The sequence below is a fragment of the Erpetoichthys calabaricus genome, chromosome 9 (assembly GCF_900747795.2).
Source record: "Erpetoichthys calabaricus chromosome 9, fErpCal1.3, whole genome shotgun sequence".
Taxonomy (NCBI): Eukaryota; Metazoa; Chordata; class Cladistia; order Polypteriformes; family Polypteridae; genus Erpetoichthys; species Erpetoichthys calabaricus.
Genome location: NC_041402.2, coordinates 24,633,147 through 24,777,325, shown reverse-complemented (window position 1 = coordinate 24,777,325; position 144,179 = coordinate 24,633,147). Strand labels below are relative to the sequence as shown.

The 144,179-nt window shown below is 39.9% G+C and overlaps 1 protein-coding gene across 1 annotated transcript; it reads right to left on the bottom strand.

Annotated features, from left to right (window-relative positions):
* Nucleotides 1-31,999: 31,999 nt before the first annotated feature.
* On the bottom strand, nucleotides 32,000-32,943 carry cmlc1 (cardiac myosin light chain-1). Its single transcript, XM_051932267.1, has one exon. It carries the CDS (start codon nucleotides 32,844-32,846, stop codon nucleotides 32,247-32,249), a length of 600 nt encoding a protein of 199 aa, XP_051788227.1. The 5' UTR covers nucleotides 32,847-32,943; the 3' UTR covers nucleotides 32,000-32,246.
* Nucleotides 32,944-144,179: the final 111,236 nt, after the last annotated feature.

Genomic DNA, 144,179 nt, shown 5'->3' with positions numbered 1-144,179 from the left:
CAGTGCAGTATCGTACACAAATCTCTTGTTGTTTAGAAGTAACCCATTTATTTTATTTCTTCTGTTCTATCCGATATTGATTCCTGCATACTTTTTTATTATTAAATGTTAAACAGAAGTGGGGACAAGATGCACCCTTACAGTACTTCTCTTTTATTTTTATTCCAGGTGTTTTTACATTCTTCACTCAGATAGTTGCTGTTTGCTGTCAATAGGAATTTCTAACAAATCAAGTATGTTTACTGTCCAAACTTATTAGTTGTAGGATATTCAGCTCTGTGTATGTTAGTTTAATTGAAAACTCTGAACTGGGTGTGTGTGGCTAAGTACAGTATGTGCTAATATGGCCGATGCCCCCTTCCATGGTGATGCCTGTCAGATTCTGTCTGTATAGCGTGCACTTTGGAATCCTGTAATGGTATAATGGATAGATAGATAACATATTTCTAGAAGGTGATTTTTTAAAACATCTCCTCCTTGAATTTAGGTTTATTAAAATTGTATTAAGCAAATTCAGTAAATGAGTGGATAGCTGAATGTATGTGTGAGTGTGCCCTGAAATGTGTTGACAACCCATCCACCTTTGTGATATTATAGGCACCAGCTATCACAACAGTAACAATGTCTATTTCAATAGCACATTTCCATACACAAAAATAAATCAGTGTGCTTCACATTTTAATAATTAAATCAATAAAAGAAGAGTTATGTGTAAAAGATTTTTTAAGACATAAGGTAAATATCCAGCTTATTTAAACAAATAAGCTATTCAAATGGCCAAGGTGGAGAGAAAAAATCATATGTAGAGTTTTGTTGTATTATTAAGGAGAAAACCAATGCAAATAAACATTCTGATGTATGACAATGGACTTGATCCTCACTTTAATGGAAAACATGGATTTAGAAAATAGATGGATGCTGTTGATTTAAAGACTTCACAGGGAGAAACTGTCATAGATGGTGTTGGGTTAAGATTCAGGAGATGAAGCCCAAAAAGCAAGCTAAGGTTGATGTCAGTGACTAAGAAAATGAGTAGTTAAACAAACATGAAACAGAAAGGTTGAAAGGCCGTACAGAGGGGGTCGGGAGCCAGGAAGTCAAGCAGTATTTATTAGAGGCAAGAATCGAAGTCAGAAAACCAAAAAGAGTCAAAACCAAAAAATCAAATTAATATAAATACAGTGATCCCTCGCTACATCGCGCTTCGCCTTTCGCGGCTTCACTCTATCGCGGATTTTATATGTAAGCATATTTAAATATATATCGCGGATTTTTTGCTGGTTCGCGGATTTCTGAGGACAATGGGTCTTTTAATTTCTGGTACATGCTTCCTCAGTTGGTTTGCCCAGTTGATTTCATACAAGGGACGCTATTGGCAGATGGCTGAGAAGCTACCCAACTTACTTTTCTCTTTCTCTCTCTTGCGCTTTCTCTGATCCTGACGTAGGGGCTGTGAGCAGGGGTGCTGTTCGCACACCTAGACGATACGGACGCTCGTCTAAAAATGCTGAAAGATTATCTTCACGTTGCTACCTTCTGTGTGCAGCTGCTTAGTGAAGCGACATGCTGCACGGTGCTTCGCATACTTAAAAGCTTGAAGGGCACGTATTGATTTTTGATTGTTTGTTTTTCTCTGTCTCTCTCTCTCTCTCTCTCTCTCCCTGCTCCTGACGGAGGGGGTGTGAGCTGCCGCCTTCAACAGCTTTGTGCCGCGGTGCTTCGCATACTTAAAAGCTTAACAGCCCTATTGATTTGTTTGCTTTCTCTGTCTTTATGACAGTCTCTGCTCCTGACGCACACTCCTTTGAAGAGGAAGATATGTTTGCATTCTTTTAATTGTGAGACTGAACTGTCATCTCTTTCTTGTCATGGAGCACAGTTTAAACTTTTGAAAAAGAGACAAATGTTTGTTTGCAGTGTTTGAATAACGTTCCTGTCTCTCTACAACCTCCTGTGTTTCTGCGCAAATCTGTGACCCAAGCATGACAATATAAAAATAACCATATAAACATATGGTTTCTACTTCGCGGATTTTCTTATTTCGTGGGTGGCTCTGGAACGCAACCCCCACGATGGAGGAGGGATTACTGTAGCTGCAAGGCAAGCTCTTCAAAGTAATCTGAATACTAATATGATTCGGAAATGCGCAATGTTGACCATCACAGTGGTGACATCACATGGTGTGTATCTTCGATTGTTAAGCCTAGCAACTGTGCAATGACATTGGTGGCAGTTATACAAAAACAGTATGGCATTGCAGGAAAAAATACTCAAAAAGAACATTCATGAAAATGCATCAAAACAAAAAAGCATGAAATCACTGAATTCATTTGACCTTAGAAACCTCCAAAATGACTGGTAAATGATTTTTTGAGGACAAGAAATGACTACAAAAAATTAAAATAGAGTGAAATTATGAAATACTGTGCCATCCAGCTATGGGTTCGTGTCCCTGTGTATATTTGGCGTTCCACTTTACCTCTTTCATCATAAACACGTGCAAGTTAGGTTAATTGGAATTCTAAATTAGCCTCATATTATTGAGTACAGGTTTGTGGATAAACGTGTTCCATGAAGGACTGGCCTCTCTCCCCCATTGGATTCCTGCCCTTTATCCATTATGCAAGATTGGCACTTGCTTTCCATAAGTATGAACTGGATAAGCCATTTTAAAAATGCATGGATGGGTTTGAAACAGTGTCAAACATGCCCTTATTATTAGAAAATTATAGAAAGTACTGCTTTTCCTGTGGTGTTGGCTAAAGATTTTGCTTTTTGGAGCTGGTCCAGGAACCACATACTGTACATCTCTCCTCTGTGCAAACTGTACTTAATACTATTATGATTGACTTTGCTCACAGGAGATAAAATATTTGCACAGTAGCTGTAAATCTGTTCAAAGAAAGTATTAATTTTACATTACATTTTTATTTGGTTACACATTTGCTATATTATGTAATCTGATTTCTTACAAAACTCATACCAAGTTCATGGCTACAGATTTTACCACTTACTCATTTTCTGTTTTTCTTTGCTTTTTATAGTTTGTTACTAGTTTAGTTTTCACTCTGTAATTTTTGTTAGAATTGTGTTTTCAAGAAGGGCCAGTAGTACCTTTACATCCTCACTGTATTCTCTTCTGAAAAGTGAGAAAAATATTGTAAGAAAAGACCGAGAGTAAAGACAAGGCCAAAAAATGAAATTAATGTTCAAAACCAGAAATACTAACCCAAAAATCAATGTCTACTGTTAGTTTAGAACAAAAGACTATCCTAAAAATTCTCAAAATAAAGCACTTAGTTGTCCATAAATTAATCTACTCTCAGAAGGTGTGAGGGGATGGCAGATGATCTGTTGTGCTGATCATGTAACTGTCACACAAATCTCATGCATCCCAGGAAGGATTCCTATGACAGGTAATATAGAAACCTCAAAATGACAGTGCCCAGAAGAAAAACAGAATGGTATCAAAAAGGCAGAAAAAAAATTGTAAACTTCAAAATAAAGACTCTACATAAAAAAACAAAACAAACTAATGCTAGAAAATTATTCTCTCAGCAAGGAAACCACAGAAAACATATACAGTATAGATTCTGTCTATGCCTGTCTGACTTGTATGTGTATAAGTAATCAGTGTTCACTGCATGCACTAGCTTTCAGTCTGGTGAGAGTGTTTAGCTTCGACTATGTTATTCAGCTGTCATGAAGGAGGAGTAGGACATTGACACTCACATGGTTTCCCTGAAATATTAACAAACAAAAGAACAAGTAAATGCACTGACATCTCCTGTTTGTGTATTTCCTAATCTCATCTACACTTATTGAATACTGGGCACAATGTACAATTCAATGTCAGTTTTCATCTAGCGTTAGCCACATAAATCTGCATGCACCAGTTAGCATAGGAAAAACAGCATAAAACATTAACACAGCATACTTATACAAGAAAGCAAACATACCTGACACGTTAACAATTTAAAGCTCAAGTATACAGTATGAACTGCTATGTCCTGTTAATACATTTCCTACCAATAAACATTTGAAAAGACCAATTAATGACACAGTATTATGTCAAGGCACATACCTGGGGAAAGCTACAAAAACTCCATTATATGTTCCCAAGAGCACATTGGCTTCCATAATTCTTAATTGGAAAAAGTTTGGATCAACCAAGACTCTTCCTAGAGCTGCCCAAACTGAGCAACTGTGGGAGAAGGGCCAGGGTAACAGAGGTGACCAAGAACCTAATAGTCACTCTGGCTGAGCTCCAGAGAGTCTTGATGGAGATTTGAGAATCTTCCCGAAATTCAACTTTGTCCTACAGAGTTACAAGACCTGTTGGATGCAAGTATTTGAATGGGTCTATATTTGAATGTAAAGAAAGCAAAGGTTGTAAGTCAAAACAGGATTAACATTGATTCATTATTGCAACACTCCACCAATCCGGGCTTTATGGCAGAGTGGCCAGATGGAAGCCTCTCGTACGTAAAAGACACATGGACGTTATTGTGGAGAATATTTAGTAAATAAACAAGAGTCTAGAGTCATCATTATATAAGAACTCGAAACATGGACATCCTTTATTTACATCTGCAGCTAGACTCCCACATGCTCCTGTTATAACAGCATGGCAGACTGAAGAAATCTAACAGAACACTTCCTTTAATCAGCTAAGTTCATTTACATATAATAACTAGAAGCATTTTAAACACACCAATCAGCATATAGATAAATGGTATGACCCAGAAATCCACCTCTGAATCAAGTTTAATGTAAAGTCCCAAAACAGTTATTCATTAAGAGACATTGAAATAACTAGTGAAAAGACTTCTTATATTCTTATATGTAACCCAGTAGTTCTCATACTTTTTCGATTCTTGGCGACGCCCTTGCTGAATCCAGGTTTTCCCAAGGTGCATCCCCCCACCCCCCTGTCAAATAGTAATTTGCGGAATAGCCAATAATTTTTTTTTAATTAAACGGTTACGTAATTGAACAAATTCAACTAATTATAATTGGTGGGATTGTGGTGTAGCGGGTCCGTAGCTATGAAAGATTGACAGCTTTAAAATACAGTGATCCCTCGCTATATCGCGCTTCGCCTTTCTCGGCTTCACTATATCACGGATTTTATATGTAAGCATATTTAAATATATATCGCGGATTTTTTGCTGGTTCGCGGATTTCTGCGGACAATGGGTCTTTTAATTTCTGGTACATGCTTCCTCAGTTGGTTTGCCCAGTTGATTTCATACAAGGGGCACTATTGGCAGATGGCTGAGAAGCTACCCAACTTACTTTTCTCTCTCTCTCTCTCTCTTGCGCTGACTTTCTCTGATCCTGACGTAGGGGGTGTGAGCAGGGGGGCTGTTCGCACACCTAGACGATACGGACGCTCGTCTAAAAATGCTGAAAGATTATCTTCACGTTGCTATCTTCTGTGCAGCTGCTTCCTGAAGCGACATGCTGCACGGTGCTTCGCATACTTAAAAGCTCGAATGGCACGTATTGATTTTTGACTGAAAAACAAACTCTGTCTCTCTCTCTGTCTCTCTCTCTCTCTCCCCCTGCTCCTGACGGAGGGGGTGTGAGCTGACGCCTTCAACAGCTTTGTACCGGCGGTGCTTCGCATACTTAAAAGCTTAACAGCCCTATTGATTTGTTTGCTTTCCTCTGTCTTTCTGACAGTCTGTGCTCCTGATGCACACTCCTTTGAAGAGGAAGATATGTTTGCATTCTTTTAATTGTGAGACAGAACTGTCATCTCTGTCTTGTCATGGAGCACAGTTTAAACTTTTGAAAAAGAGACAAATGTTTGTTTGCAGTGTTTGAATAACGTTCCTGTCTCTCTACAACCTCCTGTGTTTCTGCGCAAATCTGTGACCCAAGCATGACAATATAAAAATAACCATATAAACATATGGTTTCTACTTCGCGGATTTTCTTATTTCGCGGGTAGCTCTGGAATGCAACCCCCGCGATGGAGGAGGGATTACTGTAATCCATTCGCAGTGTCAGTCTCCTGGGAGAGAGACAACCTGTACAAAGACAATAAAGTTGAATCATTATTGTTATTCTACGGTGGGTTGGCGCCCTGCCCGGGACTGGTTCCTGCCTTGCACCTTGTGTTGGCTGGGATTGGTTCCAGCAGACCAGCGTGGCCCTGTGTTCGGATTCAGCGGGTTGGAAAATGGATGGATGGATGGATTGTTGTTATTAAAATTGCAGAAAATCTCACAAATCCAGGTGTATAAATCTTGTTGAATCATACCCAAGAAGACTCCAGGCTGTAATTGCAGCCAAAGAGACTTAAACTAAGTACTGAGCAATGTTTGGTCTGAATATTTGTGTCAATGTGATATTTAAGGGTTTTGTTTTTTTTTTTCATTTTTACTGTTTATACAAAATTCTAAAATCCTGTTTTTGCTTTCTCATTTTGTGGTATTGGGTGAACAAATTCATTTAAACAATTTTAGCATAAGGCTACAACATAACAAAATGTGAAAAAAGAGAAAGAGACTGAATAGTTTCTGAGTGTACTACTGTATGTAATAAACACCGTCATAGGCAAGGCAAACAGTATTATTGAAGATCTCAGACATTCAACGTCCTGCATTTTCCCTTCTGTGCACCACTGTCCCCCAGTTTGTATGCACTCATCATAAGGCTTTTCAACATTCCCTTATTCTGATAACAGCATGAGCATTCCTTATACATATTGTTTGATATTCTGTTGTATTTTCTCTCGGTGTATTCATTGCCATTTGTTTGTGTTGTGCTACTGCTACTAGACTGAGGCAGAAATCAAAGAATCTCATTGTACTACGTACTGTAAATGACAAACAACTCAGGCAAACAGGAAAAGGTTTGGGGCTCCAACCGGGAGATCCCTGTTTAATGCGTGTTCATGCAGAGCATGGAAAAATGCAACAAAAAGTAGTTTTTGTGTGTCTGTGGTTGTTTCTTTTATCCTGGTTGTATGCAAGGGGCAGAGCCTGAGTGGGATATGACTCCAGGATTCTTCTGGCTGCTATTCTTCCATTCTAAAGAGGGAAACAGAGACAACAATGAAAGAATGTTCCACTGCCCTGCTACACCTGCAGCGTACCTCAGAAATAGTTAGTGTAAGAGCCTGACTACTCCTGCATGTGCTACAGTAGACATTCAAATAAACTACAACTAGAGGTATTTATAGCTTAAATTAAAACAATTGCCAGCACTAGGCAATCTAAAGGCAGAATGTTGTAGAAAGCAAATGAGATTCATATAGACAAGCATGGGAAGGAATGATGCATTTGCATATAAACATACCATATATAATTTAGCAATCCCATCCAGTTTGGATTCATGGTGGCCCAAAACCTATTCTAGTAGGAATCAGCTCTGAGTATAGTGCAAGTCCATTGCATGGCTCCATGGAAATATAGATCCCCTAAAACATGAACAATGAGTCCATTCAGAACTTCATTTTCCAAACCCACTTTCCCATTTCAGGGTCAAAGGAAGTGGGAACCTGTCCCTACAGCATCATGTACAGAGCAATTCTGTATTGGATGCAAATATCAATGTCAAGTTGTTTATATGGCACATTTCAAAATGACTGCCGTCAAGTCCAAGTTCTGTACAATAAAAAGCATAAATAATAAAAACACACATAAAAACACATAACAGAGCTAACTAGGAAAGGCCATGGAATTAAAATGAGTTTTTAGCCTACTCATAAACACAGTCAGAGATGATGATGTTCTTATATTAAGAGGTAAGCTGTTCCATAACTTTGGAGCAATACAGGTGAGAGATCGATCACCTGTCAGCTTTAACCTGGTCCATGAGGTGGTGAGCAAGAGCTGATCAGCAGATCTAAGGACATGGGTGGGAGTATAAGATACTAAAAGGTTAATCGTGTAGGTGGGAGCACGTCCATTAAGAGCCTTATGAACTAACACTAAAAAATTTAAAGTCAATGCGATGCCGGATGGGAAACCTACAGTATGTAAGGCAGCTAATTCTGGCGCAATGTGCTCACGTTTGCAAGTGCCAGTATCAAAACCAGTGTCAGCATTCTGGACTAGCTGTAGTCAAGAAAGGGCTCTCTGACTAATTCCACAATTAAAGGAGTTGCAATAATCAGGTCTTAAAGAAATAAAAGCCTTATAAGTGCCTTATAAACTAACACTAACAAATGTTATAATCAATGTGATAGCTAATGGGAAGCCAATGTAAGGCAGCTAAAACTGGTGCAATATGCTCACGTTTGCAAGTGCTAGTGAGAAATCTAGCGGCAGCTGCATTCGAAAAAGTGCTCTCTGACTAATTCCACAATACAGTGGAACCTCGGTTCACGACCATAATTCGTTCCAAAACTCTGGTCGTAAACTGATTTGGTTGTGAACCGAAGCAATTCCCCCATAGGATTGTATGTAAATACAATTAATCCGTTCCAGACCGTACGAACTGTATGTAAATATATATTTTTTTAGTTTTTAAGCACAAATATAGTTAATTATACCATAGAATGCACAGCGTAATAGTAAACTAAATGTAAAAACATTGAATAACACTGAGAAAACCTTGAACAACAGAGAAAACTAACACTGCAATAGTTTGCGCTATAGTGCTAGGAACCGCTCGCTTAAAATACTTTTTTTTAATGAGTTTTAAGCACAGGGAAAAAAATTAACATTTGAAAAATCCGTGATTTAAGTAACCACCAAGAAAAGTAACATTGCAACAATGCAGGCTACGAACTGATCGCTGTAAACAGAAGTGAAAACAAAAACAAGCCTTCTCTACCTTATGCGTTCAGTCCTCCCTCTCTCGCTGGCTCGCTTGCTCTCTCTTTCGTGTGTGCGTGTGTCTCACTCGTGTGCCTGTTTGTGTGTGCGTATGTCTCTCTTTTGCGAGCCTGGAGCGTCTGTGTGTGTGTCTCTCTCTAGCGCGCTCCTGTGTGTGTGTGCGCCTCTCTCTCACGCACTCCTGTGTGTGTGTGTGCCTCTCTTTTGCGTGCTCCTGTGTGTGTGTGCCTCTCTCTCGCACGCTCCTGTGTGTGTGTGTGCCTCTCTCTCGCGCGCTCCTGTGTGTGTGTGCGCCTCTCTTTCGCGCGCTCCTGTGTGTGTGTGCCTCTCTCTCGCACGCTTCTGTGTGTGTGTGCCTCTCTCTCGCAAGCTCCTGTGTGTGTGTGCCTCTCTCTCGCGCACTCCTATGTGTGTGCGCCTCTCTCTCGCACGCTCCTGTGTGTGTGCGCCTCTCTCTCGCGCACTCCTATGTGTGTGTGCCTCTCTCTCGAGCGCTCCGGTGTGTGTGTGCGCCTCTCTCTCACGCACTCCTGTGTGTGTATGCCTCTCTCTCGCGCACTCCTGTGTGTGTGTGTGCGCCTCTCTCTCGCACGCCTGTGGAGGTTTTAAGACAATGATATCAGTGTCATCTTCATTCAGTGAGAGAAAATTTAAAGCTTGCCAAGCTTTAACATCATCTAAACCATTGGTTCTTAAACTGTGGGACAGGCCCCCTTAGGGGGGCGCAAAGTAACAAAAAGGGGGGGGCGCGAAGATGTGAAAAAAAGAAAACATAAATCAAAAATATGAAAAATACATTTATTGAAACCAAAACAAATTAAATTAAACTGCATTCTGATACTAGAAAAATAAATATAGAGATAGATAAATGTCGATAAAAGTTAAGTAGGTATAATAAAATATGCATCTATGATATATCATTAAGTAAAAAAGAACAAATTAGTATTAGTGGGCTCCTTTCAAAGAAACGTTATGGGGGACGTGATTAAAACTGTTATGAAAACTCGGGTTGCAAATACTTAAAGGTTGAGAAACGCTGATCTAAACAGTTCATAACTGACTGAAGTGGTTAGTTAGTCTCCTACGTGAAAGGAAGGCAAATCTATGTGTCATCAGCAAACAGATGAAATGAAATATTATGCTTCCTAAAAATAGAACCCAGCAGTAATATGTATAAATTAAGAAGAACAAGTCCAAGAATAGACCCTTGCAATACACTTCAGGTAAGAGGAACAGAAGTAGAGACACACTCACCTACTGTATACTCACAGAGAACGTTCTTCCAGACAGATAAGATTTAAACCAATCAAGTGCAATACCTGAGACCCCAGTTCTAGACGAGAAATAAGAATTTTGATGATCTACCGTGTCAAATGCTGCAGAAAGATCAAGCATTGGCCATTTAAAACTTTTAAAAGTGCTGTTTCGGTGCTGTGGTAAACTTTACAACCAGACTGATAAACCTCACCAATGCCATTTGCATCAAGGTACCCTTGCAGCTTCTGAAAGACAACTTTCTCAGTAACCTTGGAAAGAAATGGAAGCTTAGAAATTTGACAAAACAGTAGGATCTAAATTGAGCTTTTTAAACAGGGGTTTAACAACCGGAGATGCACCAATTACCTTAACGTGCTCGCTCTTGTCATGTGGAAGGAAGATGGGAATCACCAGAGCAAAAACAACACGGCAATGAAGAGAATAGTATGAACACATTGCAGGTACCCATGGTAATATTCCTGTTTGAAATGAGGAGCAGCAGTTCTTCCCATTTGGCATTATACCATCCATCCATCCATCATCCAACCCGCTACATCCTAACTACAGGGAGCCAATCCCAGCCAACACACGGCGCAAGACAGGAAACAAACCCCGGGCAGGGCACCAGCCCACCACAGGGTGTGCACACACACCCACACTAGGGACAATTTAGAATCACCAATGCACCTAACCTGCATGTCTTTGGACTGTGGGAGGAAACCGAAGAAACCCTTGCAGACACTGGGAGAACATGCAGACTCCACACAGGGAGGACCCGGGAAGCGAACCCAGGTCTCCTAACTGCAAGGCAGCAGCGCTACCCACTGCACCACCATGCCGCCTGGCATTCTATAAGCCCCAAGAAATAAAAATAATATAACTCCCAAAAGCCCACGGGATTTCAAGGTGCTGTGTTTGCTAGACCCTCAAATTTAAAAGTACCTGCCAACAGTTTTTCTCCACAAGACAGTTATTGCTATCTTATAAGTCATCAATGGTAATTGTATAAAGCAAACTAAAGGAGCAAATCCTATTCTTCTTTTAAAAATACAATACCCTTATTATATTATGACATTCGGAATTCTGTCTTTATGAATGCACCCACTCTCACTTAAATATGGCCTGTAATTAACCTTGAATGATGGTAATCTTAATAATTAGTATGGGGCCTTGATGAAAATGTGAGAGCTCACCAGAGTATCCAAGCAACCAGCAAATGGAAAGGAGGCAAAACAAGCTGCATGATATCAGGAATGTGACTGAGATTCTCTGCAAGATAAATATTTTGTTTTGTTTCGTATTTCAATGATTATTCAAATGAACAGAAAGGATTTAGAACTACACTCATGTACAGCTCCTATGAATTTCAGGTTTACATTAAATCTAAAATGCCATCCTACAATTTAGAATGAATGTATTCTTAGCCAGGAGGAAAGGTCATTAGGTGGTTACCAACCTTCATGGAGTGTTTCAACCCATAGCCACAACACTCTCCAGTTGGTGGGTTTACAGTGGTGGCCAGTCACTGCCTGTCTCCTCCAGGCTTCGAGCTAAAGTCCTTTTTCTCATTTTTTAAATATTTTTATTTATTTATTTTAATTAGAAACATTCCATACAGTCAAATCAAATTTAGCAAATCAAAGCAAAATTTTACCTCCACCCAAGAGAAAGAAAGAGGAGCCAGCAATCAAAGCTACTCTTTAAATGGAGCAAGAAAAGAAGGGTGTCCTTTTCTCCGAAATGGAAGCTTATTCTAAAATGTTGTTGATTAGATACTACCATATTTTTAAAATGTTTTGAACAGAATCCTCTAAGTGAGAATTTGATTTTTTCCAATTTCAAGTAGTAAAGAACATTGGTTACCCACTGACTTAAGAGTGGTGGGGTGGGATTCTTCCGTATGCTATAAGTCTACATGCTAATAGTGAAGTAAAGGAAATTACAGTTTGTTTGTCCTTCTCCACTTTAAGGCCATCAGGGAATCCACCAAACACAGCAGTTAATGGATTAGGTGGGATTGTGACACCAAGGCTGTCTGATAGGCATGCAAAGACATTGACATACCCCCATATCATGATAGATACTGGCTTTTGGATGTGATGCTGATAACAGCTTGGATGACCCTTTTTCTCTTTGTCTTGAAGAACATGATGGCTTTTTATTTCCAAAATCTTTTTGAAATGTTCACTCATCGGACCACAAAACAGGATTCCACTGTGCTACTTTCAGATGAAACCAAGTCCATAAATCCTTATTGTCACATAACACTGTGTAAGGTTTTCTCTGAGTGTTCCCAGTTTTGTCCCATATCCCAAACATCCATCCATCCATCCATCCATCCATCCATCCATCCATCCATCCATCCATCCATCCATTCATCCATCCATCTATTCCTCCAGTCCATCCATCCATCCATGAATTTTTCAAACTACTTATCCTTGAGCAGGGTAATGGGGATGTCCATGTTCATTTAAAAGTTGAGTGTATATTGCCCTATATTTATAAATATTTATAAATGTATGAATAACTATAGCCAGTCCAGGAATAGTTCCTGCCATGCACCATGTGAAGCTTGGATTAGGCTGTGGCCCATTAACCCTGAAATGGATTAAGTAAATTAAGGAATGGATGGATAGGTGGATGAACTATTCTATTTAATAGGGCACAGTCATAAGGATACTGATCAATAAACAAGTTTTAATAAAACTTCCAAACTACAAAGGTTAGGGATAGACTGAATAGTGCCTGTGAAGTTGGTCCTTCTGCATCATTGCTTCAATGACAGCCATCATTGCCCCAAGAGAGTGCTGTAAATTGTGCAGCAATTTTCCTAGTTGATATTAATTATCTTCCAGAGATAACACTAATGGACTATCTTGTGTGTTTTAGGGGACAATGATAGAGGTCAAACTATTAATATCCAAGACAGCAGCAATGCAAATGGCCTTGTAGTCCATTAGCTTGGATTCCTTCTTGTGTTCATTGTTTTTTAAGATACAATGGCATACTTATCTGAAGGACATCTTGGCATAGCTGAAGCGGTATAAAACTTCCTCATCAATGGTCACTATAATCTGAGGTTAGGGCAAAACCACCTTGAGTCTCTAGAGCCTGAAGTAGTTTAGACACTGTGAAGGTCTGCCTTACACAAGACTACATCAGCTGCAGTAGTGAAGGTAAATGATTCATTAAACCGCAGTTCACTTCAGAACTGACAGCCTCTCAAGCATTGGTGACTTCTCCTCCATCAAAGGTCACTCAAATAACCTTGATGGCACAATTCTCGTTATAAGGGACCAGGGGACAAAGCTGTAATTATGAAGCACATCTACACAGCATATACAGAAAAGCTGAAGATGGTGGAACAACCAGGGGAGTTTTACTACTACTGTGATGTGTTTTACACCAATGCACTGATGTATGCAGTTTAAATCAAAATCAATTATATGAATGCTGGAAAATTTTAATTAGTATACAGGAACACTAGCATATTGCTACATGAAAAAAAAGCAAGAATCAGGATCCATTTATAAGGAGAAGGGTGATTCAGGATTGTGGAAACTACAGAGGTACAAGGTGGGGCAGAAATAACTCCCACATTTCAAAGGGGGATTGAAAAAAAATGGTACGAGGTATCATCAAATACTTTTTATTTCCCAAATGTAGATATAAAAAAGTTTTTTTACTTTAAGTTTTAAAAATTATATCATCCAAATGGTGGCCTTAATGGCTGATGCACATTTGGAGCCGTTCTTGGAAGTTTTCCATCACTCTCGCTAGCATGTCGGGTGAAATTCCTTCAATTTCTTCCTGAATGGCCTCTTTTAGTTGGTCCAAGGACCGAGGACGATGTTTGAAAACCTCGGCCTTGAGGTACCCCCACAGAAAAAAGTCACAAAATATCACAATGAAGGTCAGTATGCAAAATTCGCCTCACAGTTCTTTCAGAAATCTGAAGAGCTGAGGCATGTTTCCGTGCTGAATGCGCTGGAGACAGCTCAATCGAAGCCCTCACTGCAGCAATGTTTTCGGGTGTTCTCACATTTTTGGGACGTCCAGGTGGTTTTATCTTCAGTGCAGATCCTGGTGCCCTTACTCTTTGAACCCACAGCAAAATCGTTTTCCGGTCTGGAACACCTTCATTAGCACGTAAACCGAACCGCGTGCGAAACGCCCTCTGCGTCGCAGTTACAGATTCACCATTTTTGAAAAAAGCCTCCACTACAAAGCCTCGATGCTCATCCAACCACAGAAAACTTTATTATGTACCCTACCTAACGGAACGGACCGCACCCCTCTACCTGCTTTGGGGACCCCACAGTGATTTTTCGAAATGTGGGAGTTATTTATGCCCCACCCTGTATAAAGCTGATGCAAAGCAAAGTGAATATTTGGGAAATGGTTATATAGAGAAGGCTAAGGAAGAGACCAGCATAGGGGAGGAGCAGTTTGGTTTTATGTCAGAGAGAGGAACAACTGATGCAGCCTTTGCATTGAGACAACTCATAGAGAAGCATCAAGAATAACAGAAAGCATCACATGTGGTGTTTATTGACTTATTATAGATTGCTGTGTCAAGAGGTCTGAAGGTGCATGAGAGAGAAGGGAGGACCACAGAAATAAGTGAGGATTGTTCAGGATATGTATGAGGGTGTGAGGACTCGGGTTAAAAACACTGTTGGGGTAATGGAGAAGATCCAGTTTGAGTAGTTCTGCACCAGGGTTTTTTTTTAGGTCCTTACCTCTTTGATCTGGTTATGGATGTGTTGACTCATGGGATAAAAGACCAATCCCTCCGGTGCAGGCTTTTTGCAGAGGACATTGTGTTGTGTAGCACCAGAAAAGAGGAAGTTTAGAGGTAGCTGGAAGAATGGAGAAGAGCTTTGGAAGATAGAGTGCTGAAGATAAATAGGAAGAAGACTGAAAATATGAGGTTTAATAATGTTCAGGATTCAGAAGATAGCTTGCAGGTAGAGCTATTGAAATGAGCGAATATATTTAAATATTGTGAAAGGGTGCATCCCGGACACAGACAGGCAGACACGTTCCAGTCCATCACCACACGTTTATTTTACACTTTCTACTATATACAACAGTCTCTATGTGCACCTCACCAAACCCTCCCGCAGTCTCCCAAAGTCTTGGCTCCTTCAGCCTTCTCTCTCGTCCAACACAACACACTCGGGCCTCTCCTCGCCCCCTCTGTACCGGCCTTGTCCTCCGCCTACCCGACTCCAGCCTTGATTGCAGTGCGGCGGCTCCTTAAATAGGTAGCTGGGTGCGGCTCACAATCAGCCACCTGCCACAATATCTAAGATCAGTGGTAGCCCAAGATGGAAAATTAGATGCAGAGATAACCCATAGAGTGTAGTGTGGATGGAACAATTGGAAAAAGGTTATCAGGAGTATTGTGTTATCAAATAATTAAAGCCAAGGATAAAGGTAAGTTTTTTAAGACAGTGGTAACACCAGCAATGATGCATGGAGTTGAGACATGAGCAGTAGAGGGAATGCAGGAGAAGTTAGATGTGGTAGAAATAAGAATGCTGATATAGATATGTGGAGTTACAAAGAGGAAAGAATAAAACATGAGACAATCCGGAGGACAACAAGAGTGGGAGATATACAGTATCTAAGAAAGTACAGGAAAGTAGGTTGACATATGACAATGAAAGTATGGTCAAAAGAGTGATGGGAATGGAAGTACAGGGGAAGAGAAAGCAAGGGAGGCCAAAGCAGAAGGGAATGGATAAAGTGAAAGAAAATCTGAAGGAAAAGGGTTTGATTGGTGAAGAACAGGTGAAGGACTGAGCTGTTTGGAGAAGGTTGATCAAGCACATCAACCCCACATAGAAGTGGGAAAAGATGAAAGGGAAGATTAAGAATAAGGATACACTAATCCAGAAAATAAATTGTCACAAATAAAGGACTGGAATGCATATCTTTATAAAAGAGTTCTGATAATAGTAAGAAAAGGTTGTAATACTGCGATATGAACTTGCTGGTGTTGTTTATTCTCTTGAGGTGTGTGTACCAGGATAATAATAAGCACACTTTTCCCTTGCATTCATTATGTACAAGACCGAATCAGGTGCCAGTATGTCTGCTTGTAGCATCCTGAAAGCCTATGAATTGTGAGAAACAAGCACATAAGTTCTTACTCATACAAGGGGGCTCCGCCCCCTGCTCGCTTCGCTCGCCTACCCCCAGCGTTTTGAACCCGTGCCCGCTGGGCAGCCACGTGTGAGGATGACGCATGTTTAATACGGAGCGTTCGCCCGTGTCACTCTGGGGCCCCCCACTGTTAATATGGAGCTCCGTCCGTACTATTATGCGGTGCATTGTGGACTACTGCGGACCCCGTAATGTTTCCCGTTTCAGTTTGTATCTCGGTCAGTCGAGCTTTTGTTTTTGAAGCTTTTGAATTCCGGTCTTCATTATCTGTAACCTCTGCTGTCCATGTGTTTGGCCCCCTCGTTTAACCTGTTTATGACGTTTTACTTTGCTTTCTACTCTGTCTTTCATTTCTGATCTCGCTTTATTCTGCTTTTGTTTCAATGACACCTGGTCCGTGGTGAATATATTTTCCCTTTTTCGAGTAATAATTTTCATTTGTTTGCGATACTGTGATGTTTATCGTACTGTTAATAATGCATCACTGTAATGTGATTCACCCATGCTGTATAGTTTGGACGTGTGAGGATGATGTATGTTTAATACGGAGCGTTCGCCCGTGTCACTCTGGGTCTCCCCACTGTTACTACGAAGCTCTTTCCGAACTATTATGTGGTGCATTGTGGAGCACTGCGGACTCTGTAGTGTTTCCCGTTTCACTTCATATCTCGTTTAGTTGAGCGCCTGCATATCTCGTTTAGGCGCCTGCACCTTCCGGGTCCGCCTCCGCTGTGTGGTGTGGACGTTTAACTGTCGTTGTTTCTGCCTTTATATTCTGTATCTCGGTGTGCATGTGTTTTGTGCCTAGGTTTTTTTGAAGCTGTTGCATTCCAGTTTTCATCATCTGTAACCCGCTCTCCATGTGTTCGTCCCCGTTCTTTAATCCCTTTATGAAGTTTTACTTTGTTTCCTACTCTGTGTTTTATTTCTGACCTCGCTTTATCCTGCTTGCGGCATGTCAGACGGTTCGTAGTCTCTCTCGTTTTACTCTGGGGAGGGGTGCTTTGTTCTGTAACCTGCTCTCCATGTGTTTGTCCCTGTTCTTTAACCTCTTTATGACGTTTTACTTTGTTTCCTACTCTGACGGTTCGTAGTCTCTCCCATTTTGCTCTGGTGCAGGGGGAGGGGGGGCTTTGTGTGGCACTTGCGCACGTGCGTAGTCTCTTCCATTTCACTCTGGGGGGGGGGGGGGGCTTTGTGTGGCACTTGCGCACTATGTCTTTTGCGTCCACGGGCAGGTCCCTGCGTCCATATCCGGTTTACCATTCTCGTTTAGTAATATGGATTTATCTTTCAGTTACAATGTGATTATTTAAACCTGCTAGAATGTTGCACATGAATATGAGTAAGAATGGGTGGTTCTACTGATACCTTGATCTAAGTGTACAATGTGACCACTCTGCATGAGCATGGCATTCAAAATTTAGGGTGGGTGTAAGCGGGGGTCCTATGAAGGAGTGAGGCCTGCTGGCATGAAGTCGATGATTCCTGGAGATCCTCTGACCACCTGGAACTTTCTTTTGGAGTTAGCAGGTCAGGAGACACATGAATGATTTAATAAGTTTATTGAAAGTATTTCTACTGTCTTTGGTGTCAAAACAAATTTATCTTTTCTTCCATTTTCTGTTTAATTGCCAAAAGTCAAAATTGAGCTTTAATGTATTACATCTATTACAATTTTATTGATAACATTTTTGCAAGTATTAGTTTAGTAGTAAAAAATTACAAAAAGTAGCTAGTTTAAACTAAGGGAAATCAAACCTATTTGTATTTCCCATCAATTGATACTCTTCCATTACCAATTTACTTGTTTTTGTTTTACCAAATGTGAAAGAAATACAGAGGGTTGCCAAATGGGTCAGCATTAAGGGGCTGCGGTGACCATTTTATAAATCATAAGGTAAGTTCATTAGGCTACAGCGCACTATAAGGAATGGGATGTTTGGCTAAAATATATAACGTATTTGTCTTTAGTTTAATGGCTCCTGAAAGTTTGCCAAATGTTTAACAATCAATATGAAATATCCAGTGAAGTACATTTTATAAGGCACACTCTGATGTGTTACTGAAAAAGTTGCCAGTCCTGTATAGTAAGGTTTACTTTCTACAAACAATTCTCAAATGAGTGAGTGAACATAGAATTGACAAAAACAAGAATTTAAAAATTTCTACAATGAATGATATATTTTCTAAACTAAAAATTGTTTTAATGAAATACTGGAATGTTTTATACATGTTTATTAAAAGTGTTAGCAAATAACAGTTTCTTTGTTGCATTCTGATAATGTATGGTAGTCAGCTGTCATTTGGAAAACACATTTTCAGAGTGGTGGTGTTAACTGATGAATTTCTACTATATATATATATATATATATATATATAAATATATATATACTAGTGGACTTTACCCCCTGCTTGTTTCACTCGCCAACCTCCGGGCCTGCGCTATACGCTAGCCTCTTTGCGGATCTGCCGCTTGCGTATAGGGGATGCGGATGTAAATATTAAACAGAATTTTATTTTCATGGGAATTGTTACATATGCATAATAGAACTAACTATTTTACATTACAGCGAGTAATTAACTATATTAAAAAATAGTAAAACGTAATCATTTGAAAGTAAATTATGTTTTATGTTGCGTTAGAATTATTCGTTGAGTAATACGATTTCATTCTGTTTGGCTTTGAAATTAACATGCAAATACATTTTAAACTTACACTTTTACTGTAAAACTTCAGTAAAAACAATTTTTTTAATTAAATTTTCGTCAATATCACACTGAATTTTGATTCTCTGTTTGGACTTTCATCGTGACAACGCAATGTACAACTGCCCATGATTTAATTTTGTTTCTTTCTCTCTATTAAATAAACCGACTTTTTCGAATGTTTGTCCTTGTAATTTGTTAATTGTCTTTGCTAAAGGTATTCTAACAGGAAACTGTTAATGTTTTAATATGAATGGCATATCAAGATCTTCTTTGTTGTCTAATGTTTTCCGTGGAAGATTTACTACATTAACTTTCTTAGATACATCCTTCTTTCTACAGTGATTCGTGTGGTGGAAGACCGGATGTTGTTAACGGTTGTAGATATTCTTCGGTATATTGTAAGTTGATGTTTTCATGTTCTGCACGATGACCACCAACTGTTTCAGCACAGTCTATTGATACGCACTTAACCAATTTGCTGTTTAACCAATTGTCATTTTTTTGCCTTAATTAATTTGACTTCATCTTTTCTCGGTGCTAGAATTGCCTGTGTACTCATTTTTTTTGTTGATAACCCTTCGTGATGAAATTCTTCAATAAGATTTGGACATAATACGTCTTCTTTAATTGGGAAGTTAAAGTGAGGAAAACGTTAAAATTTAAAAGAGCTGACAGAGCAAGAACAGTGTCTGACAAAATCTTTCACACAAATGAGTGGTGAGAGTACTGTGTGCATGGTTGAATATGGTTGAGAGTAGAGCGTGTCTTGAAAAAATCTCATGGCCAAAGTCTCGCGAGACTTGAAAAAAATCTCTTCAAAAAAGTCTTGTCTCATCGCAGGATTTTTTTATATAATAGATATATATATATATACTGTATATATATATATATATATATAATATAAGGAGAGAGAGAGAGAGAGAGAGAGAGAGAGAGAGAGAGAGAAGACATATATATGTATACATGTAAAAATAACAACATTGAATTGCGGCTGCACCCTTCTGAGACTCTCAGTATGGCTTTGCTTAATGTGAGAGCTTTAACCAACAAGACATTTTATATTAACAATCTTATTAGTAATAGGAATATAGACTTGCTAACATTAAGTAAAACGTGGCTTAGTAGTGACGGCACTGCTTTGTTAATTGAAAATAACAAAATATAATTTTGTTCACTCTGTTCCCCATAGTAAAAGAAGCGGCGGTCTAGTGAGTATTTTCTCAAGCCAGTTTATCTGTAAAGATCCCAGTTTTGGTACTATTCTGTCTTTTGAGCATCTTGGTGTGGCTATTCAAGGAGTATCTCTATTTCTAGTATTGACCATTTATCAACCTCCTAAATATAATGCAATTTAATATCTAACAAATATAAAGAAACACAAAATAACATTATGATAGGTACCCAATAGTAAGCGACCTCCACTTTCATTTATTAATTTACTGCGTGCCTTTGACCTTAGCCGACACGTCAGTCAGGCTACACATATGGGAGGACATATGCTGGATTTAGTAATCTCAAAAGGGTTAGAAATACTAATCTAAAACTAAAAAGCAGTATATCGTTAGACAACATTACTTTGATGTCGCAGCAACCTTAGGTTTGCTAATATTATGTGTGACCAGTCTGAGTGTATTCCTTGACCTAATACAGCCAGCAACATTACCAGTAAGGCGGACAATTTTAATGCTAAGGTGAAAGCTGTAATTGATCTAGTAGCTCCAGAAAAAAATAGCTGAAAAATCCACCAACATTGGAATACCTTGGAATACTCATGCTCTGTCTACACAAGGCTGAGTGTAAATGGAGGAAAACATCCAACATTTCGCTATGAATACAACAAAGTAATCTGACTGGAGAAGTAGTCCTATTTTTCTAATATTCTAAATGAAAATGCAGAAAATCAAAGATTTTTTATTTTCTACTATCGGTTGTCTTCTTAACCCAACTCAATCGGCAGATTGCCTCCTAAACACCTCATGCGAAACATATGAAGCTTTTGCAGCATTCTTTAATAACAAATTAAACGATTTTAAATGTAATATAATACATCCCTTATAGGCCAATACCATTGATCTCTATTGAGCTCACTATAGTGAACTAAATTCCTTCATTAAAATAGGTTTACCTGAACTTCATAGAATAATTACTCAATTAAAACTTTCCACTTGTTCCCTTGACCCACTCCCAACGTGCTTTTTTAATGAAGTTTCTGTTATGCTCATTTGATAGTGTATTTCATATTAGATACTGGAGTCTTCCCAGAATTCTCTAAATACAGCAGTAGTTATAACCTTGTTCAAGAAAAATAATCTTCAAGCCTCTGTCTTTAACAACTTTAGACCTAACCTGCCTTTTCTAAGTAAAGTTCTTGAAAAAGCAGTTTTTAATCAGTTAAGTAATTACTTGAATAAATACACCATTCTTGTTAAGTTTCAAACAGGTTTTACACAAAATCATAGCACAGAAACCAGTTAAAGTTTCTGTAGTTAAAGTAGTTAATGACCTGCAAGTTAGTACTGAGGCAGTATATGAGTTCTCATTCTCTTAGACTTGAGCACAGCATTCAACACTATAGACCATAGGATTCTTATTAATTGTCTTGGTAAATGGGTGGGTCACTCCAGTAATGTCCTAAATTGGCTTCAGTCTTATTTAATACACAGGAAATTTTCTGTGGGTTGTAGGTCAAAAACAATTGTAGGTCATACCTATGAGTTGTTTCTTGTAACTGAGAAGACGTGGTGGATGCTTGCCGACTAGCCAACCAACCACAAGTGATACCTGCTAGGTAACCACTTAATAAACAAATTGTGATTCTGACTTAAAATCTCTCTCTCTCTCTCTCTCTATCTCTCTCTCTCTCTCTCTCTATATATACATATATATATATATATATATATATATATATATATACTAGGGGGTTCCCCCCTGCTCCCTTCGCTCGCCAAACCCCCCAGCCTGCGCTAGGCGCCAACCACTTTGCATCTCTGCTGCTCGTGTTGTGAAGAGGGAGGCTGAACACACCCCAAGGAGACATGCTCGCTCGTCCGAAACACCCTCTTAAACGGTTATACAATGGGAAACAAATAGTTTTTTTTTACCTTGTGATATGGACGCTGTATAGCGCCCGACCCGACACAGACTGACACCAGAGGCACATGTAAAAACACTAAGACCTTTATTTTTCTTCAGGTGGAGGGCACGTCTTCCTCGTGAATGCCCCAGCCACAACACAGTCCCAAACCACAGTGCAGTCACCAAGAACCTTCTTCTCTCACCACCACTCCTCCTCAGCAAGCTTCATCCTCCACCTCCCGACTCTGGGCGCCGAGTGGTGGTTGCTGGCTCCCTTTTATCAGGCACCCGGAAGTGCTCCAGGTGGTTGATTGTTGACATCTGGCTACACTTCCGGGTAAGGTGAATCCAGTGCCCAAAAGGGGCCAGCCGCTTCTGTTGCAGTACCCCCTGGCGGCGCCTGCGGAACCCCACAGAGCTGCACAGAACTCCAACCCCCAATGAAGCCCTGGGGGAGTCCGAGGCACCGTTGCTGCCATCTAGTGTCCAGGGGGCGATACTGGACTTCCTATCCTTGTCCCCCTGGCAGATATGATGAAGGGGCATCCCGGCCAGGCATGGGTCCCGGCCATCTGTCACAACCTCCTCTTTGCTCAATTAGCTGCTGGCTTGCTGCTACTGCCGTGCCATGTGATCTGCATCTTGCACAGCACTTCGAACATTTTAAAGCCTGTACGGCAGCTGTCCTACTCTTTGTCTTTTATTTCCGGCCTCGGGTGTGGTTAAATCTTTTAGCATAATGTCTCATCTCGCGGGACATGAGTTCTTGATATTTTTTACTTTATAATTTAAAAATGGAATAAGAATCTGAAAATCTAACAACATCACATTAAAGTTCGATAAATTCTGAAAAGAATGATAACAAACATATATATGTAGGTTTTAAAATACGCCCGATTTAAAGCATGACAAAAAACCTGACATAAAATTGTTGCACAAAATCATTGCACTTTTAGACTTAGGATTTTATTCATATAGAGAATATATATCTATACTAATAAAAGGCAAAGCCCTCACTGACTGACTGACTCACTCACTCACTGACTCACTCATCACTAATTCTCCAACTTCCCGTGTAGGTAGAAGGCTGAAATTTGGCAGGCTCATTCCTTACAGCTTACTTACAAAAGTTAGGCAGGTTTCATTTCGAAATTCAAAGCGTAATGGTCATAACTGGAACATATTTTTTGTCCATACACTGTAATGGAGGAGGCGGAGTCACGTATCGCGGCATCACGCCTCCTACGTAATCACGTGAACTAAAAACAAGGAAGACATTTACAGCACGAGTCACACGCGGGAACGAAGGTAAATGACGTTAATTTTTGACTGTCTTTTAATACTGTGTAAGCATACATATTAACACATGTGCAATTAAACGTGTGCATTTATGGGGTGATTTCTCAGGCTTAAAAGCTCACCTTTTATCAAACGCGGGAAGAAAGGTAACTGACGTTGTTCACTGTCTTTTAATACTGTGTAACCATACATATTAACACATGTCCAATTAAACGTGTGCATTTACGGGGTGATTTCTCAGGCTTAAAAGCTCGCCTTTTACTAAAAAGGTAAATGCAAAACTATTTTCAATCAGTTTATTGAAACGCTCCCGTTAAGGATTGCAATAACATATTCGCGAGATAAAAGAACGAAGTAGGGGGAAATGGAGGAACAGCCGCAAACAGCGAAGAGCAAAAAATTAACTAAACAATTGAGAACGGAGCGAGTTAAGCATACAAGCATGTTCATAAGGGAAACAAAGCACGGTGTAAAACGTAAGTTTAAATTAAGTTTATAGAAACGCTCCCGCTGCGGATTGCAATAACATATTCACGAGATAAAAGTTTAATGAGAAGACACGAGGTATAAACGAACCACACGCCGTGGCGCAACGTTAGGGGCAACAGTTTCAACCATTCTATGATCTGCTTCTCGCAACTGAAAGACGGCAAATGGCGGATGTTAGCCGACTTGCTGACCGCAACGTTAAGGGCTTCAACTATGGCGCTGATGCCACATCTCAGTGCCAACACTTTGCAGACTGTACTTAAAAGACACGCCCTCCTCACTGGACAGTTAAAAACACCAATCAAACTAACGATGACATCAAGTATTACCCAATCAAAAGTAGGAAAGGAGGCATCTTCATAAAATGCGTGTGGGATGATTTGCATGAGACGCTGCTTTAAAAAAAAAATGATAAAAAAAATACAGGATAAATCCCGTCCAGTATTGATTCAAAACAGGACGCGCAATTTCATTGTCAAACGCGGCACGATTCCGTATTTTAAAGGACGGGTGGCAACCCTACAGTGCCAGGTAACCACCCATACAATCAGATTGTGATTCAGACTAGGAATGCAATGAATGTAATTACCCCGATCTACATACAAGGCGAAAGTCTTGCAACATTCAAAAATGATGGTTTGGGATAAGTACACCATACAACATAAAAGAGCTTATGAAGCCTTGAACCGAAAAAACCAAGATCTCAGAGATCGTAAAAAAAAAAAATAGGAGGTAATGTCGTTTTACTCGCTGTAGATTTTAGTCAAACATTACCAGTTATTCCACGAGGGAGACCAGCAGATGAACTCAACGCGTGTTTAAAATCCATGCTTCTCCCCACGCTCGGTTATATGTCGCGTGTTCTCGGGTAGGTGCACCAAAAAATGTATACATTTAAGCATGTAATGGGCAAACAAAAAATGAGGTATACCCGAAGGCACTGCAGTAGTACTTAATGTAACTTTACTTCTTAAATGTTAATGTTTTACTGTTTAATAATTTATACGCTTCTTATATGTTATTCAAATTCTTTTATCAAAATACCACTGACAGCGCAATGCACGATAACATGGAGTGAATACACCATACGCATCCGCCCACGGCTGCCCTGCTGTGCGCAGATAGGAGTTGATTCTACAATAAAATAAAATAAAGATAAAAAGAGTAAAACAATCATCACCCATAAAGCGTGTGTGTGTGTATATATGTGTATATATATATGTTGATATGTGGATGTGTATATGTATATATATATATATATATATGTAGATATGTTTATATATATGTGTATATGTATATGTATATATATGTTTATATGTGTGTGTGTGTATTTTATATATATAAAACACAGCAACACTCATAACAATGACAACACAATTACATTGACAATCATGTTACGTTATTTTTAAAATGTTTCCTTTTTTTTTCATAACCTCTTTAACACACTACTTCTCCGCTGCGAAGCGCGGGTATTTTGCTAGTATATATATATATATATATATATATATATATATATATATATATATATATATATATATATATATATACGAGGGGGATTCCGGTTATTTTTGGGTCCCCCCTCGTATATATATATATATATATATATATATATATATATATATAGTGGCAAGCAGCTGGGGGTGGCACCCAGCCGGGATGCCCGGAAGTACCGGAAGAGGGATTATGCCTCCTCCAGACTGTGAGGGGGCGACCGCTCTGGTGGCTTTGGGGACCATGGGAACTGGTCACCGCCAGGGGGCGCCCCGGTGCCTGGAAAGCCCTGGTCCTCAGCACTTTCGCCACATCCGGAAGTGCTTGGGGGAAGACGACCAGGGACACCCGGAGTGCTTCCGGGTGCGCAGCCGGTACTTCCGCCACACTGGGGGGTGCTGACGGAAGATTATCGGGAGGCACCTGGAGCACATCCAGGTGAGTATAAAAGGGGCCACCTCCCTTCGTTCAGTGGCTGGAGCCGGGAGTGGAGAAGACGAGGTCTTGAATATATATATATATATATATATATATATATGTTACGGACAAAACCCGAAGTTCGTCCAGTTCCTGAATTGGCTGGCCATTTTGCATTTTGGGCGAGAGGTGTGGCTAAAGTCCGAATTACTAGAAATGACCAGTGTACAGTATATGCTACTTTGGCCAGCCATTTCGCAAAGTGGCGAGAACTCCCTGGCCGAAATTCAATACGCTGATGTAAGACTGTCCGCTCAATCTGCGAAGATGCTTAAAAATTTCAGATGCAGATTCAGAAGTGAGTTTTCCATTCTGCACTGCTCAAGGCAGGTCTTGTCCAGAAAGCGGACGCCACTTGAGACAGCTTTCCCCTCACTCAAACACTAACCTTAAGATCAATAAAATAGGTCCCTGCTGTTAAGTCACTATTTTAGGGCTAAAATGATAAATGAAATGTGAAACCTACTTACAGTATATACCTAATCTTAATTATTGTGAAACAACCAAGTGGTGTCCACTTTCTGAACAAGACCTGCCGAGGCTACACTTGATGCAATTGCACTAGTAAGTGCGCAACAAATCGTTGTTAATGTCTTTTTTCTTCCGACTTTGGCTGATCGCCCCATGCCATTTCACAAACTGGCTGGCCAAATCCCGAAATCGAGGAAAAGATCGGACATTGGCCGGTCAATTTACAGCGACATTGGTCATTTCCCGATTTGGCCGGACACTTCCCACTTTGGGCGATTTCAGGTTTAGGCTATAACACACACATATATATTGTGAGGAATGGCCAGCCTGTCATCCCGGCCAACACTCCCAGGCCACCAGATGGAGCTCTCCCTGCGGCATAGAGGTTCCCCGAATTCCAGCAGGGCCTCATGGACCTTGTAGTTTTTACAACCAGCCCTGCTGGATACCATGGGGACCTCCAGGAGACGCTGTAGGGAGGCTTAGGGAATTCTACAAGGCCTTTAACCTGGAAGTACGTCATAGGCAAGGCAACAAGGGAAATGACGTGCTTCCGGGATGAAGAAGAGGATTTTTATCTGACTCGGAAGTGATAGGAGATCACATGGACTGAGGGATTGGAAACACTTCTGGGTCAGGGAATATAAAAGGACTATGGGAAATCCCAGATGATGAGCTGAGCTGGGTGGAAGGGTGGCAACGCATCTGGGAGAGGAGGATTGTGGTTATTGTTATTTGATTATTGATTTGTGTATTGGAATATTTTGGAGAGGAGGGTACTTTGTGCACTTTATTATTAGAATAAATATTCATTTGGACTTTTATCTGGTGACTGACGTCTGGTCAGAGGGTTCAAGGGGTCACGGAGACCCTTAAACGACCACATTATATATATATATATATATATATATATATATATATATATATATATATAATATTGTAGGGCGGCACGGTGGCGCAGTGGGTAGCGCTGCTGCCTCGCAGTTGGGAGATCTGGGGACCTGGGTTCGCTTCCCGGGTCCTCCCTGCGTGGAGTTTGCATGTTCTCCCCGTGTCTGCGTGGGTTTCCTCCGGGCGCTCCGGTTTCCTCCCACAGTCCAAAGACATGCAGGTTAGGTGGATTGGCGATTCTAAATTGGCCCTAGTGTGTGCTTGGTGTGTGGGTGTGTTTGTGTGTGTCCTTCGGTGGGTTGGTGCCCTGCCCAGGATTGGTTCCCTGCCTTGTGCCCTGTGTTGGCTGGGATTGGCTCCAGCAGACCCCCGTGACCCTGTGTTCGGATTCAGCGGGTTGGAAAATGGATGGATGGATAATATTGTAGATACCCCAAAAGATGGTTGGAGTTCTTATTCAGCCAGGATGCCATAATAGAAGGATGGACTAAGTGGGGGCAATACCCAAGATGCCTTAGGATAGGATAGGGTAGGATGCCAGAAGAGTACAAGAACTGGCGGTAGAGCACAGCAGGGAGAAGTTCAACCCCCATTTTAATAGGTGGTAGTGTCCCAGTTTGGACACCTACAGGGCTGCATGGGAGCTGAAGTCCAGAGGAGCAGCCATGGGAAATCCCTGGCTGATGACAGGGGGCGCTGCCTGGGGAAGATCTCCCTGTCTTTCTCATAACCTGGGAGTGCTTCCAACTGGCTACGTCACGTCACTGGAAGTACTCCCAGGTCCTTAATAAAAGGGACCGCACTACCTTGTTCAGTTGAGTTAGAACTGAGAGGAAGGAAGTCAACACTCAACTGGAGCAGAGCAGTTCAGCAGACAGAGGAAATGAAAGAGAAAAAAAGCGACTTATTATTTGTGCTTGTGTAAACAAGGTATTTTTATAATAAAGCAGTTTGTCTTGTGTATTCGTGTTCAGGGTTCAGGGCATATATATAGCCTTCACATACAGAGCGGCATTTTCATGTATTTGTTTTTCAACATTACAAAGGAATAATACAAAAATGATAAGAGTGTACCTAAAGAATTACATACACATCCAGTCTTTATATACTATCTTTAAAAATGTTATGAAATAAAATTTTCATTTTAAAGGTTTAAAATTTTATAGTACATGGTTCACAAAGTTATGCCAGATGTCAGCATGTAGCACTGGTGTTCATTTTATTGGTTTAAACAGTGGGAGGAGAACAGGTGGGGAGGGGGGGTTTATGACAATCCTGGTACAATGCTAGAGAAAAGCTGTGAAGGTAAAAGTTACTTTTTTTTTTATAATCATGTTTCTGTAAGAAGATCGAATCAATGTCATATTACATAAGCGCTGAATAAGCTATCTTTGAATGGCATTTAAAACAAAATAAGTGTTTAGTACCTCTATATTGAACTCGCTAGTCGGCCAGGTAGCTTACAGTGCTGACTACCCTAATATTATGACAAATTCTACAAAACAGAAGTGTAATGATAATCCCAACTCATGAGTCGAATTTGCAGTATTTTCGTTAATTTATATGAGGAATGCAACATAACCATCTAACTAATGCATGGTGTCAGTTTTTAAGCGAGACAGCGGCCATGGAGATCTTTTTTAGCATGCCAGTAGCAAAGGTTTAGGTAGAGCGGTGTTTTCCAACCAGTTTTCTGTGGTAGCCCCCCAAAAATAGCAAGGCACACCATGAGAAAAAAACATTACATTTCTTAGACATGCTAAGCTGTCTGAAGGGGTGGGAAAGGGGGGCGGCAAAAGAAGCAGCTAGCTCAGAGATTGCTTTTCATAGACATGGCACTTAGTGAACATATTGAATGTGTTTTCCAGCTGCTTCATCCCTTTACCCACTCGTACAGACACTCCACTCTCTGCCTCACGCTACTGATTTGGGTTCAGAGGCCCACTGTCCCTCGACTCTCCGAAAATCGCTGATGAACATGCACCCAGGCAGATGGACCCCCAACTCATTTCTTGGCTGCTAAAGTGCACTCTAAGTGCTGCGTCTGCAAAATGGCAATCACAGAGCTGCTTTTATGTCGGTTTCTTCAGGTAGTCCCGGCCTCCTCAGAAAGGTCTGTCTCAGGTCAGGACCCTGGAGCACTACATTGTTATTTCCACTGCACACTAGTTGAAAAACACTTGTGTAGAGTTTGATTACCAAGTTGTGGATGGTGATGAACAACTGAGGATAGTATTTACACAAGTTTTAATGTATGACCATTTAAGAGATGCATAGTCTTTCAATTAAATCAGTCTTCAACAGTGCATTCAAAGTCAACAGTCATTGAATTTACTTATTACTTTGACATGTCTGTGTCTCATATGCTATGCTAATTTGAGAATAAATACATTGGCCTTGTTTTATTATTGTTTTTTTATCAATTTGCCTTTTAGGAAAGCATTCAATTCAGGTTGTACTTGCTCAAGTAGTATTTTGATAAAAGTTCAGGATTAAGGTCATTGTCTAAGTTTAAACTATGCCATTCATTTTTTTATTTCTTTGTGATTCTTCTACATTAATTTTGTGATTCAGTGTGTATTTACTTCATGATTTATGTATTAGTTTAATAATTATATGTTCTAATGTTAGATGTGATTAATTATAAGTACACAATTCCCAGCCTAGATAGATAGATAGATAGATAGATAGATAGATAGATAGATAGATAGATAGATAGATAGATAGATAGATAGATAGATAGATAGATAGATAGATAGATAGATTGTATATATCCATCCATCTATTCTATTATACAGTTCAGAATTGTGGGTGCCAGAACCTCTACTTGCAAAAGGCAGGAATAACCCATAAGATGGCTATTAACCTTTTAGGAAGTTAGAGCTTATTTCTTCAGCACCCAGTGCCAGGCTGAGTCCATCTGCATGGCAAAAGCCATATACAGTGTGTGTGTGTGTATATATATATATAAGCGGGTGGCACGGTGGCACAGTGGGTAGCGCTGCTGCCTCGCAGTTGGGAGACCTGGGGACCCGGGTTCGCTTCCCGGGTCCTCCCTGCGTGGAGTTTGCATGTCCTCCCCGTGTCTGCGTGGGTTTCCTCCGGGCGCTCTGGTTTCCTCCCACAGTCCAAAGACATGCAGTTAGGTGGATTGGCGATTCTAATTTGGCCCTAGTGTGTGCTTGGTGTGTGGGTGTGTTTGAGTGTGTCCTGCGGTGGGTTGGCACCTTGCCCGGGATTGGTTCCTGCCTTGTGCCCTGTGTTGGCTGGGATTGGCTCCAGCAGAACCCCGTGACCCTGTGTTCAGATTCAGCGGGTTGGAAAATGGATGGATGGATGGATATATATAAGCGTGTTTGTATGTATTTACTGTATATGCAATATATAAAATTGCTAAAAATGTGCATAATAAAATTCACATTTACTGGTTCAGTTTCCATTTCCAGCCCACATATGAGAAAATCAAGTCACTTACCTGCTGAAGCTCCAAGTATAAATAGGTATCCAGTGTTTCTTTTCTTGTGAAGTGTCTTGGGATATTACAGCATTAATAGTATACTTTTCTTACTGAACGAGTGAATTTTTCTTGATTTGCTATCAATACAAATATTATTCACGTAAGTGCTTTTGCACAATTTCTTTAGATTTAAATAAGGTTTTTTGTGTAGGTACTAATAGTTTTCATGAGTCAAAAAGTGACTCATTACTGATTCAAAACCATTACATACAGTACACAATTATTAAATTAAATTAAATGTATCTCCATTAGTCTGTTCTGAGTTGTTAGCTAATCTTGGTAAATTTCCTGCCCTGGGTAAGTGGGTTAGGAAAATGTATGGATGTTAAAAGTTATGAGTGTATGAAACATTTAATAATCATATATCTTTCAGATGTAAAATAATAAGTGTGATTTTTGCAAAACAAAAAAATCAGTGTGTTTTACTATAGTAACACTAAAACACTTTAAAGATGGACTAACTTTCTAATATGAATATTTAATATAACATAGCACAAATTTTAAAAATTGTGTCATTAATTTTGTTTTATACAAAAGTACTAATAATATCATATACAAAGATAATAAAAATTTACCAAAGATATATATATATATATATATATATATATATATATATATATATATATATGTATATATATATATATATAAATATATAATATGCAGTTCAAAATAGTGAAACAGTCCTAATGTATATACTGTATAATAAAATATAATATATAACTGCATATTACTATTGAATAAAACTTTATTAATATAACTATTTTCTGATGTGCATATTTTATGAGTGCTAATAGATATTTTGAAAATTGCATGCTGTAAATGCAGAAAAAATATTTAAAAAATATATTTTTTTTTTAAACAAAAGAGAGTGTTAGCAACATTAAACGTAAAGAATAACTGTGGTACTAAAAAGTTGCAAAGACTATATTTTTGCACATTCTACATTAAGACATTTTAATAATGTATTTTACTTAAATAGCACCTTTCACAACTATATTAATATATCTCTTTTCTGATGTGCACGTTGTATGAATGCTAATAGCTAACAGAATAGGAACACTTCCTTCACTCACTATTACAATATATTTCATAATGCTTTATTAAGTTTAGTTTTATTCTTCTAATTGAACTGAATGTATCTTATTAAAATATTTCTTCTAAGGCCAGTGGACTCACTCAAGTGCTGACACCTGCTCTGCTCAATTTAAGAATTCTGCTTATTGTAAGGTGGGTCAGTCGGTCATCTTATAAAAAGCGAAGCACTAAACTTTAGGTCTACTTAATTTTCCCTTTGGACATATTTGTACTTTTTACAGTAAATTAAAACTTAAACATAAAAAGCAGACAGGTATTTGCACTCACAGTGTTATTTTTTATTACTGCATAAATGTTTCTGTTTCACAGGTTCACATCAAAGAAGCATGGCCGAGTTTTCTAACACTGTGACTTTTACAAGGAAAAATCATTCTTACTTTTCAGGGAAAATTGCTAAGCACTGTCAGCATGTCATTGAGATGAAAATGAGTTACAATTTTTCTTTGATCGTCCTTGCATTCTCTGTGTGGGGGGATGCCAACAAGTCCTTTGTAATCATTGCTTTAGCCAGACAAGATGTGCTTGATGAAAGATGTGTAATTGATGCAGCCATTGGCATCCTCCTGGCCAGCCATAAGTCGATCCACTTCATCTTCTGTCATTCTCTCCCCAAGTGTTGCAAGCACATGGCGAAGCTCAGCCCCCATTATGGTTCCATTTCCTTCCTTGTCAAAGACACGGAGACCTTCCACAAAGTCCTCAAAGTTTCCCTGATCTTTAGACCTGGAGATATGCTGCAGCATGGGAAGGAAGGTTTCAAAATCCAGAAGTTTGTTGTTCATCTCTTCTGGCCGTGGTTTGCCAAGGACCTTGAGGACATCGGCGTTGGTTGGGTTCTGCCCCAGAGCACGCATGACATCCCCGCACTGTGCATACGTGATCTTCATCTCTCCAGTCGGAGTCCTGTCAAAGAGTGTGAACGCCTCTTTAAATTCCTCAATCTGGTCAGCGGTGTATTCAATCGTGACGCTCTTGGGATCAAAGTCAGGCTCTTTGGGCACCTCAGGCTCAGGTTCGGGCATAACCATTGGCTTGGCTACATCCTTTTTTGGCTCAGGCTTTTTTGGTTCCACCTTCTTAGGTTCTACCTTCTTTGGGGCCATGTTGATTTGATTTTTTGGTTTCTTTCTTCACTTAGGTAGCCCACAGAAGAATGGAAATGAGCAGAGCTGCCAGCTGTAAGACCCCGTCTTCTTTCTGCCCCTTTTATATTCTCTCACTGGAGTGTCACAATGGAGCACTCAGAGGTGTGAGCCACAGCTGAAAAGGCAGCACTACTTACTTACTATAAAAGGAAGAAACTTTAAATAGCGATGGCATCAGCCTACAATTGTCTATTGTTATCAGCTTCCATTGCCTAGTTGACAACCTCCCAAACTATTCAAGGCCCCCATGATAAGTGAAGCACAAAGCACTGCAGAGAGCACTACAAATGTTTACAGAATGTAGATTGATTGTGCAAGTGGCATGTCACAGCCACATTGCTAAAAATATAAGAAAGAATAAGTTGGTTTCAGCCCAGCTGCATTTGGTGGTTGACAGTTGTAACAAAGCAAGGCTAACTCAGTTATAAGTAACATAAAGTTTGAACCACCTAGCACTTAGAAAGTTGTATTGCACTTTTTAATTAGTGTATGTTTTACATTCTTGAAAGACAGCCTGCAGTGCATTGTAAACTTGCTTTAAATGGAAATGTGTTTTATTTTTTTGCAAGTTATATAATTACTGTTTTACATAGTTTTAAATCCTACACTGCAAACTGCATCCGTTTTCTGTAGCCTCTTAGCTAGTAGTTTTAAATGCAAGGATTGATTAGATGATGGGAGAGACATGTAATGCTGTCCTAAATTCCAAATTGACCCTAAATCCCCAAACATGATGAAGAATGAAGAAACCTTCAGCTTTGAACTGGGTAAACAGTTTACAAAATGTCTGGATGGACATATGGGAATAATAAAGTTCAGAAAAGGTGCGCATGTATTTTTAAATTAGGAGCATTAGAAATCCATCCATTCGTTAGCAAACCTATTTAATGCAATGTAAGGCTGCAGAGAACCAGAGTCTATCCCTGCAGGAGTGGGGGCACAGCAGAGGGTGCCAATTTTGTTGCTGGGCACCTACCCACAGACACTCTAACAAATCGAGAGATGTCAGTTAACCTAACCATGAGCAACTTTGGGATGGAAAAATCAAGAGCAAAGAAAGAGCACAGAAAACGGGCACCACTGACTGAGGACCACTCAGGTTATGAACTGACGTCCCTAGAGCTACACTTTATTGCAAAGGTAAGTGGATACACCTCCAAATTATTCAACTCAGGTCCTTCGTTGTTATTAGAAGCACATGACCATGCAATATCCAATGACAAATGGTGGCAGTAGAATCAGTCATACTGAACAGCTTAGTGAATTTAAATGTGACATTGTTATAGGATGCCACCTTTGGCTCTAGTCAGTATGAGAAATTTCTGCTCTGCTAGATCCACCCTGGTCAACTATAAGTGCTATTATTATGAAGTGGAAGTGTCGATCAACAACAGCTCAGCCATGAAGTGGCAGACCATGCAAACTCACCGAGCGGGCCCGCCGAATGCTGCAGTGTATATTGTGTGTTGCATCCATCACATCAGAGTTCCAAACTGCCTCTGAAATCAACATCAGCACAAGAATTGTGTGTCGGGAGGCTCATGAAATGGATTTACATGGACGAGCAGCTGCACACAAGCCTAAGATCACAGTGTGCAATGCCAAGCCTTGGCTGTATTGGTGTAAAGCCCACTACCACTGGACATTGGAAATGTTCTCTGGAGTGATGAACTATCTTGCCATCTGATGGACGAATGTGAGTTTGGCCAAGAGAACACTACCATCTGGACTCCATAGTGCCTACAGTAAAGTTTGAAGGTAATGGCCTTCAGTGTTTTCAGTGAAGGTTATTGTTAATACTACAGCATGCAAGGACATTTTAGGCAATTGTGTGCTTCCAGGTTTGGGACAACAGATTGGGGAAGGTCCATTTCTGTTCATGCATGACTTGAAAATTACACCACTTCTTCATAATTAACTAAAACCCACGCAATCGCACACATTAACATGTGTGCTGCTTGTTAAGTCACTGGGCCGTGCTTAAAAAACATTAAAAGTAATAATAAATTATTTTAATAATGTCCCCCCCCCACCGGACTTGTCTTATCACATGTCCCAGTGCCATTTGCATGTTTTCCCTGTTCGTGTCTATGATCCCAAAACTTTCAGTCAGAGGATGTTGCTTTTTCAGAACTCAATGTCTTTGATAGTATGAACTTTTTAAAATAGGATTAATGTATATGCACTATTATTACAGAATGTTTCAGTGTTTATTCTGTTTAATATTATTGCAATTGGTTGTTTGATCTGATGCGTGTAAATAAATTACCGTTTTGAAAAGAAATTGTTCTTTTACTCTTAGTTTGTTGGTACTACATGCTGTAGTGAGCTTTTCCTGTTTTTCATTTATAGCTGCACTAGACAAAGAGTCCGTTTCGACAACGCAAGATGAAACGGGCACGAGTTTGTGTCAGCAGTGTATGAAGAACAAATGATAAGTAACGAAGAACTTGTTTTGTAATGATTGTAGTCTGCTTTACTCATTACTGTACAGGCTTGTACTCTTAGTTGATGAATTTTCCAGGCCTATAGTATAATATTGAATGATGAATGTTCCAGTACAATATGGAACAGTAATAAGTATCAGCACCACACACCTGATATAGGTGTATTGAATGAATGCGTAATTAAATCAGAATGCATAATTAGGCCTCGAGCTGTAGTCGAAATCGCCTTTCAGGCCTCTAGAGCTTCAATCGAAGTCGCCTTTATCTCTTGGAATTTTTGCGGCCGTAAATCTGCCGCCTACCGCGATGTTGGGGTGGGATGTTGGTCTTGTAAGGTTTTTCGTGCAGCTGCGCAAAAGGCGACTGCGCATTCAGCTTCGGACGGATGTGAGTGAGTGAGTAAGGAGGCAGGCGAATTATGTAGTAAGATAGTTTAGGTCAGTGCTTCCCAGACTCGGTCCTGGGGACCCCCTGTGGCTGCAGGTTTTTGTTTCAACCAGCTTCGTTTTTTAATTTGTCTCCTGGGCTAATTAAATGAACTGTTATTTCCCAAGCTCTGTGTTTTGGGAACAATATAGAAATTAAAAACTTAAGTTTGGTAAAAAAAAAATATATTAAAATGTACCAAGCAGTTATATGGGAATAATGTATTTTTTTTTTCTTTTTAACAATATTTTCAGTCCTGCGGTGGGCTGGCACCCGGGATTTGTTTCTGCCTTGCGCCCTGTGCTGGCTGGGATTGGCTCCAGCATACCCCCGTGACCCTGTGTTAGGATATAGCGGGTTAGAAGATGACTGACTGACTGACTGACAATATCTTGATTTCCATTCTACTTTTCTAATTGTTTAATTAATCCATTATATACTAATTAGTGGGTCTGATGCTAAAGTAGTTGCAGCCTTTGATTTTTCAGTGTTGTTTGCCAGCGTGTCTGCTCTGCTCGTTTTTAATTGTCATTCATAAGATACAATGAAGGGCGAAAACTGAAAAATTAAAGGGCAAATTGTAGCAAAAACAGAAATATCTCTACATGTTATATAAATGTAAAATTCATGCTGCTGTGCTTTTCTGAATGTAGAATAAGAGAAGAAAAATACCAGCTAATGAAATGAGATCAGAGTTATCAGGCGTTGTCACTGATTATGAATCTAGCTGGAATAAAAACCTGCAGTCACAGTGGGTCCCCAGGACTGAGTTTGGGAAGCACTGGTTTATGTCATAAGTAAGCCAATGCATTAGCATTTATTTTGTGAGTGTTGTTTTTAGATAGATAGATAGATAGATAGATAGATAGATAGACAGACAGACAGACAGACAGACAGACAGACAGACAGACAGACAGACAGACAGACAGACAGATAGATAGATAGATAGATAGATAGATAGATAGATAGATAGATAGATAGATAGATAGATAGATAGATTCTTCCCAGGGGGAAATTTGGCTTTTTGCAGATGCTCTTTAAATAATAAATGCATAAACAGGTAGATATGCAAACAAATAAAAATATACACACAATTTAGTCTGAACAAATGTAATAAGCCTTTCCTGTTTTTCATTTATACACACGCCTGAACAGACACCAGAATGAGCAGTGCAATGGATGCAAAGCAAAATGGGGCTGATCAGACACACACCCAGCAGCCCTCACACAGGAGTACTTTGGAAACACCCCTCAACTTGACTCCACGTCTTTTCACAAATGTCAGGAGGAAATCAGAATGCAGAAGTCAATGCAGACTGAACATCGAGTTCCACGTAGAAGGCATTTACTGTCTGATAATGCCGAGTTATAATCCTCTCAGATAACTTTCTTCACAGTTGGCAGCCCAGCTGGAACCTGAACTTGGATCTGACTTTGGTGTCATGGCAGTGCTATTGTGTTGCCTGTTATGGAATTTAACTCTTAAAATATTTTCTCTTAAAATATATCTCTGTATAACTAGCAGTCCTAAATTACACCATTCAATTTTAATTTTATTTTTTTCTGGTTCACACTGAAAAATTCTATTAATAGCCTGTTAACAAGAATCTTTTTTTTTTTTTTTTATTGTCCCCAAGTATAGTGTGATACAAAGTAGAAATAAAAATAATAGCAACACATTAATGATGAAAAAGGATAGCATAGGGATCTTATACCTCCAGGGGCCAGGGTTCAAATCCTGGTCTGGTACACTTAAACAGCAACAGTAGTCAGTGTTTGTGTGGAGTTTGCTTGCTCTCCCAATATCTGAGGCAGGGCTTACTCATTCATTAACAATATGTCAGGTTAAATCACCAGTCTAATGTGGACATCTTTGTGATGAGGGAAAAACAGGACTATTCCTTAGGTTATATGCTCAGTATGAGTGTGCCTTGTGACAGAATGGCACTCTATCCAGGCTCTAGCTCCATATGATCTTAAAACTGTTAGCAATTTATATGAAATTTGAATTCTTTCATATAAAGCCTGAAAACCATTAGATCATTTGTGTTAGGTAGAATGCAAAGTAGGGGCTGGGCAGACTCTCGGCCTTGGGACCCCTGCAGATTTTGATTTTTTTTTCCCCTGGGCCATCTGGAGTTTTTTATTTCTTTCTGTTGTGGGGAACAGCCCAGACACAGACAGGCGAACACCATAGGTTCGAACACAAACACACGTTTATTCATATTTACAATAATCAAAACACACACACCCCAGTGCCGCTGCACCAATCACCCCCAAAGTCCAGGCCTCACAATGTCTTTTCTCTCTTCATGTCCTCCACTCCTCTCCTCCGAGCTCCATCCTCTTCCACCCGACTCCAGCCATCGAATGGAGGGAGGCGGCCTCTTTTATACCCACCCAGACGTGCTCCAGGTGCCTCCCAATGAGTGCCTGCCGGCACTCCCCGGTGTGGCGGAAGTGCCGGCTGTGCACCCGGAAACGCTCCGGGTGTCCCTGGTCTTCTTCCCCTCAGCACTTCCGGGTGTGGCGGAAGTGCTGAAGGCCAGGGCTCCTCAGGCAATTGGGCGCCACGGGCCCCTATAGGGTTGAGTTTCTAAGCTCTGTTCCCGTGGTCCCCAAAGCCACCATGGTGGTCGCCCTCTCATGGTCTGGAGGAGGCATAATCCCTCATCCGGTCCTTCTGGGCGTCCCGGCTGGGTTCCACCCCCAGCCACTTGCCACACTGTCCTCCCGGTTATCTGTCGTTACTTTACACTTTATTGCTTAGTATTGCCTAATCTTATTTTTGTTTCAAATAAACTTTTCTTTCTTCATCTTGTCACTTTAAGCTACACCATTTGTATGAAAATGTACTATATAAATAAATGTTGTTGTTGTTTTCCCCATCTGTATATGATTTTTCCTCATTATATTCCTATTTCCCCCCACATTAGCAAAGAAATGGCTGTTAGCTTAAACCGAAAACATACACTCAGTTAACAAATTTTCAGAACCACTATACTTATACTGGGTAGGGCCTTGTGTTGCTGCCAAAACAGCCTAATTTCTTCATGACATGGATTCCATAAGATGTCGATTCCTTTGATATCCTAGTCCATGCTAACATGATAACATCATGTCATTTGTGCAGATTTGTGAGCTGCATGTTCATTCTGCACCTGTCAAAGGTGTTCTACTGGACTCAAATGCGGTGAAGAGCACTGAACTCATAGTTACGTTCATGAAAGCAGTTGGAGATGACTTTTGCTTTGTGACATGGCACATTATTATGCTGAAAGTAGCCATTAGAAGATGGGTAAATTGTGGCCATGAACAGATCCACATGGTCAGCATCAACACTCCAATACTATAGTTGTGCTTTGGTTAGGTGGCGCAGAGGTGCTTTGGTTTGCACTGCAGCTTCACATATTCAGCATCCCAGCTCTTTGTTCTCTGTTCAGATGTTGTGTCTTCTCTCCATATTGGTATGGATTTTCCTCCAGGCATTCCCGAAAGGTGTAATTTAAGTTGGCTTTGGTGTGAATATGAGTGCGGATACTGCAAGGCTGTTTTCTGCCTTACGCTCAGACAGGCTATTCACCGTACCCATCCCAAATTGGGATAAAGCTGGATTAAGAATGTTCCTATAGCACTGGACCTGAGAGGGAGGACATGTTCCTCAAGTGGCCAAGAATATGACCGAAGGGGTTGGCATTACCTGAGGAAGCCCACTCTAAAAGCAGCTCAGTAAGCAGCGTGAATAGTATTAAGGGTTTGCACAGAAACAACACTTAGAAAGTACTTTGTCCACACTGCTGGGTGTGTGGCCGCTGGCAAGCCTTGGATGTGGACCTTGGCCTTTGGTTGGCTCACAGAGCCAGGGGATAGTGTACACAAGTTGCCTCTGATTCCAAATGACTGAGCTGGGCAGCATGGAGCAGCTTAGTGACTACACGGAATACCCGAGCAGCATGGCAGAAGCAGCCCCTGAAGAAGCCGGAGGTCCTTTTTAGGGCCACCTACCACCAGCCCAACATAAAGTGGCTAATTGCATTCCTCTGTCTCTCATACCATCAGGTCATTACACTGGTGTCAGTGGGACAAGAACCAATTAATGACCCTGAGGTGGAGGGCTGATTTAACACTAACACTTGTGGACCCCTTGACCTTACTTATGAAGGCTCACTTCAGGATGGGTAGACCAGTTTACTTTGCTCCCCTCGAATATCCCGGCTGACAGTTTGTGTTACCCTTAAGGATTAGGGTTCTGAGAGGAGGTGCAGTGTAGCACCCTTGAGTCTGGACTTGAGAGAAACAAATACCTTTAAATGCATGGCTGAATTGTTTGATTTATAATATTAAACTGTGGAGCAGAGGGGTAAATCAAGGAGAAATGTGTCTTTGTCCTAAACATTATGAGCAAGGGGTGGTGTAGGCCACACACTCAAGTGATGATTGATTGGTATTAATGGGACCAAAGTGTGTGAAGCAAACACTACCCACACTATTAGACCACCACCTCCACTAACCTGGAATGTTGGCACAATGCATGTTGGAAGGATAGATTTATGATGCTGGTACCAAATTTGGACCCTACCACCTATGAGCCTCATTAGACCAGGCTAAATTTTTCCATTCTTCAGCTGTCCAGTATTGGTGGGCCTGTGCCCACTGCAACCTCAGATTTCTGTCTATAGCTGACAGAAGTGGAACCTGACATGATCATCAGCTGGTGTAGCCCATCCAGCTCAAGGTTCAACGTGTTGTGCATTCTGAGATGGTTTCCTGCTCACCTCAGCTGTACAGACTGGTGTCACAGGAATGACACTTAGACATAATAAAAGTATGGGGCAGCCACCCGTATAATGTCCTTTGGCTGCAAAAAGGTATTTTAAAGATTGGAGAATTGTTCACTCGACTGAGTCCAAAACAGAACTGTTGAAGAAAGAGAAAATGGTGGCTTTAAACGCCAGTGTTAGGAAGTGACATCGACAGAGGTGGAACCAGAAATGACATCGTCAGAGCCGGGGACCGGAAGTGACATCGTCAGGGGTGCCAGAACCCTGTGGGATTTCCTGAGAATAGTCTGCAAGGGATCGAAAGAGATAGTTAGTGCACCCCACTGCATGGTCGGACGTAGAATTGCCATTATTCAAGCCCTTTAGTTGACTCCTTTTCACATGTGTGTGATACTGGTTAGCAGAATTATCGTAGACTTTAGTCAACATGAACTAATCTGGCAGTTCTCCTCTGATCTTTCTCAACAACAAGGCTTTTCCAAGCACATAGCTACTGTTCACTCTGTGTTTTCTGTTTTTCGCACAATTCTGAGTAAACTCTACAGACTGTTGTGTGTGAAAATGGCAGGAGATCAGCAGTTACAGAAATACTCCAACCAGTCCGTCTGGCACCATCAGTCATGCCCCTATCGAATTCACTGAGATTGCACATTTTCCCCTACTCAAGGTGATTAGAGTGAGCATGAACTGAAGCTCCTGACCTGTGTCTGGATGATTCTATGCATTGTGCTGTTGCCACGTGATTGGCTGCTTAGATGTTTGTATGGATAAGTAGACTTGCTCAGTGAGTGTGAGATGAGATGCGCCTTGATGAGCCTTGAGATGCACTGGTAGGACTGATTGAGGATTTGCTGTTGACGAGCTACTGCTCCCTGCAACCTTGAAACTGATTCAGTGGGTTTGAGAATTCATATTATGTTATGTTTTGTTATGTTATATTATGATTATTTGTTTTTATTTTGCTATCCTCCCTGTTGCTATGACAGGTTTTTAATGTTTAAAATTTTTGGCAGGTTGGCTGGTCACCAACAGCTTTTTAAATTGTTGAAAACATTTGCTTGACAATTTGAGGACCAGAAATATTTATAATTTTATCCTTTTCCTTTTTATACCTGCACTGTCCAGTTCAGGATCACAGAGTCGGGAGGCCTTCTGTATCATGGCAGAAGACAACTATGAATAATATTCCAGTCCAATTGAGAGCACACTCAGTCATCCTGTGGTAATGCAGCATCTGCAGTTAACCTAACACGTACTGTGAACTCAGAAAGTGCTCAGACCCAGTGCTGGTGCTACGTTATTTTGCACCCTAGGCCAAGCTTATTAGAGTGGCAACTGACTGTTCATTAGCTAACCTGTGTGGCTGGTTTTTCCCCCCTTATGATCTGCACCCTAGGTGAATACCTAATTTGCCTTAATATGGTGGCGCTGACCCCGCTCAGACCCCTTCAGTTTTTTCACGTTTTATTATGCTACAGGTTTCATTTCATTTTTTTCCCACATCAAAAAACACTCAATACCCCAGAATGACAAAGCAGGATTTTAAATACGTTTGCTAGTTCAAGATACGGTTTTGGAGAGACAGGAGCCTATTGCAGCTATTGCAGGAATCATCTTTGGGTGGGTCGCTAGAACTCATTCAAACACGCTGATGCTGTTTAAATCATCCGTCAGCTTCATCTCTGCAACATTGTGACGTGTGAAGAAACTGCACTAGTCAGAGAAACCCACACCTGAACATGCAGAGAGGTTTCAGATACCACACAGGCAGTGAGTTGCTTTGGATATGAATTTGGGAGGGGGGCCACAGCAAAACTGAACTCTTCAAGTGTTCATTTAACCCTGCTGCTTCTTCTGTGAATGCAGCAAAAGTAACTGCAGTGCCACCATACCGCACCAGTTTACTGGAACTCTGCTTAAATCATTTTACATGAAAATTTCAGCTAAAATATTTTCCACCTACACAACAAAATATATGCATTTTAGGCTAATTAGCAATATTAGCCCTGTGTGAATGTGAGTGTAGGTGTGTGGATGAGTCGGCCACATTGGACTGGCATCGTCTTGATGGCTGGTTATTGCCTTGCACCCAATGCCGCCAGGATAGTCTTCAGCCCCCACAGTCCTAAATTGGATTAAGCAGCTCTGAGAATGTTACTTTATGGCTACCATTATTTGATTACAAAAAAATAGTACATTCTCCTCTGGCTCTTTAATTGCCCTTAACAAGTCTATTGCTTTGCCACTATATCTCCTTCTTAATGATTTCACTGGTGCTTGAATGCAACTATTTTGCTCTGACAGAGGGGATGGCAGGCGTCTTATCACAAGTCACTAAAGCCCACGTCGCCTTCTAAATTGCCTGCTAACATTCTTAAAATGCCCCTCTTTAAGTAGCACTCCTTATCTATTGAACCTGTTCTGCTGAATTAACTCATTAGTGATTAAGAACTTTCCTCTATTTCATGCACTTTTTAAAAAGAACAAAGAAAGAATGGCTCAGTGAGGCGATTAAAAAACAGAAAAAAATCCTAAATATAAGTTACATTAATGGTTCTTTTTTGCCACTTCTATTTGAAATACTGAGACTATGGATTGAAGGAGGTCACAGATGTGTATAACCATGGAGACCTGCGGTGACCTATAAAATCAGCTTCAGTTGAAACACCTTCTCTAGGCTGAAATTACACAATAAGAATAAAACTAAATTCATTTCTCACATCTGCGCATCTCGGCTATAAGCCAACTGATTCTGATGTGCCGCTTGTGCTTCTACAGAAGCTGAAGAAATATTTTTTTTTTAGCTAACTATAAAAAGCTTGGTTTCTGAATCGTTTTCCAAGGAGTTTTTCTAGATAGTGAGTGGCATAGCAGCTCATGAAGCCAACATTGAAGGCCTCTCCTTAATATTAATCATTAATCAAGTAAGAATACTCCATGGAAATGGATTTTGTAGCATATTTAAATAGGTAAACACTAGATTTTCATGTAATTAGTTGGTGTTGGGAGCATGCGCTGACAGTGTGTTGACACACCCACCACACAACGAACCACCTGGATTGGGACCCACGTGCAGCGGGTGACACCTCAGCACCACACTGGAACAGTGTGAGGTTTTTAATGGTGGCTGGAGTGCCAGTCCTGCCACCAACCCACAAGTTTTCCCTGTAAATTCGACAACCTTCTTGCTGGGCTGGATGCAGATTAGCGTCATACCCAGGACGAAGCAATTGCAAGTTAAGAACCCTGTGGAGTAGACTCATTTCTGGTGTTTACAGGATTCAGTCTAGCAACCTTCCGATTGCTGGTGAAGATCCCTAGCCTCAGAGCCATGCAATTAGTGCCCACTGATAAAGGCGATGTACAGGGACAAAGGACACATAACATTGACCTGGTATATTCATGATCATAAACCACATTTAAAAAATGCGGATTTGTCACGTGGAAGAAGCCATTACACCATTGCATATATCACTGGCCACTTTATTAGGTACAACTGCGGAGGAGTTCAAGTATCTCGGGGTCTTGTTCACGAGTGAGGGAAGAATGGAGCGTGAGATCGACAGGCGGATCAGTGCAGCATCCGCAGTAATGCAGGCGCTGCATCGGTCTGTCGTGGTGAAAAAGGAGCTGAGCCGCAAGGCGAAGCTCTCAATTTACCAGTCGATCTATGTTCCTACCCTCACCTATGGTCATGAACTATGGGTAGTGACCGAAAGAACGAGATCGCGAATACAAGCGGCTGAAATGAGTTTCCTCCGCAGGGTGTCGGGGCTTTCCCTTAAAGATAGGGTGAGAAGCTCAGTCATCCGGGAGGGGCTCAGAGTAGAGCCGCTGCTACTCCGCATCGAGAGGAGTCAGATGAGGTGGCTCGGGCATCTGATCAGGATGCCTCCTGGACGCCTCCCTGGTGAGGTGTTCCGGGCACGTCTAACTGGGAGGAGGCCCTGGGGAAGACCCAGGACACGCTGGAGGGACTATGTCTCTCGACTGACCTGGGAACGCCTTGGGATTCTCCCGGAAGAGCTAGAAGAAGTGGCCGGGGAGAGGGAAGTCTGGGCATCTCTGCTCAAGCTGCTGCCCCCGCAATCCGACCTCGGATAAGCGGGAGACAATGGATGGATGGATGGATGGATGGATGGATGCGTGTTAACGCAAATATATTATCAGCCAATCACACGGCAGCAACTCAATGCATTTAGACAATGTAGACATTGTCAAGGCGACCTGCTGAAATTCAAACTGAACATCAGAATGGGCAAGAAAGCTGATTTAAGTGACTTTGAACATAATGGTGCAAGACAGGCTGGTCTGAGTATTTCAGAAACTGTTGATCTACTGGGATTTTCATGCACAACCATCTCTAGAGTTTACAGATAATGGTCAGAATAAGGGAAAATATCCAAGTTCTCTGGGCAAAAATCCCATATTGATGCCAGAGATCAGAGAAGGATGGCCAGACTGGTTTGAGCTGATAGAAAGGCAACAGTAACTGAACCACTCGTTACAACTGAGGTATGCAGAAGAGCATCTCTGAATGGATAACGGTGACGTGACGGTCCTGCTCCAGTGCTCCCTCTTTTCAGTTTTGGGGGCCTCTTGAACCCGACACCCAGGATGAGCTATGCAATGAGCACACCACATGAAGCAAGGGGAAGGTGCAAAAGTGCAAGTGCTTTTATTAATAAAAACCCAAAACAGTGTTCAAATAAATAGTGCAGTGCATTAAAATGTTTTCAATAAATAATCCATTAAAAAACAAGTGAAAAGTGGAGGTTAAAAATCCAAAAATATATTCTTCAAAACGAGGTTCAAATCAATGGGCTGGAAGCTGTCCTTTTTAACAACCTTGTGCCTTCTCCTTTTAGCTGACGGCTCCCCAGCTTATCCCAACAGGTTTTGCAACAGGGGAGTCACCCTATCCACAGGTGCAGCTGACCTTCTACTTGTCCGGCAGCCTTCTGTCCCCTGGATACGTACTTCTCCCTTGTCGGACCAAGACTCGGATTCCCCAATGGCCAAGGCATTCACGCTGGGGCTCACCCTCCCAAGCCTCCCTGACTCCCGCTGTCTTCCGCGGTGAGCTGTGAACCTTCTTGGTCACTCCAGCTCCTTCAAATCGCTCAGCTAGAGTGACCACTTCCAACTGCCTCCTCGAGTGTCGGCCATACACTCCTTCCGGGGCTCTACTCCTAGCTGCCTACTTCTCTGCAGCGAGTCTGCTCTCTTTCACTCTCGCTCTCTTGCTCGCTCCCACACCAGTTCTCAGCACCTCCTGCCTTCTTCTTCTTCCTCTAACCTCTGGTTTCTTTCTCTTTCCTTCTCTCTCTCTCTTTTTTTCCTCCCGCACTCACACTTCTCCTTTTTATATGGGGATGTGCCACAAGTGTGGCGATTAGCAGCTCCCGGCACAATTACAAAAACAGGCGATACCGCACCTGTGAGCGTAAGTGCGGAAACAACCCCACGCATTGCACCCGGGAACCGCTCCTGCCACGCTAACACACCCCCTCCTTAAACCACAAGTGCAGCGATAATTTATTTAAAAAGGCAATCAGTCGTGGACCTCACTTTACCACAGCAACATGTCAAACCTTGAAGCAGACGGGCTAGGGCAGCAGGAGACCACACTGGGTTCCACTTCTGTCAGCTAAGAACAGACAACTGAGGCTACAATTTGCACAGGATCTCCATAATTGGACAATAGAAAACTGGAAAAACATTGCTTGGTCTGAGGATTCTCAATTTGGATGGTACAGTCAGAATTTAATATCAACAACATGAAAGCATGGATCCATCCTACCTTGCATAAATGGTTCAGGCTGGAAGTGGTGGTATAATGGTGTGGGAGATATTTTCTTGGGACCCTTTGGGCTCCTTAGTACCAACTGAGCATTGTTTAAATGCCACAGCCTACCTGAGTATTGTTGATGAGCATGTCCATCCCTTTTTGACCGCAAGGTACTCATCTTCTAAAGGCTGCTTTCAGCAGGATAAAGTGCCATGTTACAAACCTCAAATCATCTCAAACTGGTTTCTGGAACATGACAATGAGTTCACTGTACTCAAACAGCCTCCATAGTCACCAGATCTCAATCCGATAGAGCACCTTTGAATGTGGTGGAACAGGAGATTTGCATCATTGACGTGCAGCTGACAAATCTGCAGCAACTGCTTGATGCTATCATGTCAATATGGACAACAGAGGGCTATGGTGCGAGGAACCCTATCAGAATTAGTTAATTCTAAGAGTGGGGTCCCTCTAGGGCTGTTGGCTAAAGAAAAGAGCATAGCAGTGCTATGTCCAGAGAAGAGTGACTAGGGCTGATTCCAGGACTACAGGAGATGAATTATGAGGAAAGATTAAAAACGTTGATCCTTTTCAGTTTAAGCAAATGAAGATTAAGAGGAGACACAACTGAAGTGTTTAAAATAATAAAGGGAATTAGTCCAGTGGATTGAGACTGTGCTTTAAAATAAGTTAATCAAGAACACAGGGAAAAAGTCGGAACCATCTAAAGAGTAAATGTCGCACAAACAGAAGTTTTTCTTTGCACAGAGAACCCCAGACACATGGAGTAAGTGACCAAGTAGTGTGGTGACAGTAGGATTTTATGGACCTTTAAAACTTGACTTGATGTTATTTTGGAAGAATTAGGTGGACAGAACTGGTGAGCTTTGTTGGACTGAATGGCCTGTTCTCATCGAGATCATTCAAATGTTCTTATGAATGTTGCATACATGTGCAAAAGGTAAATAATTTACTGGTCACTACAACTTTGAGATGAATCTTGTGGCTTTCCACAGCAAAATTAATAACACGGAGCTTAACGAAGTGGATGGGTGTAGAATGCAGCTGAGCTCACAAGAAGATGGGACAGAGTCACGAAAAGCACAATGCCAGTAAAGCGAAGTTATTGATACACATGAGTTGGCATTTATTTAATTTCTCTAAGAGAAGAGAGAGGATAAGAAGAGATGCTTTCTGTAGCAAAAATAATAACAAGGAGCTTAACGAAGTGGATGGGTGTAGAATGTAGCCAAGCTCACAAGTAAACAAGTCAGAGATACGAAAGTGTAATGCAGTAAAGTGAAGATATAGACACACGTGGGTGTGCATTTATGTATTTATTTTCTCTATCGAGTTAATTTTACAACTATGATCAGTGCATTAATTTGACATGGCTTCAATTCGCTTCAGCTCTTTAAAGTATTTCTTTCTTTTGCTATGCTGTGCTATCAGAGTCCTATTCCTGCTAGTATTTTTGAAAGATTGTAAAGCACAAGGGTATCTGATTTTCTAGGGGCTATGGGTTTTTCACTTCACAGTCCCTTCACGGAGTTTGCCACCAATGTGCACATGCCTAGTCCCATGAGATGGTCTACGTCATAAGTGTTTTTGGTCATTTTACTGTGGGCAGAGATACTTTCATAAATGATGCAAACATTCCAGTGTGAACGATGATTGTTATTTGAAATTTAACCATTCCACCGTAATTCAAAGCTGTTGAATGAATAAAATCCAAGGGTAGTATTTGGGGATGGAGTCCCAAATGAAGGTCTTCTACCAAAAATAATCAGAATCAGAATAGAATAAGGAGGGAGGAAGTAAAGGAGGCACTAAATAGGACAAAAATAGTAACACAACAAAACCAGATGAAATACCAGTGGAAATGTGGAAGAATTTATGAGAAGAGGGAATAGATGTGTTGTGGGATCTAATGCAGAAGATCAATGAACGGGAGAGAATACCAGAGGAATGTTGAAATGTTTTGGAGTGTTTTGAAATGGGGCAATACCTGCAACTGAAGTAATTTTACATGGAGAAGTGGTCAAAAAGTTAACAAAGCCAATATTAGGGACCGGTGGGCAGCTAAGTAAAACACCTACAAGTCATTTCTGCGAAAGGGGGTAATACCAGGGTGCACTTATTTTATCACATCTATTACTTCTATTGAAAATTTTCTTGAATAAATAATAGACAAGACACATTTATGCTATTATTCAAATAGTAATTGTGTAGGCCTGTGCTGTAAAAAGCCCGGTCTCCTAGAAACCATGGATTCTAGTACTTCAATCAATCAATCGTATCAGTTGTACATTAGCGGCTAAGCGAGTTTCTCTCTCCTTGGAGGTGTCGTTTTGCCGATGTGCTCACCTCACTTGTGTATTAGTGGCTAAGTGAGTTTCTCGTTTCTCAGCGGTTTTACTTTGGCAACAGAGTTGCTTTCTTTGAGTCTTCATGATGTAGCCTTACACTTCTGGGCCGGACAGACACACACACACACTTCCATGTGTAGACGTTTATATATAAGACATCAGAATCAGATATATCATCTTTATCTATAGGCATCATTTGCATGAAAATCTGCTATTTGCCTGTTCAAATATGTTGAACCATGGGGTGTACATACTTTTTCACAAATAACTAGCTACATATTCTGCCTTTAGTCGGTGGTTTCTCCCGAATCCCATGGATGTTAGCTTAACTGGTAATTCTAAATGGGCTTTGTGTGAGTGTGTCCTATGATGGACTGGCACCATGTTCAGGACTATTTCCCCTGCTCCTTGCTGCCAAGATAGACTGAGGCCCCTCTGCGATCCTGAACCGCGTTAAAGCAATTTGAGAATGTTATGTGATGTGTATTGCAATGCTGTGATGAAAGCTGCAGGACCAAGTGTGAGGAGAAAATAGACACAGCTTAAAACAGAGATGAGGGGATCTGGTCTCGCTAACATAGAATAGCTGGCACCTCTCAGCTTGTAATAATGAATTAGTTCTGTTCAACCTGACAAAATAATCCATCATTGTCTAGGAATGACGCCTGTTTGTTCTGAATATATCTAGTATGAAAGTATCTCTCCATATAAGCCTTTTAAATGACACTGGTTCACTTTTTGTCCTCCTGTTTTAATACCAGTGATCACAGAATGTGAAGAATTTAAAATATTTGTTAATATTATAAGGCAATTTCTAAGACATACTATACCTGACTGTCGCAGCCAGAATTAAACCAGCACAGCTGACTTTTAAAGACTGGATCCATTTAGTGCCTTTGATTCATTTTCCCGTATGAGTCACAACCACCTACAAATCCAGCAGACCCTCAGACAAGTCCAAGCGCTGCAATGTGTCCACCAGAATGAGCAAACCATGCTGGGAGGAGAAGCATTCAGAGCAGAATGCTGAGCAAAATGCACGCTTTAATGGATGAGTGGAGGATTGTGTGATTGATAATTACCTCAGTCAAGCGCCTTTTAGTTTGGTGTGTCACCACTTTGAAGAATTAGTCATGTGTGCCTGTCCATCTGTGCCTATTATACTTGAACATTCTCTTCAGCCACCTGAAAGTTGCCCTTTGTGGGAAATGGTCAATAACAGCAGGAGACTGCTGTTATCTTTCCTGTAGATTTATTATCAAGAACTTTGTGACAAAACCATTTGTACTTACTCTCAACACTTAATGTAACTTTCAGGTGGGGTTTACAGTTCCGAAACTACTTAGGAACAGCAGAAGGATAATTGACGTCAGGCCTTCTGGTTACTTTTCAGAAGCATAAACTTCATAAGAAATAGAAAATAACACATTACTGCACACCAGCAAGCCAGATAAAAATATTACATGTCAGTTTAGTGCAGGGTTAGCATAGTCATGTGAAAAAGAAAGTGCACCCCGTGAGATGTTGTTTGTTTACTTTTTTCTTCATTTAAGCAGTATCTGTAGATAGAGTTGATGTAATTGAAAAATAAAAAACAATGAAAAATTGACTTTGAAATAATTTATTCAATTATAAATGAACAGATTTCATATGTGGAAAAAGTATGTCCACCTTTGGATCGAATTAAGAGTATTAAGAAAATGGATGAACAGATGTTTACATTAGGCTCCCATTTGTGTTTTAAATGAAACCATTAGCATCAATTTGTTATAAATATTGGGGAGAGGACAACAATTTGTAGGCTACAACATAAATAATAAAAATTCAGTTTGGCTGCATTCAATAGCCAGCCATTGGCAACACTTATTGCTTGAGTTTAGAGATTTGTCACTGGTTTAGACTGCTTCAGCAGAGGACTGCAGTAATGCTTTCATTTAAATGAAGCATTAAAGCATCTGATGCATATCAGGAGTCTGGTCTTTCAGACTTGACAGAGCGGAGGGTTTGAATAGTTTTTAAAAAGCGCCCTAGGCTTATTCTGAGTGTTTGCCTTTTCAATTTTTGATTATTGAGAGCATCTGTGCAAGATCAATGTTAATTATTTACTTGAAACTTGAAATTGTAGTTTTAATTTTTCATACAATAATAATAACAACCTAAGAAAGTACAGTATCAGTATGCTGCTGCTGGAGTATGTGAATTTCCCCTTGGGATTAATAAAGTATCTATCTATCTATCTATCTATCTATCTATCTATCTATCTATCTATCTATCTATCTATCTATCTATGAGTCTGTGTGTCTGTGTGTCCATCTGGCTAGTATGCGTCTGCCACTCCAACACATCATAAACATTTGTAGCAATAAATTGTATCGCATTGGTCATTCTAACAGATGGCACATTGCAAACATTGGTAGCGATAAAAAACATTCACATGAAGCTAAGCATATTTTGCCTGTTCAGTACTTGGATGGGTAACCATCTGGGAAAAGTTAGGGCTGCTGCTGGAAGAGGGGTTGGTAAAGACAGTAGGGGCCCTTGGTCTATGTATAAATCCCAATGCCCCAGTATAGTGATGGGGACACTGCCATCCTGAATCTCTGTTGTCATTAAAGATCTTTGGGCATCTTTTGAAAAGAGAAGGGTTTATCCTGATGTCCTGTCTATTGTAATTTAAAAAAAATACATATATTGTCACACACGTGCACTTAGGAGGCAGCCAACAAGCCCAGAGGTGAGTGAAAGTTCGCAAGACAAGAGACAAGTATTATCAGAATTCTCGAAGAAAAACAATAAACCATCACACTCACTGAGTATTATGGATTCCCAAAATGGCTTCTCTCCCGATGCATCATTTCTGCCTCCAACTCTCGCAGACAATGTCACTTCTGGGTATGCGTTGATCACATCACTTCCGGTCCCATCCAGTGATGACACTTCCTCATACTGTATGTCACATCCGGTGACGCAATTTCTGGCCGCACCCTGATGACATCACTTCTGGCCTCCTTTTGACGATGTCACTTCCGGTCTCACAGTTGTAACATCATTTCCACCAATACTTCCTTCCAGTTGCCATTTTCTATAAATACCACCTTTCACTGCTATGTATTATGTATTATCAACTGCTATGCTTTTCATCACCATTTTTTCAACTGTTTCATTGAAGATTGCTGGATATTATACGGGGACAACTCCCCAACTCTTATTTTTTGTCTCAAGTGAGATTAATTATCTTACTCTCTCTCTCTCTCTCTATATATATATATATATATATATATATATATATATATATATATATATACACACATATTGTCGCGCACTAACGCATGGGGAGCAGCTTAAGGACCCGATTCGTACCGCAACATTATGTGCTAGGGGACAACAGCAGCATACTAACCTCTCTCTTTTTATTTCCTCAGAAAGAATGAGGCACCGCCGCCGTAATACTGCCCGGGCGACTCAAAGAGCCGCAACACTTCTGGGTTCCTTTCTTCCCTCTGGTTCCCAATTGACGACGTCAGCCTCCCATCCACCACCACGTTTTACCCAGCATCACACGTTCTAATTTCTGGTCCGACCCTATCTTTCAATGTCTTTTCAGTTTTTGGGACCATTGACCTGATTTTGAGTTTCAGGGCTCTGTGGGGGCCATGCCATCACTTCCAGGATTTCTTGTTCTTCTTTACGCTGAAGATAGTTCTTAATGACTTTAGCTGTATGTTTGGGGTCATTGTCCTGCTGCAGAATAAATTTGGGGCCAATCATACGCCTCCCTAATGGTATTGCATGATGGATAAGTATCTGCCTGTATTTCTCAGCATTGAGAACACCATTAATCCTGACTAAATCTCCAACTCCATTTGCAGAAATTCAGCCCCAAACGTTCAAGGAACCTCCATCACGCTTCACTGCTGCCTGTAGACACTCATTATTGTACAGCTCTCCAGCCCTTCGACGAGCAAACTGTCTTCTTCTACAGCCAAATATTTCAAATTTTGACTCATCAGTCCAGAGCACCTGCTGCCATTTTTCTGCACCCCAGTTCCTATGTTTTCGTGCATACTTGAGTCGCTTGGCCTTGTTTCCACACCGGAGGTATGGCTTTTTGGCTGCAACTCTTCCATGAAGACCACTTCTGGCCAGACTTCTCCAGACAGTAGATGGGTGTACCTGGGTCCCACTGGTTTCTGCCAGTTCTGAGCTGATGGCAATGCTGGACATCTTCCGATTTCGAAGGGTAATAAGCTTGATGTGTCTCTCATCTGCTGCACTAAGTTTCCTTGGCCGACCACTGCGTCTACGATCCTCAACGTTGCCCGTTTCTTTGTGCTTCTTCAAAAGAGCTTGAACAGCACATCTTGAAACCCCAGTCTGCTTTGAAATCTTTGTCTGGGAGAGACCTTGCTGATGCAGTAGAACTACCTTGTGTCTTGTTGCTGTGCTCAATCTTGCCATGATATGAAACTGTCTTCCACAACCTCATCTTGGTAGCAGAGTCTGGCTGTTCCTCACCCAGTTTTAAGCCTCCTACACAGCTGTTTCTGTTTCAGTTAATGACTGTGTTTCAACCTACGTGTGACATTGATGATCATTAGCACCTGTTTGGTATAATTGGTTGATCAAACACCTGACTAGAATCCTACAAAATCCCTGACTTTGTGCAAGTGGACCTATAAGAATTGATGCTGGTTTGAAGGCAAAAGGTAGTCACACCAAATATTGATTTGATTTAGATTTTTCTTTTGTTCGCTCACTTTGCATTTTGTAAATTGATAACAATAAACAATCATTATTTATATTTCTGTAAAGCATTCTTTGTTTACAGCATTTTTTCACACCTGCCTAAAACTTTTGCACAGTACTGTTTATATATATATCTCCATACAGTAAACACAGTATATATATATTTATATATTGTCAGAAACACCACACAGAGACATAGTAAGGTTTGGGGCAGCCACCCGTATAATTGGCATCCTGGCTGCAAAGTCGTGAATAGGTTACACAGCAATGATGTGCACAAAACCGAGTCCAAAACAGAACTGAGGGAATAGAGAAAAGGTGGAGGCTTTTAAAGGGGAGGACAGGAAGTGAGGTCAAAGGGGCCGGGCTCATAAGGGTTTTCAGCCATATGCTCGAGCCCAGACGTGACATCAAGAGGGCCAGGTGGAATCTCCCGTGAATGGTCAGCAGGAAAGGGAGAAAAAGAGTCTGCCACATCCCGGTCTGATTCGGAATTGCGCTTACTCAAGTCCTTTAGCTGCCTCCCACACGCACGTGTGATAATATTTACATACAGTATATATAAAAACAGAGACAAACATTGCATTTCTCATTCCAACAGATATCGCATCACAAACATTTCTAGTAATGCATTTTATTGCTACAAATGTTTCTGATGCACCATCTGTTGAAATGAAAAATGCAATGCATTTTATTATATCATGCATTACAAAAGACATTCCAGTAGATGGTGCACTGCAAACGTTAAGGTTTGAGAGGGGATTGGCTGACTGAGTGGTAATGAAAGGTTGTGAAAAGTGCCAATACATATAATTGAATGAAAGAATGACTGCACAGGAAGTACTATAAACTGTTCAGGTAAGAGGCCTTTTGCTTTCAGCCTGAGGTCTTGTCAAGCTGAGCAGAAGTGCAGTGTGTGCTGAGGAAGTTGGGGCATGAGGCAGAACTCCAGAGTTTATTTTTTTATTATTTTCTACTTTTGCTTACTTAGCTGGGGATTTTAGAGAACTGACCTTGAACTGATACCAAAGTCTGTAACATTTTCATGTGCTGTGAGAAACTGCAAAAGATAATGTCAACATGCTCTGTCACCGGGTGTGTGTTTTTCTCCTATTTGAGCGAGAAGGGGGGAGCTGAAGATGGAGGACCCCATCTCAGCTGTTGTATTGAAACCTGCCAAAGAGTTCTCTATCTTTGTCTCGCTGTATTCTCATTTTGCTTGAGAACACATAACCTGTGAGAAAAGAATACACCAGGCACTCAAAGAAAAAACAAAAGGTGCCAGGGTGGTTCTTCTGAGTAAACCATTTTTGGTTCCCAAAAGACCCATCCACATGAAGATTCTAGAGAGAACCTTTATTTATTTTGATCTGTAACAGGCCCCATACAGTGAATAACTGTGAATAGATGGTAACAGATCTGTAAAATACTAATGAGTCATGATTTTAAAAGGACTTCTGATGCATACGTATGTAACACTGGCTAAGTGCTTAATACGTTTGTGTCTGCTAGATAGCTTACCATACATTAAAGACTTCAGGTTTCTTCTGTGTATTAGGAATTTTCTCAAAGCTGAAAGAACCAACTTCATATGTCAAGAACCCTTCCCAGAATGAAATGTGCTTTGCCAAGCAATAGTTCTATGAGTAGTAAAGAACCCAGTAAAGAACCATAAAACGCCATTAAAGAACCAGTTTCAATGTAACACTATTCTATTGGATTGCTTTGCTCAGCCGGGGGTGAGGGCCTCTGGGACCTGTCAGTGACCTGTGTGCTTTATCAATCCTAATTTAATCTACTTCTTTAAATAGCTCTGGGGTGGAGTGGATTTTGGGTGGGCGCCGGTGGGTTTTTTTTTCAGATCTATACATGAAAATGTCTTTTTCCTTTTTTGTTGCCTTACTATTTGTTTTTGACATACAGTACATAAAAAATTGATTACAAAAAAAAAAAGAACCAGTATTTTTAAGAATGGAAGATGGAATGGTTATCAGCATCTTATCATTTTTACTTGGACTATATGAAGATTTAAAACACCCAAGGTTGTATGATTCTGTGTACCGTTACTGCCATATGTCTGCTGTTATTAGTTCCTGTGCAAATAAATATAATTCACAAGTAAACATTAAAAGTCAATGTCTTTTTCTAATTATTATGAGCATTGCCTAGGGGTTAGATTGTCCAGTCCTTGCCTAGCTGGGCACTTGAGGACGTGCAGGTGAAAACCTCTATTAGTGGTAAATGAAGCTGAAGAAATATAGACTCACCTAGTAAGCAAACAGCCTGCAATTAGAGGTCCCTGGGGTTGAATATGTGGGGTACAATATGGGCGGAGGTAAAGGTGAGAGATCACCGGTAACAGGTATGTGTTATCTGTATCCCCATTTATAAAACAAACCTAAGAGGTTCGCTGGCACCTTTTGTGTTAGGTGATCTGACAACACAATAAAACAGTTGCCATACTCCAAAGAGTAAAAAATATAAGTGCAATTACTTCATACTGGTGACTGCCCGCCTGTTTGAAGCACTGCCCAGTACCAACAATCCGCGAGTTACTAAGATGGGACTGAGTTTTATCTCTAGTAGAGCAGACAGTGAAGGAAAGAGCATAGGAGAAACAGCTCTCATTTTCTTGCTGTCACGGTAAGTGCACCAATCTTTAAGTGGGTGAAATAAATCCATCCATCCATTATCCAACCCGCTATATCCTAACTACAGGGTCACGGGGGTCTGCTGGAGCCAATCCCAGCCAACACAGGGTGTAAGACAAGAAACAAACCCCAGGCAGGGTGCCAGCCCACCGCAGGAAATAAGTTGAAAGAAAAATGGAGGAATCGTCCGTCCATCCAGCCATTATCCACCCCGCTATATCCTAACTACAGGGTCACGGGGGTCTACTGGAGCCAATCTCAGCTAACACAGGGTGAAAGGCAGGAAACAAACCCCAGGCAGAGCGCTAGCCCACCACAGGGCGCACACACACACACACACACCAAGCACACACTAGGGACAATTTAGGATCACCAATGTACCTAACCTGCAAGTCTTTGGACTGTGGGAGGAAACCGGAGTACCTGGAGGAAACCCACGCAGACACAGGGAGAACATGCAAACTCCATGCAGCGAGGACCCGGGAAGTGAACCCGGGTCACGAAGTGTAAATGTTGTTGTATTTTGTAGTCAATATCTACATTAAATATTTGTGCGCTTTACAAAGGAGAAGAGAAAAAAAGAATTCAATATTTGTCACATAAAACTATGAAGCAACTCATTTAAAATATAATAAAAATAATAACCACTACTTCTGCAATAATAAATTATTTAATAATAATAATAGTAATAACCACTCTAGGCTGCAAAAAAAATCACTTACTGCAATATTGTCTTCTCAGTCAGAAGAGACATATGGTTAGTCTAAACGATTCTATCTAGCTTAATTTTTTTGCCTTGCCAAATAGATTTAAATTCGTTCCGTTAGGGAAATCATTTATCACTTGAGGAAAGTACTGGTGCTTGCCAAGCTCATATTCACCATCACCTGCAGGTTACAATTACCTTTCCTCCTCTTACAGTCCATGCTTGGGTATCCCTGCTGTTCTTTAAAGTAGAAGAGGCCAGAGGCGGGTGTGCAGAGAGTTAAAGAGATGTTTCAGTCTAACAGCAGACCACCAGCTCCCCAGTTTAAGGGCATAATGGTTAAAACTTTTGTCTTCAAACACTGAAATTGTGGGAGCAAATCCTGCTACTGATACTGTGGGACCATGAGAAAGTCACTTCACCTGACGGTGCTCCAATTAGAAAAACAAAAGTAATGTGGCCAACTGTATCTCAAATGTTATAAAATGTATATGGATATATATTTTGCTGGACACACACAAGTAGGGGGCAGCTTCAAAGCTTTGCTATTAAATGTAATTTGCTTCCAGACCACAGGTTGGTGCTGTTACTAACTCCTTGTCTCATTTGCCCTCAGAGAGGGGGATCATTGGCTGTCAGAACAATACCATGACTTTTTCTGACGTCACAAAGCTGTCACCTCTTCCGCACCAATGTAAATATAAGAACATCAGCACTAGGATACCATCGTTCAGTTAAGAAGTAGCAAACCATTGGAAAGAGAATGAATCTACGAGGCCCTTATCATCATATTTATTGTTTTGTGATACATTTAATCAGTGTGCCTAGGGGTTCACCAAGCTGACGGCCAACACTTTATCGTGTTTAGTTTGATTCTATCTATCTATCTATCTATCTATCTATCTATCTATCTATCTATCTATCTATCTATCTATCTATCTATCTATCTATCTATCTATCTATCTATCTATCTATCTATCTATATATATATATATATATATTGTAGCAGATAGAGGCGTGGAGCCACCTCTAACACCCTCAGGTACCACTTCAAACACCGTATACAAGTACAAGATTCTTTATTTGTACTGTAATCACGTGCACAAAGCACCCTCCACTCCACACTCATAAATCACAATAAACTCTCTTCAATAAACCAATCCTCCTCGCCCAGACACTTCGCCCTCATACCTCCCAGCTCAGGTCAGTGTCTGGGCTTTCCCACAGTCCTTTTATACACCCTGACCCGGAGGTGCCTCTGTTCCATTACCCACAAGTCCGGATTCCTTCCGGGTCAGGGTAAACAGTTCTTTTCTTCACCCCGGGAGCACGTCGTTCCTTCCTGTCACGTGACCGTGACGTACTCCCGGGTTATAGGGCACATAAGAGCCCACGAGCCCCCCTATAGCGACTCCCGGTGGCCCCCAAGGTATCCAGCAGGGCTGTGTATAAACACTACATAGTCCATGAGGCCCTGCTGGAACTCAGGGCGCGATCATGCTGTCGGGAGAGCTCCTCCTGGCGGCCTGGGGGTGAGGGCAGGAATATGTAGCCGGCCATCCTTCACAATATATATATATATATATATATATATATATATATATATATATAAAATCCCTGTGTGTGTCCAGGTGTCCGTGTGTGGGTGTCTTCTGGTGAAGTGCGCATGCGCGGGGCACAGTGCGATGCACGATATTACTGTCAGAGAAAGTTAGAGGCGTTTTACGGAAATACAAACCAGTATTACTGCGAGAGGAAATTAAAGGTGCACAATACAGTGACGCATATTACAGCCACATACAAGCCAGTATTACTGTCAGAGGAGATTAAAGGCATATTACTGACGCGCACGCCTGTATTACCGGCAGAGAAAATTAAAGGTATATTACGGACATACAAGCCGGCGGACGTACAAGACGGTATCCTTCAATAAGGGCGCGCACAGGCATCCTTCAATAAGGGCGCGCACAAAAAGGCGAGCCTCAAAAGGGCGACCTCAATTGGGCACAGCGAATAAAGGCGTGCATAAATAAAGATCTGCCCCTTTGTTGCTCTTCACATATTCCAGAGCCATTTGAACTAAATTATCTACGAATGCCTTTATTCGCCGCGCTCAATTGAGGTCGCCCTTTTGAAGCTCGCCTTTTTGTGCGCGCCCTTATTGAATACAGCCGAACCAGACAGTATTACTGTCACAGAAAATTAAAGACAGACAATACACGGTGGCAGCCCACGAAGAACGGTCAGCTCAGCAAGTAAACATCAACAAAAGAAAGGCTGAAAGAAAGAAAAATACGACCAGCAAAAAGAATGAGGTCAAAGTCCCTTGCCATTTAATATAGACTGTTCCTACTAATGTTTATGCACTACTGTTCTAATGCCTGTTATTGTAACGGGCTAAATGACTAGTATATATATATATATATATATATATATATATATATATATATATATATATATATTATATATATATATATATATATATATATATATATATATATATATATGTTTTGTGAGGCTTCTGAACTCTTTGAGACTCTCCCCAACAGGACGACACACAGAAGCGCAACTAATGCAACCGAGGCAACCGCAGATTCATAGCCGCACAGAAACAACTACAAGCTGATTGCTGCCACACATCACATCAGTGTCTTGCACCCCAAAGACGAGGCTGAGTCTCTGTACTTTAGCAAAACCTGCTTTATTCCACTTGAAACAGGAACACCATGGTTTCTTATTGTAGCGGGATCAACCATTCTACTATACACAGACACAGCAGTCAGGCAGGGTTGTGGCCAGGTCAGTGGCCAAGTTATAATCTTCCCTGCATCACCCATCAGGCGACTGGCACTTTGCACTTGGCACCAGTCAGTATGTAGTTGTTTTTGTGCCGCTATGAACCTGTGGTTGCCTTGGTGACGGACAACCAACCTCAACAGACGTAGCAGTTCCACTTCTGTGTGTCATCCTGTTGGGGAGGGTCTCAAAAGAGGCAATCGCACTTCTGCATGTTGTCCCTTTGGGGTGGGTCTCAAAGAGTTCAAGAGTCTCATAATATATATATATATATATATATATATATATATATATATATATATATATATATATATATATATGCATTGTAACAGACAGTCTGAGATGGACTACTTTCCTTTGCCAAGCCAGGAGGCCAGTATAATGAATTGTACAGAATGGAAGAGCAACTGCACTGGCATCCCAACAGAAATAGATGGAAATCACATGCACAGCTTGGATGCCAAAGGACAAAATGGATGAAGCATCCCGACCGGGATAAGTAAAGGTTGTTTTCCCAATCGGAAGAGCAGATATATGGGACAATGGGAGACTGCCTCTCACATGCAGGTTGTTCCCCCATACACTCGGTGACAGCATCCCTTATGGTGCACCCCAGTATGGGGTAACATGAATCTTGTTGTCCCATGTGACTATTCCTGTTGGGTTCCATGTGGGCCACTAAGGGAGCAGTCAGGAAAGGAAGATTCAGGTTCTGCCTGACCTGGAAGGGCTTTCTGGAGACAAGCAGTTGGGACTGGAAGTGTTCCTGGGTTAAAAGGAAACCCTCAACTTTACCTGGGGAGTCAGAGTCGCGCCCTCAAGTTTGCACCCTCAAGCACTTGTTTTGTTATTCATTGCCTAAAAATTAAAAGGGGCAACTCAGCTGGCACCCTAACACTTTGTATGGGTTCCTGTACTACTTCTACCCATAAATATATATACATATAGTACAAAAAACAGGTCAAAGGCAAAGTAATACATCTGACAACAAAAAGTTCCTTCTTGACTCTTTTATATGAAACAAAAGGGAAGTGCAATTAGCGGGGAGGAAATGCAGTGGATAGTGGAGCAGACATCAAATGCAGGGGCTGGAGATGACATCAGGAGTAGAGTTGAGGAACTGGAGACATCGGGGAAGTCCAGAAGTGTTGTGACTTCACGGAACCAGCTGTGGAGTCTTTTGTATGAATGGGATGTGATGAGTGGTAGGACCGTGTTATTCTGTTGTTTTTCTGCAGAATGAAGGAAAGAAAAGCATTAGTGCCTCTTCTCAGCTCCCTGTCCTTGGTTCTTTCATGCTAGATTGAGCCTATTGACTGTCTCCTAAGTACGCGTGTGTGACACGATATATTCACATATATATATACAGTAATCCCTCCTCCATTGCGGGGGTTGCGTTCCAGAGCCACCCGCGAAATAAGAAAATCCGCGAAGTAGAAACCATATGTTTATATGGTTATTTTTATATTGTCATGCTTGGGTCACAGATTTGCGCAGAAACACAGGAGGTTGTAGAGAGACAGGAACGTTATTCAAACACTGCAAACAAACATTTGTCTCTTTTTCAAAAGTTTAAACTGTGCTCCATGACAAGACAGAGATGACAGTTCAGTCTCACAATTAAAAGAATGCAAACATATCTTCCTTTTCAAGGGAGCAAACAAATCAATCGGGCTGTTTGCTTTTAAGTATGCGAAGCACCGCGGCACAAAGCTGTTGAAGGCGGCAGCTCACACCCCCTCCGTCAGGAGCAGAGAGAGAGAGAGAGAGAGAGAGACAGATAAAAAAATCAATACGTGCCCTTTGTGCTTTTAAGTATGCGAAGCACCGTGCAGCATGTCGCTTCACGAAGCAGCTGCACAGAAGGTAGCAACGTGAAGATAATCTTTCAGCATTTTTAGACGAGCGTCCGTATCGTCTAGGTGTGAGAACAGCCCCCCTGCTCACACCCCGTACGTCAGGATCAGAAAAAGTCAGCGCAAGAGAGAGAGAGAGAGAGAAAAGTAAGCTGGGTAGCTTCTCAGCCATCTGCCAATAGCGTCCCTTGTATGAAATCAACTGGGAAAACCAACTGAGGAAGCATGTACCAGAAATTAAAAGACCCATTGTCCGCAGAAATCCGCGAACCAGCAAAAAATCCGCGATATATATTTAAATATGCTTACATATAAAATCCGCGATAGAGTGAAGCCGCGAAAGGCGAAGCGCGATATAGCGAGGGATCACTGTATATAAAGGGAAGAATAACAAAAATAACTTGCACTTAAGTTTGTAAGGCAAAGAAAAGTTATTAAATGTGTAATTTGAAGGGTTTTGATGCCTCCTGCTTTCATAAGTCAGGATTAAAGCAACACAAATTTCATCTGCTCACTGCTGTGTTCTTCAGGTCTACTAACCTCATTAGTTTAATTCTATAGGTTTTGTCCCTGCTGCCAGATGGGGCTGAGTCAGAGACGGGAGGTGGAAATGATGTCAGGCTTCCTCCTTGTTCCATACTAACACTTGGATGAGCCCTTAAAAATGTCCCTGTAAGAGATTCACCAAGCCAGCGTGTGCAACAAAATATATAAAAAATACTCATACAGTTGTCAGTAATACCAGGCTTGAGTAGCCCGAGTGTAAAGTCTGTCTGTGAATCTGGTGGTGTGAGTGTTGATGGTCTTGTATTGTTTAGCAGAACAGAAAAAGAAAGGAGAAAAGTGCCATTATAGCAGTGCAGGGTTTAGTGGAGTTGCCACATGGCTTCACTATTTGGTGAAACTTGTCTGATCTCCCTGTGCCCATGTGGATTTTCCTCAGATAATCTGCTATCCTCCCACATCCCAAATACCTACATGTAAACTTGGTTGGTTTTTGACTCTCAGTTGACACCTAATATATGAAAGTGAAGGTTTGATTGTGACGTGTCGTGGACTTGTGCCTAATCCTGGATTAGTTGTTGTCTTGTACCTTATGCTGCTGGGATAAGCTACAACTGTCCACAACAAATGAAGAAAGTGAGTTAAACAAAGTAATGAACAGAACTATTGATATTTTTTTAAAGTTCTCTCCTCTCTTCCATACCCTAGAAGCACTGTGATATCTTTCTTTAGGTGACAGTCACTCAATATTCAGCATTTTTTATGACTTTGTTCTCAACTTTCACCTGTGCATCTCCACCATGATTAACAAAGACTTTCTTCTGGCTGCTCTTTCTATTTTAAAACAGATCTGAAGCTTTGCTTTTAAGGTTATTTTAGTATGGGTAATGGCAGAGAGCATTTGTCAAGGCTTAAGTCATACAGATCTGTCAGGAGCTCATATTCCATACAGCAGTATTAAATACAGTCTGTCAGTTAGATAATGAACAGAATTGGCTTGGTACATTTTTCATTATCATTAAAGCATAGAATTAAGAGAAGTATAGAAAACTTAGTAAACCTTTAAAGTAATTGTTTGAGTTTTCAAAAATAATATCTTTTGAAAAAAGCTACATACAGTATTGCATTTTAAGAGTCTGCCTGGATGGCAATGGAATGCCAGGGACAAAATTGCTCCAATTTTAGAGTGACAGAGGATGTATAAAGAGCTCTAGAGTCACACTGGCAAATGGGGGTAAATGTCGAGTAATATGAAGTGGTGATAAGCCATGTTAGTGCATAACATACCCCAGAAGGAAATGCTCTGAAAGATCCCAGAAAGAAAAAAAATAAAGCGAGATGGCTTAAAACAACCTTAAAGAAAGTCAAAAAAACATAAGAGAGGACAGATAAATAGACCAGCATGTCATATGGATGCTAGATACTCTAGGAGAGAAAGAGGAGTACACCATAATGAACTGACATGTCATTGGGAAGCAGCAAAACCCAACCAGAACAGTAAATGACAGAGAAGAATTGAATCCTTCTGGCAGTCTAATAGAGTTGGCCATTTGCTGGCCCAGCAGGGCGTAGGAGCGCAGCAGTCTCAATGGTCACTGGCCATGTGAGAAATATCCTGTGGTAATCAGAGGTTGGGGCGTCCTGTTTGGCTGAAAACTGAAATCTTTCTCTGGTAGTGAGAAATATACAATGAATTAGTTGGATATCTTCATCAGATGAATCATATTATACTCTGATACACAACCTGCAAACAGAATACACATTATTTTTCATACCATACATGCACATAGATGGTGTCTGTCAAAGGCTGCTGCATAAAAGCATAAGAAATTTGACAAATGAGATGAAACCATTCAATTTATAAGTGTCATGTTTTTAGCTAATAGCTAAGCTTTCCAAATATCTCATCCAGATTCTTTTTAAAGTTTGTCAAAGTTCAGCTTCAACTACATAACTCGGTAGTTTGTCCCAGAGTCTGACAACTCTTTGTGTAAAGAAGTCTGTCCTGGCTTAAGTCCTAAATGCACTTCCCCTTAATTTCCACTGATGTCCTCGAGGATGTGACTCACCTTTAAGTTAAAAGTATGTCGCTGGATCTACTTTATCAATGTCTTTGAGGATTTCAAATACCCGGATTAGGTCCCCAGGCTGTCTCCTTTGCTCGAGACTTAAATGGTTTAATTCTCTGAGTCTGTCAGAGTAGGACATGTCCTTAAGTCCCATGATGCACTTGGTTGATCACCTCTGCACAGCTTCAAGTGCTGCTATGTCTTTCTTGTAGTGTGGTGACCAGAACTGCACACAGTACTCCTGAAGCAGCATCAGTAGTGCCTTATATACTTCAAGCGTCTCTTTTCTTCAGTTATATTTAATAGTTTGTATGATATAACCTAACATTTTATTTTCATTTACATTTATTTTCTTGGCAGACACTTTTATCCTAAGTGACTTACAAAAGAGGTAAGCAATCGAGTAACATTAGGCTAGAGCCTGTTTATTCAGCAAGTGTAGTAGGATAGGTAATAAAAGTTGAAAGGTGCAATAACTAATACATTTACCAACAGATAACAATTGATAAAACAATTAAACTAATGTAACAACAAATTAACCAACATTATAAAATATCACAGATCAAAGTTTTTTTGTTTTCCAAATCAATTACCCAGATATTCACAGAACAGGTGGGTTTGCAATTGCTTCTTAGATACATTGAGGGAGTCAGCAGTTCAGATGGAGGTGGGTAGTTCATTCCACCAACTAGGAACTACACAAGAAAAGAGACTTGACTTGTCAAAAGACTTGACACCACGCAGAGGATACATCACCAGACACTGTTCCCTGGCAGACCGGAGTGGGCAAGAAGGAGAATAGTACTTCACCGGTGTCTCCATATACACAGGTGCTGGACCATTGACTTCTCTGTAGACAAGCATCAGGGATTTGAACTTGATGCATGCTGCTACAGGAAGCCAATATAGTGACCAGAAGAGAGGAGTAACATGTGGTCCCTTGGGTGATTAAATACAAGACAGGCCATTGCATTCTGGACCATCTGTAGCAGCTTGATAGTACATTCAGGCACTCCTTCCAGAAGTGAGTTGCAGTAGTCCAGACACATGACCAAAGCTTGGACCAGACGTTTTGCTGTGTATTTCATTAGATAAGGTCTGATCTTGCGGATGATGTGCAGTGTGAACCTGCATGAACAAGAAATGGTAGAAATGTTGTCAGAAAAAGATACCTGCTCATCAATCACCACCCCAAGGTTGTGTAATGACTTGGCAGGTGTTAGCGACAGTGAGCCAAGTTGTTCAAAGATGCGGAGTTGAAGAAACTGGCTGACTGGGATCACAAGAAGCTCTGTTTTTACCAGGTTGATCTGTAGATGGTAGTCCTTCATCCAGGTTGAGATATCAGTAAGACATGCAGAGAGTCTAGATGATACTGTGTTGTCCTCAGGAGGGAACGACAGGTACAGCTGTGTATCATCACAATAGCACTGATAAGGGAACCCATGGGACCCAGCTATGATCCTTGGGGCACCCCTGTGCATGTCTGATGCACCTTTGATAACTCTTCTTGCTAGGACACACTGTGGGATCTACCCAAGATGTAGGACTCAAGCCATCTGAGAGCAGTCCCAATGATGCTAAGGTCAGAGAGGGTGGCGTGAAGAATGTTGTGGTTGACCGTGATGAAGGCAGAGGAGAGATCTAGAGAGATCAGGACCAATGACATGTTGGTAGCTCTAGCCGATCGTAGCTGGTTGACCACAGTCAGTACAGCCATCTCAGCTGAGTAGGGTAATCAGAGCATGTTTGAAAATGGTAAGAAATATGCCAGAGTTAAGTGAAGTGTTAATGATGTGTGTAATTGAAGAGATGTGAGACTTGGGAAATGGCCTAAAGGAAATGTGAGGGGATAGGGTCAAGTGGATAGGTGATGGGTGACTGGAGAAGAGGTCAGAAAAATCATCAGAGTGTGGAGAAAATGTGGAGAAAGTTGGGTAATGCATTGGAGGAGGTATAATCGGTGGTGGTGAGGGTTAAAATTGACTGCTGATAGCAGCCACCCTATCCTGGAAAAAGATGGCAAAAGTACCATACAAGGTGTTTTGGGAGAGGAGGTGGAGGGAGGGAGGAGGGTTAAGAAGGGAGGTGAAAGCAGAGAACTGCTAATTCTGGTCTGATAGAACTTTATCTTAGCATTGATGGTGACAGAAGACAAGGATACAAGAAGTGATTTGTACTTGAGCCTTTGACTTTCTCCATTTTCTTTTGGCTGTCCTGAGCCTGGTCCGTTGATTGCGGATTGCTTTGGAAAGCCAGGGACAGGAAAGTCTTTTGAGTGCAGGTCTGGAATAGAGAGGACAAACAAGACAGGAGGACAAAGTTGAACATAGGGTGTCTCTGGCAGTGTTGGTGTTGAGAGAGGAGAAGTGGTCAGAAGGAGGGAAAGCAGAAGAGACTACAGAAGTAATCAGGCCAGGTTGAAAGCTGTTCTGTGGAAGTTGACATCCTGGGCAGGTCTGAACGAGCTTGACGCTGTCTCAGTAAAACCCAAACTATATTTGTGCATACCCAGTAGATACCTATTACACTCAGCAAAAACTTTTCAGGAAGAAAGACTTTTCAAAAAAAATGTTGTGCAGTGTGTGTGACCCTGAGCAAGTCACCTGTGTTGTAAAGAGTAATACATACAAATAAAATGTTATCAAATGTATACAGTGTGTACTTGGATAGTGTTCAGTAAAGACATTTGCTATATAAAATAAAGACTGCTGGAAAAAAGGGCACTCTTAATATCTGTCATACTCTTTTACATTACAATAAAGAAAATGTTAACAAGTAAAGACAACCTCTCGTAAGGAAGTATAAAGGAGCGACTCAAACTCATGAGATGACTGTTGTGAAGCCACTAAAGAAAAGTATTTTAAATTTCATGAAGCGTCTCCAGTTGCCTTCTTCGTAATACAGAGTATTTCAGCCTTAAATTAATCATTTTCCACAAAAAAAAAAAACTTAAGAAGTGATTTTTCTTTTATCTTTGAAACACTGGACTAGTTGCTCATCATATTTACCCAGTAAGTTCACAGGCGTGAATGTTTTAGACAAAGAGCACTCTGCATAAGCTGGAGCTGCAAGACTTTAATTTTCGATTCCAAACCTGTCAAGCTAAAGCAGAAAGCAGACATTGCTTTATTGTGGGGCTCAACGAAAGCAATATAATTTCAAGGCCATGTGCGTAAAATATTTGATTCAGACAAATGTTTATTCCTATAAAAGAAACCAAAGAGAAATGTGCATTTTAATTTTGCTTACTCTGTATCCATGGTAACTCAGTGTTCTGTTGTCTGCTGTCGCCTTGTGTGAGATAAAGGAGGAGTGTTTAAAAGCACTCAGTTTATGTTAAAAAAAAATATAAGTATATAGTACTGTTAGGAAAAGCAAAATGGTCTGAGTGGATACTATAGCTATATGTGATATTTGAATATGTATTTGTTTAAATTGCTAAATTATATGTCAGTTATATGATATTGTGTCTTTCTTGGCCATTTATTAAATGTTCATTTATTTAATATATAGTGCCTTCCATATTTAGCATGTTTTTAATAATCTTTTTTGTGTATGTTTATTTATTGCACTGAATTATTGTAGTGAATTTTATATCTATATCTATCATTTGTTTAGTTTCATTCGTATTTTTCCATCCATCCATTGTCCAATCCACTATATCCTAACTACAGGGTCACGGGGGTCTGCTGGAGCCAATCCCAGCCAACACAGGGCGCAAGGCAGGAAACAAACCCCACGCAGGGCGCCAGCCCACCACAGGGTGCACACACACACTAGGGACAATTTAGAATCGCCAATGCACCTAACCTGCATGTCTTTAGATTGTGGGAGGAAACAGGAGCACCCGGAGGAAACCCACGCAGACACGGGGAGATCGTGCAAACTCCGCACAGGGAGGACCCGGGAAGCGAACCTGGGTCTCGTAACTGTGAGGCAGCAGCGCTACCACTGCACCACCGTGTATTATATACGGTATAATGAATTGCACAAAGAGCACATTGCAATATATATATATATATATATATATATATATATATATATATATATATATATATATATACACACATATAGTCAAATAAAGCAAGGAATGTAGAAAAAGGTTGAAGAGTGGGTGAAAAAAGAGCAAAAAGTCATCAGTATCTCTATAGACAGTTGAGTCCAAAACAGAACTGATGTATGGCTAATAAAATTGCCTTTTTAAAGCTGGGTGGCAGAATTTAATGTCCAGAACTGGAAGCAACATCATCGGGCTGGAGCCAGGAATGATGTCATCAGGCCCAAGCAGAATTTCCCTTAGGAGGTCTGCAGAGAAAAGAGAGAAAGGATTAGTGCACACTGCCACCCCCTGGTCTGGCATAGAATTACCCACTTTTGAGCCCTTCAGCTGCCTCCCATGCGCATGTGTGTGACAATATATGACAATATATATATGTATTACCTACATATCTGTCAATCATTTTTTATGTATTCTTTTTATAATACATCTTTTAAGTGCATATTGTATCTACATCCATTGTCATGCATGCATGCATAGGGACTACCTTCCTGGCTCTAGGAAGGTAAGAAAATTCAGTGTGAAGAGATACTGAAGCTAATGGTATTCATCTATATCCCCAGTAACATCAAAAGTCAGACGAAAGAAGACACCTAACTCCACCCCTGCGCCATTGAGAAGTCTCCGCCCTTTACAGGACAGATAATATAAAACCCTATTAACCAAAGAGCCTGGCTTCAGATGTTGACCGGTGAGAGGGTAAGACAGAGAATCCAAATTCTGACCTACAATGCTGCTCTTCAAATTGAGGCTAATCAAAGCCTGTTTTTGTTTTCTGTTTATTTGTTTTTTTACTTATCAACCTGACAGTCTCTTACCAGCCATGTTACAAAGTATATATTGTCACAGATGACTGCGGTCATTACCTGGCCGGGATGCCTGGAAGGACCGGAAAGGGACATTAATAGCTTCTGGGGCACAAAGGGGCAGTCGCCCTGGATAAAAAGAGGACCACGGGACAAGGACAAAGAGGATTTGTACTATTGGGAACCGTGGCCTCCACCAGGGGGCGCTTTAAGCCTCAGGAGACCCGGATGTGATTACTTCCGCCACACTTGGCAAGATGGCAGAGGGATCGGCCAGGGACGCCCGGAGTGCTTCCGGTTCAAAGGGCAGCACTTCCGCCACACCAGGAAGTGCTGCCGGATGGACATCTTCAGCCACCTGGAGCACATCCGGGTGGGAATAAAAGGGACCGCCTCCTTGCAGTCAGGGAGCCAGAGTCGGGAGTGGGAGAAGGACGAAGCTCCCTGGAGGAGTAGAGGCGGCAAAGGACTGAGACAGAGTTAAATATATTGGTGATTATTGCTGAGTGCATTGTGTGTTATGGTGGAATTGTGTTTATTAATGGAAAATAAACGTGTGTGTTTTATAAAGATGTGGTCTCCGACTGGTGGTGTCCGGGCAACTATCACAATATATATATATATATATATATATAGTGAGAAGCAGCCCAAACACAGACAGACGGACATCGTATTTTCACCCAACACACGTTTATTATATATATTTACAAGTGCCTCTTTCCTTCAGGCCGCCTCCACTCCTCTCCAACACAACTCTTGCCCATTTCCACCCGACTCCAGTCATTGTTTGGAGGGAGGCGGCCCCTTTTATACACGCCCGGATGGGCTCCAGGTGCTTCCCAACACTCCTCCATGGACATCCCCTGTGTGGCGGAAGTGCCGGCTGTGCTCCCGGAAGCCCTCCGGGTGTCCCCAGTCTTCTTCCCCCCAGCACTTCCGGGTGTGGTGGAAGTGCTGAGGTCCAGGGCTCTCCAGGCACTGGGGTGCCCCCTGGTGGTGACCACGGGCCCCTACAGGGTTGAGCTTCCCAGCTCTGTACCCATGGCCCCCAATGGAACCAGGGCAGTCGCCCCCTCGTGGTCTGGAGGAGGCATGAGCCCTCCTCCTATCTTCCTGGGCATCCCAGCTGGGTGCCACCCCCAGCCGCGTGCCACAATATATATATACTATATATAAAAATCCTGGGACAAGACAAGAATTTTTTCAAGAGATTTTTTCAAGAGACTTTGGCCATGAGATCATCACAAAGGGATATAAACTGTAAAAATGAAGTCAAACGAATTAATGGCAAAAATGTTGATTGGTTACACTGCAAATTGGTTAAATGTGTATCAAAGAGACTATGCTGAAACAGTTGGTGGTGATCGTGCGGAAGATGAAAACATCAACTCACAATATCCCGTAGAATATCTACAACCGTTAACACTGTCCGGTCTTCCTCCGTATGAATTACTGTAGAAAGAAGGATGTATCCAAGAAAGGTAATGTAGTACATCTTCAGGGGATAACATTAGATAACAAAGATCTTGATATGCCATTCATATTAAAATGTTAACAGTTTCCCATTAAAATAGCTTGTGCAAAGACAATTAACCAATCTCAGAGCCAAACATTTGAAAATGTTGTTTTATTTAATAAAGAGAAAGAAACAAAATTCAATCATGGGCAGTTATACGTTGCGTTGTCACGATAAAAGTCCAAACACAGAATCAAAATTCACTGCGATATTGACAAAAATTTAATTCAAAACATTGCTTTTACTTAAGTTTTACAGTAAGAGTGTAAGTTTAAAAAGTATTTGCGTGTTAATTTCAAAGCCAAACAGAACAAAATCATATTATGCAACGAATAACTTTAATGCAACATGAAACATAATTCACTATTATGCATATGTATCCATTCCCATGAAAATAACAATCTGTTTAAATTGTTAAACGCGAGTGGCAGAACCGCAAAGAGACTAGCGCGTACCGCAGGACCGGGGGTTGGCAAGCGAAGTGAGCAGGGTGCAAAGCCCCCTAGTATATACATACACACATGTATATATATATATATATATATATATATATATATATATATATATATATAAAGAGAGAGAGAGAGATAACATTTTTTTTTATTGGCTGCAATTCTGGGTAATTTGGATTTCAAGCAGGAAGAGGTGGGTACAGGAGATGCAACATAACGGGAGGAGGAAGAGAGAAAGCATTAGAACACAGCACCAGCCTCTGGGTAATTACCATTACCAGAGCTCTTAAACTGCCTCCCAAGTGCATGTGTGTGTCTATATATGATAAAACACTAAAGTCTGTGTGTCCAGTCTCTTACAGCAGTCTGATTGGTTAGTTTGGCTTTGATGATGCAACGAAATCTATCGCACAGTATCAGCACATGCACCTAACCTCCTCCTCCTCCTATCTTTCTATTGTATAGTAAATTCCAAATACATCTGTGGTGCATTCATTTATTATTTATAGTACTTTTCATATATAATCACATTCATTACTATAAAATATAATTGCAGTTGTTATAATCATACTGCCTTTGATGTCACTTAATCAATTGCTATTTTATCATATGTAATTTATTTAATATTTATCCGAAATGTGTTTATTTCTTATATATAAAGTGCAGTCAAATATCTATCTATCTATCTATCTATCTATCTATCTATCTATCTATCTATCTATCTATCTATCTATCTATCTATCTATCTATCTATATGTTAATTAATTGTATTTACTTTTAAAATTAAAGATTTTGTATGTCTTTCCCTCACATAGTGGTTATAATTATATTTATATCATATAATTTACAAGGTGTGACACCTACAAGTAGTTGTTCAGAGCTTCACATTCTGTTTTTTTTTTTTAACAGGAGCAACTCTAATAAAACGTCTCAGCCTACGACATGCATTAAGTAGCTATCTAATTTAAAATTCAACAATGCTGGTTTTTATTTATTCTGGAATTACTTTTAGCTGATCAACAAGGCTAAAGGAATGTGATAATACACCGAAGGAACACTTACATTCACTTACTTGTTCTTTATTTGGCAAACTGAATGCAGTACGACTGCACTATCATTAAAATATGTAAAACTAATGTAATTAAGAATTGAGTTTGCCAGAAATTTGACTTTCTATGTGATTTACCCAGGCCATCTAAAGATAATGGTTCATATAGTCACAGCTTATATTAGTATGACAAATTTTTACAGATAGTAACAGTACTAGCATCTGTGCAGTCCCTGACGTTTCAGTAATCATTATAATTATTTTCACAGTAAAATCAAATTAATTATTTAAAACAGGGCATTTATTATGCTGGAATTTATCTTGAGTAAAATCATTTTACCCAGAAGGCATTTTCAAAGTTTTGTTTGTAAAAGTGCCTTGATTAAACCTTGAATGACTAATTTTTTCAACAATGTCCTGATTATTAAAAAAGAAAAATATATTTAATCAGTGCATCTTTTTTCATTGCTTGTAAATAAGAAACATCAACTCATCTCCTGGGCTTGTTTTTTCCAGTACAGGGTCAAAGGGCGCTGAAGTCTACCCCAGCAGTAAAGCAGGGTCCAGAGCAGACCACACAAAGTCACACCCACTCATACCATTCCTGTCAATCAATCAGACATTATTGCTTCATATGGCACTCTTTTATAATGGACACCATCCCAAGGGACTGCTTTACAAAGACTACTGTATTGCACAGTTTACTCTTACATTTTATGAAGATGCCGGAAATCAACTCTGAGGTCCTCAGAGAGTAGGCAATGACTTATAAAATTTGAGAGGTTACTAGAATCCCTACAGTAAAAAAAAAAAAACATGAATGAATAAACTCCACAAAGAAGGCCTCCACCAGGTAAAAACTGAACATGAATCCTAGCACTCTGAGGTAAAAACTCTAACCACTATGCTACTGTAGTGCTTCAAATAACAAATAGAAATCCGAGTTCATCTTCTTCTTTTCATCTTTCACTCAGATGGACACACAGACCTCTGTAAAGAATGCTGTCATTTTCTGCATGATCTTCTGGCTGACATACAGCTTCCATGCCACTGGTGTCTCCTCCACCTTGATCTGGTGCTTCAGGTCATTGTGCAAAGGTCACTGTTGTCTTGCTGATTGTCTGGCATGGGCACTGGTCTGATCAGGCAAACCTAAACTTGGTATACAATTGATAATTCAGGCAGTTGTGGCCTATCTGCAACCTGACGATGGCCACCTGCTCCAACCTTGTCAGCAGGTGGCATGGGTTCTTTCTGTTGTAACATTATTTTAGAGAATCTAGGTGAATAGGATGGATGAACTTACTGGACTGAATGGCCAATTCTCTTCACAATTGTTCTAATGTTCTGATTGCTCCATAGCCATATCACAAATGATGTAGCATTATGTTGACTGTTGTAATAAGAATAAACAGGAGACATGAAAGGTTTGGGGCAGCCACCCATATAATATGCCCTGGCTGTAAATGAGTAAATTTGGTTGAGTTGTGCTCAGCTCAAAGTCCAAAAGAGAACTGACTCATAGGTATAAAAATGGTGGCTTTAAAGGTTGTGATCAGAAGTGACTTCGTTGTGGCCGTCGGAACCGGAAGTGACATTATCATGGGCACCTGAACCAGAAGTGACATCATCCCGTGTGCCAGAACCTGATATTACATCATCATTACCATCAGAACTGGAAGTGACATCATCATGTGCGCTGGGAACCGGTGGGATTTCCTGTGAATGGTCTGCAGAGGATTGAGAGAGACAGTCAGCGCACCTTGCCACCTCCTGGTCTGGCATGGAATTATCATTATTCAGGCCCATTAGCTGCCTCCCACTCGCACATGTGTTACACTACAAATGTATACAAGGGGAGAACAGATAGAAGATGCATATTTTTAATATTATGTCTCATAACATGAAACTCCAGAGGTGAGCATACTCACATTGTCTAACAATCAGAATGGTTAAAATATTAACATAATATGTAATATTAGACCATCAGGTAATCTTTTATTGGTGTTTTTTTTTAACTTTGCTGCTTACTTTCTATTTAAAGTATGTGTGAATTATACTCTGATGTGAACAATACAGAGTGATATTTCCCCCTGCCGAGTCTGCCTAAGACTATCAGCGATCAATTATAGTTATATGTGTTATTTTAATTACAGAGATTAAATGATTAAGATCTATGTTAAAATGAAAGCCAGAAGAGACTCTGACTTGCCCTGGATGTTACTACAGGTCTCTAATAAGAGAAGCTTGCTTGACCTTTAAGAATTAATTTTTGCAGAACACTCAACAACCTTTGAAGTTAGATTTCCACTCAGAGCAATTTTAAAGATACTAAATATGAGGTCCATAGTGGGAAACACATTGGAAGCACATTATGCTTTTAGGATAGAAACAACGAAAAAGTACCACAGTCATTTACACAGCTGAACAATATGTCAGATCAAACTAAATTTATGGAACTGCCATGTAGTGGTAAATTAGTTCTGCAATGGTGGTAGCAGGATGTTGAGTGTTCTAAGGTTCTTAAAGTATGTTTTACAAAACAATGTGTACATCATTTTGAAATGAAACATTATTGTGGCACACAGCTGTATTGCAAGCAAAGTAGCATTTTATTGCTACTGGTTTATCTGATAGTTTAATATTCTATAAATGGAATACTTAATAAATATGTTATTGTGAGAAAAAAATAGTTAATAACAGAAGTAAAAGAATAAGACAATTAGAAAGAATGGGTAAGAAGGGGAATATCAAACAGGAAAAAAACATCCATCCATTCATTTTACATAGCGTGGTCATGCACTCTTTCATGGGGCTTCAAGGACATGTTTCACAGGAAAACAGAACAAGTGAAGCTTCCCCCGGCACTAATTGACAGATTTACATTTTAATCTCGTCCTTCATCTTCTCTAATGGCTGCTTTTCACATCCTCTCCAGCCCTTCTCTTCTTTGTTCCCTCTTTCCCCTGCTACATTTAACCTGCTTTATCCTTCTCAGTCACATACCTGCTGAAAGCTACCACAGCTGAAACATTGTGTTTCTGGTCCTCTTTTGTAATTCTTTCAATGTATTTTTGTTCCCTTTTGCAGATTCACACTAATGATGCCCTTCACTAACTCCATGCCTCTCTACAGAATAGGAAGACAATGGTGGTAATAAGATGTTGAGTGTTTCAGAGTTCATAAATAGTCAGAGCAAAACAGCCTAGTGCATGAGAAATGTCTCTTTATACTGTAATGATACAAGAGAAATAAGGTGAAGGGTTGGGGACTTCCAAGGTACCCCATTTAATGTCCAAACAAATAATTAGGTCAACAATAACAACAAAACAGCAAGTTCAAAATCAGAAAGTCCTGAATATGAAGCATCTAGCCATGTGTGGTCTTCAGGCCAAAAAACAACCCAAAGACCCCCTGGCAGTTTTTAGTGTATTTGTGAACTTGGAGAGGCGTCATCATCTAACTCTTAACAATTACCCAGGGCAGACGTGGACCCACAGGTGCTTGCTGCCCCACTAGCTTTCGTTAGAAGACACTGGTGATACCGTATCTTAGCCGTATTGCTGGCATATGAGTCTCATTAATCTTTGTCTTGAGAAAATACCTCCAAAAAGACAATGTTTTTAGTGAAAACTTCAAGCCTTGCCCTCCATTGCTGAGGTGTTTCATTTACACGTTGTTGAGCCGCGGCATTTGCTTCCTTTCAACACTGTGTCTCTTCATCAGTGTCATTAGCACAATGTCGTTGCTGTGCGGCGGTGTTTTCTGCATGCAGGTCTTTTGTAGTGAGGGGCATGTAACTGCCAAAAAATTGTCCTGAACTCAAATAATCTATAAAATTAAGGGGTTTTATTACACAAAACATATCATTAAACAGAAAGCTAAAGGGTCTTGGTGATAGGAAGCAAATGATAGGTAAGGTAGTAAACCTGTAGTCTTCAAGGCATCGCTAAACAGGGGTGAATTAGTCCAGTGGATAGAGACTGTTACTTTAAAATGAGTTCATCAAGGACAAGGGGACACAGTTGGAAACTTGTTAAGGGTAACTTTCGCACAAATATTAGGACTTTTTTTTTTTTACACAGATACTATAGACACTTGGAATAAGCTACCAAGTAGTGTGGTAGAGAGTAGGACTTTAGGGACTTTCAAAACTCAACTTGATGTTTTTTTAGAAGAATTCAGTGGATAGGACGGGTGAACTTTGTTGGGCTGAATGGCCTATTCTCATCTACATTGTCCTAATGTTCTATCTCTCGATGATGGTGGCTTGCCCATTTTTCGACCCTTGACATATTTTGGCTTCTCCTCCTGCTCACTCTTTTTGTCTTCACTGGCCTCAACTTCCTGCCAGGTGAACTCTTGGCAACTCTCTCTTCCATACTAAGTTTGCTTTTTTAATAACTGGTAGAAGTTTTTAAGTTTCACAGAGTAGCTTTGGGGCAGATCTGTGAAACTCATCAGGGGTCAGCAATGACCTAGAGAGCTCCAGAGGCGATCCTTGCAATCATAGCAGTCGTAGATGGGTTCCAATTAAGGCTCAGAAGATGGTGAGACCGAAAAACAAGCAAAGGTTGATACCAGTAAAAAGAGAAAATAAGTGTTTAAACAGAGTTGAAACCATGAAGCAAAAATCAAATAAAGTCAAAAAAGACATAAGGAAATGATCAAGAACCAGAAAGGCATTTATTTTTTAGGAAAAATGAGAGACAAGAACTAAAGTCAATAAATTAAACAGAGTCAAATCCAAGAGATCAGACTAATATAGTAAGGTATATGCAAAATTCTTTGACGATGTCTATATACTCAGATGATATGCAATTTGTGCGACATCGACCTTTATCTCGTTGTGACAATGACAAAAGCAATATGGTGTCACAGAAGAAATAATTAAAAAGGAAATGGTCATAAAAACTTATCACAACAAAAACAACTGAATTCAACAGCTGAATTCCATGACTGCAGAAACACCCAAAACAGAAGCTTAACAATTTTTGAATTTTTGAGTCCAAGAAACAACTTCAACATATTTAAATAGAGTCCAGTCATGATGGTCCCTGTTACAATTCTTCCCAGTGTATCTAAGTGTCCCTACAATGCTAGACCCCAGTCTTCTTTTAGGAGGACAGTTAATACCCCTGATTCTTTCCCACACTGGGGTTAATAGAGCCACCTGTTGGCTTGGGGGAGTACTGGTCTGTATCTTGTGGTTCAACATTGTCCATCTCTCTCATGTCCCAGGAGTACATAAGCCATGGGTATCCACCATTAAAATGGGGCATCGCTTGCCTTTGCCAGAGCAATTACCAACAAGGTTGCTTACAGCACTGCTCCTGTCCTTCAGTACTAGAACTCCCTTAAAGTGGAGGTCATTTTTGGGCCCTCAATCAAAACATTTTCATGTGAGTCCACCGTGATAAAGATGAAAATGTCCCTAGTAGTAAAATTGAAGTGTCTGCCTCTGATGAAATATTCAACATTCACAATGAATCCAAATAAGTTCAATTGATGGTCAATTCAGGTTGTATGCATTGAATCATGCTCTATAAATCTTATTCATTTATTAAAACTGGTTTGTATTTTATTGTTCCACATTTCTTGTAATATTTATCATTGAGAATACAATTTTTTATTCAGACATGGTTAGCTACATGCAGGCAACAGGGAAGATTACTGCTTTGGTCTACCTGCTGCTCCTGTTAAACAGATAGAAATGCATGCTCAGGCCCTTATATGTTATTTTTTTTGGAAAAATCCATTTTTAATTCATTATATCAAAGGTGTCAAGCCTGAGCGAACTATACATTTCAATTGTGCATGTTCTGAAGCACCCAAAATTTCCATTCTTTGTTTTCCACTGAAAACACCAATGAGACTGCAAATTATTAGTTAATACATCATACACAGCACCTTCTGCCCAGCATGAGGCAAGATATTTACTGATATTAAAATCTGAATAGGGAGGACCTGCTGGATATATTCTCTGCAGAAGCGGTGATAAGGATGAATGTACTGTATGATCATATTATCTACATTTTGCTAATTTGGAGATTGTGCAGTTACTTGTCTATAAATGTTGTAAAAGTTGTAAAAGTGGCTAAATCAAGAATGGGCTACCTTTATCTTCCAGAAAAGTCATCTATCTATCTATCTATCTATCTATCTATCTATCTATCTATCTATCTATCTATCTAAGTCCCAATTTAGATGCCCCAATTAGTTCTCAAAATGTTTACTGCCCTACAATAATTTTGCAGCAAATGTATTTTAATTAGACATTGCACTGTGCTGCTTGTTTGCCTATGTCACATCACTACACTGTATTTAATTATCAATCACATCAGTTCTATTCAAAATAAACAACATCAATTTAATTAGATGTGGATATGGTGGAAGTTGAAGGATCCCAGTCCTACATCAAACTGCTTGTCAGCCAGATAGCTTACTTTAGCCATGTTGAATTCAGTGAAACACACAGCTCTTAGAAGATGAACTACCCAGCTAAGACAATAAATAATACCATAGCTATAAATTACACTCTCTGTATCATTGCTGGAGTGGTTTGCATCCTTTAAGGTGGTTTGTTTCTTTTTTTCATTATTAGTATGTCATGGGTAATATACACAGTATTGTCTAAACTGCACTAAATACTTAGCCTACCTCAAATGGTTGGTGGTGTCTCTTGTTAGCTGCATGGAATTGGAAGATGTGCAAGCAGTGTTATCATAGATGAAAGTTACAGCTATGAGTTATATTATCAGCATTGCAGCATTGTGTTTTATTTCTGGCAGGGTTCCCCACAAGGCTGGGGTACAAATGTCTCTTTTATGTTTGTTTTGTTAATTTTTCATATTAATATTGTTGGTCATTTGATCATTTAGTTTCTTCGTGTCCATGTGCCATGTGTTTTGTGGGTGGCTATCCGCACTGTCAAGGGAATTCAAACAGCCCTATAAAGACTAAGGAAAACCCACATTCCCTTGCACTGGAGTTAGTGAGTTTCTTTTCTGATTATATTCTATTCTCTTGTAAGTTTTCTCAATATTTTTTTTTTACCATTTGCTCTGTTTTTGACTTTGCCTTCTGAGTTTCCCAGTAATCCCTATTGTGAGACATATTTCGAGATATCTGAGACTGTCTTTTGCTCTTTGAACTTTAGAAGCTTGTTCTCCATTGTGAAACCTCCCAATTTACTAGGGTAAGGCTCCTCTAGGGTGAGACCTACCTATGGCCAAGCCATTTAGGTTTCTGGCCTGTTTTCTTTAGGCAATTTTGAAGGCCTCACATATTTTATCTTTTCTTGTCAGTATTATAATAGAATGAATGGCCTTCAAAAAACTAATAACCATGTTGCTGCATTATTTACAGAAAACCTTGGAAGATGTGGATAGATTTTTTGAGAATATTGTGATGCCCTGAATGAATACATACCTCCAAGAGAATGTATAAAGATGTATAATTATTTATAGGACAAAAATAAATTGCTTAAAGCCTCATTCTTTTTGTCCAGTATTGTAGACCTGAAGCAGGGCGGGTACTTCTACGATTTAGATGATTATTTGCCTGCGTGTCAAACAAGCATTCAATATTTAGTGGACGGATATAAGTCTAGGGCTATGAAGGTGTGGACACTTTTTGTGACTGAAGACAGAGAAGAAATTAAAATTAGTAAAAACCTTTTATTGATACATACCAGGCAAGGGTAAAATGACAGAGAAATACAGTCCTAGGACACCGCACTTCATCTGCCTCGAGCGCAGATATCCTTGCTCTTTTATAGCTCCTGATCGTAGACCACGTAAGCAATAAAAATAGCGTCCTGACTCATTTTGTATTATTCCAATTGGTAAAGTCTTTACCCTAAAGGTATATTTTCTTGTCACACACATCATTGAAAGAAAACTTCCAGAAAGTATATATGCTTTTTGTCACGTACGCAAAACACAAACAAGTTTGATCATTCTGTCCTATTTTCTGTACTTACACACATACATTTTGTTCAATTACATCATTTTATGTTTTTACAAAGGCAAGCCTGAAAATCAAATATGTGGCATTTACTTCAAGACCCAAGTCTCCAGTCCTTGTTGCACCAAGTCTCCAGTCTTCAATGCCTGTTTTGTTAAGTCACTAGTTCCTTTATTTGCTACGGAGTGCTTTGAGTTACCTATTTAATTGTATTTATATTGTAGTTATAAATATTGAATTATTTAAAACAAGGCATGCTGTAATCTCCATTGAACCACTCATTTCCTGGTCTACAGGTATGTCTGCCTCATCTAAGTCACCCACTCCAATCTGTGCTGCTTCCATTGTTTTTGAGCCATCCACTCCATTACGTTCAGCTGAAACTGACTCACCTGTTCCTGTCTTTGCATCTGTTCCTTTTGAGCCCGCTAAACATGTATATGCAAAGATTCTAAAGGATTTGATGTCCTCTACACTTGTTGATAAATCGTTTGATTCCTCTCCTTAACTGAATTAACTGAGCTCTCTGAGGCTATTTCCTTTTGTGAGCCTGAATTTTTAGTTGGGGGAATAACCGTGCCATTCACCATGTTCCCAGGAGGCAGCATTATGTTGCTGTTGGCCAGGATCTCAGGAGGGAGTTCCCGAGCTGATGCCTGAGTTGCTGCCTGCGTCCCTAGGAAGGAGCGCTACTGAGTTGCTGTTTGCAATGTTCACAAGAGGGAGTGCCATGAAACTCTGGCTTGTACATAGTCCAGACCCAATATACAATTCAGTAGGCAAAGTCAAAAAAAGAGAATAAGGTAAAAAAAAATCCAGAATATTCACAAAAAAAGCACAGTATAATCACAAAAGACACTCATCAATGCCAGTGCCTTCAATGAACTACAATGGACTGTGGAATTTTGGCTGACGGCACGCACATAACGGTGACGACAGGTGGCTTTGTCTCTTGAAGGACCACTTAAAAAACACATGGCACAAAAGATGTTCAAAGATGCTTAGACATTAAGAACCTAAATGATCAACAATATTAACATAAAAAATGAACAAAAAATGCATAAATTTAACATAAATGCAGCAGGGGTAGAACCCCAAAATAACATAGAGTTCAGAAATATATATATATAAAAAAAGAGTGAAGCCTTATAAGCTATGCAACAAGCAAGCAGCTATTGACATGTCCAATAAGGTCATTTTGGCTTCTGGCTCCTTGCATCCCTATAACTTAATTAGGGAGTTAGGAAAGTTGATAGAGAACTCCTTCTGGCAGAAATATGGCTTTTCTAATGCACCGTTATTACTAGAAAGAGGACAACTCACATTGCTTGATGTGACTAGTATGGTAAGGTGAGGTCCGTGGCTCATTGCCTTTTAAATAATTAATCGTTGCACTCGCAGCTTAAGGGGAAGGCATGGTAGTGTGGCTGGCGCGATGCGGCGCAGGCGTTTCCTCACTTAAGTGCAGAGGTGAGGAATTGTCCATGTCCCTAATCGCCACACCTGTGCCACGTCCCCACATATAAGATGAGAAGCGCGAGTGCAAGTGGGGAGAGGAGAAAGAAAGGCAATAGATGGAACGAAATGGTTGAGAGGGAAAAAGATGATTAAAAAGCAGTCTCAGGAGGACGATCTGGCCACCTAGATGGAGGAAAGGTAGCATGAACTTGGGCCCCGTGAAGGAGCGTAGGCTGTGGCGCTCTAAGGGCTGGTTTGCCCCACTGAATAATGGTGTTGAGTGAGGCGAGCATGGCGGATGACCTCCCTAAGGATCTGACGTACGACTGTGGGTGCGTGATGGAAGACGGGAGGAGAGCCAACCTCGAATGGTCAGAGGAATGAAGTTTGTGGTTGCTGAATCTCCGCCGGCTGCACGAGTGATGGGTGACCGGGGAAGATGAAGAAGGAGGAGCCAGTGACTGCATTTTAACTTCTGGTTTTAATGGATTTATTTTTGTGGTTTTTATTTCCCACTCTTCACTTGGTTTTTATGGATTATTTATTTCTGGATCTTTTTTGAAGCACTGCACTGTGGACACTGTTTTTGGTTTGTTAGGATTCTTTTAATAAAAGCACCTTTGTACTTTTCCACCATGTGAGATTTCTCCCCATTAGTCAGCTAAGTTCGGTCATAACTATCAACGGTGTTAGGTTCGAGAGTCTCCCAAATGTGAAGAGTGTCTGGAGTGGACCCGCATCGTCACAATCAGTAGATTGGGATGGACATTTGCACAAGGAACTCACTCACTGACACTGTCTTCTGATTAAACTGCAATAGCTTTGGCCCTCCCTGAGAGAACCTGAGCATCCTGCTTTAAATCTTTAAGCACAGTACAAATCTTGTTACTTTTATTGTCAACTCAAGCCAAACTTTATTTATAAAGCACATTAAAAAACAGCCTAAACTGAACCAAATTGCTGAACAAAATAAGCTAAAAGAAACAACTAAAATATCCATACACATAGCAAAACCACAATTATGACAAACCATACGAAAAAGATATACTCAAAATACACACACGCACACACACACACACACACACACATACACACACTGAATCTATGAAATGAATGTACATAAACCAGCATAATTTTTAACCTCTTATGGGGTCAAAGGCCAGCAAAAAGAATGTCATGCATGCAAAGGGTCATCATCCAGGTTCCTCCCAGGTATGTAATACCACTGCAGACAGAGTGGGGACGCTGCCACTAACTGTGTCATCTTCCTTTTTGACTCCACAGTAGCAAGAAACCACCTAGTGAGGGTAACTGACTTCTCCCCTTCCGGCCCCTGGACCATAAAAGCTCAGGCACCTGGAAGGAGGCGTCACTTGGTGATGAGATTGCTGTAGAGATGGAGTTCCTTTAAGCCTTAATAAAAGCCAATCTAAGTTCAAGTTTTTTGTTAGAACACCATTGGATGACATTTTTGTTTATAATTGTGGCATCGAATGCAGTTTTTTTTGTTTTGGAAGTAAACGGGGACAGCCATAACTAATGCAAAGACAAATCTAACATTAATAAGGTAAGCTATTCCAAAGCGCAGGAGTGACCACCACAAAAGCCCAATCCCCCCTTTGCTTCAACTTCGACCTTGGCACTACTAAAAGCATCTATCTAGTAGATGACAGTGTTCTTGTTGGTGTGTAAATATGAAGGAGGTCTGAAAGGTAAGAGGATGCCATTCCATTTAAACATTTTAAAACAAGGAACAAGAATTAAAAATCAATTCTGCAGTGGACTGGGAGGCCAATGGAGTGAGGGGAGTATGGGTAAGATGTGGTCAGGCTTGTGAGAGCCTGTCAATAGGCAAGCAGCAGTGCTCTGGACTAGCTGCAAGTGTCGTTAACGTTGCCTGATTAAAATGTACATACAGAGTGAATTATGTTTTTGATTTCTCCAGTACCATCCAGCTATACTTGTATCCATCCATCCATCCATCCATCCATCCATTTTCCAACCCGCTGAATCTGAACACAGGGTCACGGGGGTCTGCTGGAGCCAATCCCAGCCAACACAGGGCACAAGGCAGGAACCAATCCCGGGCAGGGTGCCAACCCACCGCAGACTCAGAGATATGCAGGTGGATAAATGTATGGTGTCCAGGATAATAGACTATCTTTCGGACAGACCTCAGTTTGTGAGACTCAAGGTCTGTGGTTCTGATAACACTAGAGCACCACAAGGAACAGGCCTCTCTCCTTTTCTCTTCACTCTGTAAACCTAAGACTATACATATTACACCAGGCCATGTCTCTTGCAGAAATTCTCCAATGATTCTGCATTTATAGTGTGTATTGATAAGGGGGATGAGATAGAGGAGAGGAGTCAGGTGGAGAACTTGGTGCAAAGAGAATTGTCTATATCTTAACATCAGCAAAACCAAGGAACTTCTTATTGACTGTCGCTGCACCAAAGAGCCTCTATGTCTGGTCACTATTCAAGGAGTGGAGGCACTTGAGGGTCCACATTAATGACAGGTTGGATTGGTCTCAGAACACAGAGGAACTATATAATAAAGGGCAGAGCAGGCTCTTCTTCCTTAGGAGACTGTGGTCCTTTAATGTGAGTAATGACATCCATCACAGCTTTTATAACTCTGTGATGACCAGTGTGATTTTCTGTGCTGTGGTGTGCTGTGCCAGTAACATCACTTCAAGAGAGGCCCACTGAATCAACAAGCTAATTAAAAGGGCAGAGTCAGTTATGTGATACACTCTGTACTCCCTGCATGTGGTAGTAAAGGAGAGAATTAAAACAAAACTGAGTGCCATTATGAGCAATGCTGTACATTCTCTGACACACTAACACTGAGGCCTTTCAGCAAACAAAGTAGCCAGTGCATCAAGAAAGGCAATGAGGGCTCCTTTATACCAACAGCAATATGTCTGTATAATGCCTCAGTGGATCAGAAGCTTTCTTACCTTTTAATTTCCTTACTTTTTAGCAATTCTATTGTGTGTTCAGACCATAGTGTGTATTTATTAATTTATTTAGTTAGTTGAAGAGCTTCTGCAAATAGCCACATTTCCCCCAGGGAATCAATCAATCAATCAATCAATCAATCTATCTATCTATCTATCTATCTATCTATCTATCTATCTATCTATCTATCTATCTATCTATCTATCTATCTATCTATCTATCTATCTAAGTATGAAGTTATAAAAGCATGAATGGCCTTTTCAGAATTACTAAAGGAAGAAAACACCTGTACCTTAGCTAAAAGTCTCAGCTGGAAAAAACAACTACATTTAACAACAGAATTTACTTGTTTGTCAAATTTGAATGACCTGTCAGAAATCATGCTGATATTTTATAATATATGGCAAGTGATCGAAGAACATCAGAAATAGTCAAAATGCCTGGGTATCTGAACATTACAAGCTTGGTATTGTTATCATTGAGTTTAAGAAAGTTCAATGCCATCCAGGTTTTAATATCATTTAAACACACATGGAGAGACTGTATTGTGTTGCTGCGCTTTGATTTCAGTGGCAGATAGACCTGAGTGTCATCAGCATAGCAACGAGAACAGAAGCCATCCTTTCTGACAATCGAGCCTAAAAGGCAGCATGTATATCAAAAAGAGAAATGACCAAAGAATGGAACCCCACAAGTAGAAGAGGTATGATAGGATGAAAACTCACTTTGGTGAATAGGAAACCTCCTATTTTTAAAAAGTATATAAACCATTCAAGGACATTATTCAGGATGCTTGAATGCAAGTGTCACCACTTACCTGTTTAATATGTAATATCCCTGCTCCATTTTCCATTATATATAACAAGCAGTCTTCAAAACAAAGCTGATTCATTTTTCAATTACTAGTTTTGCAAGTCTCATGACCCCCATACAGCTTCCAGCTTTCTAGTTTTTTGCATTTCTTTATTAAAACTGATTTATCTTCTTTGTTATGAACCATTGATGGGCATAATACTTTAACTGACATGCATTTTGCTTCTGGTATGACCAAACCTCAAAATCCTTTCTTGAAAGTTTTATTGCTGGGGGTAACACCATACATTTCATGTAGGCAGACCAGCTATAAGTTAGTAACTGACACAATTCATAGCAAAGCCCATTACACAATGTCACCATGGTTGGAGCTCTGGCACTGCATCAAATGACATTACGAGGCCTCAAGGGAGCCAGTATTGCATGATGCCAAAACACAAACCATGTTATTTATATCATTAAGGAAAGATAAATGCCAGGATCATACCATTTGCACAAAATTATCACCGTTATCTCTAGGGCTTTACTGTAAAAATATGTGCCCTTTAAAATTCTGAATGTGCTTTCAGAGTTGGTTTGAAGTATTTTGCTGAGGGGACTTTTTCTTAATGTCATATTTAGGTTTCCCTTCTAAGTTTTCCTTAAATAATAAAAAAATTGTTTTACTTGAAAGCTTTAAAACAATTTGTGCAGTGTATGAAAAGAGTATTAATGCCATCAGTACCATACCGACTGCAATCATGAGCAGTATGTTAAATTTTTCTGTCTTATTTATGTACTGTTTCTTAGTTGAAAATGGTAAATATGTTTATATAGAAAAAGTGCAGAATATCCATGAACTTTGAATGATCTGACAATTTATAAAGTATACTTTACTGTGTATGTCTCCCATAGATAGTAATTTTAAAAGTTCCTATTTAATAAAAATGTTTATGTAGGAAATGAATGAGCCCCATAATGATGGCTCATGAGTTGAAAGAGTCTCAAACCTTAGGAGCACTGGTTGTAAAAAGGAGTCTGTGATGACAGTACCCACCATGTAGCTTGCAATGCTTCAACCATGGGGCATCAAGCAGTCATACCAAGGATAAACCAGAAGTGATGGTAAGAAAAGAGATGGTCCTGTAATAAAAGCAAGGTGATATCAAAACATTAGTTTTTATCAAAAGTGCAAGTAGAGCGATGTGACCAGTAGGGGGCATAACAAAACTTAGACACAACCACAACAACACAAGTACTGGGTTCAGATAAAAGGTTTATTATCACAAATACCTTACAAAAGGCTTTAAAAGTGACATAAACCCATGTATTCTTCTCCTTCACTCTTTTCATAGTGGAAGCACTTCCAGGTCATGTCCCATTGTCTCCCCTTGTCTTTCTAATAAAATGGCCTCTCAGCTGAGTGATTATCTCTGCTGTGTGCCCACTGGAATGCCAACACCTATTGGAGAGGACATTTAATGTTCAATTTTTCCTTCCTCCTGGCCAGGTAATGGGCCAGTACCCATTGTGCTTGGGTTGCCAGGCCATTAGTGCTGTCCATCACCGTGAGTTCAGTGAAAATGTATCACTCATATAAGTCCATCAAAAAATTAAAGTTCATGTATGAAAATAAATAAAAAGAAAACCTCAATGGAGTCAAAACAAAAAAAAACAAATTAGAAAATTCCCAGTTGTCTTTTCTCAGGCTGTTCCAGGGAACAAACGATGTCTTCCAAGGAAAACTCAAATAAAACAAATGTCTAGTTGAAAACATTTATCCCCAACTCTCTGTGCTTTAGGGGATAAATAAAAATAAGTTCATCCCCCCTTCTTCTTGTTCAGGCTATTCAGAAGTACTGCAGTGCAGCCTCCACTAATAACAGACTTTTAGCTGCAAAACGAAGGCGACCTCTGACATCCATCTTCCCCTTACTATACAACTTCAGGATCCCTTCCACCAATCCCAACTGACACCCCGCCTTGCTTCCTCCAAACACCAAGAGCACCTGACGTAGTCTGTTTTTACTTGACGCAACCCGAAAGGAAGCCAACAAATCCACAACAAGTGCCCGTGCATGCGAGCTCAACCACCAACGCTCTAACTCACATTACTCTCCAGTAAGTAATCACTTTCCCTATCTCTCTGTCTATCTTTGGCAGTTTTCTTTCACTGAAATGCTTTGCTAACTTCTCCGCTATCACTCATAGATCAATACCTTCTGCCTGCATGCCACCTCCCAACCCAACTGGGCTGCCTCATGTTGCACACCATGAGCTCCTTGCTACACCATCACAAATGTGAGCACACACACAGCTGCCTCACCATTTTTAACTATTGGAGCTATCTCATGGCACCACCTTATAAACCGCAAAATAAGTGCCCTCATGTAACTACGTAAAGATGACAAAATCCATAAGTACACTTGGACACATACACTCCAGGTAAAATATTGTCACCATAACGTGATTTAGCACAGAGCCCAGCAGGGACTGAAATTACAGCAGATCTTTTTTAGTGCAAGGCAGGAGTCGGGCTCTGAGATGACCAGGTGGCAGGTACACTGGCACTGCTGTGACTGATATTTTAAAATATACTCCAATATTGTTTATGGAGTTTTAGAGCAAGTGAGTCCTGGGACACCAATTTAAGTCCAAAATCACTGGGGAACAATCAAAGCCATTTTTTTTATATGTTACTTACGCAATATAGTTTGTAGTGATGACCAGAAAAATTTTTAATCTCATGTTTAAATGCAATACAGAGTTAACAAAATTTCTAATATAAAAGGTTTCTACGGTTACCAACGCTGGTCCGAGCAAGCTGAATCAAAACAAAAATCACACGTAACTCGCGTTTCATAATTCACATGTCAAATCATTTAGTTGTATGATCACAATAGGCAAAATGTTTGCTAAAACATTAAATAAATACTATTAGAAAATCAGAGCAGGGCACGTAGAGTAAACATATTCATGTGGAGATGAGGTTTTGAACTGAAGGCAGGTCTCATGACCAATGAATGAGGAGGAGAGGCAGGTCTTCGATTGAAATGCTCAAACTCATATGAATACATTTCCTCTGCATACACTGCTATGATTTTCCAGAAAATAAAAAATATTTCAATAAAAAATACATTTGTTTTTTCCTTCGTTAACAAACAACTTGATGACTTAGTGTGTGGTTTATGTGACACGAGTAACATAAAATTTTTTCATGGATTTTTTAAAAGTGTTTTCTATAGTCCAGTGTTGGTCTCCATTGTTGGTTATTCTACCAGAAAGTTCTTTATCCACATTCTACATTAAAAAATGACATTTTTCTCAGCCATCACCACAAACAACATAGGGTAAGTAACATAAAAAAATATTGTTTTCAGGGGGAGTATCCCTATAACATATACCTCTCTGTATGAGGAACAAGTGGGTTTGTCTCACCCTTTACTAGAAAGCTGGGCTTCAGGAACACTTGGAGCTACTAAAAGGAGTTCTGTCAGGTCAACTCCAGCAGTTCCTTAGCTCTCTCCTGAAGGAATAGAAAGAGGGAGACATGTAAATGTTTATTATTATTTTTCTTATTTTTGTATCATTGCATGCAAAGCTCTATACCCTCCTCTGTTATTATATTTTTTCCCTCAAATAATCCCATTTCTTTTCTTTTTATTTTTGGATGTCTTAGCATTCTTTGGGTTTGAGGTCTGTGAGAATGTTCCCATCAGGCCACACTGTTTTCCATCAGGGTCTCTAAAAGTTGCACATCAAGGCAGCAGAGAGAGCAGAATGAGGCGCTTTACCCTTAAACCAAATGGCTGTAGATTTAAGATGGAAGTGCCAACATAATTGTCATCATGTTAAATGTGACCCTGGAAAACAGTTCCATGATGCTTTAGGTTACTGTTTCAGATGCACGCTGATTACTCTGGAGGTAACGATTAAGTTAACTATTAAGTAATTATAATTTAGCAAAAAAAACATGCATTATGAACTTTTGCGCATACAACCAGATAACTGACATGCGGATTATGAGACACGAGTAACATGACATTCTTTTCTTCATTGAAATTTTTCACATTGCTTTTTGTTGTACAGCATAAGTCACTATTGGCTTCTATTAAATCATAAAATGTTTTCCTCTCCTTTCTGCATGAAAAGAAAAGCCATCACTTCAAACTACATGGAGTAAGTAATATATAAAAATAATTTTTGGGAAGAGTATTACTTTAAATTCTTTATCACAGGCAGTCATTACTAAGGGTGGTCGAATGTCTAAACTGATATTCCTATATATTAGCTTAGACAAATTATGCTATTTGTTCAGGGATTTCTTTTAGCAATTTACATGTTTTTTTTTATATTTTACTCCTTATTTATTTATTAATGTAATTGAGAACTTTGTATTTCATGTATGCATCTATTATTTTATGCTTAATGTTTGAAATTAGTTTACATCCTTCACAGATTACATCATTTAGTGGTGGCTCTGGGGCTAAGGATCTGCGCTGGTATCCTGAAGGTTGCTGGTTCGAATCCCCGTCACTGCCAAAAGAGATCCTACTCTGCTGGGCCCTTGAGCAAGACCCTTAACCTGTATTTGCTCCAGGGGCGCTGTACAATGGCTGACCCTGCACTCTGACCCCAAGGGGTATGCGAAAACTAACAAATTTCTAATACGAGAAATCGTATAAGACTAAAAAACAAGAACAAAAAACATCCATTGGTAATTATTTTACCTTTTTCTGTGCCTTTATTTTTGTACTGTTTTGAAAATTTGTGCTTTGAACATGGGAAAGGTGCTCTATAAATAAAATGCACTATTTTTGTTATTATTATTTCCCATTGTGCCAGTTTGTTTGCATTTGAAGACTGTTGAATATCAAAAACTAGCAAGAAAACTTTGACCTTTAGAAAGATAGATAATTTAAAAACTGAGTAGGACTATAATACAAATGATAATCAGGAAAGCATATAAAAAGAGCAGTGCTTGCTGATCGGGAAGGGCTATTAGAACCTAAAGTAAAGCAAATTATGAATAAAGTTGTTTGTACTGTCACATATTCTATTTATTTCTATTAGCTCATCATATGCATTAAAGACACTGGAGTATTTTACAAACCAAATCCAGTCATTTCAAGATTTCCCTCTCTACTATTGAAACACAGAGTATTACAGATTTAATTATCAAAACAGATTATGGCTGTGTTCCCTCCACTTACAGTTCTACAGCTTTGAATTCTTTGCTAGTTAATAGACTTGGTCATTTTCCGAGTTCGAGGTGCAGCTGCTGTAATAAGCTGCTAAAAGGAGATGAGACTGACATTAACAACACAAGTGTTACTTTAACACATCATTCAGAATGTGGCAGGGGGTAATATGTATACTGATTTGTCCACGCCCGCTTTATTTAATTGGTAAAACATAAAGCAATGTAAGAAATAGAATCCTAGAACATAAAAGTAATATTCACACTAAGTGAATTTAACATCCTGTGTCTAGACACTTTATAGAAAAGATCCTGCTGTTTCCCAATTGAAATACTTGGTCTTAAAAACTGAAACCTTCCATTAAAAGAAGAGACTTTGATGTCCTGCTTTAACAAGTTGAAGCATCCTGAGTATTTAAATGTATTATATTAATACCTCATGGGCGCAATAAAACAAATGAATTGACTGGCTTCCTTTGAAAAGAGGTTACAGTGGATTCACATTATGTCCTGATGTTGATCACCATTAGAACATTCTGTTTTTGGTGCTTTTTCTTCTTTGGCAGATGTTTAGCCTAATAACTTTGGTTCTCGCTACATCAAATCCTGGCACTATAATTATTTTCTTCCTTATTTATAAGTATTTATTCTTTCTATATCTTTGGGTTTGTGTCTCTAGATTCAGTATTGGTAAGTTAGGACCAATATATCCTGTTTGTGGTATAACTAATGTAAGACTGTACAAAGTTTTGCTTTGTTGCATGGATAACAACATGAATTATATTTTCTCAGCAGTAAATATCACTCTTTTCTGTTTTGTTTAATTTTTTTTTATTTGTCTCTTTGCTGCTTGTTTAGCACCACACAATTAAACACCTAAGATATGACTCTTTGTCTTTTTTATCCCAACCCTTGAACACCTCTGGAGATGCCTCCTTGTTTGTGGTTTGGACTTCAGCTTTTGTTTTAAGAGGGAGTTTGCAATATTATGGACTTCTTCAGCAAAAAAAAAAACAAAAACATTTTTTAACTGATGTTATGATATACAGTAAATCCTAGCTATTTGTGGATTCCGTTCCAACAGATGTGCTTATCTATTATTATAAAAGTGCAAGTGATTTTGTGACACCCATGGTTGTTATTATAAAAGTGCAAGTGATTTTGTGACACCCATGGTCTAATCACTTATTCACATATAAGGTCCTCATTTCGGGCAGTGAGATGGGCTGGGGACGAACATCAGGGAGTTGTATTTGCAGCTTGGGTCAGCTGAAAAAGAAACGTACGAGATCCTGATCACATATGTGCGTTATGTGAGATTGAGCAATAACAGGTCTGTGATGCCCTTAGACGTCTGGGGCTGTAAGTGTCGTACACTGAATGGATCAACATGTATCTATCCATTGACGAGAGACTTGGGTAAGCCATTGAACACAATTTATGATGGAGATGGTAGGAACAAGGAATTCCCAGTAAGCATGGGTCATACAGTAAGTTTGCATTGATTGAATCCCTGCCCTTTGCACGTACCATCCATCCCTGCTATTGACTAGATGGTTCAGTGATGTCCTCGGATCAGCCCCTCTGCATTTACTTGTGGCCTCCATTGGAAGATCTAGAAGATGATCAAACTTGACCAAAGAGGAACTAAAAGTCATAACAGGGTTTCTGTTGGTGAAACAGCAGAAGTATCATTACCAAGCCTGTAGGGACAAGAGAGGAAGGGAGGTGCGTCTGCCCAACCCTGTTTTCCTCTGCCCTCCACAAGGCAGTCAAAATTATGTTAATACTAATGGTACTGCTATGTGTATACTTATATACAATTTTTGTGGACAATTTATGTGCCACTTATGCTACCTATGTTGAACATGATGGCGAACAGGTTGAGACATTCCTGTAAATCATCTTGCACATATGAAGTATGTTTTGTGAATAAATTGCTTCTGCCATTCAAATGTTAACATAATTTTGACTCACCCTGTAATACAATTTTTAAGTATAGAAATTAACTAAAGTTTAACATGAGAAAGCTAAGATTGTAATGAAACAGAAAAGAAATCTTTTTCCCTCTTTGCTTGTTACTCTGCATATGTAATAACTTTTTTCTACATTTTTGTGATTTTTTTTTTTTAATTTTTACTAAACTTTTTTAAAACGATCTTTATTGGACTGTGGGATCTCTTTTGTTGCACATTTGTCTCATGCTGGATCCTGCTTGATTTTGGGAACCTGGAAAAGACGCAGCTACAATCACTATCATCAAAATATTCATCTTGCAATAAATCTAGTTGTTTCAAAACATCAGCAACTTTATACTTTTTACTTTCTCATATACAAAGTATTGGTGAAAGTATTGTAATCATTCAAAAATTCAACCTCGAGATTTTGATGAATCTCGATGTTTTAGACCTCCTTGAGTCCGATTTACTTTCTTGTAGGGAATGTAGTATAATCGTCCAAAAATTCAATTTCGAGATTTTGATGAATCTTGACGTTTTAGACCACCCTGAATCTAAAAATACCATTTTTGGAATTATGTGTGCGTGTCTCTTTGTGTGTGTGTGCGTGTGTGTGTGTAAACACGATAACTTGAGTACATTTTCACTTAGGTCAACCAAATTTTGCATACAAGTATTAGGTACAAAACATAGATTTCTATCAATTTTTGAGCTATTTCCGCTAACCAGAAGTGGTACTTTTTTATTCATGCACCTGAAGCGTCCACTTTATTAAACTTTACTTTTAGAATAATTGATTTGTTCTTCTTTAATGCACATAATATAATCATTGTCTTGCGGTTTACTCCTCAAATATCCATCCTCATATGTGAGTATACGAGAAAGTCTAGGGGAGATCACCCTGATTTTTTATTTCGTAATGGCATAACTACAGACTGTCTATAGCAGGGGTCTCCAATCACAGTCCTGGAGGGCCGCAGTGGTTGCAGGTTTTTGCTCCAACCCTTTTTCTTAATGAGTGACATGTTTTTGCTTCTAACTTATTTTTAATTCATTTTAATTGACTTGCTGTTGAATACTCAGACCCCTTAATTGTTTCTTTGTCCTTAATTAGCAGCCAAACAATAATGAGATACAAAATGAGCCAAAACATGACCAGAAAATTGTGTCCATTGTACAGTATCTGAAAATAAAGAAAGATGGAGATATCAGGAATGCTGATCCGCTCAGGTCCACAAAACATTTTAACACTGATGTTAGAAAAGAGAAAATCAACAGTTTCGGAAATGTCTGCTGATGCAACAAACCATGGAATTAAAGAACGGATTTAATTAATGACAAGAATCGGCATCTCATTAAGCATCTGGGTGGAGTGAAATTGGTTGGAGTTTGAGGCCCTGACTTAGTTGGTCTTCTGTTGGCTCACTCACTTCACATTTCATTTCTGTTTGGGTGCCATTTAAGGAAAGAAATGAAGCAATTCAGAGGAATGATGGAGAAATTCAGGGGGAACAAATCTTAAAAGAGAAGTCAATTAAAATGAATTCACAAGAAGTTAATTAGCAGCACAAACAGGGCACTCATTAAAAAAAGGGTTAGAATGAAATCCTGCAGTCATGGTGGTCCTCCAGGATTGGACTTGGCGAACCCTGGTCTACCAGGGGTCTCCAATCACAGTCCTGAAGGGCCGCAGTGGCTGCAGGTTTTTGTTCTAACCCGGTTGCTTAATTAGAAAGCAGTTCTGCCAATAATTTAATTTCATGGCTTGTTAGTGCTTTAACTCTGCTATGTCAGGTCATTCTCATATCCTAGACTTTCTTCCCCTATCTAAGGATATCATCCAAATGATTTGAAGGCTAAAATGGACGAGCAATTCTCAATCATTCACTTTTTTCTCTTTACTTTCCTTCCAAGTATTTAATTAAACCAAATAATGCAAGATAAATACACACTGGCGTAAATGGTAACAAGCCAAATGGAGAAATGCTGGTCTCTTTTGTCATTTGCATGTTATTGCTAATTAGGATCCATTAAAAACTGAATGAATACAGCTGTTTAAGATGAAAATAAGCAATAATCATTCAAAATCTTAATGAGCGAGACAACTAAAGTGAAGCAGAAGTGTTACTTGAGCAATTAGTGCTTCTTATTAAGCAATTGGGTTGGAGCAAAAACCTGCAGCCACTGCGGCCCTCCAGGACTGTGATTGGAGACCCCTGGTCTATAGCATTATTTTCCGCAACCTGTTGCCACCAAAAAAAAATTTCTATAGCTATCCACTAGATGACAGCACTGCAGTATGTAACTGAGATGTGGCAGCAAATTTCGCCAGCAGGCTGGCTGCATCTTTAGTGGCTGTATATTGAGATACGACTTCTCTTATATGTCACGTATTGACAGGCTCAATGAGATATGACTTAACTCCTACCTCACATTCAAAGTGTTAAAAGACTTCTTGGTTCTATAACTTTTACTTTATTATTATGTATATAATTTGGGTTTGATGCTTTCCATATTGAACTTCTGATAACAATTCCTAGTTTGTTTAAAAGATTCCTCTAGTTACAATCCAAGACTAACCTTATCAGTGATATCACAAGTCATGAAATCGACGTTGTGCGATCCAAAACAGCCCAACAGAGCCATGATTAACATGGTTGTTGAAAAGAAAAAGAAATCATCAGAAATAGCATCCAAAAGAGAAAAAATATAACAAATAAAAAAACAAAATAATCAATGTTTTAAGGAAATGAATAACTATAGAATTCACAACATAAACAACAATTAGACACAGAATTCCAACTCAGGGTTGTGGAAGCCTAAAACAACAGAAATGAGCACTGCCCTATTCCGCTATTCATAATACACAGTGCCTAGAAACAAATTAGTGCTGGTACTTTTTATTGTTTCTGCTTCTTGTGTATTGAGAATTTTTCTTTGATTTCTAGCTTGAGCGTCCCCCTTGGAGAATCGATTGTAATGAGACACTTACATAAATTTGGAGGGAGGATACCCTATGAAGGTCAAAGCAGGAGCTGCTGACACACAACCATTAAGTTCCAGTATACACTCCTGACAGCAAAAAATGAAAAACTGGCCCACTTCAAGCCCTGATACTACATTAAACATACTGTCATTTAAAGAAACAAATTCTCCCTATTTTTCGGGTCCAGATAAATGGCACTTAGATATTTTTTTCAGTTAGTCTGCTTTAAAACAACTAAAATTGCATACAAAGAAATAATAAACATAATATACTGGAAATTTGTAAACTAAATATTCTGATTTTATTCTAAAACTATACCCATTACTTTGACTGCTTAATCAGATTGTGGAGATAAAAATTGTTTTTATTTGTAAGTGAGTCCAAGCAGTGGGTATAAAATATAATAAAATTAAAGGTTGTGTTCACTTACAAATTGCAGAACTCATTTGCCTATTCTCAGCACCAAACAGAAACCTGACGTGCATGACATTCTTGTAAAACTGATGTTTTTCCTCTATTTTAGGAGAGCGATATAGATGGAATAGCCTATCATTATTAAAGATGAAATTCAAAACCATAACAAAGAACAAATTAGCTTTATTGTGTTTAATTTTTTCTTCTAGTTCTCTTCCATGATGAGGTTATTATGCCATTCGACCACAGCCTCTGAGAGTGGAGTTAGTGGGGCAAACAGTGAATATTTAAACTTAAAACACAAAGCAAACTTCATGACCTTCCCCAGTGGTGAGAATCAATAGCTTTATAAATTAAATGAGATCCCTCTGCCTGCTGTGATGCTTTGAACTCCTTTGGGGCAACCTGACAGGAATCGAGATAAAACACTGACCTCTTTCCTACAACCTGAAACATGTTCACACAAATCAACGCTCTGATACAGAATTTGGTGAGATCATTTATAATCAATATTAATAAATCTTGTAATGCTGGTGGAAATAAATATAATCAGTTTATGCACAAAGTTGATAATTCCATTCATATTGCCCACTGTTTGCACTTTTTTTGACTGTGTGGTAGAATTTTATTTTAATAAATGTGTTTCACGTTTACCTTCTCCAGTGGCTCTGTCTTCATTTTGATCATTGAAGGTTCTATATGTACCATGACAGTTACACTAGTATTGTTTCATGCTAAGTTTACAGTATACATGCTAGCTTCTAGATTTCACTTTATACATATTCTGTTAGTTATCGCTAATAAGAAGTTAAATGTTTTGAAATGCTATACAAGGTCACACTGCAAAACAAACATTTCTTATTGTGTTTTCTTTTCATGATGCCTATAAAAGGCATTCATCCCCTTGAAAGTTTTTACATTTTATTATTATACAACATTGATTCACACTGACTGACACAGTCTGTACCCTTGGAGATTTGTTTTTCAGGAGGACAACAACCCCAAGCATGAAGACAAAGCTTCAAAATAACTGATATTGTCCTGGAAAGGCCGGGTTAGGTTCCAAATCTCAATCCAATTGAGAAATTGTAGCTGGACATGAAAAAGACTGTTTACTCACAGTCAACGTGACAGAGCTTGAGCAGTTTTACAAAGAAGAATTCGGAAAAATGACATTGTTCAGATGTGTAAAGATGATGGAATGACACCTGCACAATGTAAGAAGTGACCGGGGCAGGCAGATGAGTCTGAGAAGCCAAGAAAGGTTGGGAATCCACCCTGGAAAACCTGGCTGAATAAAAACTTAAAAGAGCAGCCACAAACATCTCAAACAAAAAAAAAAAAAAAAACGTTAAGTTGTCAGTTTCACAGCAGAAGCTCTGTCCTCTGGGTTAGTCAGTTTTACAACTGACACCACCTTCCAGCAGCAAGCCAGCTTTATATTCTGGGGACCATATGGGAAAGAGTTCCCCAGGTAATAGGACAGGATCAGTTGTCCCTCTTGGCTGCAGAGGAGGAAGAAGAAGATAAGGTTAGAGTCTGTGCCCCCTGTGTTTCCAGGGTGGTATTGCTTACCTCGTCAGGGCCAGGAAGATGGTTCCTGGACATACATGCATGACAGCACAGGGACTAAAGACTCTCATGGCAACCAAAAATATATCTATGAAATACTGACTTGACGGGGTGAATACTTATCCAGCTAAGTACCTGTTGGTTTATATTTATAATTAATTTAGACCAATGTCGTAAAACAATAAAATGTGAAAATGTACAAAGGGGTGAATATTTTTATAGGTGCTGCATATTGCTTAGAATTTGCATAAATGAAGACTGGGATGCTGCAAGAAACTCTGACCTAGTCACTAATATTTATACTGCTCTTGTGACAAGATAGCATTCCCACACCCTCTTAATTCAATTTGAGGTGCAGGCAGCTGAAGACTATCCCTGCAATAAGAAACACGAGGAATAATCATAATATAATAATAATTCTTTACATTTATACATTTATTACATACTAGCTGTCCCCGGTGAGTTCACCCACGTAGTAGTGAAACAGGACAAACTTTAAAAACCAATAAAAACATTAAAAACATTAAAAAAAATGTAATACTTTGTATTATTATATTGATGGCTTTCATATCCAAGGGCCTCATGATATATGATATGTTTGGTTTTGCTATCAGATAGATAGATAGATAGATAGATAGATAGATAGATAGATAGATAGATAGATAGATAGATAGATAGATAGATAGATAGATAGATAGATAGATAGATAGATAGATAGATAGATAGATAGATAGATAGATAGATAGATAGATAGATAGATACTTTATTAATCCCAAGGGGAAACTCACATACCCCAGCATCAGCATACTGATAAAGAAACAATATTATATTAAAGAGTGATAAAAATGCAAGTAAAACGGACAATAACTTTGTATAATGTTAACATTTACCCCCCCAGGTGGAATTGAAGAGTCGCATAGTGTGGGGGAGGAACAATCTCCTCAGTCTTTCAGTGGAACAGGACATTGACAGCAGTCTGTTGCTGAAGCTACTCCTCTGTCTGGAGATGATACTATTTAGTGGATGCAGTGGATTCTCCGTAATTGATAGGAGCCTGCTGAGCGCCCATCGCTCTGCCACGGATGTCAAACTGTCCAGCTCCGTGCCTACAATAGAGCCTGCCTTCCTCACCAGTTTGTCCAGGCGTGAGGCGTCCTTCTTCTTAATGCTGCCTCCCCAGCACACCACCGCGTAGAAGAGGGCGCTCGCCACAACTGTCTGATACAACATCTGCAGCATCTTATTGCAGATGTTGAAGGACGCCAGCCTTCTAAGAAAGTATAGCCGGGTCTGTCCTGTCTTGCACAGAGCATCAGTATTGGCAGTCCAGTCCAATTTATCATCCAGCTGCACTACCAAGTATTTATAGGTCTGCACCCTCTGCACACAGTCACCTCTGATGATCACGGGGTACAGGAGGGGTCTAGGTCTCCTAAAATCCACCACCAGCTCCTTGGTTTTGCTGGTGTTCAGGTGTAGGTGGTTTGAGTTGCACCATTTAACAAAGATTAGGTCCCTATACTCCTCCTCCTGCCCACTCCTGATGCAGCCCACGATAGCAGTGTCGTCAGCGAACTTTTGCACCTGGCAGGACTTCGAGTTGTATTGGAAGTCTGATGTATATAGGCTGAACAGGACCGGAGAAGTACAGGGTATCAGGGTGAGAATGTAGCTGTGATCTCTTTGCTAAAAATGTAAAAAGTTGGCAAAGTATCTCTGACCAAGCAGAAGGTAGATACACTCCAACTTCAAACGCTGACACTGTATCTGATCGTGTTCAACTCTGATGGGAGAGCGTCCTCCGCGTGGGGAGAAGAGCACATGGGCATGAGCAGGTACTCTCTAAAACACACGTAGCTGTGATCTCTCTCTCAAAATTGTCAAACGTTACTCTTTAACAATCTCTAGATGATAATGTCTGCTGAACAAACAAGTATCGCAAGCTAAGCAGAGACATGTATGCTCCACCTCGTGGCGAGAGGAGACCGACTCAAACGGAGGCTGGCACTCCCTACTCCTGAGGTTTTGCCTACCTCTCCCCTCTGCCTGCAGCCGGTCTCTCGGATTTGCATAAATAAATCTGTGCTGCAACCGGACAATAAATCTTAGAACGATGAGAGAAGTCGCAAAATCAGCCAAACTGTTCAAGCAAATTATAGAAAAAAGCCAGATCTAAATCCGTTAAGTAGTTCTCTTGTGAAAAATGGACAGACATACAGGCAGGCAGGCAGGCAGACAGATGTTGGATTTTATATATATAAAGATTTATCTGACTACTCAAAGCGCTTTTCAAAGTGAGTGAAGAGCCCCTTCAACCAGCTACAGGTGTGTAGCATCCACTTCAGTGATGCAACGGCAGCCATTTTTGTACCAGTACACTCACCACACAAGTGGAATTAGGTGGTGAAGGGGTAAAAGATAGTTATCCAATTAGAGACAGAGGATAATTAGGGTGCCAGAATGTCTAGGCCATGAAGTTCAAATTAGCCTGGCATAAACCGTCCCCAAACAGGACGCTAGTCCATCAATAGATCACACTATAAAAGGTAAGTAGTTGAGTGAATAAGGAGATCATTGACACTAAAAGCACTTTTGCATATGCATCATAAAGTGCACAGAGATGAGTGATTACATGCACCATCTAGCATACCCCAGTGTTTGCAAAATCCCACGCACTGCTGTTTAAATACACAGAGCTGTAAATGTTTCCCAGCAGATAATCAAAGTAGACTGCAGAATGAAATGAAATGAAAGTATTGATCATCAAGACATTTTGTTGGTTAAAGTTGCCTACATCGTCAATAACAGGCATCTATGGATTTAATTCAATTCCATTGTATTTTATTGGCATGTGCCAGCAAAGGCCAAAAGTAAATTTCTTTTTAGTGTGAGTTTTATTGCACGGTGTTTTATATATTTTATTAAATTTTATGTTTTATTTTAAGTATATTATATTTGTAAAACTATAAACTGCTCTGAGCTTGTAAAAGGAAAATGTGCTATATAAAAATGAACTGAAAGTTCTGATTCAGCTTTTTAAAATTGCTTTCTTATGATACATAAATAAAATATATTGAGTTTAGCTGTAAAGGAGTAGAGAAAAATATAAATACAATAAGATGCAAGTGAATATAGTAGAGCAGCAGACGTTTTCCTATAGCAGGGCTAAAGCAAACTCCGGCCAAATCCATAAGAATGAAGAGCAGATTCGGGCCGTTCATCCATTCATTGCAGTGCACTCTTCTGTTGTCCTTTCTTTACTTACTGTGCCCTCCCTAAGGTTTTAGGCAAAAAAACATTTTTCCTTGATTTACCCCGCTGCTCCACAGTTTAAAATTACAAATCAAACAAACAATTCAGACATGTTTAAAGTGCCCATTGCAGACTTTCATTTGAGGGTGCTTGCATACATTGCAGTCACACCATGTAGAAATGACTGTGTCCTGTCCCAGAGAGTCATTATGCAGGTGTATTGCTGTTGGTATAAAAGGAGCCCCCATAGTATTTCTTTACACACTCCTGCTGAATAATTTGTTTGTTGAAAATCCTCAGTGTTAGTGTGTCACAGAGGAGATGTGCAGCATTGTTCATAATGATATTCAGTTTTGTTTTAATTCTTTCCTTAGCTACAAACTTCAGGGGGTCCAGAGTGCATCCCATAACTGAGCCTGCCCTTTTAATTGGCTTATTCATTTGGTTGGCCTCACTTGAAGATGATGTTACCAGCCCAGCAAACCACAGCACAGAAAATTGCAGTGGTCATCACTGAGTTATACAAAATTTGAAGGATGTCACTTCCCACATTAAAGGAATGCACTCTCCTAAGGAAAAAGATCCTGTTCTTCTCTTTCTTATACAGTTCCTCTGTGGTCTGAGACCAGTCCAGCCCGTCATTGATGTGGACCACCAAGTACTTGTAGCAGTGGACCACCTCTACATCCACTCCTAGAATAGTAACCGGTTTATAGAGGCTCTTTGGTGTGGTGGAAGTCAGCAACCAGCTCCTGGCTTTGCTGATGTTAAGATGCAGACAGTTCTTTTTGGAACAAGAAACAAAGTTCTCCACCAGCCTCCTCCCCTCTGTCTCATCCCCTTTATCAGTACTTTCTATAAGTGACATGACCTGACTCTCATAAACTGACGTCTGCCCAACAGATAGTTCATTATCCACCACACCATAGGCCCATCCACCTTCATATCTCTGAGCTTATCCCTTAACAGGGATGGCAGGATGGTATTAAAGGCACCAAAGAAATAAAAAACCATAATCCTAACAGTACTGCCAGCTTTCTCCAGGTGAGACAAAGCCTTGAGGAGCAGACAGATAATTGCATTCTCCACTCCAATCTTTGTCCAATAGGCAAACTGAAGTGGGTCCAGGTGGTCTACACAAGAGGACTCATATAGTCCAGGACCAGTCTCTCAATGGTCTTCACGATGTGAGACATAAGTGCCACAAGTCTGTAGTCATTAAGTGAAGAGGTGCCTGCCTACTTTGAATTAGGTATGATACGGGATGTTTTCCAAAGCAGTGGTGCTTTCTGGAGCCTTAGGGACAGACTGAACAGGTGACAGATGACACCACACAGGTGATCAGCACAGGCATTAAGATCTTGAGGACTGACTCCATCTGGTCCCATAACTTTTCCTGTGTATAGCTTCCTCAATTGCCTCCTTACTTGGTCTTCAGTTGTGGACAGTCCACACTGATGATTAGAGATGGACTTGTCACTGGCCAGTCCAGTTTATGTGGTATGAATTGTTGATGTAGCAGGTATGATGTGAGCAGACTGGTCATTGGAAGAAGATGGCAGTGGGAGGGAAAATCTATTTAAAATTTTTTTTAGGGCATTAGTTTTGTCCATATCCCCTTCTAGCACATGAGCCCCCTTATTGACACTATGTTCCTGGAGTTGTGAGACAGCAATATATAGCACCTTCTTTATAAAGTATATAAATTATTAGCAATTGTAAAATAATACTGAACTACAGAAAGAAGAAAATAAACAGAAGCATACTATTTACAGTGCATCCAGAAAGTATTCACAGCGCATCACTGTTTCCACATTTTGTTATGTTACAGCCTTATTCCAAAATGGATTAAATTCATTTTTTTCCTCAGAATTCTACACACAACACCCCATAATGACAACGTGAAAAAAAGTTTACTAAAAATAAAAAAACTGAGAAATCCCATGTACATAAGTATTCACAGCCTTTGCTCAATTCTTTGTCGATGCACCTTTGGCAGCAATTACAGCCTCAATTCTTGTTGAATATGATGCCGCAAGCTTGGCACACCTATCCTTGGTCAGTTTTGCCCATCACTTTTTGCAGCACCCCTCAAGCTCCATCAGGTTGGATGGGAAGCGTCGGTGCACAGCCATTTTAAGATCTCTCCTTAGATGTTCAATTGGATTCAAGTCTGGGCTCTGGCTGGGCCACTCAAGGACATTCACAGAGTTGTCCTGAAGCCACTCCTTTGATATCTTGGCTGTGTGTTTAGGGTCGTTGTCCTGCTGAAACATGAACTGTCGCCAGAGTCTGAGGTCAAGAGTGCTCTGGAGCAGGTTTTCTTCCAGGATGTCTCTGTACATTGCTGCAGTCATCTTTCCCTTTATCCTGACTAGTCTCCCAGTCCCTGCCGCTGAAAAACATCCCCACAGCATGATGCTGCCACCACCATGCTTCACTGTATGGATGGTATTGGCCTGGTGATGAGCGGTGCCTGGTTTCCTCCAAACGTGACGCCTGGCATTCACACCAAAGAGTTCAATCTTTGTCTCATCATACCAGAGAATTTTCTTTCTCATGGTCTGAGAGTCCTTCAGGTGCCTTTTGGCAAACTCCAGGCAGGCTGCCATGTGCCTTTTACTAAGGAGTGGCTTCCGTCTGGCCACTCTATCATACAGGCCTGATTGGTGGATTGGTGCAGAGATGGTCCTTCTGGAAGGTTCTCCTCTCTCCACAGAGGACCTCTGGAGCTCTGACAGAGTGACCATCGGGTTCTTGGTCACCTCCCTGACTAAGGCCCTTCTCCCCCGATCGCTCAGTTTAGATGGCCAGCCAGATCTAGGAAGAGTCCTGGTGGTTTCGAACTTCTTCCTCTTACAGATGATGGAGGCCACTGTGCTCATTGGGACCTTCAAAGCAGCAGACATTTTTGTGTAACCTTCCCGAGATTTGTGCCTTGAGACAATCCTGTCTCGGAGGTCTACAGACAATTCCTTTGACTTCATGCTTGGTTTGTGCTCTGACATGAACTGTCAACTGTGGGACCTTATATAGACAGGTGTGTGCCTTTCCAAGTCATGTCCAATCAACTGAATTTACCACAGATGGACTCCAATTAAGCTGCAGAAACATCTCAAGGATGGTCAGGGGAAACAAGATGCACCTGAGCTCAATTTTGAGCTTCATGGCAAGGGTTGTGAATACTTATGTACATGTGCTTTCTCAATTGTTTTTATTTTTAATTAAATTTGCAAAAACATCAGGTAAACTTTTTTCACGTTGTCATTATGGGGTGTTGTGTGTAGAATTCTGAGGAAAAAAATGAATTTAATTAATTTTGGAATAAGGCTGTAACATAACAAAATGTGGAAAAAGTGATACGCTGTGAATACTTTCCGGATGCACTGTATGTTTTACCATTGATGTCCTTATAGTCTAGACAGTGACTGTTATCATACTGTTACAATATATTCATTGAGTTTATCCTGTATGTCACATACAATACTTCTGGAGATTTATCTGAAATTCACATAATGATGGAGCAGGATGAGTTGATTGACTAAAATGCTAACTGGCAGGGAACCAAGGTCAACATATTGGTGCAGAAAACTCTCTCAACTCCACAGCAATTGGCAGTAAAACTGCTGAGACAGCCAAACTGTTTAGCTACCTGGGGAACAGACTACATCCTTCTGAACCATCTAAACTTAAGATAACCTGACAAGAAGCCTAATAGGCACATATAGGAAAAGAAAGCCTATGCTGTTTAAGAAAAACAAAGCCACTGGCTGCTAAATCAATAACAGATCACTAGTACATCACTACATGAGACTGACACAAAGTTTTAATTAATATAATCTCACTTGTTGTTTATTTGGAATTTACCTCTTAAATGTCACCCACAACTTTCTTTTTATTTAGCATGCATCTAATATTATTGTTTTGGCCAAACATTTCTGCATATACAGTATTATACAAGAAAGACCCTAGTTTGTTTTTGGACCTGAACAAGTTCTCACAAGCTGTAAATGACATTTATTTAATCATCCCTTAAATGGTCCACTTTTACATAGGTACGGCTTTAAAGGAAAAAAGTAGCTTCTAAAAGAAACAGGGCAATAAGTTTTGTTATAATGTGATCCTGGCTATGCTTTGCAACTTCAATACTGCAAAAATTTAAATCTAAGCAAGTGAAAAATATTTATATTATGTCATTAAATCTTGTTTTCCTTATTATTTTATTGATTTATAAAATATTTGTATTTAGGATTATTTAGCTTACTTTAAGAAATCTTGTCAGGTAAATTGTGCTTACCCCATTAGCAGATTTTTTGCTAAACAAAAGCGAAACAACTCCCATTTTTAGCTAGCTTTTGCATATGCGTTTTGTGCAGTGAAGTTTTACCAACACAATCTTTGAGAACTGTCTGGATGTATTTCTTCCTGTATTATTAATGTATTTAGTGAGTAGTCTGATGGCTTTCTGACAAAAGAGTTTGTCAATTAGACAAGTTTTCTTCCGATTTTCAGCCCTACCCATAATTTACATAGTCTTAACAAGCTGGAGGCAGTTGGTGACGCACTCCCATGAAGCCGATTGGCTAATGTGACATACCCAACGACTGAGACTAACTAGTCCACGACTTGTTACAATTAAATCCAACAGGTTTGATTTTCTGTTTGATCAGATGGATGAGCTGTGTGACAATGAACATTATTCTGGAAGTACAATGCATAGAATGTAGCGACGAGGAACAAAGATCACGTGTGTTTTGAACTCTCGCAAATCAAAGTGAGGCGTGTCTTTGTGATTTATTATGTTTTAGTACTAAAACATAATGGAAAAAGAAAAAAGGCTGAACTCATCATATCTGTTAACCCTCAGCATGGACTTTGTGAGTCAGCATGCGATTGGCTGTCATAAAAAAGGGGTGATCACGAATGTGCTGAATGGTCAGTCAATCGTTTTATGTAACGTAGGCAGTGAACTTCAGCCATTTAAACTGATATGGTTTGGCAATGAGATCAACGACTTCAGTTGGCTAATCTGACATATCCCATGACTAGACGTCATGTAATGTGACATTGACTTTAGATCTTGTGAATGTTTTAAGAACTGTTGGGATTAGACTTTCGTTGTAGTACTGGAGTAATTTGGTTCTCTTTTCCTTGCAGCACCAAGTCATTTACATGTGCTGCATATTTTACAATTTTGAATTTTGCATATGAATAAATTACTATATTGTTTAATGGTAGTTGATTTTTAGTCATTACAAAGCTATAAGGCATTCCTCAGTGCTTAAAGGCTGAAGTCGTCTACACAGAACTGTGCAGACCATAATGATGCAGTGATTAGTGCTACTGGTGCAGAACAAAAGGAGTTGCCCAAAAGGCAGTTAAAATCAAACAAGTCCCAATATACAGAATTCCAAAATTGTAATTCCAAAAATAGAAGCATAGAATCCACAAAAGCAGAAAAAATCAAACAGAAAAGAAAGCTCACAACAAACTCCTACAACAATTAGTGATCCACTGCTGGGACTTCCTCTATGACCTCAATATAAATGTCAGTGACATCAGGAATTCCCCTTCTCCTAAGGCCCCACCCACAAAACACAAGGAAGATACGTAAAATTAAAGACACGGTACATAAAAGCTAAATAACGAACAAACTGTAGGATACCGGAACAAGTGTGGACAGGAAAACATTTATATTAATCGACCTACCATAAATGAGTGCAGGTGTCTATCCTAAGAATTGCATTAGCAGTAACCTTGTCTACAGGGTGAAAGAACTGCTTCAATGTGGTGGGAAAAACAACTGTTGCTGGCTTCCAATAAACCACCACAGGGACAATTAAGGACTACTGAGGACTACAGTAATCCCTCGCTACTTCGCAGTTCACTTTTCGCGGATTCACGACTTCGCAGGTTTTTAAATATATGTGATTGCCCGCCTATCGCAGAAGTTATGTTCCAGACCCATCAGCAACAGGAGAAAATCTGCGATATAGAAAGACCATATAAATAAACATTTTTATAGTTTAAGCCTTAAAATACCCATCCCACATGCTTTAAACACATGTAAACTTATAAAACACACTTTGTTAACACATATGATATGTGGATGTCGGGCTAAGGATATGAGTAACATCTCACTATTATAAAACATTTTAACTTCACGCAAGACAAGACAGTGAGACAGGAAAATAGGTGATGTACAGGCTTTTAAATTATTGACACGCAGAGCAACAAGCAGCACAAAGCCAGCACAAAGTCCACTTCTCCTTAGCATTCATTCAGCTCCCCACCCCCTTGACAATGCGAAGTGGCAGGAGTGTACTGCGCCTCCGGGGAGGGGGGGTTTGAGCGAACGTGCGTTCAGCCCTCACACACCCCCACTCCTCCTCCTCCTTCCGAACGCGCAGAGCGACAAGCAGGCATTTTGGCAGAAGCAGCACAAAGTCCATTTCTGCTCAGCGTGAGTTCAGCTGCCCCCCTTCACAAAGCGAGTGCAGACACATCAACGTCTGATTGCTGCGTGCAGGCAGTGTGCAGTGTTGGTCTGCGGTGTTTAAGAATGTAGAAAGTGTTTAAGAGCATAGGAAGTGTTTATAAGAGTGTGGGAAAGGTTAACAAGAGAGTGAGAAAGGTTTATAAGAGTGTGGGAAGGGTATATAAAGCCTTAAAATATGTATAAATAATAAAATAAATATAGGTCGCTACTTCGCGGATTTTCACCTATCGCGGGGGGCTCTGGAACGTAACCCCCGCGATAGGTGAGGGATGACTGTAATGAAAAAACTCACAAGTAAGCCAACTCTTTCTCAGAAGTTAGTCAAAGTTCAGTTTAGCCTTTGGCCATTTTCGGGGATAAGAATTATTTGGTTACACAACATACCTGTTTTAATGTTTTCTGACTTCAACGTCAAGTCTATTATGTCAGCAGCACATTCCCAAAAGTCAACTCAGAGAGGGAGAGGCAAGTTTGTTGTACCACGTAAACGTGATTGAGAGAATAAAACTGAATTAAAAAAAAACACTAACTTTTACAAATAGCAAAAATTTACAATGGGTGTTACAGACTCAAATCAAATGAATATTTTCATTGTATAATAGTATCAATAATAGCAGCTCACTACTCAAAATGGAAAATGCGGGGAAGACCTGGGATCGAACCCGTAATCTCTTGATTTAGAGGCAGCTGTGGGATAGCAGGCTGCTAGTGCTGATTGACACATTTACAAAACAATGGATGGAGAGGTGCGAAGGAATTTATGGTGGACCAGGATTATGACTTTTTACGTAAGCTTCAGGGATTCTAGTGTTAACCTTTAAGGTTGTATGTAAAAGACGAACATTTGGATATTAGGCCTAAGCTTAACTGGAAGATAGTGTAAAGACTTCAGGACAGGAGTTATGTGTTCTCACTTTCTAATTATTGAAATAATTCACAATGCAGCCTTTTCCATTAACTGAAAGCTGCATATACTGTAGAACAGCCACTCACAGTGTATTGCAGCAGTCAGACCCAGAGATGGGCGACTTAATTCTTTTGACTTGCTTAGCAATATTTTAGAGAAAAGCCAAGCAAAATGACACCTTTTATTGGCTAACTAAAAAGATTACAATATGCAAGCTTTCGAGGCAACTCAGGCCCCTTCTTCAGGCAAGATGTAATACAGAAACTGGAGTTCCCTGTGTTTATATACACATTCTAGGACAAGAAACAACATTGGTAAATCTTTAAATGAGAAATTTTAAATGTAAAATATTAATAGATTCATTCAGGCTAGGGTTAATTTAACAAGAGAGAGAGAACAGTGTATGGTCAAGATCTTTGGATAAGATAACTGTCCAACAAAGTCTTTTGAAGTTTGTAATGAGTTTTTCAAAACAATGTGGATCTGTAGACAGGTTGTCTGTCATTTCTGAGAGATGTAAACAATCCTCATATCTGGCCATAAAACTCGTCTTTATTCAAGCCATGCTGTAATGTATTAAATTTTAGCATGAGTTTAACTTCCCATTCTTTTCTCTATTGCTGTGTTTTGAAGTTGCCCATAAGCACTGGGACTTTAAAGTCCCTCTCATAGTGTCCATGGCTGTTGAAATGGGCCGCTACAGGAACATCTGTGTTGCCATGCTTGATGTGGAACCTGTGCAAATTCATTCTCTGGCGGAGTGTTTGTCCAGTTTCTCCCACATAGAGTGTAGTGTCAGGACATTTCATGCAGAGAATTAGGTAGACTACATTAGATGATCTGCAGGAAAATGATCCCTTTATGTGATGTTCAAGTCAGCAGTATGGTATAACTATGCGGTCTGTATCATAAATGTGGGCACATGTTTTGCATCTTTTCTGTAGGCATGGAGATGTGCCATTTTCTGTTGGTTCACTTAGGGAGCTTCGGACAATAAGTTGCTGAAGGTTTGGTGGTTGTCTGTATGCCAGGAGGGGAGGTTCAGGAAATACATTTTTCAGTGTTTGGTCATTGTTTAGTATCGGCTGAAGTTATTTTATAATTTTTCAAATTTTTCACTTTGGTCTCCAATAAGTCACAGTAACTTGCACTAGTGACTGTAGTACCCCTCGGCATGTAGTGTTCGACAATAACTTGGGTGCAAGAGTGGTTGTGAGGACAAGACAAAACCTTCTATTCTGCTGGAATCCAGGCACTGCCAGGCAGGTGGCGCAAGTGCATTGAGAAGGGTGGAGACTCCACTGAGAAATGACATCAGTTTTGTTAAGGTTCATTCCATTTTCTAATAAATCCCATTTCCAAATTTTAGCTTGACTCCTCCTTGTGTATAATATCAGAGTTAAGACTGATTTAACTCTTTACACAAACTTGAAGGAGGTGAATACTTTTTTATATGCACTGGAAGTCCTGTAAATTAAATCTCTACTGTTCTATCTGTTTTATCTCAGTTTGCACATAGCCAGCACAACTATTAAGGCAAATTAGGGATTGGTTTAGGGCACAGATCTTAAGGGAGGGGACCTAGCCACACAGGTTAGCTACCAAACAGTCAGTTGGCACACTATTAAGCTTGGACTAGGGTGCAAAATAACCTAGCACCGGCAATGAATGCAATGCTTATCTGTTATAACTCTGTCCAGATATTTGTAGCATTTTGCTTACTCTTCAATTCCCCCATTGCTCCTCAGCATTTCTTTATGCTGAATATTATCAAGAAAAGAGCTTTCTTTTTAGTTTCATGGTGTCCAAACACCTGTTTACATCTAGGTTGAAGTCCTCGGGTTTTGTGTATTTGAGCCTCAGGCGTAACATCATTTTGAATTTTATATACTCCAAGGGGTTAGCTGCAAGAATAAATATTACTTCATGTGCTCTCATCTGTATAATCTATTCCACAAAATTCATAGGAAAATATAAACTTGCAGTGCCTTATGGGAGTACTGTAATTCAACCCCCAGGCACCAACTCCGACAAGTAGCTAGCTGGGCCTTTTTCCCAAAATCTTCTCTTTTTAAGTTACTTAATGACCTGATAGACTCTCCTGTTTACTTTATATTTCTGGCTGCCCCAGGATTGTTAATCACTATCCAAATGTGTATGTGTATGTTTGTTTGCTTTTCATTCAGTGAGGGGTTTCATAAAGATGGGCAATATGATCAGTCCTTCTCGCTTTATTCCATCACTGGATTTGTTGTTTGCAAAATCCAAATGATAGATTGGGGGAACTTAAGGGTTTTTTGCCTGTATTTATTTAAATATCAAGCATCTCATGTAAATATTTCAGTTCAGGTCGATTTGTTCTTAAACAGGTGGCCCTCGCATTATGAATCAGTTCTGTTCCTACTGATCGTAACCGCAGCTGAGATGTGCTGTCTTTGCTGAGGGATCACTAGGTGTCACCTCCTCTTCCCTGTAGCAGTACTCCCTCAGACAGCATGGCTGGGACACGTACTTAGGATTCTCGGAGCTACAGTCACCTATTGCTGCTATGCAGCTAATCAGCCAGATGGCAGTTAAACTGCAGACCTGTGAATGAGCTTACCGCGTGGTTGCACATGCTGCCAGTTACATTTAGCGATGTGTGCTGTCATTGCCGAGGAATCACTGAGTATCATCTCATCCTCCAATCGGCTATATTCCTTGAGACAACACAGCTCTGACGCATACTTAGATTACAACTAGCAGCTTGTACTGCTTATTTAAATAGCTGCCAAGTTAGCTGCTGACATGTGACACAGCGTATTGAGCGAAAGTGCATGCTGCTGGTTACATTCAGAAACACGCGCACATGAAAGTATTCCTTAGTGATAGCTGCTATGTAGTCATCTTTGTCAAAACTAGTAATGCTCATTCAAAGTAGAAAAAAAACCCAGAAGGATCTAAATGAAAATTGATTGAAATTCAGCTCAAAAGAAATATGAAGGTGTTTAATGACCTCAATTGTATTGTCAGAATTGCTATAACATGAGACTGGCCTGTGTAACATCCTTCTCAATAATCTGGCTGCTAACACAAATTGCCACATCTCAGGGACCCCAGAAATAAGAGTAAAAGCCTTATTAATATAATGTGCAAGTCTCATAAGAGAGAACAACAGTATACACCTATTGTATCTATTGTAGGCATGGAGCTGGACAGTTTGACATCTGTGGCAGAGCGACAGGCGCTCGGCAGGCTCCTATCAATTATGGAGAATCCACTGCATTCACTAAACAGTGTCATCTTCAGACAGAGGAGCAGCTTCAGCAACAGACTGCTGTCAATGTCCTGTTCCACTGACAGACTGAGAAGATCGTTCCTGCCCCCACACTATGCAACTCTTCAATTCCACCCAGGGGGGTAAACGTTAACATTATTCAAAGTTATTGTCTGTTTTTACCTGCATTTTTATTACTCTTTAATTTAATATTGTTTTTTGTATCAGTATGCTGCTGCTGGAGTATGTGAATTTCCCCTTGGGATTAATAAAGTATCTATCTATCTATTTAACTGGATATATACAGTTTATGAAAGAAGGCATTTGAATGTAGCACCCTGAGGATCTTCACATCTCGATTTCATGTTATTTTAGAAATTTTAGGCTACAAGGAAAAGGCAGGCTATGTTAAGCAGAGTGGCATGTACTCATCAAAATATTTCTTGTGTTCAATTGTTTCTGGTGGCAGGATGGTTAGTGCTGCTGGTTTACAGCACAAGGAAACTAGGTTCAAATCCTACCTTAGTCAATGTCAATTTGTCTACTTAGTAAATTTATACAGTGGTGTGAAAAACTATTTGCCCCCTTCCTGATTTCTTATTCTTTTGCATGTTTGTCACACAAAATGTTTCTGATCATCAAACACATTTAACCATTAGTCAAATATAACACAAGTAAACAAAAAATGCAGTTTGTAAATGGTGGTTTTTATTATTTAGGGAGAAAAAAAAATCCAAACCTACATGGCCCTGTGTGAAAAAGTAATTGCCCCCTGAACCTAATAACTGGTTGGGCCACCCTTAGCAGCAATAACTGCAATCAAGCGTTTGCAATAACTTGCAATGAGTCTTTTACAGCGCTCTGGAGGAATTTTGGCCCACTCATCTTTGCAAAATTGTTGTAATTCAGCTTTATTTGAGGGTTTTCTAGCATGAACCGCCTTTTTAAGGTCATGCCATAGCATCTCAATTGGATTCAGGTCAGGACTTTGACTAGGCCACTCCAAAGTCTTCATTTTGTTTTTCTTCAGCCATTCAGAGGTGGATTTGCTGGTGTGTTTTGGGTCATTGTCCTGTTGCAGCACCCAAGATCGCTTCAGCTTGAGTTGACGAACAGATGGCCGGACATTCTCCTTTAGGATTTTTTGGTAGACAGTAGAATTCATGGTTCCATCTATCACAGCAAGCCTTCCAGGTCCTGAAGCAGCAAAACAACCCCAGACCATCACACTACCACCACCATATTTTACTGTTGGTATGATGTTCTTTTTCTGAAATGCTGTGTTCCTTTTACGCCAGATGTAACGGGACATTTGCCTTCCAAAACGTTCAACTTTTGACTCATCAGTCCACAAGGTATTTTCCCAAAAGTCTTGGCAATCATTGAGATGTTTCTTAGCAAAATTGAGACGAGCCCTAATGTTCTTTTTGCTTAACAGTGGTTTGCGTCTTGGAAATCTGCCATGCAGGCCGTTTTTGCCCAGTCTCTTTCTTATGGTGGAGTCGTGAACACTGACCTTAATTGAGGCAAGTGAGGCCTGCAGTTCTTTAGACGTTGTCCTGGGGTCTTTTGTGACCTCTCGGATGAGTCGTCTCTGCGCTCTTGGGGTAATTTTGGTCGGTCGGCCACTCCTGGGAAGGTTCACCACTGTTCCATGTTTTTGCCATTTGTGGATAATGGCTCTCACTGTGGTTCGGTGAAGTCCCAAAGCTTTAGAAATGGCTTTATAACCTTTACCAGACTGATAGATCTCAATTACTTCTGTTCTCATTTGTTCCTGAATTTCTTTGGATCTTGGCATGATGTCTAGCTTTTGAGGTGCTTTTGGTCTACTCCTCTGTGTCAGGCAGCTCCTATTTAAGTGATTTCTTGATTGAAACAGGTGTGGCAGTAATCAGGCCTGGGGATGGCTACGGAAATTGAACTCAGGTGTGATACACCACAGTTAGGTTATTTTTTAACAAGGGGGCAATTACTTTTTCACACAGGGCCATGTAGGTTTGGATTTTTTTTCTCCCTAAATAATAAAAACCATCATTTAAAAACTGCATTTTGTGTTTACTTGTGTTATATTTGACTAATGGTTAAATGTGTTTGATGATCAGAAACATTTTGTGTGACAAACATGCAAAAGAATAAGAAATCAGGAAGGGGGCAAATAGTTTTTCACACCACTGTACATAACCTCTTACATCTGCGGTGGGTTGGCACCCTGCCCGGGATTGGTTCCTGCCTTGTGCCCTGTGTTGGCTGGGATTGGCTCCAGCAGACCCCTGTGACCCTGTGTTCGGATTCAGCGGGTTGGAAAATGGATGGATGGACCTCTTGCATAAAAACAAATACTTTCAGTAACATCAAAAACATGCAGACGAGTTACAGTATGTATAAACTAAAGACAAGCAGATGTCCATTTTAGGATATCAGCATTTTATCAACCATCAGTATCACTCCATATCATGGATCAGCAGTCACTCAATGCACATCACAACTCACTTTAGAACAGGATTGGAATCTACTCTTCTGGAGCAGAGAAGCTATGGTCCTTGAGCTATTTTGCATATTCATTTCAAATAATTAGGAAAAAATACCGACACATTAAAGAACTGAATTATGTCAATATTCTTCTAAAGTAGCAATTATCTATCCATCCTAAATGTAAAGTCAAGGACTAAGTTGAGTTATGAAAATAACATAAGAACATAAGAGATTTGACAAAGAGATGACTATTCAGTTGTTCAATCACATTTGTTTTAACTAATAGCGAAGATGTCCCAATGTCTGTAGACACTTCTTAAAAGCTGTCAAGGTTTCTGTTTCAACTTTATATCTCGGTAGTTTGTTCTAGATTCCCATGACTGCTTATTTAAGAAAGTGCTTCTCAGCTTCAGTTCTAGATGCACTTTGCCTGTATTTCCAGTAGTGTTATTCAATACATGATTTGCCATTTAATTGAAAGAATGCTGCTGGATCTACTTTATCGATGCCTTGAAGCCCTGGATTTGATCCCCATGCAGTCTCCTCTTCTCCAAGCTTAGGAGGCCAGCCTTCCACAAGGTACAGTATACTTACACAAGTGTGGGAAGAGAACACAGTTCTCAAAGAAAATGCATGCAAACCCAATGACTTGAAGAGTCTTTTTTGTGTGGGATCTTATTTTACTGAGGTAGGAGGGAGTGTGTGGGAGATGAAACCTTTTGCAATCATGTACGAACAGTATTAAAACAAATGATTTCTGTGCAGACATCTAACACAAAAATTAAAAGCAGATCAAAGCATCAAATCAAAGCAAGATAATAATGTTGATGAGAGGGAAGAAACTTGAAAAATATTTGGAGTGAGTGAATCTGAGCATCAGCAGGTGAGTCTGAAATGAAACCTTTAGATAGAGGGCTGGAGTGGTATGAAAATATTATCATTCCCGTGCTACCCTCTATCATGAGACATCAATGTTAGTGTAGCAACATATAAAAATATATTTAATAAAACTGACAGTGTTAAATGAATGCTACAGCAGGCATACAGGATAGAGGCAAAAGAAACCGCTGATTGGGAGATCTGGGATGCTTCTGGACAAGAGCAGCTACTTAGAATGGAGAACATCCATCCATCCATTTTCCAACCCGCTGAATCCGAACACAGGGTCACGGGGGTCTGCTGGAGCCAATCCCAGCCAACACAGGGCACAAGGCAGGAAACAATCCTGGGCAGGGTGCCAACCCACCGCAGAATGGAGAACATAAAGGAGACAAATAAAAGCACCCACTTGGATCTGTTTGAGTGTCACAGAGAATATGGCTGTGATGTAATGGCCCATAATGCACAATATTGTTGAATACTGCTTACCAGGTAAAAAAATGCATATTTCAACTTTTAATTTATTTTGTATAGACTACAGAACCAGAGAGTGGCTTCCAGGGCTCAGATCAAAGATACTTAAAACTTGTTATTATTAGTTATGAGCTGGCAATGCCAACAAAATTGAATCCAGAGCAAAACGCAGAGTGAAACTATTAAAAGAGTCTTAGTTAAGGTCTTGTTACATAACCGTATATGAGTAATAGAGGCATTTTTGCAGTACCTAAACTAAAGTGTTACCCTTTTGTTAGTTTGTTTCTTGGTGCAAGAAGAAGTGTCTGCATCTTAACATCATCAAAACCGAGGAACTGGTTATTGACTTTTGCCACACCAAAGAGCCTCTATGACCGGTCACTATTCAAGGAGTGGAGGCAGAGATGGTATACTCCTATAATTACTTGAGGGTTGACTTTAATGACAGGTTGCTCTGGTCTCAGAAAACAGAGGAGATATTTAAGAAAGGGCAGAAGATGGCATTACTTTAATGTGAGAAGTGACATTCTTCATATCTTTTACAACTCTGTGTTGGCCAGTGTTTTTCTTTGCTGTGGTGTGCTGGGCTGGTAATGTCACTTCAAGAGAGGCCCGACAAATCAACAGATTAATTAAAAGGGCAGGCTCAGTTATGGGGTGCACTTTGGACATCCTAGAGGTCATAGCAAAGCAGTTAATGAAAACAAAACTGAGTGCCATTATGAACAATGCAGCACATCATCCCTCTGACACACTAACACTGAGTACTTTTAGCCAACGAATTATTTAGTAGAAGTGTGTCATGAAATGCTATGGGTTCTCCTTTATACCAACAGCAATACATCTGCATAATGCCTCACTGGGTCTGTGACAGCCAAATCAGAACTTTTCTTTCTTTTGAATTTTCTTGCTTTATAGTCATTCTAGTGTGTGTTCAGACCAAAGTATGTGTATATTTATTTATTTACCTATTTACTTACTTATATACTGTAGATGCCCCAAAGGACGAGTGGGATTCCTGCCCAGGATGTAGGCGAATACATTACCCAACCAGAATGCTATAATGGAAGGATGGAATAAGTGGGGGTAAAACCCGGCCAGGATGCCTAAAGATTCTCATCCTGATTGAGATGCCCAAAGACATCAGGAACCAGCAGGGGAGCAATTCATCCCCCACCATTCTAGGTGGCATTGCCACCTCATATAGGGACCCAGTCTGTATACCTGCAGGGCTGCATGGGAGTTGGAGACTGGAAATGCAGCCGAATAGGGTTTCTGTGAGTATGGTAGAGTGCGGTGCTGGGGGAGGATCTCCCTGGCATTTTTTGTAGCCCGAAAGTACTCCCGGGTTCACCTTAAAAGGAGCATGCTTCCTCCATAGCTCTTGGAGCCAGAGTCAGGAGGAGGGGGACAAAGCTTGCATGGAGGTGTGGAGGAGGCAGCGACCAAGAAGGAGAGAGAGAAAAGACAAAGTATTGTGGCTTTATGTGCTTATTGTGCTTGTGCATACTTGTGGCTGTGGTGGGAAACCCTTGGTTCAAAGAGTTTCCCATAAAATAAAAATTCTTGCGGTTAGAACTTCTATCCCGAGCCTAGTTGTGTTGGTTGCTTGGAGAGCTGGAGCTATTTATGTATTTATTTATTTAAAGAGCTTCTGTAAAAAGCTAAATTTCCCCTTGGGGACCAATAAAAGTTTTATCTATCTATCTATCTATCTATCTATCTATCTATCTATCTATCTATCTATCTATCTATCTATCTATCTATCTATCTATCTATCTATCTATCGCCCACCCACATATCAACTTTAAGTTCACAATACAAATCAACAGTCAGTGTTATATGCTTTATGTGTTGTGCATGAAAAAAAACGCAAATTATGTGACGGATTTAAGTCATATAACCCCAAAGTGGCCTCCAGGCCCCAATTCTGGAGAAGCTTTCTGCGGTCAATGTCCTAGTGATTTCTAATGAAAATGGTAAAAATATACCTATTAGTTGTTATCTTATACAAAGATATTACTTACATTATGATTAGTACAAGTTCTAAATAATTAAGGAAACTTCAAATTAAAATGTTAAATATACTGAAGTATTGTGTTTTATTTCAGGACATGAAATAATGAGCGTACTGTATGTGCTTACTATAATAACATATGACACATGTAAATTCACTAAATTTATAGACCTACAATAATAAATATTAGTTTTTTCAAAAATATCTTTTAAATACTTACATCTACATACTCTGGTAATAACTGAAACATTTGTAAACTATCTGATTCGTTATGGAAATTAAACAAAAGAGCCTGTTGCATGCTTTACACATTTGGCACTGCTTGCAATGTTTAATTTTGATTATAATTACAAATTCATTTACAGTGATTATGCTTTATTTAACATCCTGCATGCCTTAGTCGACTTGAGACACATAACATTACTTTTAAGATGACAGATTTGTTCTATAATTCTACTTTTACATAGCCAATTAAAGCAAATTCCAGTCTTTAAAATGAACTGAAAAGAATTCACAGAGATGTAATAAGTACTTAAATAGAAGAAAATTACTAATGTTACTTCAAATAATATAAGTAATGCATGATTTTAAATGTTTAGGATTTGAGGATTTTAATAAAAAGAAAACTGAAAAAATAATTCTTCATAATTTAACTGAACTTTTTCACAGAATTATAATAAAGGTAATATTTATTACTTTCTTAGTAAATTTTACTCAGATCTGTGGCTCCTGTTTTCTCTTCCTTGTCTTTCTCGTGAAGCTCCATTTATCTCAACACTCAAATCCTCCTGATCCTGGCAGCTTTCTATTCATTTTTAAAAGTCCCTTCTCTTTACGCTATCAGAGACACACTGGTCTAACCAGGGAGGTCAGCTTTGAAATGTATCCTAAAATGTCACTTTGTCTATAGTTATTTCAAGAAAATATCATTTGTTGTTTTATACTCTAGCTAAAATTCTATTTATACGGTTCATTTTGTTATTTGCTGTTTAAAATGTGTCTGTTTCTTCCTAATATATGTCACTTCTTTTATTTCCATTGTTCTTTATTTATTGTACCAATCAGATGATTAATTGTGCAAAGCTCCTCTTCCATTTTACAGTTATTGAGGCCACTGTGCTCCTGGGACCACTCAGAGCTTTAGAAATGGTTTAAACTCTTTGCCCTGATCTTTGTCTCACTACAGTTTGATCATGAAGGTCTACAGAGAGTTCCTTGAACTTCATGGCTTGGTTTTTGCCCTGATATGCAGTGTGAATTGTGCGACCTTAAATACGCTGGTACACGTGTGACTTTCTAAACGATGTCCAATCAAGTCACTTGGCCACAGGTGGGCTCCAATCAAGTTCTAGACACATCTCAAGGAGAATTAAAGCAAACTGGATGCATGGGACCACAATTTGTAGTGCAACAGCAAAGGGGCTGAATACTTACATAGGTAAGAGATTTTAGTTTGGGATTTCTAATAAATCTGCAAACCTTTTTTTCACTTTGTCATTATGAGTTATGGAGTGTAGATTGATGGTTGAAAACAAAAAAGTATGCATTTAAAATGTAATCTAAAGCACTATTAAGTGTGTAGAAAGTGAAGGTTGTTAGAATACTTTCTGAATCCACTGTATATAATACATGAATCATTATTAAATACAGTTCCAGTAACAGTGCACCATCACACAAGACTAAGAAGATTACAAAGTTGGTAACACTTTAGTTTAGGTACCGCAAAAATGCAACAATTACTCATTTACTCTTACGTAACGAGACCTTATCAAAGGCTTCTTTGGTGTTCATTATGCTTATAAAGCATATGTAAACTGTTTATTCATCTCTGTGCTATGAAGACCCTGCTAAAATTATTTAAAGATTCACAGGTCTTTCACAATAAGTCATTTTTCAAGAGAGATATGTCTCACTTAAGCCACTTGTGACCGTTCAAAAATGACTATAATTTAGTAAGCCACATGGCACAGATGAACATTTTATTGATGCTTTGAAAGTGTTTTTAACACCAAAAAATGTTTATTTATGTCTTGTTACACAGCAATATATTAGTAACAGATGCATTTTTTTTAATCTTTTATTGAATGTATTAAAAACATATAACATTCCATACAATCAAGTCAAAACTTAACACAACTAAATCAACCTCCACCCATGAGAAAGAAAGAAAGGCCAACAGCCAGAGTAAAACAATTGGGAATAGTAAAGACAGAATGGAGTGTTTTATCCCCAATATAAATGCTTATTCTAAAATATTATTGATGAGTTCCTGCCAGGTTATTTAAAAAGTTTTGAACAGATCCTCTAAGAGAGAATTTGATTTTTCCCAATTTCAAATAGTATATAACCTCAGTTACCCACTGACATAACAGAGTTCGGATGGGAATCTTCCAGTTGAACAAGATAAGTCTACGTGCCAATAGTGAAGTAAAGGTGATTACAATTTGTTTGTCCTTCTCCACTTTAAGCCCATCTGGGAGCCCACCAAACACGGCTGTTAGTGGATTAGGTGGGATTGTGACATCCAGGCTGTCTGATAGGCATTTAAAAATGTTTGTCCAGAATTATATTAATTTGGTACCCACCAAAACATGTGGCCCAGTGATGCTGGAGCTTGATTGCATCATTTGCAGGTTGGATCTTGCTCTGGAAACATTTTGGACAATTTTAAGTGAGACAGATGTGCTCGATAAAAGATTTTAAGCTGAGTAATTGAATGCTTCGCACATATGGAGCTCGAGTGAATTCTGTGCATGGCTGCCTTCCACTCCGTATCTGAATTGCTGAGTGAGAGAGATCCTTTTCCCACTGTACTCTGGGATTTTTAAAAGGAATGGACTTTAAAATGTTTTATATATTATAGAAATGCTGTCTGAGTCCCAGGACTGATCAATATCTCTTCTGGAATGGACATAGGTGGGAGGTGAGGAAAATTGGACAGATTTTGTTTAGCAAAAAAGTTTCTAATTTGGAGATAGTGGAAAAATTGTGTTGATGGGAAAATTTAGAGTGTAAATGTTGATAGGATATACAGATATTATTTATATACAAAGATTTTTAAATAAATGAGTTAATCATGTTCATTCTTCAAACATTAAAAGCTGTGTAAGTTTGGAACTGGTGGAAAAAGGTGGTTATCATGTATAGGTGCCACAGATACAATATTCTCTAACTTAAAGTGCTTCCTACATTGGTTCCATATTCTAAGTGAATGAAGGACAATTGGACAAATAATAATAAATGCATTTTTGTAGTACCTAAACTAAAGTGTTATCATATACAGTATTTTATTCAATTCTATTTATTTTAAGAACACTCTTCCCATACTTACAACTGTAACATCTTGTGTTATATCATATTCTAACCCCTTAATCCAGGCCCGGGTCACGGGGTGTACTGGAGCCTATCCCAGCTAACACTGGGCACAAAGCAAGAACAAACCCAATCCACCATCACACACACGCACACTAACCAAACACACACTTGAGCCAATTTAGCATCACCAATTCACCCAAAATGCATGCTTTTGGAGAGTGGGAGGAAACCAGACCATCCAAAGGAAACTCACACATACTGTACATGGGGAAAACACAACTGTAACATACTAACAAGAAATTATTGAACCATACAAGATGTATATGTAAACACAAACTGTAGATACACAAATGTCATCCATCCATCTGAATCCGAACATAGAGTCACAAGGGTCCGCTGGAACCAATCCCAGCCAACACAGGGTGCAAGGCAGGAACCAATCCCAGACAGGGAGCCAACCCACTGCAGGACACACACACACACACACACGCACACACACACAGACACACCAAGCACAATTTAGGATTACCGATGCACCTCACCTGCATGTCTTTGGACTGTGGGAGCACCTGGAGGAAACCCACGCAGACACGGGGAGAACATGCAAACTCCACGCAGGGAGGACCCAGGAAGCAAACCCAGGTCTCCTAACTTTGAGGCAGCAGCACTACCCACTGCACCACCGTGCTGCCCTACATAAATATCACAGGCAGTAAAATAACAACTAGTAAATTATGTTAAAACATCCAGTAAAGCAGACAGTTTCAATAATCCTAGTATGTGAATTATCCCTTGGGGATTAATAAATTATCTATCTATCTATCTATCTATCTATCTATCTATCTATCTACAAAAATCATGACACTCCAATATTCATTAATATCATAATTTAGATGCTGTATATAAATATTTTTAAATTAATTAAAATTAAATTAAATAAATTTTTAAAATATAATTTTACAAGTTTAAAATACATTTACATTTATTTTCTTGATGGATGCTTTTATCCAAAGTGACCTGCAAAAAAGGTGACATAATCAAGTAACATTAGCCTTGGGCCTGTTTGTTCAGCAAGTGTAACAGAAGTTGATTTCCAAGTGAAAAGATGTAATAACTGATACATTTACAATCACAGACTAACAATCAATAAAGCAATTAAACTTAATGTAACAGTAAATCAAACAATACGAAAGATTAAAAAGGTTATTTTTTATGGAAAAAATAGCAGATACAAAAGAGTAATACAAGTAGACACCAGTTGTATATTCCAAGTAAACGTAACCAGTTTTACACGCCAAGGGTTAACAGGAGCTTTGCAAATCCAGGACAGCTGTGGTGTAAAATTACGGAATGGGATACAACAGTAACTTGAGGAGCTCAAACAGATCAAACAAGGCTAAACTACAGAAGAGGTAAAGTGAAAAGCTGAGTAGATATTGTTGAGTGATTTCGCTGCAGTCCAGTTAAAACAAATAGTAGAGGCAGTGGAAGCTTTACGATTAAAGAAGAGAAATTAAACAGACATAGAGAACAGCTTACTCTGAATTTGCATGTCGAGACAAATGGGGATGAGAGTATAAAATAAAAAGACACTTTAAGTGCTAAATTGTAAGGCACACTTTACTTTAGCTACAATCTCCCATTTTATATACACATGCAGAAAGAGATAAAAAGGCAGAATGAATAAAAAAAAAGAATACACAATAAGCAAAGACCATCTGTGTCATTTACACTAGAAATGGCCAGATTTGCTTCTGGATGGTCACAGTGGTCGGCTGCTTTCATTGTAGCCACTTTCATACGATAATTAGATGTCAGCTCTTGCTGTTACTGTAAAGTGTTGTTTAGTTAGATGGTTTGCTTTAGCTGCAGTGTTGAAAATGTAAAATCATGTGAACTTTGCTTCTTTATGATTTTCAGAAAGGGGCTTTAAATTCACAGGGCGCAGTTTGGTCTCTGTATTGTTTATTTATTTCTGTATTTCTGCTTTAATGTATTTATTTGTTAACATTTATGTAATTTAATTGAATATTTTTTTACCTGGGTACCAACTAACAATATTAAAAAAAGTATTGAAGCAACAATTACTCAGTTAACATGACATACTTTTCAAATATACTATATGGCAAAATGTTTGTGGACACCTAACTTTCACATCTATAAGAACTTGATGGACATTTCCTACATTAATATGGAGTTGCCATTCATACCACCCCATGTGAGTATAATAACTGCCACTATTTTCTGAAGGCTTTTTATAAGATTTTGGAGTATGTCTGTGGGGATTTGTGTCCAGTTAGCTAAAAGAGTATTTGTGAGGCCAGGTATTGGTTAGGTACTTGGACAAGAAGACCTCACTTATATTTCATGTTCTGATTTATCCAAATGGTGTCCAGTAGAGTTGAGGTCTGGGCTATTTGCAGGCCACTCGAGTTCCTACATGTCTTTATGGACCTGGCTTTGAGTCATGCTGGAACAGAAAAGGCCTTTACCCAAACTATTGCCACAAAGCTAATGTGAACAATTTGCCTAAAATGTCTTTGCATTCTGAAGTACGAATAGTACCTTTCACTGGAACCATGGAGCCTAGTGCAAAGCCTGAAAAACAGCCCTAAACCACTATCCCTCCTCCACAAAACTTTACGTTCTTCTGGCATCTGCCAAACCCAGATTCATCCATCAGAGTGCCAGGTAGTGAACCTCCAGACAAGAACGGCATTTGGGGGTGGCAAGTGGGACGACCACCCCAGGCCCCGCACCTAAGGGGGCCCCACTTTTGAGGTCTGCGTGTCCCGTTTTTGATAAAGTCCACATGTTATCTTGTAAAGATTTAGCTGAATACTGTAATGAGAAAAAATCGGTGTACGTTAACATTATCTTTATTAAATTTGTACGCAAGTTTATACAGTCCACACATACCGGTAACAGCATTTTACGTAACCGGCCACACGTGGGGTTGGTCAGCACTAGGCCCCGCATACCCCTAAGGCCACCTCTGACTGCAGAGAACATGTTTCCACTGCGTCAGAATCCAGCGGTAGCTCGCTTTACACCACTCTAGCTGGCACTTCGCATTGCTCATAGAATCTTACGTAAGTCTGTCTTTAAATCTTAAGTTTGTGTGCAGTTGCCTGTTTCATGAAGCTCCTGATGCAAGGGTCTTGCATTGATGTTGCTTTGAGAGGTAGTTTTGAACTAAACATGATGCACTTTAGCACTCGGAGGCCTCAATCTGTGAATTTTTGTGGTTTACAACTTCATGGCTGTTGCTCCTCAACAACTTATACTTAACAATAATAACAATTACAGTTAATCAGGGCAGATCTCGCAGAGCAGATATTTTATGACTGACTTTTTACTGAATTTTTACTGACTTTTGGCAAAGGTGACATCCTTAAAGCCTCTGAGCTCCTCAGTATGACCTGTTCTACTTCTAAGATTTGTCAACGGACACTGCATGGCTACGTACTTGATATTATACACCTGTTTGCAATGGGTGCAGCTGAAACACCTAAACTCGATAATTCAGACTGTTATCCTCTGTCAAACGCTAGGAGTCACTGTCGCCCCGTTAATCCCAACAGACAGAAGCTCAGGACACCAAGTAAAAGTCTCAAGAAGTAGTGTAATTCTTTTCCTTCTTAGCGACAGTGCCTTAAGCACCCCAGCCACAATAATTAAGCAATTAAATTACAAATAACAATAATAGTAAGTTCAATTCTCTCCTCCACACCTCCCAGCAAGCTATGTCCCCCTCCACCTGACTCACTCCTTTAAATAGTCCTTGACCCGGAAGTGCTTCTGTCCTTCCGACCAAGTGACTTGCTAGCACTTCTGGGTCTAATGAAGAACTGGCTTTTTCTTCAGCCCGGAAGTACTTCAGGGCTTCTGTCCTCGTGACTACCTTGTACTTCCAGGCTATAGGGAAAGGATGAGTCCCCAGGTCCTTCGACAGCTCCCTTGGCAGCACCCACCGTACCCAACAGGGCTGAGAAACCAAACTCCAAGTCCCAGGGTGCCCTGGGGGAATCCGGGGCACCGCTACCTCTCCAGGGAAGCTGCCATCTAGCGTTCTGGGGGAGGCAGTGTCGACAAGCAGCTGTCTTCCCCCATCATTCCATCCTTTGGGGGTTCCAGCCGGGTTGTACTGCCGACCGTCCCTCACACCACATACTTTTGAGCATATAGTGCATGTGTTCATCATAAAGGTCCATTTATAAATATTTAAAAAGAAGTTAGAGGAGATAAAAGACAATGATTGAAAGATACTAATAAGCTCCTCTTCACAAAATGTTTTCTGATATTATTGAAAAAGGAAAATATATAAAGGAAAATGATGCTGAATGAAATGACACATTCTATGACCATCAAGAATTTACTTACTAATTCTGAAGTTAACCACAAGTTGAGTCTAACACTATGCCATTTTGTTCAGTCTTACTTTGAGTATATTATGCACTCTGTTGCATATTTTTAACCTTAAAAATACAGATAATACTGCACTCTTTGAACTTTCCATGTCTACTGTGAACCATATGGTGTCTTTGACACAGTGTCTGGTGACTGGTGGTCACGGCCAAAGCACCTTTCTTTAATTCAGAATATGCAGACATGCAGACATATGCAGACTTGCATTTCTCATACTGCTGCTCGCTCTGGCTTTTATAACTTTTATTTTTTTTTTATTGTCTTTAATACAAGGATTGAGATGGGAGAGTTCAATAAAAGAAATGAAAGTTAACCTTATTTAATTTACCCTCGGTTACAAAGAAAGATTAAAAGAAGAGAGAATCAGACAGGATCATTTAAATTTTTCCTTAAATTAACTGTATACAGTTGTAGTTTTCGAGATCAAGTGGGTTAATTTACTTTTTTCAGTTGTGATTTGATCTTCCATTTATCCATCCATTCTCTGAACTCACTTATCTTGATTCAGGGTCATAAGACATTAGAGCCTATTATCCCAGCTGCTTCTAACACATAGCAGTAATAAAGCTCAGATTGTTATTCAAATCCAGATTAAGACCCCCATGGTCCCAAGGGTGTCAAAACTCAAAAGCCACTCAAAATGGACCTAACTACCCCCACCAGGCACACACTCGTTATGAGCATCACATATGTCCATATTAAATCAGGTCACGGGTGTTTATAATGCATTTTTACATTTATTTGCTTCGCAGACGCTTTTGTCTACATCGACTTGAAAAAAAGGTCAACATAATCAAGTAAAAATTATTCTGGGGGACAGTTTGGGAACAAGTCTTACAGGACAGGTTACAAAATTAATAATAATAAGTGAAGCACCGAGATCAAACCCAAGCTATTTACACTTTTGGGATAACAAAAAGCTAACCTCAAACTACAGTTAGATACACAATTCAACAAACAAGAAAGTCTTTAAATGCATTTTAAACACATCGACAGAATCAGAATTCCAATTGGAGGTGGACAGCTCATTCCACTAGCTAGGAGCTACACATAAAAAGAGTCAGAGGTGAGATTCAATACCACTCAGAGGAGGCATCGGCAGACGCTGTTGATCAGCCAACCTGAGCAAGCGAGAAAGAGCACAAGTGTCTTCAGATATACAAGTGCTGATCCATTGACTACTCTGTAGGCACACATCAAGGATCTGAACTTATGTGCCACTATAGGGAACCAATTTAGTAATCTGAAAAGGAGTGGTATGTGCCCACCTCGACTGACCCTGCATTTTGAATCATCTGCAGCAGCTTGGTGACACATACCAGTACTCCCGCCAGCACAGAGCTGCAGTAGTCCAAACATTACAGAACCAAAGTTTGGACCAGGAGTTGTGATGCATACTCTGTTAGATACAGCCTGATGTTGCAGATATAGTATAGAGATAACCTGCAAGACCTAGAAACCCTACCAACATGGTCCCTGACATACAGCTGGTCATCGATGACCACCTCAAGATTGTGTGCAGACTTGGCAGGTATTGCTGATAATGAACCAAGAAGTACAGAGATTGGGTACTGAACAGACAGGTGAGATGGGAAGACCAAGCTAAGCTGGAAATGTTGTTCCTTCATCCAGACTGCAATATCAGTGAAACATACAGAGATTCTAGCTGATAAGGTGTGGTATTCATGAGGGAATGAAGGGTACAGCTGTGAATCCTTAGCATAGCACTGATGAGTGAAACAGAGCTTTCCTGGTGTACCCTTGACATCACTCCATGCCAGGACACATGGCAGGATCTGCCCAAGAAGTAAGAACTCAAACCACCTGAGAGCAGTCCCAATGATGCTAAGGTCAGAGACAGTGGCAAGGAGGATCTGCTGATTGATCATGTCAAAAGCAGAGGTGAGATCTGCCAGGATGAGAACAGTTGATATGTTGACCAATGATAAGCATTGGTGAAGTAAAAAAAAAGAAAACTCTAAAAAAAAAAATAAAAACTTTATATGGGGTCAGCTCCCCCCTTTTTATTTATTTGTACATTACACTGAATCTAACAAACCAATTGCTAAGTGCAGCTTAACAACTATGAGGAAATCAGTTTTCTTCTGATAACACATTTAATGATTTCAATTAATTATTTTTAAAAGGTCCATGACACTTTATTATGAAAAGGTAATATGTAACAACATCTTTAATGGCGGGTTACTGTGAGTGCCCGTCACTAAAACTTGCATTTTTCCTGTTATTAGGTTTTTTTTTTTTCTCTAACGTATGTTAAGACCCCTTTGCAAACCGGATCTCAGGATAAGCAACCATGTCACACTGATGGTAGATCTGACTATGCTGTTACTAATCAACCTAAACTACATGTCTTTGGATTGGGGAGGGAACTTGAGTATAATATTTCTGAAACACAGCTCCCTTCTCTCCAGGCCATTCTATGAAGTGTATATATCACACTCCGCCTGTGAAACGTAAATAGTAGTATCTAATCCCTCAGATATCCTTGTAAGTAACACATAAGATGAATGGGCATCCCGACCATGGAGGGGGATGGTTCCTTACCTGGACGGGAAGCCCAAGACAAATGGACAGGCATCCCGGCCAAGAGAGAGAAAGATGCCATACCCGAACGAGACTCTCCAGGTGGATGGACAGACATCCCAGCCAAAGTAGAAGATTCCTTACCAGGATGGGAAGCCTGAGACAGATGAACAGGTGTCCATCTGGACATATTTGTAGTACCTTCCCTGGCCAGGATAAAAGAGAAGGACAGGGATGGCAGTGGCTCTAAGGCATGTTCATTCCCCCAGGACAGTACTTACACCAGTTTATCTACAGGCCCATAAGGTTCTCATTTGCTTTCCATATTGATGACTGCACTTTGTGTGTGTTCTTAAATGTTGTATGTTGTCTGGTAATGTATTCATTGTCTATTGTTTACACTATTCACACTTGTCTGTGATAGACATATAAGTAAGGGTCTCATTGTACTGTGTGGACCTAACAAAACAATTAAAATGTAAAGCTCACACAAGGTATAGAAAGAATATACAAAGTCTCCTGGACATGTAAGGTAGCAGCTCTAACAAGAGTGCTGCTGTGTCACCACATGTGTAGATCACTTATGTGTGAAAAAGCTGGTTATCCATGATAAGCAGGTAGTAGCATTAGTGATGACTACTAAAGGCTTTATTGTTCTTTAAAGGTGTCCCCATCAGAAATTATGTACTTTACGGTATTTCCTTTTAGAAAGAATTAATCTGATTCAAAGTGAAAAAAATCTATGACAAGAGCAGGAACTATAATATGAAAAATTAAAATAAAATGACACTGTGCCAAAAGCCAGTAAACAATAGAGTTAGATATGGACATAATCTAGCTCGGTGTTTCTAACCTTTTTCAGTGTCACAATTAACTTATCCCGATCATCAGAGCTTGGGGTTGGGGGCTTCAAGCTCAGTTGTCAAATTAAAAAAAATGATTTGCTAAATGAACTTAATTACTATGAAACTTGCTTTTTAAATTGATGCATTCACTTTGTGTTCAGAAAACGTAGCATACTTAAAGTTAACTAAATGAATGTCTTTGTGTAGAATTAAAGTAACTGAATCCCTTTCATTAAACGTAAGTGACATATGTTTATGAAACAGTTTTTCATTATATACTACCAGCTATGTAAGCCCGTGCTGTAAAAAGCTCAGGGTACTAGAAACTATTGAAATCGTCAGAAAAAAAACTGAAATGTAGAGATGTCAGGTAATTTTGCCGAAGTGCTTGCATCGCTTGTGCATTAGCGGCGGGAGGAAAAGTAAAAGGGATACCGTTTTGCCGATGTTAGCGGCTAAGTGACTTTGTCTTTCTTCTGAGGTTTCGTTTTGCTGACATGCTGGTCTCACTTGTGTTATTAGCGGCTAAGCGAGTTTTCTGTTTACTCGGAGGTGGAGCCCTTACCCCAACTCCACCTCTCACTTCCGGGCCAGCCAGACAGACACACACACTTCCACGCGTAGACGTTTATATATAAGATAGTGCCTTTTAATCAGTGTACCTGTCTGTCTATCAATCTATCTATCTGTTATATAGCGCATTTCACTCTATCTATCATTATATATTGTTGTACCTTTTCTACCAATGTACCTATCATTATATACTGTAGTGCCTCTTCTATCTATCTATCTATCTATCTATCTATCTATCTATCTATCTATCTATCTATCTATCTATCTATCTATCTATCTATCTATCTATCTATCTATCTATCTATCTAATGTTCACTTTTTCTCTGCAAACTTTGGTGACATGTCATTTCCAAATTTAGGCTAACAAAGGCTGTAGAGTCCACAGATCAGACTGGAATGAGACTGTCTTTACTGGTGGTCTGTCTGGCTTTCTTTTGTATTATTTAAATGTGACAGAACAGCTGGCTGAAACAGTTGTCAAATCAGAACAAAAGTAAACATATCTGGCTTTAGGGCTGACATTTTTAGGATAAGATAAGGCAACAGTGATCTAATAAAAGACTGACAGACTAGACGCATTCCTCAGATGCTGAAGAGGATGACTCAGGCTTACAAGCCGATCACTTTTTTTTTTTCACTCTCTCTGTCTATCTGAGAGGCCCTGCTCCTTCCAATAACTGTACTAGGTCATTGCAGCCATGTATAGTAACATTTATTCCAGATACATTTATTTAGAATTTAGTTTCAAACTTCCAGGAAAATTGTTTGAATTACCACTAGCTTATTAACTCTTTCAGGGCAGATGTTGACTTTTGTTCAAAAGGAGGGGTTGATGCTAGTAATCCAATGTAAATGGTGACAAAACCCTCTGTTTATGTTTTAGTTGGACTCTCTTTGCTAGAAGAAAAGTTAGCTTCATGGGGTTAAGTGAGATTCCCTGTGCGAGTAGCAAATAACAGCAAAAATGGCATCGACATCTGGCGAGAGATAGAAGTGAATGCATAAAGCAAAATACTCCGTGGACGACGTTTTGCGTATTATCACTGAATTGGACTCAGACTTGTCGGACTCCAATTTTTATGCAAGTAATCGAAAACAAACGTGAGCTACCACATCAGCAGACTGGTCCCCAGCTGATTGTGGTGCTGAAGGGGCAGCGTTTGTCTGAGATGACGTCTACTTACAATGACAAGAGGTACAAACCAGTGTAGCAGTAGAGGTATTTATTGACCTCTTGAACCCTCAGGTACCACTCCAAACAGCAGGTAAAAGTACAAGACTTCTTTATTTTTCGATAATACAGTGCACCAAGCACCCTCCACTCCACACTACTCATACACTAATCAATAATCCGAATACAAATACAATTACCAATCCTCCTCTCCCAGACACTTCGCCACCCTACCTCCCAGCTCAGCTCAGTGTACTGGGCTTTCCCAGAGTCCTTTATACTCCCTGACCCGGAGGTGTTCCTGCCCAACAGTCCACAAGTCCTTATTCCTTCCAGGTCAGGGTAAACAGTCCTTATCTTCACCCCGGAAGCACGTCGTTTCTTCCTGTCTCTGGATTATGACGCACTTCCGGGTTATAGGGCATGTATGAGTCCACGGGCCTCCCTACAGCGACTTCCAGTGGTCCCCAAGGTATCCAGCAGGGTTGTGTATAAAAACTTCATAGTCCATGAGGCCCTGCTGGAATTCGGGGCCCGTCCATGCTGTCGGGAGAGCTCCTCCTGGCGGCCTGGGGGTGAGGACCGGAATATGAAGCCGGCCATCCTTCACACCAGATTGTGATGCACTGTGACCGCGACTGCTGCTGCCGCCACCGACCTCGTAAAGACGCATTCCTGTCAGCCGTCGTGCCACCCTTGAGCGTCTTGAGCTGCTGGAGACTGTAAACTGTTGGCCACAGCTCACAGCCACAGACGTTTTATGTTGAATTCTGTGTGGAACGATTGCTTTGTGTACTTTTCGGAAAAATTAGTTTTTTGGAAAAAATATTCAGCCCTCAAAGAGTTCAAAATCCAGCTTTCCATTTTCCATTCCTGCTTATCCAGAGTTGGTGTCATTGGAAAGCCTATCTCAGTCAGCATTTGGTACTGGGTGAACATACACACACACCAATCTTCATGTCTTTGACCTGTGTAAGGAAGATGGAGGAAACTCATGCAGACATATGCAGAACATGCAAACTGCTTGCAGGGAGTACCCAGGATATGTAGTCTGGTCTTCTTGTTGCAGGACAGCAGCACTACCCCTGTACCACTGCACCACCCTTACTAAAATAACAAATACATGTCATAGTCTGTGTAACTGACTGGTTTTCGATCCAAGATTGGCTCCTGTGTTCCACTCAGTGCTGCCGGAATAGACTTTGGATCCTTACAATCTTGTAATAATAAAAGCAGGCTCTGTAAGTTAATGGATGTTATTGTCTGTCCTACAGAGTTGACAACATGACAAGACTATTTCAGTAGTTTTTCTCTATAAAAATGCAACTAATTTAATACAAGTAGCTAAAACATACTCTGCCTGAAAGCATTTTAAAATGCCAGTGTAAAGAAAGAACACTAGAATTACTAAGTTAAATACAAAGTCACAGGATGCCAGAGCAGCAGTGGAGAAAAGGCAGAAACCAGCCCTGGATGGGTACTGTGATTTTCCTGATATATTCATTCTGATTCTTATCTATTTTCAATTTTCTTTGTTTTTCTTACAACTTTTTTTTTGACATCTTGTAAAACACTCAGAGCTACATTCTTTGTATGAAAATATGCTATAGAAATAAATGTCATTGTTGTTGTTGTTCCCACATGTGACAGACCTGTATTAGTTAACTGCTGATTTTAAATTGGCCCTGTATGAGTGTGTGTGAGTGGTCCCTATGATGGACTGATGCCATCTTCCCCATCCCCTAGCTGAATTAAAGAGGCTTGAAATTGTTATATTTATTTTTACATGAGAATATTTTTGAATAACATTTTAAAGCATATTGTTCTCTTAATGCAGCTGAGAGGAGCATGAATTCTAATTTAAGCTTTTTTAAATATACTGACTACTGAGGAAATCAATCAAATCATTTTAGATTATCTAATTATTTTGATTATCATCATTGCTTTCCTATTGCTATTGAATAATGACCATACAATTAAGTACTGTGCTCAATAATTGTCTGATATCAAATCAGTAATTAAGTTTTATTAATCCTTCAGATTTTCTTGAGCATTTCATGGGGTGCACTTATATATTGTATTGCAGTGCAGAGTACATGCCTTATTCTCTACAAGCATTTGTTGAGCAAAGAATAGTTCATATATGCTTGGATCTTATAAGATGGAGGTAATGGTAGTACTGACCAAAATCAGCACAATGAAAGTTGTTTTATGGAGGTTGTACTGGACCATGGTGGAGTAGCAGGGACTATGTCCTGGGATGAAGCTGTTGATTGAATTGTCAGTCTACATCCATTCAAAATGTTGGATTGCAAGCACTAGTGACTCAATTGAGGTTCCTCCTCATTGTTGCAGTGTTAACTCTTAGAATCAACATCAAAGGATCAATGAGTAGAACTATTGCTTCTCTAAATTGAAAGTTGGCCTCACAGGCACAGCCAACTGAGGACATACTAAAGGCTGAAAACACGCTTGGAATTACAAATCTTATCTGTTGTCAAGAAAACAGACCACTCTGCCCCACCAGCAAAAGCTCGGCCTAAGAACCAAATTGGGCCGAAAATGGATTGGAGAGACTCAGAGATAATAAAAGATTGAAATTGGCAAGACAGGGTGTAGCTTGTATGCTGGAAAATGTGAAAATTAATTAGCCGATCATGAGGTTTAGAATGTCAGTTAAAACCACAAAAAACAGTTCCTCTGTGAAGTTCTGCTCAAAAAGCTGATCTGTTGAAATAAGCCGTTTTTTATTTCTCAAATCAAGTGTTACTCATAAAGTTAAACTTTTGCGCTGTTACATTTTGAAATAATTACCTATTTAATCATAATAATTATGTATAAAAAGAAATATGTGTTAATGATTATCAGACATTAAAAGAAACAGTCTGTGTCAAAAGACATATTACTCCATCTCAGAAGGAAAAGTCCTGGATAGGACAAAAGTTAAACAATCGGTAGGAGGTTCTGAACACTTCGGAGCAGAATTTCTTGATAAAAGCACAATAAGATCTGAAAAGACAGACAGGTCATCTTGAAGATAGAGAGCAATGTCTGAACTGTTACAAGAATAACAGTAATGGCGCACTGCACGTTACACTTGACTTGAGCATTCCTAGTTTTCATCCTCATTCTCTGTATGTTTAGCATTTGTTTGCTCAGAGGTTGATGTGCTTGCTGCTTCCTGAGCAGCTCTTCTTTTCTCCACCCTAGCAGCCCGCTTCTTCTCTTTTTTAGTCAGCATCTTTACACGTTAAAATTGATTAAGTCAGTGCTTGTGTTGCAAATACTTTGTACATTTTCTTTAATTTTTCAATGATGCTGGCACTTAAGTCTTCAATCTGCCTCATGAATGATTTAAGATATGAAAAGATAGGGGAAGTGACGGCGAAGGTGGTAGGGATGAGAACGGTGCCCATACACATGCACCGCATGGCCGCCCTGCTGGCCGCTGCCAAGAGTTGATTCAACAATAAAATAAAATAAAAATAAAAAGAGGGATAATCTTGGAGGTCAATCATCACCCTGAAAGCAGATAGCATGTAGTATATGTGTGCCAAATTTCAGGTCAATAGGTCTAATGGTTTGCGAGCTACAGGTGATTTAAAATCCTAGACAGACAAATGGACAGCCACGGTAGCTTATTATATATAAAGATTATTTTCTTTATTATTTACATTTTGCATTAAATCTTTTATCTTTGTATTTTATTTCTGTGAAGATAAACTGTTTCAGTGTTGGATTGGTCCAGGGTGTTACATTTTTCTGGCATCAGAGGTTCAAATAGGAGAAATATGTCAACTTAGGAGTTATTTGGTCATGATAGTGTTCTATACACAACTCCTTATTATGTAGAACTTAAGCAAATGCTATAAATCCTATCCAAAGTCTTTGCATGTTTATTCTTACCAGCCTGGTCACTATAGTTAAATACCTCTCCCTTTCTTTTACATCTATAACTTCAGGCAAATAGACAGATAACTAGAACAAGCTAGATAGATGCAGGAAGAACTGCTGCTTAAGCTGTAGTGGTGCTTATTTTACTTTATTTATTACTTTGGGCTAATCTACAGTATATTACTAAACGAAGGTTGTATATATGCACGGATGCCAGACGCACCGTAAGCGCATGCACACTGCACCTCAGCGCCCCAGAGTCAAACCCAGCGGCTTCCCAGAGTCAGTAGGTGGTGCCCAAACAACACAACACAACCTGTAAACTAAACTTCACATCACAATACAACCGCCGCTCGAACACAAACACCACCGCATATACAATCTTCGTTTAGTGATGTTTGTATATATGCAAGGAAGAAGCACTGAAAGCACACCTGCACTGCGCCTCAGCACCCCCGAGTCAAACCAAGTGGCTTCCCAGAGTCAGTAGGTGGCGCCCAAACAACACAACACAACCTGTAAACTAAACTTGAGGTAAAGCGTGCATGCCAGGTTGTATATATCCACAGATGCCAGAGGCCACAAGCAAGCCGTACACAGCACAACCGCCGTCCCCTTCGTTTAGTAATGTAGATCTCCAAGCCTGGATCCACCGCCATGGTTACTTCAGCACGCGAATCCGCCACCGTCAGCAAACGACTTCTAACTAATGACACAGCCATAGAAAAACAAAAACAAGACCGCATGAATAAAAACAATGAATGCAGGGGCCTACAACGCGCTTCTGAAACACCAGAACCAGATGAGTCACGGCTCCAAAAAGAAACCACTTTAATGCAAATATATGTATTTAATTAAATGAAAACTTTCCCAGGACGCACCCACCCTCCATGATTTTTCTTCCCTCCAAATATCGGAGGGAACAGAAAGTGATTGCCATTCTTGGATTTGCGATTCTTTCGAGAATCGCGGGTTTGCTGGTGATCCATAATACATGGTGAATAAATGTGTAACTTTCTGTACTACCCTAGAATCTTATCAGGAGAAAAAAAACACTTGGCATAGTCGGTAGGATGGAATTTGCACTGTGCACGGGTGGCGTGTAATGGTGATGCTGCACAGAAAATGACAGATATCAACTGATGTCACGTGTTTTGCGCTGCTGACTAATGGAATATCACATTTAGGTCACCCTACAAGGAGCTCACATCTGAGCCAGATAGCTGTAGCTTTATGACTGACCACTGTCAGTTCATCACAGTGTAAATCTTCACAGTGAGATGCTTTACATTATGAGTCTGCAGTATTTCAGGGGTTTTGTTGAAGGGTTAAGCAGGGTGAGGGATGTTATATGCAGGTCTGTGAGACAGTGGCCTACAACAGGTAAAGCATCAATGCTATAACAACAACATTTATTTCTATAGCACGTTTTCATACAAATGATGTAGCTCAAAGTGCTTTACAAGATGAAGAAAGAAAAAAGAAAAATATAAAAGTAAGATTAAAAATTCTAAGTAACAAAGAATAAAGTAAGGTCAGATGGCCAGGAGGACAGACAAAACAAACAAAAAGGACTGGAGAAAAAAAAAACCAAAATCCATAGGGGTTCTGAGGCCACGAGACCACCCAGTCCCCACTGGATATTCTACCTAACATAAATAATCTAAATCAGTCCTCATGGTTTTCAGGCTCCTCGTGGAAGAATTAGATGATGACTGTCATGTGGACTTCTGGCCTTCAATCCATCAATGAAAGGACTGCACGGTGCTTTGATCAAATGGTGGTGGAGCAGATCACTGCCACAGAAAACCGGAAAAAGAAGAGCAGAGAAAGTAGGGGTTTGTATGGATTGTGGAGACATGATAGAAATGATAAATCAATACATATATAGTAATCCCTCCTCCATCGCGGGGGTTGCGTTCCAGAGCCACCCGCGAAATAAGAAAATCCGCGAAGTAGAAACCATATGTTAATATGGTTATTTTTATATTGTCATGCTTGGGTCACAGATTTGCGCAGAAACACAGGAGGTTGTAGAGAGACAGGAACGTTATTCAAACACTGCAAACAAACATTTGTCTCTTTTTCAAAAGTTTAAACTGTGCTCCATGACAAGACAGAGATGACAGTTCAGTCTCACAATTAAAAGAATGCAAACATATCTTTCTCTTCAAAGGAGCAAACAAATCAATAGGGCTGTTTGGCTTTTAAGTATGCGAAGCACCGCGGCACAAAGCTGTTGAAGGCGGCAGCTCACACCCCCTCCGTCAGGAGCAGAGAGAGAGAGAGAGAGAGAGAGACAGATAAAAAAAATCAATACGTGCCCTTCGTGCTTTTAAGTATGCGAAGCACCGTGCAGCATGTCACTTCACGAAGCAGCTGCACAGAAGGTAGCCAACGTGAAGATAATCTTTCAGCATTTTTAGACGAGCGTCCGTATCGTCTAGGTGTGCGAACAGCCCCCCTGCTCAATCCCCCTACGTCAGGATCAGAAAAAGTCAGCGCAAGAGAGAGAGAGAGAGAGAAAAGTAAGCTGGGTAGCTTCTCAGCCATCTCCCAATAGCGTCCCTTGTATGAAATCAACTGGGCAAACCAACTGAGGAAGCATGTACCAGAAATTAAAAGACCCATTGTCTGCAGAAATCCGCGAACCAGCAAAAAGTCTGCGATATATATTTAAATATGCTTACATATAAAATCCGTGATAGAGTGAAGCCGCGAAAGGCGAAGCGCGATGTAGCGAGGGATCACTGTACAGAATATCAGGGTTACACTAAAATTAAGCTATAAGAAAGCCCTATTAAAATAATGAGTTTTTAGCAGTTTTTTTAAAGTGCTCCACTAAATTAGCCTGGCAAATTTCTATTTGTAACCTATTCCAGATTTTAGGTGCATAACATGAGAAGGCTGCCTCACCACTTCTTTCAAGTTTAGTTCTTGCAATTATAAGCAGACACTCATTTGATGATCTAAGGTTACGATCTGGAGTGTAAGGTGAGTGGCATTCCGAAATACAGGATGAACCCTAAAGGCTCTTAGGTCAACACTACATCTCTCATCCTTTTGCCCGGGAGAGAGATGAGAAATGAATAACCTGTGTGTCCCACCAGGCCTGGATTTAGACACTGACCTGTGATTATCCAAAGAGGAGTCAGAAAATGTTTTTAAGGATTTGATGGTCTGGTTTGTCCAACTTGGTATGTATCTGTTGTGATCCTTGCAGGAAGGGCAAGTAAAAAATTAAGTTAAAATGAGTGTAACAGTCAAAATAATCCTTTCCAATCTAGAAATAAAAATAGATAATTTTAGAATATTTTTTCCAATGATTTACTTATGACACATTTCAATTGACTTGTCAGCAATGCCAGTTTGTGATCTACTGCATGAATAATTAATATTTATTGTGCGTTAGTCAATGAATGATGAAGATTTAGTCATATTTGACATAGAGTTGAAATAAGTACTTGAAGTGTAATAAGTTGTTGTTTGTAAAGATTAATGCAAAGTAAGTAACAGAACATGTACAGATATAAATTGATGAACTAAAGTCTATTTTCTTTCAGAGAATAATGAATGTACTAAATCATCTTTCTTTTTAATTATATTTTAATGTGCTTTAACTTAAAAAAATGAGTTAATCTGTCTTTTTTGTGTGGGAGTAGATTGTTCTAACATTTTGCATTTATTTAATACATTAATGCAGACAAACACACTTTCTAAATCTAAAATAATTTCCATTGGGAAGAAAAATTCATACGATAATACTCATGGATTATACATCCGTGCTGTCATAGCCCTCAGGTCTGTTGCAAAGATTTTGTGCTGACTAGTAGCAGAGCCATAAAGATTTGGAGAGCTGTTTATTTCCAAAGAATCCATTTAGCTTGAAGCAATATAAAGGGCTTGCTTAATTATACATCTGTAAGGCAATTGGCTAAGTCTTAAATGCTTAGGCTTCTTGGTCCGCCATGCAAAGCCCAGTGCAGGCAGTTTTGAAATTAAGCAACAGAGGATGAAGCAGAGGAATGCAATCTGCACAAATCAATGCAGAAACATTTAGCAGTAAGAGCAGCCCCCAGCTCTGGGGTCAAGTTTTTTATTTAAAATACCAAAGGCGAACAAATTACCAGAATTAAAATATCTGGTGCTTTAAAATAAGATGTGTGGTGAAGGGACTAAAACTATTTGATTAGGAGATATGTAATCTGAATTAGTTTTGAGTTGCAGAAACAATCTGCAAGCAGTTTAAAGTGAGGGAACAGATGTCATTTGCTAAAGTTATGAGTACAAAATATAAGATGTTCACAAAAATACAAAATGCTGAATATGCTATAAAGAGAACCCTGTAAACAGCAAAAACACAGTAATCTTTTCAAATAATTGCCTGTAATAAATAGAGGATCTTAATGTGCTCAATTTTTATTTATCAAATCCATTCTAGTATGTGCAACAATGTGCTGACAGTACTCCATCATTATACACAGCAATGAGATATGGTGTCCCGCAGGGCGCAGTATTGGGACCTTTGCTGTTTTCACTTTCCTTGCTTCCACTGGGAGCTTTCATTAGGAAACATAATGTTAATTTTCATTTGTACACAGATAACACTCAGTTATATCTTTCTTTTCGACCAGATGACGTTTCCTTATGTCCTTAATTAGTTGTGTTAGTGAGTTAAAACACTGAATGGATGAGAACTACTTGTTTTTGAACACAAATAAAAACACAATGTTAATTATTGGAGGGTAAGATGCTGATTGTAACAATGTTTTGTCATTATTTAACTCAGTTGGAATCATCATTAGTTTTGTTTAATCAGGCTGTGGGCCCGGACACAGACAGGTAGACATGTTGGTTTCACCACACACACGTTTATTATGCATTATATTTACAGTTCAAGTGCATCAACCCAGTGCCGCAGCACCAATCACCCCTCAAGTCCTTGGCCACACGCACAATGCCTTCTCTGTCTCTGGTCCGCCTCCACTCCTCTCCACCAAGCTTCGTCTTCTTCCTCCCGACTCTTGCCCTTGACTGGAGGGAGGTGGCCCCTTTTATTCACCCTGGAAGGACTCCAGGTGCATCCTGAGGGCTTCCGTAGCCACACCCCTGTGTGGGGGAAGCTCTGGCGGTACATCCGGAAGTCCTCCGGGTGTCCACAATCCTCTTCCCCCCAGCACTTCCGGGTGTGACGGAAGTACTGAGGTCCAGGGCTCCCAAGGCATCGGGGCGCCCCCTGGCGGTGACCACGGGCCCCTACAGGGTTGAGCTTCCAAGCTCTGTACCCGTAATAATAATAATAATAATAATAATAATAATTCATTACATTTATATAGCGCTTTTCTCAGTACTCAAAGTGCTATCCACACAGGGAGGAACCGGGAAGCAAACCCACAATCTTCCACAGTCTCCTTACTGCAAAGCAGCAGCACTACCACTGCGCCACCTGTGAGGACCCGTAGTCCCCAAAGCAACCAGGGAGGACACCCCCTCGTGTCCTGGAGGAGGCACAAGCCCTCCTCTGCTCCTCCTGGGCATCCCGGCTGGGCATGAACCCCCGCCGGGCACCACACAGGCATTACATTTGACACTAGCATGTCATTTTAGCTAACATTACAAAACTACCCAAAACATTTTTTTGTCCATCTTAAAAATGTCGGAAAATTAAGGTGTTTTCTAAACATGCAGAATACTGAGAAATTCATTCAAGCATTTATGTATAGTAGGATTGACCACTGCAGTGCAGTGTTCATTGGCTGATCAAATTGTTCTTTATACAGCTTTCACTTAATTCAAAGTGCTGCTGAAAGAATTATTACTTGAACAAGAAAATACAAACACATGACTCCAGTTCTTAAGTCATTACACTGGCTCCCAGATAGGTTCAGGGCAGATTTTAAAATCCTCCTTTCAACATATAAAGCCTTAACCCTGCTTACCTATCTGAACTTATCATTACTTACAAACCTGAGGGCCCAATAAGATCTCAGGATACCAGCCTGCTTATGATTCCAAGGATTAACAAAATAACAGTAGGAGGTTGAGCTTTTAGTTACAGGGCACCAAAGCTGTGGAATGGTCTGCCTGCTCCAATAAGAGATGTTCCTTCAGTCTCAGTTTTTAAATCCCATCTGAAGACTCACTAATTCAGTTTAGCACACCCTGACTAGAGCTGCTGATTAGCTGTACATACTGCATCACTGTTGACAGTTATTATTGCTAAGTTATTATTGCTAAGTAACTGGGTGTCACTGCTCTACTGCTAGGTTGTTGACCTACCTATGAAACAGTCATCTCAAATAAAGGAGCACTGGAATCATTGGGCGAGTAAAAGGGTCCTTTTATTAGATTGACTGGTCCAACACCTACTCAGCTGTAGAATGGAGAATAGGGGAGAAGTGGCTTGTTGGCCTAGGTCTACAGGACTCTGACTGTGTTTGGCTTGTCTGACTCCTTTTCTACAATCTGGTTGTGATTCTACAGTTAACTGACGGACAGATATTATTTTTCATTTATGTTGATTAGTTTCTTTGTTTTTTGAAAATCCTCATTTTATCATATAAAAGCCTTAAATGGCCAAGGCCTTTCTTACTTATCAAACCTTTTCATTGCTTACAAATCAGAACACACATTAAGATCTCAAGATGCCAACCTGCTTATGATTCCAAGAATTAACAAAATAGCAGTGGGATATTAAGCTTCTAGTTACAGGGCCTCAAAGGTGTGGAATGGTCTACCCACTACTATAACTACTACCCACTACTGCAACTTCTATATTCAATCTTGTTCTTTTGCTACCTAAGCTGTGTGGCCATATGCGAGGGTACGGAATGTAGATCGACCAGTAAATCGATAACTTAGTCTTTTAGCTTGGCTCTCTCTTCAATTTACCAGTTTAACATCTACATAACTTCTTACACCGTTCTGATTCACCTGTCAATCTTTCACTCATTTCTTCCCTCACTTGTGAACAAGACCCCAAGATACTTAAACTCCTCTTCTTGTGGTAGCAACTCCTCCCCAATCTGGAGAAGGCACTCCACCCATTTCTGGCTGAGAACCATAAACTCTGTTTTGTAGGTGCTGATGTTCATCCTGACCACTTCACATTCAGCCTCAAACGGCACCTGAGGTCACCACCTGATAAAGTCAACAGGACAACATCATCTGCATGAAGAAGAAATGCAATCCTGAGGTCATAGAACTGGACTCACCACTCGGCTGCACCTAGAAATTCTGTCCAAAAATATGATAAACATGATCAGTGATAAAGGGCAGCACTGACAAAATCCCAGAAACAAGTCGGATTTACTGGTTTATTGAATTTTGTCAATCCGAAGGCATTGTCCCTAACCTCAACTCAATGTTAAAGTGGTGTGTCAGACAAGACAGCCTAAAAAATTCAGAGCCTTTAGAACCCCTGACAAATATCATACAACCCCTGGAGACGTCCCACTGATGAGTTGGTTTCAACTACCTCAGGGTCCTTCATGGGTGAGTGTCCCTCCGAATCCCCTGACTTTGCCTCCACTAAAGATGGTATGTCAGTGGGATTCAGGAGGTCCTCAAAGTGCTTCTTTCTCCATCTGACTATATCCTCAGGTGAGCTCATCAGCACATAGCAGGGAAAGAGGGCTATTTTCAGTTACCATTAATCTATCCTATACACTACTGTCTAGAGATTACTTCACGGCCAAGCCCAAAACAACAACAACAACAACAACAACATTTATTTATATAGCACATTTTCATACAAAAAGTAGCTCAAAGTGCTTTACATAATGAAGAAAAGAAGAATAAAAGACAAATAAGAAATTAAAATAAGACAACCTTAGTTAACATAAAAAGGAGTAAGGTCCGATGGCCAGGGTGGACAGAAAAAACAAAAAAAAACTCCAGAAGGCTGGAGAAAAAAATAAAATCTGTAGGGGTTCCAGGCCACGAGACCGCCCAGTCCCCTTTGGGCATTCTACCTAACATAAATGAAATAGTCCTCTTTGTAGTTAGGGTTCTCACAGAGTCACTTTATGCTGATGGTTATACAGACTTCTGGCTTTTAATCCATCCATCATTGTTGGAACATCATGGTGCTTTGGGTAGATGGTGGTGGCACAAGCCACCACCAATAGGACACCGGAAAAGGAAACAGAAGAGAGAGTAGGGGTTAGTACAAATTTTGAATGAATAGTTATTATAATGAATTGGATATACAGAGTGTCAGGATTAAATTACAGTGAAGTTATGAGAAGGCCATGTTAAAGTAATGTGTTTTCAGTAGTTTTTTAAAGTGCTCCACTGTATTAGCCTGGCGAATTCCTACTGGCAGGCTATTCCAGATTTTAGGTGCATAACAGCAGAAGGCCGCCTCACCACTTCTTTTAAGTTTTGCTCTTGGAATTCTAAGGAGACACTCAGTTGAGGATCTGAGGTTGCGATTTGGAATATAAGGTGTCAGACATTCCGATATATAAGACGGGGCGAGATTATTTAAAGCTTTATAAACCATAAGCAGAATTTTAAAGTCAATTCTGAATGACACAGGCAACCAGTGTAGTGACATCAAAACTGGAGAAATGTGTTCGGATTTTCTTTTCCTGGTAAGGATTCTAGCAGCTGCATTCTGCACTAACTGCAAACGATTGATGTCTTTTTTGGGTAGTCCTGAGAGGAGTGCATTACAGTAATCTAGCCGACTAAAGACAAACGCATGAACTAATTTCTCTGCATCTTTCGATGATATAAGAGGTCTAACTTTTGCTATGTTCCTTAGGTGAAAAAATGCTGTCCTAGTGATTTTATTAATATGCGATTTAAAATTCAGATTACAATCAACGGTTACCCCTAAGCTTTTTACCTCCGATTTGACTTTTAATCCTAATGCATCCAGTTTATTTCTAATAGCCTCATTGTATCCATTATTGCCAATCACTAAGACTTCGGTTTTTTCTTTATTTAATTTGAGAAAGTTACTATTCATCCATCCAAAACACTCAATGGTTCTTCTTGTGACATTTTTACCTTTGATCCTCAAAATTTCTTAAAGACCTGATATGTCTCTGTGCAACCACAGTGCAGGCCTCCACTACAAACAATGGTGCTTACATCCAATAGGGCAGCAAAATACTTCTTAGGAAACTCTGGTTGGCTTTATTGTTTGGTTTGCACAGCCTTCCCTATGTTTGATTAATGAAATGTAATAATGACACCCTACTTGCTTTACTATGCTGTGCAAGTTTAAATTCAATACTTTCAATACATCAGTTGGTCTTACATAAGCTTAAATTATTTTTCAACATCAAGAAATATTTTAGAGTATTAAATGCCCAGAAAATATGGCAGAGCAAGCAGTTTGAAAATGTGTTAAAATTGAACAAAATGAAGCATTTTCCTTTAAATGCCCTAAACCACATTAATGATGAATATAATGTATGAATGAGAACTAATGTTATGATCTTCTAGTCATTTTTAAAGAATTTTTGGTTTTGAAATATTTTTAAACTTTCTGTATTTTTTGAAATTTATTGTTAATGGTGTTTTGGTTGGGCGGCACCGTGGCGCAGTGGGTAGCGCTGCTACCTCGCAGTTGGGAGACTTGGTGACCTGGGTTCACTTCCCGGGTCCTCCCTGCGTGGAGTTTGCATGTTCTCCCCGTGTCTGCGTGGGTTTCCTCCGGGTGCTTCGGTTTCCTCCCACAGTCCAAAGACATGCAGGTTAGGTGGATTGGCAATTCTAAATTGTCCCCAGTGTGTTTGTGTGTGTCCTGTGGTGGGTTGGCACCCTGCCCGAGATTGGTTCCTGCCTTGTGCCCTGTGTTGACTGGGACTGGCTCCAGCAGACCCCCGTGACCCTATGTTCGGATTCAATGGGTTGAAAAATGGATGGATGGTGTTTTGGTTGGCATGTCAATGATATTCTTATTGCACTATGTTATGTAAATAGTTTATACTCGTCTATCTATCTATCTATCTATCTATCTATCTATCTATCTATCTTAATTCAATATATGTCAAACTCCACATTACCATATAGTGGTAGGTTTGCATTAATATTACTGAAATTTATTAAAAAAAAGAAAAAGAACAAAACCCAAACAAACATGAGAGAAAAGTGTAAACCCTTCATGGTTAGCAACCATCCTGGGACTGAAGTCCAGAGTTTTGGAGTTGTGTGTCAGTAGTTGTAAATGCTAGACACCTGCATCAGAATGACACCATAACTGAAATACGGTTACTTAAAAACATTTATACACAGAATATAGAAATAACTAAAATGTAAAAAGCACACACTACTATATGAAGATGGTATAGACCGAGACTTAGCATTACAAATATCATAAGGTGAAGAGGCCTTATAGTATAACAACAAATTTGTTACATTGTCTTTTACTTACAATACAAGACATAAACAAATATACTTCTTCTTC

Bases quoted from the DNA above. Each gene is read 5' to 3' on its own strand.
- cmlc1 (XM_051932267.1), bottom strand. From the start codon at position 32,846: ATGGCCCCAAAGAAGGTAGAACCTAAGAAGGTGGAACCAAAAAAGCCT.